Here is a 128,305-nt window from a genome sequence, read left to right on the forward strand (position 1 = left end):
ATTTTAGCGATCCTCCAGTGTAATGTAAAGTCAGCTGTTCTGATGATTTTGACCTTTGAAACGAGGTAGAAAAGTAATGGTGCGTGCTTGTCTGTACTTTTCTGAGGCTGTTATAAATTATATAGCTGAGACAAAATTAATCATACCACCCAGTAAGTTTACATGACATCAGAATGTATCTGCATCATCGTCACTGGTAATTGTTCTCAGTTTTTATGGATAGAGACAGTTCTAAAAGAACACATTTGACACTAGTCAAGCTCTTCCACAGCAGGATGTGTATTGTGTCTGCTCTGCAAGCCCCCAAACTACTATATTTTTCCATTCTTAGTCATAAGGATTGTTTGCTGTTTATATATTGTTGTCACTGTTTTGCATCATACCATAAAAATGATACATGTATGCTTACACTAGCACTTGCATCAAGACTTATTTGAAGGCGAGAATGGCCGAAAGCCAACCTACTGCAGTGTAGTCCAACACTGTGTTGGTTCATGTACATTTGGAGAAGATTTTCACCCACTGACCCAAGTGCAGCAAAACTGCATTCTAGTTTAATGTAACTGTGGCTCTGGCTGCTACATCAGCTGCCTGAATTTATCATTCCCGGACAACTGGGACCATGAAAAAAAAAAAAAAAAAAAAAAAAATGCATCGGCATAAAAAAGAGCCTTCATATTTGAAGTCATACCATGAAATCTTATAATTAAATGTCATCAAGTCCAGTCTGTCATCCTCTAAACTGGGCAGCAAGGACGCCATAGAGAGATGACAAAGATTACAGACAGCTGTAAATCTAAAAACAACAACAACAACAACAACTGAGTAAACAAGTGTGAAGATCACTTATCAAGTCAAGGAAGACAAAATGCTCACATTTCACCTCTTGATTGGCTCACACCACAACTGTTGGAGGTTTCGGATCTGAGCTGAGATGCTGAGCTGAGCTGAGATATTTTTATACAGATTCGTCAAAAGGCTGTTGTGACATCACATTTTTTAAAAGTATGATTTCATTGCATGAATAGGTATTATCATTAATATATTACTATAGCATGTTAAGTTTTCATCAGTTCCTTTAATGGGGCAGTAAATTTAAACTGCTTTGTGTTCAGTTATCCTTCAAGTTTTTAAATCAGTTTATTTAAAAAAAAAAAAAATGCTAAAACCGATCTCACTATTCTGACACAATTAGGAAATTATACAATTGATAATAATAATTACAAGATGAATTACCTTCTCTTACTTTTCCCTCACACAGGAACACAATGTATTTGTCTGAGGATGTGTTATCACAGTTTTCGAGGCAGATGGCATCGTCTTTAAATACCTTCCAATGCTAAATAAAACAACTTTAGGTTGGGGACAAGTGTGAATCCACCAGCAGCTTATATGTGGCTTGACAGGCTGTGGAAATACTCAAAGTATTGTAGCTAAGCTGGTTGGCTATTTAAAGCAACACTGTAGAACAGGACTATACCATCAAGGAGCAGCTGAGAGATATCAGCAGGCAGTCGGAGTCTTACTACTGCTGTGTTTGTAAATGAAACACATAATCCGATTGATGTAGAGCCTTCTCACAGTAATATAATTCATTTACACAGTGCCCTGTATATAAATTATCTGCATGATGTCTAAATATTCTTCTGTCTTTCTCTTGCTCTTTCTCATAGATTCCTCAGGTGAGCTATGCCTCCACAGCCCCGGAGCTGAGTGATAATACCCGCTATGACTTCTTCTCCCGGGTGGTGCCCCCAGACACCTACCAGGCCCAGGCCATGGTGGACATCGTTAAAGCCATGCGCTGGAACTATGTCTCCACTGTAGCTTCAGAGGGAAACTACGGAGAGAGCGGAGTTGAGGCTTTTATTCAGAAGTCTCGGGAGGACGGTGAGTCTCGAAGCCTTCCCATAAGCATGCCACGGTTTATTTAGGCTAATGCAAACTATCTGAATCTCATTTTATGAGCCACTGACCAGACGTACAAAAATCCACAACCAATATGAACACGAGTGCATTATAGTTTTCAGATGTAGCCATTCAACTCTATCTCTCAAATGTGTATTTATTAAAAAACATCCAATATGCAGCTTGATTATGTAAACACAGACAAAAGCCATTTTCAAAACTAGTTTTTAGAGATCCGGTGATTCCCTTCATTATGCTCAGTGTTGCGTTTCATTTGCCTCGAGAGTCTTTTTCTAAAAAAGCATCATGGGCTGTTTGCGACGAAAGGATCCCACACTGTACCACAAACCTTCAAACGGCTGAACAGCACTTGACTCTTTCTGCGACTATGCACATGTCATGAAGGAGCAGCTTCTGAATTGTTTAATCAGCTTGATGAATAAAGCAGGAACCCTCCTTGGAAACTAGCCAGTAGCTCTTTAGAGCTTTCTGTGCTGTATTAGTTGACACAGTGACCAGCATCTGCTCATTTGTTACTCAAGTGTGGAATTATAGTGCTGATATATTAGTGGCTCCCAAAGCAGCACTACAGGTTAATGGACATTCACACCACTGTAAGCCCTGAGTGTTGAAATGAATGAAAACCTGTGGTGAGTTTATTGGTACACTCACTATCTCATTTTAACTCATCTCCTGGTCTTGTGTCTGATGCTTGCCTTAGCACATTGCAGACTTTAGGTTCATCACAACTGGCTGCATATGCATATAATTATCACTTTTTGGTATGCATAATCAGAAATAAAATAATTCTCTGCTAAAGAAAGAACATCAAACCGTTGGTGGCGAATAGGGATTCTGTGTAATTTTCCCTGAAACTATAAGGTGAGATTGTTCCCTCTTTGTGCTGTGCCTATGGGATACAGAGCAAGCGAGAAATGATTAATTCTGCTTCTTTTTTCTTGTTGCTTAAGAGCCGTGGGCTATTCATCTCTGTCTTGCCAAGCTTAACCTGTCTTTGATTGATGTGTTGTTGGCAACTTAATCTCAAAATAAGTAGATACTGATTTGTATCACGAGGCAAATGAATAATGAAAATATTGGAACGTTAAGCAGGTTACCGCTGAATGAATGTTCAGCATTGATGAATTAATGACTGAATGGAACATGGAAATCCATTCAGTCGCACTGCATGTTTGAAATTACTTGTTTACTTCACCGTGTGCACAAATTACCGTATGTCCACATTTACACCAGTACGTGCTTATGAGTGAATGTATTTATTTGAGTGTGTGAGTGTGAGTGGGGTCGGTGGAGTAGTGTTTCCATCATCTCTAAAATGCCATGAAACTGAAAATACTGTATAAAATTGTGCAGAGCAAGATCTGTCACCCTGCTTTATAAGTGACAGTACAGCTTAGAGATGGAAATATTTACTCTAATTTCACTTTTTTTAAACATGCAAACTGCTCGGTTTGATTAGTGCGGAAATCTGCATTCTTTGCCTGAAATCTGAGTTTGCGCTAAGCTCTTCAGCCCTATCTCCGGGGAATACTTTCAGCTGCTACACAACTACAGGCAACTGAATTTGGGTTTCAAAGACCAAGAGAAAGACTTGCGAATGAGAGGCAGAAGAGCAAGCCTGGAGCAACGGAGGGGGTTGGTGTTGTGGCGTCGGGAGTGCAGCGAGCTCGGTGCAGAAAGCTGCCCGCACACGCTCAGTGTGACTCCTGACCCCTGCTGAAGCAGAATGTAATCACTACCGACATGTCCAGTGCTCTCTGTGCCACTGCGGCCCCCTTTTTCCTGCCAGCTCTAAGCTGCTGCCCATCATCAGTCATCCTGGAGAGACACCAGCAGCAGATTACTCCCACAGAAGCACCTAGGCCCTCCAGCCGAGCGGGGGGAACTGTCCATATGAGGGCAACTCCACACAGAACAATTTAGAGGGAACTTGGACTCGTAAATTACATGTGCAGAGATCTTGCGAAAGTGCATTCCAAATGAAGCCCTAATGAATTTAGAGGGAAGTCATTCCAAGGGCTGAAATTGGTTTAGCTTGAAAATCTGATCCTCACTGTTGCTGGAAGAAAATAAGAGGTTATACAGAAGTAGACTACTTTTGTCAGAGGTACAAGGGAATACCGTACACCAAATATCTTCACAAGTCTTAAACTCCCCTGCACAACTCATTAGCACAACCAGGACAGCACAATCTTCCACCGCTATACCTCTAGTTTATACTATGCAGGTGGCATGAGACAGAGAAACGGGTATGTGGGATAAAAGAGAGAATAACAAGTGCTTGGCAGCATATCTTCCTTCTATGTAGTATTGTAACATGGAATCTGAGTTTTGGATCTTCTTTACATCTGTTAAACAATTTTTACATTAAAATAGTGCTTTATGAATAGCAATACACGAAAAAACTGATCTATATCGCTTAAAAACAAAGCCCTCTCACTTTTAACATGCTCGCTTTATAAGTTATGTGACAAATTCTTAGAAATGCTCTGCAAGTTACACTAATTGGGAATAATTTTATTATTCTCCAATTAAGTGTGATTGTGTTTACCCGTTCTAAATTATTTAAATTAACTTATACTCATCATATGCACAAATTGCTGAAGAAAACAAAGGCGCTCATTAACATGACACAGCTACAGCTACGGCTTTGATTAAATAATAATAACAACAAGTCCAACAGCAATACTATTATTAGTAGAGGCAGTAGTAGGGCAATATTATATACATTCTCAAGGCAGAAAGACTGAATATAGGAGCAAAAGTACAATGAACGGAGACCATACATTTGGATTTGATGTGATGCAGTGCAAGGCATTATGATTAATACAAAAACACAATAAAATGCAATTCTTTCCCCCCACAAAATTTTATTCTAAAGTCACAAAAATTAAACTTGTTGTGATGTTTCAAAGCCATAGGGTTACCATGCACCATGCATGTTTCTCAGTGTCCAACACAGCTTGTTAGAGTCGTTAGGTCAACAATGTATTGCTATTTTTTAAAGATACAATAGGTGTGGATGAAGTGTATTCTCTAGTTTTGTTCACTGCTGTTTGTGGGTTAATAAAGACATATTTCATAATGGTAAACTGATTTTGGCCAAATGTGGAAATGATATGGCTTTAAGGCATGTTTGACTAAGGTGCTAGCTTGTGTATTTTTGTGAATTATGTGAGCACCATGCCTATCTGGTTTGAGAAAAAAAAATCACCAAGATGAAAGAGATGACCTTGGAAAGCAAACAAAAACAAGATACACTTCATTCACCTAACACCTGCCCCACCTCTCTGATGACATTTGGACTGGGTTTTTGAAAGCTGCAACAATACTGCATTTGTTCAGGAAACTCAGGACCAAATTTCTCCGACCATTTTTTTTTCTTTCTCATATTTCAAATTTGATTTAACCTGTGTGGCAGGACCTGTCAACCACACATGCAAAATCACTGGCTAGCGCCAAACACCAATCTCAAAGCAAAGGAAGCTCACTCTAAACTAATTTAAGATACCTAGGTGGTGCAGCTATTTAATACCTTGTTTCCTTGCTTAATTTTCTATACAGAGGCATATTGACTGACATGACCTATTCTCCATATGCTAAAACGTACGATTTGATTCCACCGTTCTTCTCTCCAATTCAGCCTCTGATTGACTGCACAAGAGAGCACAACAACCTAGCAGGCAGTCCTGTCTAAATCAAAGGCACAGGTATTTGGCTGCTAAATGGCTTCTGCTGCCGTCTGCTCACATAATAAAGCTGCCAGATCAGAACTGGCCAAACGTTCTGTCTCATTAACCAGCAAAAGGCCATACTGAGCTGCGCTGTTACCTTGCTAATGTCACATTGTTTTCGTTGTATTGTTACATCTAACATCAAGCTGATTGTAACAGATCTATAGGAGAAGAACGTTTACATTTTAAGTTCAGAGTGCACGGTCAGTACAAGAGACTGAGTGGGTTTAGTTAAAACACACTGAAATGGATTTTTGGTGAAACTAACACAGGCTTTATTGAGCAAAAGAACAAAATTAAAGCTGTACATCTTTTGCGCTCCAATACCCCCTTTTGTGCAAAAATCAGCTACATTATCAAATTTCTTGTAACCTTCAACATTATATTTAATGGCTCCATTTAAGTAATGGAACCAGTCATCTGTGTTAATTGAAGTCCCTTCTCTTTTGTTTACTTTGTGCACACAAGAGATGCCTTTTCACATTATTTTGGAGCATTCACATGGTGTGATTGCAGTCAGTTGAGGCTTCCTACACGTCTTTAGATTAGAGTTTTATCTGTTCTCAAGAAGCAAATTCATTTACACAATTAGTCAGACACAGATACACAAATACAAGATAATTATGACTTTAATACATTAAAAAATGATTTCTATGGTGACATTGGTAACAATTTACAATAAGAGTACAACAATTAACGTTAGTTAATGCTGTAATAAACATTAAGTAACAGGTAATAAACATTAAGTAACAGTTAACTAACCAATGTATCTAAGAATCATGTGCTAATGCTGTTCATGCTAAGGTATTAATTTATATTTTATTTAAGGGTTATTGTAGATATTATTAACATTAGTAAATGCTATAATCATCATTAACTAACAGTTAATTAACCATTACGGCATTAACTAATGTTAACTAACATTAATTGTTGTACTCTTATTGTAAAGTGTTTCCGTGACATATAACTATCCTTCTGAGATGCAAACTTCAGCCCACTGCAGCTGGTAATCCTGTGGTAAAGTTCAGTTTCAACCCTTCAGTCACACATTTCAGGGCGAATTTCATGTTCAGAAAGAGAATATTTTTAATTTTTAATTGTTTTGCATTGACTTCAGCATTGGCCAGCAGAATATCTGCACCTTTAGGCCACAGCTGAAGGCCAAAGATAAAACTTAGGGTGACAAAACAGAGGCAGAAAAACCCAAACATGTAGGTTCTGTAACCATTTAACACCCATCTATATCTGACTTGGCAAAAGAGGATAAAACAACACACATACATTACATAAGGCAGAGTGTGGATGCCATGAAGTTTTCAAAGGGGCCAGCAAGTGAATAAGGTTGACTTTGTTATGTTTTTTGGAGGTTTAGTGTGACTCAAGGTGTTATTGGCAAGAGAGTCTAATATAATTTGATGCTTGTTCACTGGCCTTTCAAGTGGAAACAGAGGTGAAATGGACACTCGGGAGCGAATTCACAAAAGGATTGCAAGGCTTTTGAGGATGCTAAACCTGTGCAAATAAGACAAAAAGATACCATGTAATTCACAAAGCACTGGCGAAATGCACCCATAACTGCACTCAGTGGCGGTTCGGCCCATGTTGCCGCCCTGGGCGAAATTGCTGCCTTGCGCAATCTACTTAGGGGCACACGAGAAAAAAAAATCGCCAGTTTTCTAGACTACCCGCAATATGCCGCGGCACCATCAGTCGGCATCACGCGAGCCGGCCGCGGCACCGGCCGGTACCGCGCCCACCCGGTCAGGTCTGCTGGATCTGACAGGTGAGCGGCCTGATGCCAGCTGGTGCCGCGGCCGGCTCGCGTGATGCCGCCTGATGGTGCCGCGGGGGCGGGGGGGTTGGAGTAGTAACATGAAAGGGTGCAAGCCAGTAATTTCGCCTAGGGCGGCAACATAGGCAGAACCACCAGTGGTCTTATATTCAGATGAATACGGTTATAGAAAACTGCTTTGCAGCGCTGATGATTTTTTTTTTTTTTTTTTTTTTTTTGCGCTCGTGCCGCCCCCCACGTGACATGAGAAAATGCCGCCCCGGGCGGCTGCCCGGTTCGCCCGTGCCTAAAACCGCTACTGACTGCACTGCCAAGCAAATAGCATCACAGTGCACCATTGCTAATAGCCACACACAGACTGAAATTATTAGCGTCTTCAGAGAGTTGGTGGTAATTGAAGTGCACTGTTAAGGCGGTCACACAGACTTTGCAGTGATCATGGCCGCAGTGATTGTAGCCAGGTGAAGGCATCGTCACGCCAGACATGCTAGAGAGGGGAAATTCCAAAGGAGTGTATAACTTTTTGATTTACCTGAGTCTGAAATTATTCACAGATACGGATTGCCAGATCAAACAATTCTAGTAAAACTCGATGACATCAAAGATGACATTGAACCTGCCCTCTGTGAGCTTGGTGCCAACAGCAAAATTTATACTTTGCCACAAGGATAACTGCAGTCAGAAAAAACTTTATGTGCAAGTTTGCACCGTAATATCATTAGCACAATATCTTTAGTGAATTAGACCTTGAGACGGGGAAAATAGCAGCCAGACATCCTTTATGTAATATCCAGCAGAACTTTTTTGACTCTCATACAGACATGAAAAAGTAGTTGATGAGAATATTTACCTTTACCTGTTATACAGACAAGGGTTGCATTCGTCATACTGATGAATGCAATTGATAAGGGCATTGCTATACCATAAATATTTCTATCTTTCTAAATATGTATTTTACAAATCGTAATTTGGAAATGACTCAAACTGTGTCTCCTGAATTGCTATGAATGCGGAGTTACACTGTAAAGCTGAGAATAACAGAATCTGACACACAGTGTGTTTAACATTGTCATTGTGATTGTCATTGTCAAGATGCTCAACCTCTCAAAATAAACCTGTTTTCTAACATTAATGCTGATCCTGGCTGGACAAGGTTTTCAAAAGTAAACACTGGAGTAAACATCGAGGAAAAGGTGGAGGGGATAAATACCGGCTATGTATTTACACCAGGCGCTGCAAGAATGAGGAGAATATCAGGATCATTAAAGATCCCAACCTCCCGGATAGCAGCCTTTGTTCCCTGCTGCGGTCGGGAAGAAGGGACCGGATACACCAGGCCAGCACTGAGAGACTCAGGAAGAGCTTCCTCCCTCAGGCCATTAGGATCCTAAATGAAGTCTCTGAGACCACCCCCTCCCTTCTAGTCATTCACATATATTTATTAATATCACTGATCCTATTCTACTTAAACTCTTCAAATGCATAAAATGAAGGAACTGGCAGGATTACATTTCACTGATTGAACCATACATGATTACATGTGACAAGTAAACTTGATTGATTGACTGATTGATCCTGATTGAGCGTCTGATGAAGTGTATTAGATGCTGACTGTACTGGCAGTAACATACAGAAGAATAATTCTCAACATGCTGTTGGACTCAATCTTCGCTTCATCTTTTCACACCCATCCATAGCGCAGCTCTCTGAAGCCTTTGGTAGGCTTGCATATTCTTGAATTTTACTGTTACAGCCCATTTAAAAAGCTGTCCCTCTGCTGTGACAAATAAGAGGATAATGCTGCTGTTATGCAAGCCCTTCAGTTTCACCATAAATAAGATTATATGATTTTCAAGTTAAACCATAATCTACTTAATCTTGACTGGATTTCCCTTTGAATGCTGTTGTACTTTATTGATGCCATGAAAACAACACTCCAGTTCATCCTGGAGAAGAAATCATTTTATTTTCAGTGAATAAAATATCATAACACCGCTGTAGGTGCTTGCCTTGCAGCAAGTATAGTGCGTTGTAGTTCACATATTCTCTGTTTTTAGTATGCTGCATTTGAGATGCGTAGTCTGCTAATCAAAGAGGAAAACATAGCTGTTGCTATGCATGTTTCCATGTTTAATTGTCTCTCCAGCCAAAGGCAACATCCTGATAAGCTGTTCGTTCCTTGGCTTTTTCTCACACAGAAAAGCTGTGAAAGTGTCAGAGGTGTGTTCTCAGTGATCTTGCCATCTTACTTATTGCTGCATGTTTGACTATTGGCTGCCCGCCACTGCACTCACAAACATCAGCTGACTTCTAACTTCTGCATAATATTGAGCACTTAATGTATTCCAGTCACAGGCGATCTCAGCCACAAAGTGAAAAAAAATGGGGTGTTTGCTAACTCATAATTATATTTGTTGGCAGGGAACAGAGCTTTTGGGTAGCTGACACGTCCTTAACCATGCACGCATTCGTACTGTTGCCTAAAAACACCAGTTGGCAGCAGCCACAATGGGCACCTACCCCTTTGATGTCATGGTGATTGTGATAATACACATTATACAACTAAAAAAAAAAAAAAAAAAGACATAAATAAATGAATAAAGATAAAATAAAAAAGACACTCTTTAAAAAGCATCAGTATTCCATTTCATTTGAAAACATCTTATATGTTATACACATTATCAAATATGATTCCCACTGTAAGAAAATGAGAATCCAAACAGGGAATTGGAGTAGCCGAGCCAAACCAGAATTTGGCACTACATGTTTTTTCTCCCAGACTCCAAGTTTTATCGTCAGAAGTAGAAAGCTCTTGCTTATTCACTGTTTTATCTTCTCTGGAAGAGGAAACAAGAGGAGCAGGTGGACCATTGTCCTCATATTGGAAACAACAAAAATCATGCCCATACCACTACAATATAAATGCAGCATAGGAGCTAGAGACTCACTCTGATTTTTTTTTCTCTACTGTTACAGTTGCTGTTTGTCAGAAAGGTGGGAGGATGACACACTGTTCAAATATATGAGTTCAGAATTAAATTTCTATTTCAAGTATAAGAGATGTTTTTTGCACCTTCATTTCCTCTTGCACACTCATGCACCATGAATGCTCTCTTATGCATCCTATTACTGCACATCTGAGAGGGTTAAGTGTGGAGTTACAGGGCCTTTTGGACGTGTGTGTGGTCACTCACATGGTTTCCCATTGTTCATTGTATAAGGCAATCAAACGTCCCTGATGAATAGAGGCTTGAGTCCAATTATGCAGTATGATCAAAAGGGGCAAGGAATACGACAGTTTTTCACTATGATGACTCGCTTTTTTTTGACCCCCGAAATACAAGGCTGTCCTTGATGCAGCAGTATGTGCTCCCTCGGCGGAGGAATTCCTTGATTTATTTATTCTGAAAATCAGAAAAGCTTCCCAGTTCTCTGGTGTCCTTATTAGAGACTGTTTGGTTCTCCATAGCAAAGGAGGCTGAGACTCTGAGGCATTTGATTCTCTTCGTGTGGAAAGAGGTATTTTTCCCCCACACTTTCATGGGTGAGCACTGAACATAGTTTTGCCTTATATAATCACTTTCAGTAGGTCTGACAGTGTTAATCGACCTTAAGGTCATAAAAAAAAAAAACGAATAAAATGTCTCTAAGCCAGTCTTTTGTTTTGTTATGTTATTGAATGTCATTATTTACGTATTTTGATTTTTTGTGAGCATTTTTTTCCTTAAGTATCTTTCCAATTATACCATCAAGGTTTAATGGAAAGGATAATTTCAACTTACAGTTTTTTTTTTTTGTTGTTTTTTTTTTGGGTCAGATGACAGTTGAAGGAGAGAATGAGACAGGGATAGCAGCCAGCAGCACAGGGATGACAGGGAGATTATGCAAATTGCAAATGTTAGCAATGAGGGCTCCGTACTGTACCCTTTGTCATGAGAGGAATGTCGAGAAGAACCATTAATCACTAAATGGCACCATGTATAAGAATTTTGCCTTTTTTTTTTTTTTTTACAATACATGGTAATTGTTTTACATGGACAACAAACAATACATTAATATTACAAATATTATTACAATATTGTAATGGTACAGACAGCGCCATTTGCATAATGATAATGGGATTTCCCATTCAAAACATTATTCTGATTAAAAACAAAACAAAACAAACAAACAAACAAAAAAAGACTGTAAAATATGTGATTCAGAGCTCATTTTTATTCTTGTAATCCTGGCATTGATCCATTGTAATTACATTTTATAGGTAGAATATGAGAAAGAAAGAAAGAAAGAAAGAAAGAAAGAAAGAGACAGTCACCGGGTGCCTCTCCCCTTGGCTCAAAATCTCCAACCTCGGAAATCCCTCTCAGGACCCTGACAGCTGCTCTTTCAAGCAGGCCTCAGTGAGCACTGATGATTGCTGTGCAGGGCTTCTGAGGGTTAAAGGAGACATTAGGTGAATTTACTCTGACAGTACATCCTCCTATATCCTTGGTATTTCCCCCGTTTTTCCCAGCACTGAGCACCCCCTTACATTATTCATGCTATAGCCATCCCACGGCACAAGTCTGCAGCCACAGCAGCAAGCATTCTGGGAAAAAAAAATTGCTCGTGTAAATGCATGAGAAGATCAAGGATATGGACAAATTTCGACAAAATCTGAATGTACATTTACATGAAAACATGTTTTTTATTTTTTTTATTCATGATATTTATTTATTTTACTGGTAGATATTGAATAACCAAATGAAACGTGATAATGTATGAAGTGAGATTGCACAGGTCGAAGCAAAACACGCCTAAGAACCTGTCATAACATTATTATTTTTTGATCAAGAACCTTTTTACTTTGAATATATTAAGATTGGACTCTCCAGAAATATGCTACACATATGAAAATAAGAAAGCTTTAATAAGACCTTTACAAATACGACAAAGACTGGGACTGTTATAGTTATTAGTTATAAGTGTTATACAATATATTGCCACTATATACTTGGTAAAATTGATTTAAAATAAATTATTGTTTCATGGCTTATTTACATCATTGGCTGTATCTATATGATTATGCTGTTTGATGTGCCCATCTAGCACTTCTTATTTTTCACTACTCATTACTTCATTTGATTAGCAGTTTGCAGCGTTTTGCAAATGGTTTCATGTCTTTAAACCTGTCAAATCCAGAGTACACTTGCGAGGTTTGCTTCATTTTACTTTCAACCACCTGGAACTTCAGTTTCAACACCAGTGGAGGGCTTTAGCTGCAGGTGTGCAGAGAGAACGACTGTCAAGCCTCAAGACTGTGCCACAGAACTTCTTTTCTCTTTTGCATAATGTGCTTTATCTCTATCATGTCACAGGAAACTGCCTACACTCCATGAAAGAGTGTCCCAACCTCACCTCTGAGAGCACTGAAATCAAAACTGGAGGCTGTGGTGGAGCTGGCTTGTATGGCGCCTTGGGTGAACAGTCTGGCCCGCTGCCCCCACTGTGTGTGGCTACCTAACCACCAACACGCCACACACACACACACACACACACACACACACAAATTAACATACAAACAAAAACAAAATTAAAAAAAATAAAAAAATAAAAATTGTTATTTTGCACAAACCAGGAATATATGCACCCCTATCTCAGCGACACTATATAGTCATGTTATTATGGATGATTTGTGATTGATTTTACTTCTTTACATCAAGTAAAATCAATCACACACACACACACACACACACACACACACACACACACACCTCTGACTTGCATTGGGGAGATCCGAGGTGATGTTAGGGTCAAATGTTTGTAAAAGTTTCAGAAAACCTATGAATACAAATAAAAAAAAATTTTTTAAAAAATCATTGAAAGTTTTTGTTTCAAAGTTTTCCCCTATTGCCAGGGTTCATTTTATATGTAAGCTTCTAGAAACTCTCCAGATTTAGTTGACAGCTGACATATTCATTTGCAGAAACATCTCTATCAAGTGTCGTCTCTCCCCATCGCCTTTTAAGTCATCCGAACACACTGCTGTGTCCCATAACACTGTGGTGGATTAAAATCCTCTGGGCTTTCTCACTGCAGAATTCAAAGGACGTCACACAGTCTGGAGAAAGCAAAACACTGTGACACATCTGTGGCATACTGTCTCGATAAAAGCTTTGATTACACAAAATATACAAAAGTCTCAGTGAGTCTGATTAAAGATAAAATGTAGACTTAATTGAGAAATAGCTCAACGATAGCAGATCACGCGTAATCATGAGGCTATGAGCAGCAGCCACATGTTTGTTATTATATGAGGCTCTTGCCCAAACTATTTTGACACTTAATGCACAACCAAATAAGCAAAGTCATATTTATATGGTAAGGCATCTAAGAAAAAACTGCTGACCATTCATACTGCTGCATTGTTTCTAGCAGTGCCCCATATTAACAATCCCAACAGGCCATTTTTCATATTCTAAGCAGTGATACAGAAACTTTCTCTCCAACTTGTGACTGACTAACTATGGAAAGTACTGAAGGCAACATATATCACCTGATAAACTCTTCTTCTGTCCACCTTCAAAGTAGACTGCGGCGCTGACGTTGATGCAGAACATACGGATAAACTCTTCAGCTTAGATTTAAAAACATTTTCCTCTCAAAGCTGAGCTTTGCGAGGTAGTCTCCATTGGTAAATATAAAGCCCCGTGGTTTCCAGGAGAGTCATTTCATCACAGTGAAGGAAAGCTTCTTTCAAAGCGCTAAGAGGCCCGTCTTTGATTTATAAATCATTCACCCTGAGTAAGAAAATGTCATTCAGTCATTTTGAAATCTAATTTAGAGTTGCCCCAGACCCTGTTGTCATGTACCTTTTATTTATTCAGGATCTTGAGGCTGAATAGACAGCAAAAGGGCCAGAGAAACCTCAATGGTTGACAATGACATGGAATTACTATTCTGTCCAGAAGAATATGAAATACAAGTGCCGAAATGTCTGTGACTTTCTTGTGCAGCCTCGGGTTGAACTGACCCATTTGCTCAAAAAAACCTTGCTGCTAACACACTTCAGAGCTTCAGAGCTGAGTTTGGGTTTAACTTATTTTATTTATTTTACTTATGTTACTTACCACTGAAAAATGCAGTTTTTACAGAATTCTCCAAATTTCGAACATATTTGACACCAAATCAAAGCAAGAATTTTTCTACGATGTCCTAACGTGGTATTCAGGAGGCATTTCTGACCGTGTTTATGAATTCTTGAGCAGTCAAAAATGATTAAATGTTTACACCAAATCTGTGTATCAAACCAAAACCTGACCAAAACACAGCTTTTATTACAGGTTTATGACTATAATAACTTGGCACATAGTGCTGAGCTGCATCTCAAATCAACTTGTAGGTTCCCAGCTTTCAGATGATGTTAACCACCTCTATGTGGCATGTAGTGTTGACCTTTTATCTGCCTCTGAAGATCCCCTGCACACCCCCAAAATGCATTCAAAGAGAATGGTAAGGGGTTAAGAAGGCCACTGCATGCTTACAGAGATTCAAGTCCAGGCTCTATAAAAACAGAGATTCAAGTCCAGGCTCTATAAAAACGGTGCACCAAACTGTAGGGACACTCTGGGAAGATTAATACTGTTTGTGTAAAATAGCATGTTCTGTCACATCTGCCCTCTTGCCTTCTAAGAGCCTCCAGTGCGCTACGGGGATAAAGGGGCCATTTCCCTCTGGGACTTAAGGCGTGCTGATATCAGGCCAGGGTTGCTGACGGATGTAATACCATGACTGGTTGCCATTTGGCTTAAGAAAATAGCCATGCCAACAAATACTTACTGTTGATCCATCAACTTTGAGGCCAAAGTACAGCAACAGTTCAACCCAGTTGTGTTCTCAAGCGCACTTTCACAGATTGTTAGCGTAGGAATCAATACTGTTACAAGCTCGACTGGATTAGTTTTGATTACAGAAACCTCTGATTACAGCCTTGCAGCTCATAATGATGTATAGCACAGTATAGCACGTCCTGTATTGCTGGCTTCTTTTTTTATGCTCATTTCACTGAAGACTGCTTTTCCATTCTTAAATCAATTGCCTCAGCTCTTAATACAAGGAATGCGTATGAATCTTGTGGTAAAATGTACATTTTAAATCAATGCTGACATTATATCAGAATAGTTTGTTGAGTAAAAATTCTAAAATGCATCTGTTTTGTTTTGTTTTTGTTTCCTTTTTCACCCCCGATTTGCTGATTCATCGCTGATCGAATGCATTGTTGATTCTTGGTGACATGTCCGATAAAAACAAGGGCTTAGCTGAGCTTTTAATCTTTCAAATCTTGCATTGCGCCCTCCCTTTTCTTTTTCTTTTTTTTTTTTAATATTTGCAAATTTTTTTCAACTTTGTTCAAGTCAGTGTTCTCAGTGTAAATGAAGAGGAGAGCGAAACACTCCACATACTCAGGAGTCGATCGTAGGAAAGTTTCAGCTGTTTCAGTCGAGTTCAGGAGCGTTCAGCCTGCGCTCTGCTCGAACGCCTCAGTCACATCACCACCAGACCGTTTTCACAGGAGATCATAAGGCGTACGCCAGTTTATTCAGAGAGCACATTCAAATACAACAAAACATTGCCCAAAGTGCTGCACAACATGAGACAAATAAAAACACTGGAACAAAATAAATCAACTTAAAAACAAATTAAGGCAATGAAATGAAGTTAACAAACAAATTAAGCCAAAAAATCACAGTGGGCCATTAGAGCAGATTAAGTCATCAATACAATGATCAAATTTGAATTGTTTATAAACCAGAAAGCCAGCAAGATGAAAATATGTTTTTAATTGAGGTGTTGCTACTAACATTAATTAATGTTTTGTTAAATTTACCAGAGTCTTTCCACTGAGACAGTACGCACCAGACCTTGGCTCTGTTAGAACTAAATGTGTTAAATGTGTGTTATTAGTAATACCTGTGTTTACCTTCCTGTTGATGTCAAAATGGCTGAAATGGTGAAAGAAAAAAAAAAAGATCCCATGATAGGGATGCACGATAATACTGGCATGGCATCAGTATCGGCCAATATCGGCTTTAGAAACGAAATATCAGTATCAGACTGAAATACAGATTTCTGCCGATATGTGACACAAGTCAAATCTGTGCTGGCTGTGGCTGTTGTCAGCATTTTCTCAGGCAGAGCATCATCCAAACCTGTTTCAGTCGGATGAATCTCACAGTTTTGTTTTGAAAGAAAATGCTACATAAAAATAAATACACCATGTTTTACATAACCTAAGTTGAAGTAGTTTTCTTATTTTGCCCAATGGAAAGTGTATATTTTGAAAACCATGGTATTTTATCTGTGCATCTGCCATTGGGCCTTCACAATAAGAGCTGGCATAATAATATGTTAATCCCACTGAAGGGGAGACTTGATGTTTGCTGCAGTTATGTGGGGAAGAACATACATGCATATATCGGTATCAGCATCAGCCAAAAGAGTTGAAAAATGTCAGTATATTGTATATCAGCAAAAAATCCAATATCATGCATTTCTGTCTCATGGTGATGCAGCGTTCTACCTGACGGGTGGAAATGGGAATAACAGAGAGGTAGATTTTATATGAAACTGAAATATCAACAGAATATAGCTGTTTCAACTGTTCTTATGAGTTATGCTTTTGAGTAATTGCAACATATGAGATAGTATTTGGAGCTCATGATCTAATCCGAGGGAGTTTGTGTGATTTTGGGAAACCAGCATGAGCGGCTGGTTAACACGCAGTCAGGTTAAGATGTAAGAAAGTTGATAGTATCTTATTATATGGCTTAGTTATGGATTAAGCCATGAGCCATGAGTGCAATGTACTGTTTTGCGTGTTTTATAATATGAAACTGAGACATACTTATTTTAGGGAAAGCAGACAGAAATTATGTGTCACAGTAATCATAATCTCCTTTTATCCCGTCTAATTCCACATATCACCATGCAGATATCTTTCTTACTAACATCAGAGCATCTCCCCATGAGTGCCTTGGACAGTCATTCTAAAAGGCTGCACAGCAAGCTGCAAAATTGCCTCCCATCATTTTGTTTCATCTTGTGCTCTTTTGATACCCAAATGGTCAGCAGCACCCATTTCTCCAACAACACACAGAGGAAGTGTACAGTTGGTTATCCAGCACACAACAGCCATAATAAACTTTATTGCTTCCTTTGAAAATTCTCTGCTCAAGCTACACAAACAATGAAGTGCAATGACATCAGTGATAATAAGGTTCAATAATAAAGTGGTTCGCAGTGTGGCAGCTAAAAACTTAAGAGTTCTGTCTATGATTTGCAGATCCAGCCGCCACCTGCAGGTCCCACAGGTAAACAGTGGAGTTGGATGGTGAATGTGCATCAAAGCAAAATTATGAATAATTGCAGGCAGATAGCAGTCTAAAAAGATTAAAAAGCACCATACAGAAGAATATTCTTTGCTAAATTAGCTATTTTTTTTCTCCCATATTCTATTCCTCCTCCTCATATCTGCATGGGTTCATGCAGATATGAGTTTGAGTTTTAATAAAAGGTGAGTTGCTAATGTGGGTTAAAACCTGTTCAGCACTGCCGGTTCCATCGCTGGCTTTGTTGCTGCTGCGTGGCCATGCTTTTGTTCAGAATCACATAACTTTATTTCAAACTCAAATATGTCCTGCTGCATTACAAGGAAACCTGTATAAAATGTACAAGACATGTAGCTATTTTCTATTTGGGGTAATGGAGCAGCCATAAAACAATGGCTTCTTGGGTTTGAATATTTCAAGCAGTGTAGGAGTGACGTAGCTTTGGTGCAACCGGCAGATTCAGAATATATATGTGCTATTGTTGCACAGTTTGGACACAAACAACACAAATGCAAACCCAGTGCAAACAGCTCTGTTAGTGCAGCCAATTTCATCGATTGCAAAGGAAGTGTTCTCTCAGTGGCTGATGGCTGTGGAAGAGCTCGGGTGTTACCAAGTAATTACAGCTGCCAAAGGTTCAGGATAGTGAGAACCCAGCAGTATAATTGACAGGAAACTATGCTACACTTTCTTGTAAAAAAAAAAAAAAAAAAGATAAGAAAGCAAATACAGTAGTATACATGTACTCATACAGTATTTCAATCAGCAATTTAAAAGGGCTCACTGATTCTAAAAAATACTGTAAGGAGACATAAAGGCTCAAAATGTTGTAGGTTCTTCAGATACAGCGCTTATGTCTGTTGCAGATGATTATTATAACCTATTTTTTTTTCTTTTATTTATATTTTTCTTTATTTCTCTTGCAGATGACCATGTAATTGACATTTTTATGTTTATTACATGAATATAAAGTAATGAAACAGACAGCTGCAATATTTACTGTATTTTATTGGCTGTTTCAAAGTATAGAAAAGCTCAAAATTAAATTATTATGTAATTCAAATAAACTGTAGTGCAGTATATAAAATATAGTTCAAATTATGATTAGGATCTGGCTGAAAGCAGTATTGTGTTGTTTACAAGTACAGTAATGTCAGTCACGCAGATACTAACCCAATTTGGCAGTGGTTTCTGGGGGAAAAAAAAAAAAAAAAAGTTTTAGCTTTGTTTTATTTATTTATTTATTTATTTATTTATTCATATATTTTCAATTAAGAAAAGACCCCAAATGAATGCTGTAAGCAGAGTACTTGTTTAATCAGATTATTATCAGATTACATTTGTCTGTTCAGAGACAGAAGGAGAGAGAAACAATAAAATTTGGGTTAAATTAGGGTTTATTTAATATAATTTTCTAATAGATTTACTGGTAATTGGCATACAGTATAAGCTGATCTGTTGCTGCAGGTTAACAGTAATTACAGAATATTGAAATTTACTACAAGAAGAGAAGAGTATGGTTTACCTGTGGTGAAATCATCTGCTTGTTAAAGTTTAATTTAGATGACGGTTGCACACACATTTGACTTAAATTCCTCAGATATCCCAACTAATAAATGAACTGAATGAATGAAAATATCCGGCAGTGCAAAACATACAGTATTAATGCTGCAAAGTTATTTGAAAAGACTCAAGTCTTTATTTGGAATGTGTGAACACTATAAATGTTGATTATAATTTTCTTCACCACACACCAGTCCACAGCAGATCTTGGACATATATATTTCTGAATTGTTTACAGAGCAAAGCAGGATGGAGAGCACAGCTGTTTGTGTGCGGCTCTGACAGGAGGCCCTGAGTTTCACTCCAGCCTCGCATGAAATCACTGCTCAGCCTCAAGAGAAATGATGCTGAACAGTGATCCCCAACGGTACACAATGGTGAACTCAGGGTTCAGACATCATTCAGCCCAGAGCTGTTCTCTGATATTAGCCTGCAGACTGAGTAAACTAAGCAAGTGTCTAGTCCCTGGCAGGTCATCCCGGGTCTGCAGAAAATGCATGCAGACACATTCATGTGTTTGAACTGCAGATAACACTGCACGCATACACAAGAGGAAGTCTTCTGTGATCAAATGAGCTTGATCACTGCTACGGGTTTGAAAAATGACACAGATGCTTGGCATAATAAAGATAAATTGCAGTGATTGTTGGGTGAAATTGAGGTCATCCATCTTGTGCGATCTAATAGTTGAGCCATTCATATGTTTCGAATTAAAAGATGATCTAACACCCAAAATCTAACACCAAATCTCAAAATAAGCACTTGGTATTTCTTTAAAGCGACGTGGTGCATTTTACTGTTGTTTCCCATGTGGGTCGGTTCCTGTCTTTAATTTCAAATGAGCCATTCTCACAATACTGCAGAAATGGATGAAATTTTGGTAGATTGGGACATCTTGACGCCTCAGCAGTCAATAATAATTGTAATGGGATATTATACTATAATTGATCCCTGGAGGAGAAATTAATTTTCTCTGACAGACACAGTCACACGCAGGGAGGTCAGAGCTCAGCTTCAGCTACAGAGACGTGTCCACGGGCCGGGGGGGCTGCTTGCTCAAACACGGGACTTGACCCTCTGAGCTGAGAGATAGTCCTCCTTATCGTACCTGTCCCTTATCTTGCAGCACTTCATTTGCAATCCCCCTCCATTTTTCTTGTTCTAAAAAAGAAAAACAACCACCAACACAAAACAATCTTTGAAAAAAAAAACATAGTGTACTCAGTAAAACACAGAACACACAGTGTGGTTCATCCAGGGTGCAACTTGCTAGTGGGGATGTTGGAGATTTCACCCCATTTCCGCTGTTGGTTTCCTTGCCCCTGATCAGTTCATTTACATAAATCATTTGGGGTACAGTTAAATAAATCACCCGGGATGCTTTTACCTCGTCATCTAGATCTACCCATATCACTTTAAGCAATATTGTTTGTCTCCCCGATGTGTTTTCATTAATATGATCTAATTTGACAGCATTTCCTCTTGTGTAATGTGAAGCGGTCTCCGCTGACGTGCTGCAACTGTGTACGGCTCAAACAGTTTCTAATTATTGCTTGATTGCACTTGTAGCCTAACAAATCATTTGCTGAAATAGAATTGCAGTGAAATCACGTTTTCATCTGTGTTCAGTCTGCAGTGAAGAAGATGGTTTTGAGGAGCCGTGTTCACTGTTAACTGTCGGTGTGTTTGGCTATCGTGATTGGACAAAGCCCGTGGCAATGGAAAATTACTGGCCATTAGTATAGCAAAGACAAAACAGGCTCACACAAGGTTTTAGCAGTTGATATTTTTGTCGCTGTTACTTTTGCTGAGATGCAAATTAGAGCTGTATGTGTAGGTATTTCCACTCAGGGCATCCCGATAAACATGCTATTTATACCCATAGCCTCACCGCAACACCCACCCAAGTTATCTTCTTTTTGTTTCCTCACATCTATTCACTGAGCACAAAGCTGTGTGGCAATCAGTCACAGTGCCGGGGCATATTCAGTGTTTATGGCAGTATTGTCTCTCCCATGGGTGTCAAATGAGAATGAGTATTAGTGTTCAGAGCTATTAGGAGAGGAGACACGAGGGCTGACAGTGGAAGACATGAGAGAGGAGGCTTGCAGTCTCTCCTGAGTGACATTTATTTTTAGAGGTGGTTGTTACACGTGTCTCTCATGTTAACAGTGGTAAATGGACAGCGGTGGACAAAGTACATAACCTCGTCACTTGAGTCAAACTGTCCAAACTCCTGGTAAAACATCAAATATTACTCCACTGCAAGTAAAAGTTGCTCAGTCAAATTATTACTTGAGTTGAAGTACTGGAGCAGTTGCTTTTATTTTAGCTTTAAAATACTGAAGTACTCAAATGTTAACTTTCTTTTTAATAAGACAAAAATTAATATATACATTTCTGTCAGGATTTGTCAATAAGTCAACATTTTCATTAGCTATCATTAGCTATATTAATGTGATGGCTGTAGATTCATGTTAGTAGGAGCTGGGTCCCAATAAGACAAGCGGGAGCCAATTGAAAAGTGAGGCAACAATTCCTTCGCTCTAATTCTAACGTTAAAAAAAATGACATCTCAGTCAGTGCATAAAACTTCAGACAGCTTCATTTAAAGTGTCTGGAATGAAACGAACATTTGCCTGCCTCAGAATACTTTCTCGGGTAAACACAGTAAACATTTGAAAAGATATGCATTATTTTTCATTTTCAGAATCTCAAACTTTGGCTTGACACATGGCCATAGGTGCTCTGATATGGAATCATGATTGTGTTCTATGTCCTGTCGCCAGTACCAACGCCTAACCTGGCGTGTTTTACTTTGAAAGCAAATGTCTCGCTTGACCTTGTTTCACAGAGCTGGGTGATGGATTTTAGATGTTTCATCAAACCCAGTTGAGAACAGGTACAGCAAGTGTTTTTTTTTTTTCTCTTTTGAGGAACACAATGTGTGGCCAATCACATTTTAGAAAAGAAAAAAAAAATCCAACAGGTGACATCAAAGTTATGCTTAAAACTATTGAGAAATGACAGCCTTAATTGAAATGTAGTGGAGTAAAAGCTATAAGTTAAAAAAAAAAAAAAAAAAAAAAAAACATACTGAAGTACAGATACTAAGTACATGAATAATGTACTTAAGCACAGTACTCAGGTAACTGTACTTTACCTGTTCACCACTGTACATGTGTGAGTGCGTGAAAACAATAGACTCCATATGAGGTTGTCAGGAGGTAGCTGCAGTATAAATGATATTTTACTTTGCCAAAAGATCAAACTCATCACTTCATGTTAAGTTGTATCAGTCGGGTGCATGCTATGCGCCAACAGATCTGCAGAAAATGCTGGTTTCCAAGTTTAATTACTCTTAATTTCCTAGATTTAATTTTACACTTTCCTGGGCCAAAGTAGAAATCATTCTGTTCAGAGTGGCTTTACACAAGCCACTGGTTATTTAATCAGCAGACATCATCATCAGGTAATTGGGATGTATAACCGTATAATTAATCAACAGATAATTTTGCATTTCTCTGGAGACACAAGCAATACAGTACACGTTTTTTTCTCCCCTATTTTTATCTCAGGGCTGCAAGACATTAGTCATTAATTGCTTTACAATCTGTCTTGCTCTCAATGTTCTTGTGTTTACAACATGACTTTGGGTGGGAGCTGGTGGTCTGAGGGAAATCTGATGAGTGCTGGATTGCAGAGGAAGAGTTCCTTTGAGCGCATCTCTGAAATGACACGCCGTCCTTCAGCAAAGCGCAATCTAGGAATGTGTTTTATTGAAAACGTGACTCTTGTAAAGAGATTCTTTTCACTATCTTTTCATAAATAAATGTTAAACATATAATGAGCACAAATTATAAATACGGCAGTTAAAAGGCACTTGAGGTTGTGAAAATGAAAATGTCATTTTAGATTGGTTGGCATAGTTGAAAAAGGATGTGTGAAAGTCCTTTCTGCAAGCAAACGTGTCCAAAGTCTAAAGGGAAATAACGTCATGTGTTTATGTTTGTGTTTGCACCTTGGTATGTGTGTATAGGGGTAGCAATAGTACAAAATTTCATTGACCCCTGTGTTTAGGCGTGTGTGTCAGGTGGGGGTCCTAGGACTAGCTACAGAGGCAACCCTTGAGCAAATTGGGATTCAGTGTTTTACTCAATGACGCTTTCATGGCTGCAAGAGTTTGAATCGAGATCCTCAGCTTGAAGGACCATTTTATCTTATACTTATGGATTTATGGATGGATGGACGGACGGACGGACAGACAGATGGATGGAATAGTATTGACAGTAAAATAAATTGGCTTGTCTACCCTACAGCTAACAGTGTTGCAGCAGCCCGGCCCGGTGGAAGGCCCTGTTCAGCAGGTTTTAACTCCCTGAGGCCGGGTTTTTATCCCCGAGTCCTCCTGCCGTTCTCTCCAGAGGTAAAGCAATGCCACTGCCGGCCGGTGATGTGAGAAGAGAGGAAAAAGGGAGGGGATGAGTGCCCAGCTTCCACATACCATATGTTGAGGGAACAGGGGACGGGAGCATCTCTGAGGCAGGGACATAGAATGCAATGATTGATAGAGTCTCTGAGAACAGAGGGCTGCTGCTACGTTACCTTATTTCCCATGTGCCTGGCTGGCAAGTGTAAGTATAATGATACAAAGCGGGAGACAGATAAATGTGCTTCTGCTCCAGTTTAGTCAAAGCCTAAGCAAGCAGGACATCCTAAATTATAGAAATCCATGATAAATAGGGCGAATCATGAGGTGCTTTAAAAGCAGGTTCACGTTGATAATCGTCCAGTAGAGCACCTTTGTTCATTTCTTACGGAAACATCAAGACTCCAATCTCAAAGTACTCAAATCTGTGTTAAGTGTGAGAAAACAAGATGTCGGGGAACGTTGCCTAATTTACACAAAGAAACAACTTTCCTCCAGTGGAGAAACCACCGATCCATCAGCTAACCAAGTCAATGTGTGGGCCACAACTACCGTGTCCTAGTTGTGACATGAATGACCAAGGGAAACCCACACACAGCTTATATGGAAAACAGCCCCAGTGGAACTGTGCGACCACAGATTCAAAGAACAAAGACAGCATCATTAAGTTGTACCGCAGACTGCACTGAAATCAGCGAGACAGTGCAGGCCAGTGACTGAAGCTCCTGTAAGCCTTAACCGGCAGTGACTTTTTGCACCCACAAGCAAAGCAGCCCGACATCAATGTTCCTTTAACGACATCCCCTTCTCTTTACTTGTATTTCCAGTTTCCCAACCTATTAGTATCTGAGCTGGGGCCAGGCTTTGTTTCATGGTGTGAGTCTGGCCGCCATGCATTGAACTAGAGGGTATTATTCCTGCATTGATTGCTCATTGGGCTGGCTTTGTACTGGGTCACGAAAGGGGAATTCATTAGCATGCACATACAATCTGTGGCATTTTGGCAGGGCGACAAAACAGTTCTCCAGAAATGTTGCGCTGGGAATTAGAAAGCCATGGCTTGTTGGTAAGCAGTGGACATTCCCTGCTGCTTTTAGACTTGTGTTCAATAGCAGAGAATCTCTTAGTGGGGGAGGACTCTGTTTATACCAATCTGTGGGGAACTGCATATTGTATTTGCCAGAGACTAACAAGCAAGATAAGAACTGAATGAATCAATTTCATTGGACAATAGGGTTAAGTAGTTTGTCAGTGATTGATTACATTCAAAACTGAATAATACATTTGACATTCTACTCTGCACGTCTTTTAATGACACAGAGCCACAATCAAAAGCATGTTTCCGTTAAAGAAACGTATTATAGTTTGTAAGCTGAATATAATTAAACAATATGTGCGATGACAAAAGTGAGTGACTCTGCACAAATGGCACCTGTTTTCAATTACAAAACAGATGTAACTCCCAAATGCTGCCGAATTCCTTCCCTCTCATTGGCAGGACCATAAACTGAATTAATAGGTCTCCGTGTCTCAAAGTTGCCCCTTGTGGCCCAGGAAAAGATTTTTTAATATCTTGCATCCCTCATACTGTGAAATATTGTACCTGCACACATTTAATCGTGCTTCCATCATAAAAAAAAAAAAAAAAAGTCCAAAAGATTGAGTGGACTGGGTTTTTAAGAAAAAAAAATCCTGACTTTGCCCTGCAGATATTCCTTGGTAACCCTAGAGTAGACTCAACATATTCTTTAAAATGCATTATTAATTTGCATGAGTTTGCCATTCTCTGGTAAAAATTCAGTCTAAACAACTTTAGCTATGACTTTTGTTCAAAGTTTTTTTTCAGATATAAAGGCAGTTATTTCTTAGATCCGTTTAATTTTTAAAACATTTGTCTTCTGTTTTCCATGCAGGAGGTCTGTGTATTTCGCAGTCGGTGAAAATACCACGTGAACCGAGGAGCGGAGAGTTTGACAAGATCATTCGCAGACTGAGTGAGAACCCCAACGCCCGAGTAGTCATTATCTTCGCCAACGAAGATGATATCAGGTGAGCGCAGTGCAATTCAAATTGTTCTGAAGTAATGTCACTGTTGCCTGCCTTGATTTAACCAAAACACTGTTTGATATTTGCTTTAAATTTCCACTAGCTGACATTTTCTGTTTTAAAATAGTAGAGAAAGCCGATGGTCATATGTGAGGATTTTGGCAAAGCTGCTAAGACGCTGCAGAACCATCAGCGTGTTACAGTGATTAATACTTTTTAGAACGACATTATCTTTAACTGCGGCCGCCTTTGCACCTGGCATTAAAATGCATTTCCTGTGTCCACATTGAAATTAGATTCTTTTTTTCCTTCCAAAATGCAGTTCGCCGCCCACCATCTCAATATTTATATCCTTTAAAGGTGGCAAGAAATCAGGAATTTGTGTTGGTATATAGACATTTTTTACGCCTCATAACAGGAAGAAGTCATTACAAGAATATCATATGCAATAGCTGACAGGAAGGCAGCATTATGCAACCGATGTCCTTATTAGTTTCATCAGACCAAGTTGACAGCGTACATCTAGTTTCTCTTGTTCCCCAGCCGTCAGGTTCCTGATGATAAATTTTCATACATTATTTTCAGTACATCTGGTTAGCTGTAAAGAACTAATCAACACTAAATCACAGAAGGCAGAAAACTGTTGCGCTGCTCTCTGTGGCCTGAAACTTATAACCACGTTATGCAATTCAAATGGCCAAACCACAATCAATCAATAATGTCCCAGCGGGTGTGTTGCATCAGCTATCACCTGCTTTGACACCACTGACTGAAATATGTCCAGAAATACAACCTGCTTTAAAGTTTCCACCCATATACAGCAGTGCATCCACAATTTTCTGCCCCATGTGATTTAACGCTACTAGTATTTATTAACTAAAATTAGCTAATTTATACCATGAATTAAACATGCAACCTTAACACAGCTTAGTTAGTGTGAAATACACATGAACAACTACATCAACTAATGTGATTATAATGAAAGCTGTGTTTATTAACATTAACTACGCATGAACAGTCACATTAACAAAGACGTGCTCGCATTAAACGCATAATCAGCAACATCCTTTATTAATGCAGTTGCACAAAACCGTAAATATTCATGAACTGTTCAGCTGCTACGGCACCCGCCCACGCTCCTTTTAAACTGTTGTGTAGATAACTTTGCAGAGTGGGCAAAATCATGTCTAAAATTTGAACTTGAACAGCTCAAACAGCACCCACCTGAGATTCAATACTTCACCCAAGTCACTCCCACCCTCACGCCTGGTTGGCTCTGACAACGATGCAATGGGAGAGCAGGAATTTGCAAGCCGGCTCTCTTTTCTCCCATTCTGTAGCTATGATAAGGTTAGTTATGGCTAGAGTTGGCTCGGTGAAGGGGAAGTGAGTACGCGCAGCAGCAGTGCACGGTGTGTGTGCACAAGACATGACTGAACAATTTGAATGCGGCCAAAGATCATAAACCCATTATAGGATGTGAGAGACCCACTTTACAACACAAACATTTTGATCAAAACTCGCTTTCCCATTTAATAAAAAAATAAATAATAACATAGTGCTTTATAGATCCTTGTTATGTAATGTGCCATTCTGCAAAGCGCTGAGCTCAGAGATCATTAATCTCAGACAAAGAAATAAATGAAACAAAGAAACTATAACCAGCACCTTCTCTGTTTTCACTCGTGGGAACACAAATATACCGATTAAATGCATTCTTTCTATATTTTTTAAACCCAATTAGTTTGCCAAACTACATGTAAAAAATATATTAATTAGCTGCACGCTGAATTAACACATACAATATTGCATTGGCTGCATAAAGGAATTATTTCCCAGCAACCAGTTAGTAGGCCAATATATTCCAGCTAAACAGGAAGTGGGAAGTGATTTGGGGCGGTCTCTTGATGATGACCAGAGCAGAAGTCCCAGTGCTCATTGACTTTAATCCAGCCCTGATAACGGGTAATAGTCTGGATATATAGTAATTACAGGAAGCCAGGGGGATTTCAGCTCTGCATGCCTGCTCTATCCTTGAACCCAGTCAATGTGAGTTGGCAGCGGCTTAATAAGAATCCCAAATTGTCAGCATAGAAACTTTAAGAGACCTGAGCTGTTCTCATGGAATCCCATAATAGGATAGTTAATAAAATAAATCTACTTTGCTTGTGGGTTATGAACAAAGGAAGGAAATGATGTTTGAAATGCAGGAGTCACTTCCATTTCGTTTGAGTTGACTCACAGTTTAGCCCGTGTCTGTTAATATGAACACTGACATACAGAAAACAAACTCATTTGGTGTAAGTTTTGTGAAGGACATTGCCGTCCATTAGGCTCAGGCAGGTAGTTCTGTGTGGAGGCGCTCATGCTGTGTCATCTTTAAACTTTAGGCAAACAAAACAGTCTTGTAAAACTTTGTGATATGAGCTTGAAGTCTAAAATCCAGATCTATACTGCAACAGTGTAATCTGGACACCTGCTCCTTAGGGCTCTAGGGTTAGGATTAGGATTCAGTTCAGGCAAATAACTAAAGGCACTAAAACAATTTGTTTCATGTTAAAATAAGGTTTGGCTTATTAAGAGGTTAGGGTTAAGGGTCTTAATGCACACTTACTGGTATGAATTTGGAACTGACCTCATGTTGTCAAAAGGTAAAAGTATGGCCATCTGCTCACAGCGACTAATACTGTCACCTCCTACTGCATTTTCTCAGTGTCAGCTACCGCCTGTTGATAGTGTTGTCTCCTTAGGAAACCGTGCTCATTTCACAAACTTTTGGGAGACTAGGATTGGGGAATGGTCATTATTAATCAAACATAAATCCTTGTGGACTTAGCAAAGTGACAAAGTTTGTTACATGACTCATCCACTGCTCACCCACTCACTCTTTTTTATTAAAAAAAAAGGAAAAAAAAAACAATCTTTTATGGCGTATGGTGTTATTAATTCACAAGGTCATGTTGTCCTCATTTATTTAATTAAAAGAACTGCACTCGTTTGAGAAGTTAACACAGCATGTGCTATCTGACTCTGTAGGAAGCTGATGTCTGCAGCACACTCTGGTGCTTAATACCAGGGCAGTAAGAGGGTCTGAGCGTGCCAGGAGGCTGTGTTGGTGTGTTCCAGCTTGCTAACAGTAATGTGCACAGGCTACATGAACAACAGAGCTTGGTGGCAGTTTACAACTCCTCATCTCTGTTGCTCCAAATTACTTCCATTAGCCTGCAAGCCTGGACAAACGTGGCAAGGGTGTCCTTTGGTGCAGAACTCAAGACTTGCACATCACAGACCTTTAAATCATGATATATGTGTGTAATATATCAGCAAATAAATGACACCGTTGACAACACTGCATTGCATAGTTCAATTATATAACATTCTCTCTCCCTGTCTCCTAGGCGGCTCCTTCAAGCAGCTAAGAAGGCCAACCAGACGGGACATTTCATCTGGGTTGGCTCAGACAGCTGGGGCTCAAAAATTGCCCCGATTCTGAACCAGGAGGAAATGGCAGAGGGTGCTGTCACCATCCTGCCCAAACGACAGTCCATTCGAGGTATTCCCATCATGACTAACTTCTGACCAAACGGCAACATTTTAAACATACTTACCAAATGTCTATACTTCATGTTTATGCTTGTACATGAAACATTTTTAAAGGGATAGTAAACCCAGTATGGAATGTGGATTTTCTTATTGAGTATAATTCTGAGTATTATCTCCATCGTCCACTGAGTGATGAGAGTTCCTAAAAGTCAGCAATTGTAATGAAATGGAGAATTAGTTGCTGCACCAGGGCTGTGCAGGCGTTCCCCTTGTAGGGCAACGATACTGTCTTGACCTTGGTAAAACCAATCAGCGGTGCAGCAAAGTTTGTTGGAGCTGAAGTAGACATGGATCTTACTGGCAACAATATGTTAGCAGCAGTTTTCACAGCTAACACTACTGGTAAAAATAATTCTCTGAGAAATGGAAGATTTACATAGAGGAAGAGCACAAAATTAATGTGCTGTGCTAATGAGCTGACAGTGCTGGTAGGTGCAGCTGAAGAGTCAATCAAATGGAGGCGGGAGGAATAAAAATGGAGCTCTGATTGGATAGCTCAGACTCTTACATGTGAAGCTTTTAATTCCCAGAAAAAGAAAAAAAAATCCCATCCCTCTGCATAAAAAGGACTCCAGATTCTTGCTTTTTCATTTTATTTTCTGCATCCAGTGATGAAAATCATTAACATTTCATTTAAATTTACATACTTTAGTTCATCATCGCTTCAATGGTTTTAGGATAAAGTCAGATCTTCATACATTTAACTCGTTACTGCTTGGTGTTATGCTTCCTTCCTGTTTGTTTCTATATTTTTGATGACTTTTACCTACATAAGAATGGTTAAGGTGTCCATTATTGTCCTGCACTTGTACAGACACTTTATTTTCAACTGTTCTGCCACCACTTTATACCCCACTCAGTGCCTCAGCGGCTCAAACAGCCACTGCGTTGACTGCTGAGGACAGCATGGTTATGTCATCAGTATTAGTTTGTCATCAGTATTGTCTGTGTCCCATGATCAGTGGCGGTTCTGCCCATGTTGCCGCCCTGGGCGAAATTACTGCCTCGCGCCCTTCTGTACTAGCGCGCGCGCGCGCACGGCTAGAACTTCCAAGCGATAACGGCCGCTACCGGTGCCCCTCTGGCGGCTACACGCGCCCCTCCCAGAGCAGGGGCGCCAACACCTGCACAAATACCTTTTTTGGAAAAATACTTTTTATATGGACAAAATCTTGTTTGCATAAAAAAAAAGCCAGTGGTCGGCATCAGGCGGGCCGGCCGCGGCACCGGCTTGATGCTTACAGGTGCCGCGCCCACCCGGTCAGGTCTGCCGGATCTGACAGGTGAGCAGCACACACAGACTGCCATCCTCTCATTATAAATCAACTTTTGTTCATACGCGGCTGCAGCAGCACAACGGACAATGACACAGACAACATGGTTGATTATTGACTGCGCAATGTGGCCATTCGCCAGTAATTGCGGCATCAGGCGAGCCTACCTACTGGTTTATATGCAAGCACAATACATGTGTAGACCCCAATATTAGACGAGGGCGTTTTTTCAGGGCATTTTCAATGGAAAAAATATTGTCTTATATTCAGATGAATACGGTAATAGAAAACTGCTTTGCAGCGAGGATGATTTTTTTTTTTTTTTTTTGCGCTCATGCCGCCCCCCACGTGACATGAAAATATGCCGCCCCGGGCGGCTGCCCGCTTCGCCCATGCCTAAAACCGCTACTGCCCATGATTTTGTGTTTGTGTTGTTTTTCTCTCCATTGTCATGTATTTCTTTTTCCTTGCTGCTGCTTGTGACATTTTAAATTTCCCCTTGGGGGTTAATAAAGTAATCTATCTATCTATCTATCTAGTTTGCATATTTTAATAGAGCGGAATTTCAAAATAATAATAATAATAATAATAATAATTTAAAAAAAACAACTAACACATTTCTATCTCAAATATAAGACATGCAGTACATAAGCTAATGATTTCAAGTGTATTTATGTTGGTCTAATTCAGTTTGACATTTCAATTAAAATGAAATTACATACATTGCACTTTTATGCATGCAGTCAACATGATTAATGGTGTTTTTGTGTTCATGTGCATGTCACAGCTACTAACAATGAACACATCCCCCTTCCTCCAAAACTGTGCAGCCTCTCATGTTGCACTTTTGCACTGTTTTTTTTTTTTTTATACAGTAAACTGTGGAAAATGTCAAAACAATCAAACATGCCAATACAAAATGTTTTTATTGATATGCCCACTCAGCCCAACTGCAGATGTCTGACTCTTCGGATCGATGCGACGTGAGATCATTTACAGCGATAGATATTTCAGGCCACCTAATACCCACTTCTGTGTGAGACATCTGCTGGGACGTTAACGGACAACAGTAACATTCAGTGATTTCTTTCAGGGTTCGATCGCTATTTCATCAGCCGAACACTGGAGAACAACAGAAGGAATATCTGGTTTGCAGAGTTCTGGGAGAACAACTTCCAGTGCAAGCTCAGCCGACATGCTCTGAAGAAAGGATCGGGCATCAAAAAATGCACAAGTGAGCACCCACTTAATAGCACTCAGTCTGTGTATTGATTGTGTACGCTGCAAATACCTCATATGTGTATCTGTGCTTGCAATGCATAGGTACGTTTGACCAGTAATTTATTTGTAGTTGAGTGAATAACAATTATTGTAAACGCGCTCTTGAATTTAGGCTAAATGTAATGGGTGGGAAGCTGTAATTTCATCAGAGTAATTTCATCATAGAGAAATAAAACGTCTCCATTAGTCGGTGCTGCCAAGTTCAGTTTGCAAGTGCTGCAGCCACAATCACAAAACTGTGCCATCACATAAGCTGAAAACAATCAATAGTAAATCCAATCTGCACATTAGAAACAAGCTTTCAGTTCATTAGAAGGCACTCTAACCCTGTCTCTCATTTCTCTGTGCAGCTAAGCACTGCGTTCACAGGAGCCCACTGTCACTGCTTGCTGATTTAAGTCTGGAGACCAGGGGCTCTAGTTTCCCGGCGCAGCGCGGGGTGGCGCAGTGAGGCGAACCCCGCGCAGAGCTAGTTTCGACCGGCGAAACGGCAGAGGCGGACAGTGTCCAAGTTTCGCAGGCGGAGGTTCGCCGAGATGGGAGTGGCGGCGCAGCGGGGGGAGGTGTCAACAGATTCAACTTGGCGCAGTGACAGTTTCGTGCCAAAAGGCTTCGCCGAGGTGCGCCAAAAGCTCGCAATCTGAAACCACGTCTACTTTCAGCGCAAGGCGGAGCGGAGCCGGCGCAGTGGAAGTTTGGCTGTCTGGCGCACATCACCAAAACCTCACAATCAGCACAAACGGTGCCAATCTCCTTTGATCTGACATCAGCTGTGACGGGACAGTTGATATGGAGATATATGTATGTGCTGATTGTGATCGCAGCATTGAATAGTGTTTTTTTCGGTATTTATTGCATCGTTCATGTGCCTGACATTCCGGAAGCCTGCCTGTGAGGTTTTGGTGACGTGTCCGCACAACTCGCCGGTCTCCGCTCCGCGCCTGTCTCCTGGGCTCCGCTCCGCCTGCGGCAGTAGACCTCCATGTCAGTTGTGTAAACTTTCATTACGCCTTCGCGCAGCGCATTTTAAAGGCGAGGACAGGGGCTCATTTGATTGGTTAAATGTGAATCGGCTGTGTCAAACCCACTCCACGCCTTCTCTCCTCCCTTGCGCCGGTAGGAGGGACGGCGGAGTACTTGCGCCACTGAGCATGGCGTGCCAAACTTGGAAAATCCGCCTGGCCACACCCAGTTGGCGAAGCGCATCTGCGCTACGCCCCCGCCTCGCCTGGTCTGCGAAACTAGAGCCCCAGATCTTAAAATGATCACCACTCGTGTTTGTCTTAATTTTAGTGACCGCTTTGGCGCTAAGCAGTCGTTACTTTGCTGTTTTGCAATCAATGTACAGTACACACATGGACTGACATTTTAATATAGACACATTTAGAGTAAACCACAGCAAAACCCATCAATCTATCTCTTTATTAGTTTTGAAACTTTTTTTTTTCATTTCTGCTTGTTTGCTTTCCTCTGAGCGATCAATATATTTCTTTTTCCTTGGATTTTTTTGTTTGTTTGTTTGTTTGTTTGTTTGTTTTGTTTTTGTTTTTGTTTTTGTTTTTTTGTTTTTTAATGTTTTTGTTGTTGGTTAACTTTGGCCATAGTGGATATACAGATACTTATGTGATTCCAGATATGTAAAGGAATTGATCCATCGCAGGGGATTTTTCCAGAACGATATTCATGAATAGATAACTAGAACATAAAATGTAAAAGCTTTTATAAAGTGGGTTGAATTACTGCTGTAAGGCACCAATCGGTGCTAGACGTTAGACAGATATATTTATATGCAAAGGCTGTGGAATATAACTTCAGTGCTTGGAATGACAAAGTGAACAATATCAATCAGGTAGGTCGATCATTTTATTGAACACATTATTGATGCTTTAAAATGAATCTTTCATCCTGAGTCACTGATTTGGAATTCACAAAACAATTCATTTGTGATACAAAAAAAAAAAAAAAAAAAGAGCATGGTACAGAAAAAAACAAAAAACAAAACAAAACAAAACAAAAACAAGAAAAAAACACATTTTTGGGCTTCAACAAGATTCAGGACACAACACATCTAAGATGCAGGCTTCAAAGCAGATGTCTGATCAGAATACTTGTCTTCAGATTTTGTTGAAAAATCCTCTGTTCTCTGCCTTTAGCTGAAGCTAATGCTCTGCCAAGCAGGCAGGCTCAAAAGGTACAGTAACAATGTGGTGGATTTTAGGACAATTGGGATAATGCTCAACCTCTCAACAATGTCAGAGAGGTTTTCTCCCGCAAGGTATGGAAAAGTTTCTCAGCACTGCCAGTGGGCAACAATCTCAAGTATTTTTCCCTTGGATCAGGTTATTTTGTCAAAACATTATGAAACTAACTGCAGAGACTGTAGTTACATAAAGTAATCCTGTGTAGTTTCATTATTTATAGACTTTGGTGTGTGTGTGTGTGTATGTGCGCGCGCGTGTGTGCGTGTGTGTGTGTGGATGGGGGGAGCCTGTGGTTTGCTGCAGCAGTTCACAAACGTTATCATCTACATCTTCCACTTACCTGTGTAATGATTTATTCATAAAAGTAACTTGGTCACTAACATTAAGCAGGGAAGCTGGTTAAAGCAGAAGCTTTTAAAACTAAAAGTGTGAGCTACCTAATTACTTTGGAGATAACTACAGTAGGGCTGTGAGTGTTCACATGTGTACACATTTACATGACAATCAAACACTAAACATAAGAAACAGGGATGCACCGATGCACTTTTTTCAGTTTGCTCTGATTCTGATACCTGGGCTTTGGGTGCGCACCTGTTTCGACTGTTATCACATCACTTAATGGACATTATCAATCAGAACAACTCCTCACTGCACCTTCTAGTGTATCACAAGGTAGCTAGCATCTATTCTTACTGTCAGACAGTGGTAACCACTCAAACGATACTTGGTTTCTAAAACTACACAAACTCTTAATGAAACACGTTTTTAATAAGAACATTAAAAAGCAGCATAAGTTGTTTTACTGTAAGTTTTACTTTCTGTAATGACAGGCTGTGTACACGCAGGACGTGTCAGATTTTCAACGGAATCTTTATTTATTTTTATTTTTTTCAAATAATTGTTTCCCAAGGTAAATATGAGCCAGATGTGTTTTAGTCCAAAGCAGTCTAGAAACTCTCAATATGTAAGTATGAATGTGAGTGTCTATCTGTGACTGGCCACCTGTCCAGGCTGTTTCCCTCCTTCCCCCTAACGCAGGGGGATTCAGGCTGTAAGGCAACACATGAGGTTAAAAAAAATTAATGAATGAAATTTGGAATGACCCTGAGACACATTATGAATTTTATCTGCTTACTGTACATCTTTAATACCTTAGCTTGGCATCCCTCTTTTCTGAATTGTTCTTTATTTTACCACCATGTTCTTGTCAGAGGACTCATTTGGAGGAAATAAGAAAAAACACGCATACCCTCAATCCATCCATAATTGATACATGTGCCGTCTCCAAGCCTACAGTTTCATTTCTCCAAGAGAGGAGGGAGACGTGAATGTAGAGATTTGATGGTGTGGAACGAGTTATCACCTTACATAGCGTATATGAAAAAAAAAAAAAAAATCGAACTGAACCCATGGTATAGAGTATTTCCCTTTTGCCATTGAGCTGTAGTGGTGGGTTGGTACAGTCATCACACTAAAATGTGAGCTTGTTTTAATTTTTACCAGGCCAGAGGTGGCTCAGAACAGGCCAGGACACGTGTAGAAGATGTGAGAACAGCAGAAAGTAAAGCTTGAATTTCACTTGACGATGGGCAACAAGATGACTGATGTGAATTTGATATCTTAATGTACCACAACCCAAATATACATCTGTAAACACGATCCTGGCATGTGCCTCAATTTCACAATTTAAGTACTTGACTAATGGCTTTACCCTTTTACATGACATGTTATTTTGCCATGGGGTGAGATACAGTATGGAGCAGTAACATATATCTGCAGTATATCAGTTTCTGTTTGTGTGTGCCTTGTGAAAAATTGCATTTCAAATTTAAAACTACACAGAAAAAATATTTAGACACTTTGTGGATAGGACAAAGGGTCTTTTATGCCAAGAACAATCTAATTATTTAAATAGCTAATTTATTGAGTAATTTGTGGCATGCTTATAAGCATGCTTATGATAAGCATCATTTTTCATGTAGGCATGTACCGTTATCCGTTTTTGTCAGACCGAGAACGAGTACTCATCTTTGGGTGCTTGCTGATACCAAGTGCCAATACAGGTACTTCAGCATTTACAATAACGACAAGGAGATGCTGTTTTTTTTTTTTTTTTTTTTTTTTCATGTAGGTGAACCAGTAAAATGGAACAATTTAAAATATGAGACAGGAAAAGTGCCTGTAAAACAGACAAAACATATGCTGACTGATGACTCTCTTAGGGATTGTTTTTTTTTTAAATCAATAACTCTGAACTCAAAACTCAATCCGGAAAGATCCGGATGAGGCAGACTTTAGGATAATCTTAAATGCCCGGACATGAAAAGGTTCTGTCACATTTTATTAGTTTGCGCACGTTGCACAGCTAACATGTTTTTCTTTTTCTCAGCAACCCGGCAACTTATCAGAAAATCAATTGCAACGCTGGAATCAGCATGCATTGTACAAGTTAGTGTTTGGTCACTCATTTGGTGGCATAATGTAATGATATTGATTGATATTGAGTATGAGTACATTAGTACAGTATCAACACCCCGATCGGCATCCCATTTTCATGTTAAAGGAGCAATAAGAGATTTTAGTTTCCTCTTGAGTTCCACCCATATGACTCTGTGTGCAACTGCGTAATAACAACAATAATAATGATAATAATAATAGTAACTTTATTTCTTTAGCACTTGGCCTAGCAGTGTTACAAAGTGCTGGGACTACTCTGTGGACTGTGGTCAATGCATTTTATAAGTGGATGAATGGATGTTTTAGATGCTCGTGTTGTAAATTTCATGATGGAAGAGATGCTGTCCTGCTGCCTCGGGCTCAGAGTTTATTTTGGTGACAAAGATCTACAAGCAGAACTCAACAGACTTCACGGTTAAGCCTCCTGGAAGTGTTGTGGCCCTGATTCAACAAATTATCTGTAATGGCAGATTCCCAAATGAAACACCCAAATGATGAGCTCTCGGCCTCACACGCCAAACGGGAGATGCACGGCTGAGTTTCTGTGGAAGAATTCACCCTCATTTAATGGCGAGGTCAAAGGTCACGGCATTGGGTGCCTGACCCACAGTTTGAAAACCACTGGTATAGCAGATCACTTCCTTGGTGCATAACTGAATGTCAAGTGTCATGATGAAGAAGTTATGAGACAGTAAATAAGAACAAAACAAATCAATTAAACTGAGGCTTAATTGTCATCTTGGCGGAGGGGAGAGACCCGACAGCGATCTACAACCTGTACTTCCAGAGAATATGTGCTCTAAAATGCTCTCTCTGTATGTTTTATCAGTTGTCATGGTGGCTGGTCTTGAGCTAAATTGCTGCTGCCCCTTTTCTTTCTTTGAGTAGCCCCAGGAGCGCTGTAAATTTTTTACAGGGAAGAGTTACAATCGTTCTGCTCAGAGTTCTTTGCAGCCGCTATCGCTATCTATCCCCATTGCTCTCGTTGTTTTTCTATGTCTCTACCTTTTTTTTTTTTTTTTTGCCTTTGTCGGATGGTCATCATTCAGCATAACATACGCTGTGTATGTTAAATCAAGTCAGCTTGCATTCGATTTCGAAAAGAACAGCCATTTGTGTGAGATTGTAAATTGGTTCTAATAGCCTATGGCAAGCCAAGTTTTTTTTAAAATTTTTTTATTATTATTTATTTTTTTAAATTTGTCTCATTACCTGCTCACATAGCAGGAAAGACTAGATTTCTCCCTTGGAAAAATCTGTGGATGATTTTTCTGCCCAGCCATGAGGTACTGGAAAATGGTGCTCTTAAAGTACTGATGTGATTATATTGGCATGCAGTTATACCATTTGTGGCACATCAAGGCTGTTAATAGCACAATACAAATCACCGGCCACAGGCTGATGTACCATAATAACAAGGCTGTAACTTCGTAAAGCCAGGTATTCAGGCATCACTGCTGAGACAATACAGCGCATACGAATTTGAGTGGATGGTAAACAACTTTTGAGTGCAGATGTATAATTCAGGTGCTCCTGCTGCTCTCTGGCCAGAGGTGCTTGTATCTGCTGACCCGGGGGCCAAGGTTTGCTTTGTACCTGCAGATTTACATTGTCACCGTCAGCCCACAGGGCACTTACCTGCTCGGTGTGGATATTCCCCAACGGCAGCAAAGCACAATCAATACTACTCACAACAGGTCATATACTGCTGACTATTTTCATTTCACCCCCCACACTGAAATAAATATCTACTCAAGTCAAGTATTTCTCTAACTGGCAAACGATAAATAGAGCAATATATAAAGTTGTTCATGCTTATTTCAAAAGGTTGGTGAATGGGAAAGTGCTAAAAATTCCCAGAATACTGTACCTAACTATAGGCTAGATAAAAGGTGGCTATATATAGGTTAAAGGTGCACTATGGAAAATTGCAGGGAGTCGACTGAAGTGAGGACCCTTTCAACTCAGCTGATAAAAAAAACAAGGAGTAAGCACAAGATTTGCTAGTCGAGTCCACAGGGTTCTCATCATCATCAAACTAAGTCATAGATTATGTGATTATTATACATACGTTGAGTTGAGTTTATGAGTGTGCACAGTGCACCTTTAACTCTCCAGTGGTGTGAATCTGAAACCTTTTCGCTTTGATGTTTTCAGACCATTTACTGTCTTAGTTATCCCCTGCTACGTATTAACAAAACTGTAAAATAGTATGATCTTGGCTTCCAGAGCAGAATGAACAGGAACTCCAGCAATTCCAGGTTATAGATACTAACTGAGCACAGTAGACTCATATACTTCAAAAAAAAAAAAAAATCAAGTTGACATTTACCATATCATTTGTTTAAATTTGAAGTCTTTGCAGTGTGGCATGCAGCAATATCATATTAAATTTTGATATCTGATCCTCTAGGAGCGTTTCCTGTACATCATGTTATCTCATGCTTCCCGTGAACTGAACCATAAAAAGTGATCTTGAGGAGCAGAATGAGCAAGAACAAGCTGATATAACCCTGATTGTGAACAGGAAGACAAACTGACAATAATAGAAAGACTTTGCATAATACCATTGCAGGCGATATTCTCTCGTATTCTCGCTGCATTGTCAGTAATAAGCAGGGCTGAAACATTTGAGATGAATGAACATTATATTCTGGGATCTCCAAATGTGCCCTTTTGAATATACTGTTGCAGGTGCAAATCCTACTCTCTGAAGAGATTATTCCAAGATTTTAATTTATCTCTTGTATTACATATATCACATTATCCACCTAAAACTGAGAGCAAATCCGTTACATTGAGCATTATTCCAGTTTCAGCAGAGAGAGATTCACTCTAAAAATATTGCATTCTGCTAAAAGCCACAGCGCTCCAGCCATTTCATGCAGAATTTCCTATAATTAAGGTGTCTTGTCTTACACTGGGCAAGAGGCCCAGCTGACAGCCTTTGCAGGTGCAGTGTTTGCTGCTGACGTCACTTCTCAGCACAAGGTAAGGCTCACAGATTGGGTGGGGAGTCAAGGAAAGTGGCTTGAGTCACTCAATTGCTCCGTATCCCTGTGGGCAGGAGTCATCAAGGCCAGCAGGAGACGGATTGGAGGACATGCCTGCATGCCTGCTTGATTGTCTGAAGTCTATTGCTCTCTGAAAACCAGTCAAGGCCACAACATGCGACTGAACAATGTTTGCCACATCTTTAATTCTCTTGAGATACAATCCAAACATGACAGTTCAAATTCTAGGGAGGACAACGACAAAGAGACATGTTTTCTTCGGCGCAGAAAAATTATGATTAAGCTGCAGCGGTGTGGAATAATTACGCTGTATTTTAGTCTTGGGCAAATCGAAATGAGATTTTCCATTTAAAAGTAATTTGTTATCCTTAATTTCTTACTCATAGATGTTTACTATAATTAATTCTGTTTAGGGAACAGTTAAAGCAGGAGAAGCCTATTTGCTATCCATAGCTTGCAGCTGTTTTCCAGCAACAATAGGTTCACTACAACTGACCGGCCATGTCTTGGCAAGCAGGGATGACAAGCACTGCCGCCTATTTTTGTCCCAGGGGAGATGATGCCCAGTCTTTGTAATTAGAACAGAAGATGGGAGTGGCCTGCATGGCTGTCATCTGAAGTGTGTCAAACCCATTACCATGGCCACACAAGCACACTGTTTCAACTTTTATATTAGAGACTTTGATTCCAAAAAAAAAGAGAGATGAAGCCGAGTATCTGCCTAATTATAATTCAGACCTTATCCAGATTTTGCCTCTAACTATTGAGGTAGACCAGGGAAAATTATACTTTAATTTATTGTATCCTTTGATAGATGAAAACTAGGTTTTAAAAAAAAGAAAGAAAATAGATATAATAATGGTAATAATAAACATAAAAACATAGCACAATATAATGGTGCAGAATGATTTGATGTACATGATGATGATGATGATGAAGTAAACCCTGACACCTTCATACAGGGCTCATAAAGGTCACAACAACACACATTTACAGAATTTGTCATGAGGTCAGATCCATAACAAGACAGAGCAAAATGTGATTTGCATCTCCTCTCAAGAATACTTATTGGGGTTTTCAGTAAGAAATATGAAATATGACAATAAAAAGTAGAGCATATATTGTGTGCCTAAAGCATTGGGGTTGTTACCAGAAAAAAAATGACATCTGACTCTATTCTTTTTTAAAAGGAATTCATTTCTTTACTTATTACTCCTCAAGAAAAGAATTTGTTACATTGCTTTTACATTGCACCCTGAAATGATACTGCTGGGCTCTCTTGCGGTTTTTAATAAAAAATCCTGCACATCATTAAATTCCAACCTTCTGAACTGTATTCACCACATTGATGGCTCTTTCATATGTGCTCAAAGTCCCAATTCCAATATTTATAACATGATTTGAGCATGGGATAAGACGAGATATTAGACAACAAGATAACTAGAGGCTAAAGAATGCAATGCAAGATCTGTTAGATGAGCAACTGTCATGCGATTACTGAAATTAGGACAATAATGACTTTAAAAAAATGATTTCAATAATGCATTATTTTGTAATGTATTACCCTCAAGGTTTCTACTTGTTGGATATTTTCATATCCTTTGTGGCAGCACAGAATCTTATACTAAACACAAACACAGTTCAGTGTTTGACCTATCGATACCAGTATGCCAGCCTACTCCTTGGCATACCCAAGAGACAACCAGGCAGCTCAGCAGCTCAGACCATGAGACTTCAGTCCACTTCTATCTAATGCTTTATATCCCTAAACATTTCAAGATAAGAACAAGAAAGATAGTGCAGCATGCACACATTGTAAAATAAACTATTTTTAACCTTCAAACTCAGAGTGGGGGAGTAACACAAAAGAAGCAACACGCCTCTATTCAAAAGAATGATGTGCACTGGCAGTGTTAAGTGCCAGCTGCTGTTTCGCTCTTTCAAAGTCTCAAGGCTTGTCGTGCTGAAACCCCTGGACCACTGATGAACAGATAGCAAGTTTTCATCTTCATTTGCAGTTTTGCTTGTTTTGCAGAAAAAAAAAGAAAAAAAAAAGTTTTCTCCAGCCGTCCTGCCAGCAAATCCACATTCTCACTCAGTCGCAGGGTCCAAAGTTAACACTCGCCAATCGCCAAATTGTGGGTAAATGTAGTCGCTGGCGAGTAAATTGTGGAGACTGCCCGCCACTCTGGCTAGAAGAAGTGAATTTCCTTCACGCTCTGGAGAAAGCCGCTGGTTTGCTGTCATTTCAGTCTGCTAGTTCTGCCGTGCTGTGTGTTGTGCGTAGTATGTTATGGCATCAGTCATCAAACCATGCCGTTTTTTGTCACAGTACATGAGGTTTATGGCAGGACTGGAGTCTCCAAGAAAGAAAAAGAGACTAGCTGAACTGCAGGGCAAAGAGACCGCTGCTGCCAGGGCCAGTCAAAGCACCGCCGCCTCGTCTGACACTGACTTCAAGGAAATTATGCTCTCGCTATATTGTTAATTCCTCTACAATATTCCCAGTCTCCTTAATGAACAATCTCTCTTGCACTTAAAAAAGAACCTGTTGAATTAATATTTCTGCATTCAGTTCGTGTTACTACTATTGTTAGTACACACTATTATAATCTTTTAATTGAAAGCAAGGTAGAAGTGACAGATACGCAGAAGCTACAACTACTATAGCATTAATTAAGGATCACATATTAGACTAAGATGATATGCTAAATAGTAATAATAGCAAATTGCAATTGTAAGGATGTATTATTTTTGGCTGATAAAAAAAAAAGTCAGCTAGTGAAATTCAGCCTGGTTCTAGGAGAATAGATTGTTTAAATGTATCCATCTGAACTGGAGTGTGTTGTGGCATGTCTTCAATCCCAGTAGGGGGATGGCTTCCTCTGAAATTACACATCAAAGAAGACATGTTATTAAATATTTATTAATCCAGGGAGGTTGTGAGATCAAAACTGTTAAAAAAAACAAAAAAAAAACAAAACAATCTTCGTCAGATGTTGTATACAAATCAAACAGAAACCCAGTAAAAGTATGTCATAGAAATTAAATTGTGAGATTACATTCCAAGAATATGTTGTATAGTGGTCAATGGGCAAAACGGTGTGTGTGTGCATGAGTGTGTGAGGGAGACAAAGAGAGAGCTGTGACAGCCACAAACAGACACTGATCCCTGCTTTCCTTCGGCTGTACTGCACATTTGCAGAAGCATAACTGATGATATTCAAGGCCCTTAAACATTCAAAGCCTTGTCAAGGATGGTAAACCGCCTCTTCCAAGCAGGCAAATACTGATGCAGGATACAGATAATGGCAGCAAGACAAACAAAACCCATTCATCTGTTTAGAGCCGGCATCTGTTAACATTAATTGTCTCTCGTTAAGATAAGAAACGGCTGCAATAGACGCCCACCGGGCCTGCAAACAAAACAGGTCTCTGCTTCATCTTTTTCTTCTTGTTTTTTCCTCTTATCATGACTTAGACTATGTAATTTTTGTAATATTTACATCAGGGGCACACGAGAATTATGAACATAAAAAACAATGTCCACAAGTTTGTTGAGTTAGATAGAGGTTAATGGTAATTGAAGGCAAAGAGGCAAAGAGCTTAGATAATATTCCCTTGATGACAATAAACACTTAATTTCAATGTATTATTATTACCAAAATGTCAGAGCAATTATTAAAAAAAAAACTGCACTAATTAGGAATAAGTCTGCAAAAGCACAATGGGGCCAATTTTCACGCGCACCAATTAGCACACTGAAATTTATTACGGCCACTTTCCCCACATGATGTGTTATTGACCTTATCTGTTTCATAACCGATGGCATCATTCTTGCATTTTCTGTCTTTCACAGATGGTTTGAATTGGTACAAATTATTCGGCGTGCTTCATTTCTGAACACGGTGTTCACTCTCAAACGGAGTGTAGAGCAGAGTTGCCTGGCAAAACCAAGAAACTGTCATTCTGTCTACATAGCAATTTCGCTTTTCTAACACAAGCATCAGCCTTCGAAAAACACAAGCAAGCAGCCTGACGAAATCCTTCCACTGGGTTGAGGCATATGAACTACTGTAACAGGATGTCAGTGTTGTTGGTTTGACTTTAATAAGCTCTTAAGAAATTGTCACACAGGATGAAAACACATCAAATGCTATCTGTGACTTCAAAGATCAGCTGTCTTCCCTGTCTCTCCGTACAAACTGTATCCCATTTCCTCGGAGGACTCTCTTTGCAATGCTCTGTCACCTGCTAATTTTATGGTGTGAACGTGCAACATTAAGTAAACTTAAGCAACTGCTTTTAAAAGGTTTGCGGTGGCAACTACAATATGCTTGTGACAAATCGTTGTACACTTTGCTGAGCTCCTGTCAACGAGCCTTTATGCCACATTCAGCACATTGAAAATGCCAGGTGACTTATTTCACTTTGTAAGAGTCAGATTACCTTTATAAGAGAGAATTAGCAGCTGCATCCTGCCTTTATTGAGCGTGATGAAACTGTGCTAGGAATTAAAAACAAGGGGGGGCGGCAGTGTTAAAGTGGTGTTCAAATCCGAGACGGTGAGAGCTGTGCACTTGTGCAGTGGATATGTTTACCCAGCTCCCTTTCATATCAGCCCTGCCAATGCTAAGATTAGTAAGAAAATGAAGTGTCAGATAGTGGTGCCTCCTCGTCCTGTTTGTGTCTAACCGATTCTGTCACCAGTTGTTGCCGTGGCCTTTAAGAATGAAGAAAGGCAACGAATACAAAACACAATCTCACTTGTTTATTGTGAGGATCCCCTTTAGTCGATGCACTGATGACCTGATGGCTAGTCTTCCTGGGGTCCAAGACAACATTACACAATACATGTGTACAGTCAAACTGGCAAAAATAGAAAAGAACCAAAAACAATAAACTAAAACAAAGATTTAACGATAACAATAAGCTGCCGCAGAGTCTCTTTGTAACAGTCAGCCATTAGGGACGTGCATGTATATCTATACTGGCGTGGGAGGAATAGACCCAAGTTTCTGGGGTCACTTTCAGAGGCATATGACCAAACCGTCGAGCAATAACCCAAGTGACGCATAACTAAAGACCTGCCTGCCTGACATAACAATAAAGGTAGAAGAAATGCCACATTTTCAAATAATGTCAATGGCTCTGCCTGTCTGAGAAACAATCTCGTCAGTGAGATCTGACCAAGACCGTGAACAGTCAAGCCGCAGGCCATGAAGCTTTACTGTCTTGGCTTGTTTCCAGAAGTGGAGGAAACTGATTACATTAACCTGTAGTGCTGCTGTAACCAAGTCGCTTTTTTATGTACTTGTACTTTTTTGAGTATTTTTTAAAGTCTTACTTCTAATTATTACTTCTAATTAAGTCCATTTTTGTGTGTGTGTTTCGAGTATTGTACTTGTAGTTGAGTCTACATGGTCCTCACTGCAACCATCCCTCTGCAGTTTTGCAAAATGAACCCTTAAAAAAATCTAGTTTGAGCCATGTACTTTTGTCCTTTTATTTCTGAAATGAAAAGATCAAACCAAACAAAGTAGCTCAGTAACTTTTACTTCAAGTACATTTAGTAGATTTTTACGGCAGTACTTCTACTTAAGTAAAATATCAGCAAAGTAAGAGTACTTCTACTTGGACAACAGTCTGTAGCACTCTTTCCACTACTGCCTGTTGTATAGGCACACCCACTAGCTGTAAGTCCAGCTTTGGGTCAATTAATAATTTATGCCTGGGCTTGAATACCATGCACATAGTCACTGTATTTACTTAAATAAGAAAGGGGGATTTGTCATCAATGTTTACTGCTGGTCGGTACGTAGCCAAAATGGGAGTCCAGCAATTATGAGCAGAATTAGCATAAGCACAAAGTTGACACAGCGAATATTAAGAACATTCATTTTTCATGGAGCAAAGTGACTTTAATCTCTTTATTTATTTGTGAAGTCCTTTTAGAGGTTGGAGATTCAGAGTTGGCGACGTATTGCTGGAGACGTGCCAATCTTTCAGTGCCCAGACTTTTATTCCTGTCGGTCTGGCTGTCCGGTTAGTTAAAGGCTAAAACAGTGTCCTGCTGTCACTCTCCCTGCTCCGGCTATCTGCCAGGGCATTGGCTAATAAAAGGATTAGGATGTTAATTGAAACCTTGCTTGGTGATTAACACATTTTCAAAGCATTAGAACAGCCCCAGCTATGATTAATATACACCTGTCATAACTAATTACGTTAATGCTGAAGAATGATTAGACCTGTCTCGTTCTGTCTTCCACTCCTCCTCCACCACTCTATCACGATCTCTGCTCTTGATTAATGGGGCTGAGACAGTATGAGGCTTTGTGGGGATAAACAAGAAGACATTACACAAACAAGAGCTGAAGGTGGTCCAAGAAAGTTCCCAAAGTAATCAAAATTCAATTTAATTGAGAAACCTTTGTATGGTTTCAAATTCTAAACCATATTATTTCTTCAAAAATCCTTGCACAATGGCAAACGGTAATACCAAGGTTGTTTGTTGCAGTGACACAGGAAAAAACTAGGATGTGTGATTACTGAAAGAGCCTTGTTGAAAAATCTGGAGTTGCTCTAATTCCTAATCAGTGATATGCAGACCAAAATGAAAAAGGCTGCATATTAGTCCATTTCAGATTCTGTGAAAATAGATTCTTTGATTAATGTCTAGAATAAATAGCATATAATTAGTTGTTAACATGCATGCCAGCCCTTAAATAAATTAAATATGGATGGATATGCAGTTTAGTAATCAAGGCTCTTGAAAGACTATTATTTGCTTGATTTTATACTTCTTGCGGTCATTGTTTTGCCCTTTCATTTGTGATCCCTTGTTGTATAAGTCCAGCTTTTTTGCCTTTACTATTCTCTTATTCACACTGAAGGCTCAGCCGTTCTTGATTTTCATTCTGCAAGACACAGTAAAATTTGGTCTGGGTTTAAACTTCAGTTTAAAATTAAAATAGCCATCACATCTCTGCTGGTATTCACAAACATTTATTGATTCTGTTGCACGCAGCGGGGGATAGTTCCATGTTGTGAATAGTAATACTTAATGTTTTCTTTCAGACCATGAGCGGATCGGGAAAGACTCATCCTATGAGCAGGAGGGGAAGGTCCAGTTTGTGATTGATGCAGTCTACGCCATGGCACATGCTCTACACAACATGCATAAAGACCTCTGTCCCGGCAAAGTCGGCCTCTGCTCCAAGATGGAAACCATCAACGGGACCCTGCTGCTCAAGTACATCCGCAATGTCAACTTCACAGGTGTGTGCTCTTACATCATATGTGCCACCAGAGACAGGAATACACATAAATGCATGCAAATGTACACACTTCACACTACAATCACCAACTATGATTGCTGGTTAATCTCTTAATGGCGCTGAACAACAGCAAATTCACAGTTATCTGCTGAAAGAAGCTTCCAAAGGTAATTACTGCAGTTCCAAAATAAATGTGGTGCAGGGTGCAAACAGCTTTCCCACCAACAGATCTAGATTTTTTTTTTTTTTTTAAATCCAAACTTTAAAAAAAAAAAAAAAAAAAAAAAACTAATTACAAAAGAGCACATGAAAGTGAAAAGGCATGAGTGCATGGAATACATTTACATTTTAATGTGGACTATGGATTTCCATTTGCTACACAGTACAACTGAGATTCAGATGTTTAAGCGTATGGAAATTCTCAGGTATCATAAGAAGGTTATTCGTACAAAAGCTATGAGATTGTGCTAACATTCACTGACAATCTCAATTTCTGATGCTTGTATCACAGGGATTGGTGCAGAGGTGTCTGAGGTGTTTGAATGTATTGCAACTTGCATGCCCTAGTTTTATATTCACACAACACACTCACGCGTAGTGTTTGCGAGTATGGCTTCCAATTATTAGTTGACTGGATGTAAATTGCACACTGCAGCGAGGTACACGTAGCAGAGATCCATAGGAGGGTTAATAATCAGCAGCAAGAACTGTCATTTTTTATCATAGCTGGTGATGCGCAGGAGCTGGGCTTTGCGAGACGTGCATTTCCCACCCTGTCTTGTCAGCGGCCAAACATGCGATCTCTTGTTTGAAGTAGACTGGCTGCTGCCTTTAAACTTTAAATACATGACATGAGAGAAGATACCAATCTGCACCAGCAAGACCAGCATGCTTTCTCCAGTCACAGAGAGTAGCTGCTCTAAACCTCAGCACATTACATTGCTGGCAGATATTTGCAAAACCCCTAGAGACAGAGGTGGGTGTAAGGTGAATATAACAACCAAATAAACAGGGCAGAGTGGCTCTGAGCCTTGCATTGCTTGTAATGCTGGTGATGCATGAATGCAAGCTTATTCTACTTTTAATGATGCAATGGTATTTCCACCATCAGATAAGTGCTATTCGGCTATGTTGTGCCAGTGCTAATAGAGTGAAATGATTATTATGGATAACCAGAGCAACAACATGTGCAAACAATAGCAAGTGAATAGATGAAGGCAGTGGAGATAATGATGTACTATATAGCCAAGCAACATTATCATTTATATATAAAAAAAATAATAATAATAATTTATGACCAGAAAATATGCAAGATGCTCCAAACACAGCTTTATAGCAAGATGCACACATTCTGAAATGAAGTATCATGAGTGTACATGATAAAATATATACATCTAAGTAGTGGGATATATACATAAGCCGGCCATGTAAGCAGCATTTGCTGAATTTACCATCAGCAGGATGAGGGCCATGTTGCGAATATTAATGTGCATGTAAAGTCATGATAAGAATGTAACCCCTCTCTCAGCAGAATGCGGTTATAATAACTTGAACTAATTACACATCAGATGAGCAGAGGGTCAGTATGACAGAGTGTTCATGCAATCAAGCAGATTGCAACATGAGCATATTGACACAGTCACAACACAGCTTCACCCTCTTGGGCAATTATACAGTAATGGTTACATTCATTTGGATGACGGTTGCAGAGGGGGATCCCTGCAAGTAGGGCAGCCGCAGAACTGCAGGAAACAGACAGGATTAATGTAAACGCTAATGTATCCTAAATGAAATGAGATTGAATTCACTTTTATGAGAGGTCTCTAGGTTTACAGATGTATATAAAAGAAACTTCCTTCAAACATAAACATTGGATTAGAATTGAATCATTATTTCCCAAATGGAGTTGGGGAGGCGACTGTGCAGCACTAAGCAATGCATTACTGTAGACCCCCATCTTCAAAGTCAAAATATTGTTTACCTGTTCTTGAGTGCGCTTATTACTATGTAATCAGGTCACTTCTCATTTGTGTAAAACCTCCTCCAGAGGAAAAAAAAAAAAAAAAAGAAATCCTGTTTGGAGGTGTATCCTGAAGTCACATTGGTTTAAAGTTTTACAAGATAGATTGATTCTCCAAGCACTGATGGCGCAAACACTTAATCTGAGGAGGGCTTATTAAAACTTATATACCTTATGCATTCCTTTATTCATAGTTATATTACTGGAAGGCTTCTCAGCACTGGAGCCATTGGGGTTACAACAAGGAGGGCTAGAAAATCAATGCTGCTAATACATTACTGGAACAGTGCATAGCTCTTTCAGAGTCTCTCAGCACAGTGAAATGGAGAATTTGAGAGAGAAAAAGGAAAAGGAAAACAACGGGATATGTCCACATTATCCCACAGAATTCTGGGAATACTGCAGGATCTATAGGCACTCATGCTGACTGGAGGAAAGAGGAAACCTGGCCACTACAGATAATGTTGATGACATTAGTACTTATTGATGCAGGGTACTTACATTGTAATCTCTAAAAGGAAAATGCCCCTTGCTATATTTAAGCCTAGCATGTATTCAGTGATACTTGATGCTATTTCAAAGAGGTTTTAATGCTTTTTCTTTTTTAAGTAACCATACAAACAGACACCTTTGAGTCACATAAGGACCTGACATTTATTTTAAGGTAATGAAAGTACATTCAGTTGCATCAAAAGGTTCAACAAAATATCGCTTATTCAACCCAACATAGAGCACAGCATCGCTGCTGCAAAATGGTCAGGCTTCTTCCATGTGCCATACCAACAGGAATTTAGCACAATGTGAAAAAGTTATTGTCGTAAATGTGTGGTTGTGTGAAAATAATGGGCACTTTCCTGCATATCAGAATGAAGTATTTCCCTCAGACAATGGCATTAAGACGGCTAACTGTTGTAACAGCTTGTAAAATTATCCTGAATTACCAGCTGAGAGGTATATGATCCAAATGCCTTTCTTCTGACCAAGAAACCAGGAAAGTTGAGCACCAGTGCAAACAGAGAATGGAAGATAAACTATAGCATGAAACACTAAACTGTTTCTGAGGTCAGTGTCACAAAAGGAAGAGTGGAAGCTGAAAAGATAATCAACCCCAGCACTGGCCCTTAACTGTGCTCAATTGGATGACTAATAACCATGCAAGCCTCCATTTAGAGCAGCCATAAATTACAGCCTCTGACAGCTGTGAATCTTGGTATTTCAAAGTTTGCATTTATGAGGGAATGGTGGCAGTGATCTATTTTTTTTTTTTTATTTATTTAACTTTTATTGTTAGGTTTATGGCAAATGCTTTCAGAGTTCACAGGGACCTTTCAAGTTTTGCAAAACGAACGCAGAAAACCAATCTCTACTTTTTTTGGCCACTTTTTATAAAATATTTCCAAACATAATAGATTTCCCATTGCTTTGACTAATAGCATGCATAGCAGTGGAGAGGCCAATCTTTCTTCAAATCGTTACAGTCCCAATCATGAGATCCTGAGACTGTGTTTGCATACATTTTCATTTCTTGGGAAAGACACTGTAGAGGCTGCCAGCATTACCTTCAATGAGACAGTGCATCTTAAAACTGAGAATAACACTGACAGGGTTGGAATTTTAATTCACCGAGCAGGCACTGGTGAGTAGATTTACGCTGAGTAATTTGAATTTAAGGACCACTAACAACAAAACTGAAATTCACAGCCATTACAGCACCTGTGATCAGTAATCCTAAATCACGTTTACATGCTCATTCTCTGCCTGACTTATTACATTATTAACAGGTAGAATTAAGAAAGTAGGCTAATTATAATCAATATACTATCTTCAGACTTCTGCACACATTTCTTCCCCTGCCTCCTCTTTAATTTCAGTGCAGTTGGCAGCTCTGTAGCTGATGGCAGTAGATGGGTTTTCCTAAACTGCATGGCTTTCAGTCTTTTTGTGTAGTGTTGCCAGGGTTGAAATGAAGGCCTACTCATTAAACAAAGCTGCTGGCTTATTATCTCTGGCTATGCATGGAAATAGCATCTTCTTGTGACTGAATGTGAAAGGTGACGTGCTCACCTCACCCATACACCCATGTTCTGTTTACAAAAACATCCACTCAAGGTATACAGTACAAATTAATGGAAACATACATCCTAGGTTGCCTCACTGCTTAAGTAAGCAGAAAATCCTTAATTAATGCACATGACATTTGTTTTGGACATGCCCTCTTGATAAATTCATTATTATTATCATGCTGCATTAACACTGACAAATTTCAGTGAAGGCCATGGTAAACACATACATTTGCAGAGCAGAGAAGAAGTAATACTCAGCACTGCTGTGACTCATAGGTTTCAGCAATTAATGCTAAGATCAATACTTTTATACATTTATGTTTTTTTTTTCTTTTTATTCCTGTGGTATGGGAAAGTTCAGATTCACAAGGCCTCTCCTCTCAAAGCAGGAACATGAGAAGTAAGACTCAAAGTTGATACCATCAAGTTGTCAGGTCTGGAGATTTTTTATACCCTTTATCTGCTCTGAAACAGAAAAAATGTGTTTTTGTCTCTGGAAATTTTTCCACAGCGCTATCACTGTCACCTTTACCATATTTCCTCATCCATTTTCTCTGAAGCACCTGTAAAATTTATTGCACGGTGCCTCCAGCTGTTTACTCTGCACAATTAAAAACATGTTTCCATCTGCAAATTAGACAAAAAAAAACCTTCCCTTTAAAAGCTTATGTCATTGCTGACGCTTTATTTACTGAAGATGCTTTTGCCCAGTATTTCTGCATGACTCAACAGTTTACATATACAGAAATAGTGAATATTAAGGGCAAGCATTGTGCAGATGAAGGGAAGGAGCACAGAAGCGGGGCGAGCAGACAGAGAGAGATGGGGATCCTATTAATGCTCCTTTCCTCAGAGATGCTTGTGAGCTCTGTTGTGGGCCCTCACCACTAAATCTGTGAGTTCTCATTTCCTCACACCCCAATTTACTAACAAGTTGAGAAGGGGAATTGGTGAGGGGTTTGTGGGTTCACTTAGGAACAGGCCGACACAAAGCAGAGGGGTGAGAGAGAGACCTCAAAGTGGTAATCAGCATGAGCGCTGTCATTCGTTAGCACTCTGAGAGGGGACCTTGAGGATAACAAGTGATGGGGCAATAGGCAGAATGAAGAGTGTGAAATGATATGGGAACATGAACAGACAGCAGCCCTGGCCCTCCTCAAAGGACCAGGACAACATGGCTGTCAGCATCCATTTTGCTCCCATCATTAACAGCATAACAGCGTTTGAAACCGCGGCTTGAAATCCCATCACAGCCTCTTTTAATTTTAGAGCATTATGAAAACAAAAGGCTTCGGATCATATTGTCCGATGCTGGATCTTAGCAGAAAGTGGAATTCTGCTCTTCAAAACAATACAAATCTGTTAAGAAGTGTGAGTTTCTGCCACATCAGCATTTCTGGGACTGTTATACAAAACTTTGTAATTTTTTTTTTTTTTTTTTCCTGCTCAGGAATTGCCGGCACTCCAGTGGTCTTCAACGTGAATGGAGACGCCCCCGGTCGCTACGAAATCTACCAATACCAGATCACAAACAACACCACGGAATACAAGATCATCGGCCACTGGACAGACCAGCTGCACTTGGATGTATGATTGTTGTCTTAAATTGCATACAAATGTGTCTTATATTGACTGTGTGCTTGAGCTTTATGGAATATATGAGTGACAGATGAATTTTTTTCTTTCTGCGTGATCAAGCTCAGTATCAACGCCAGCTTCAACAATTAGCCATAAGTGGCTGTTGATACATCCCATATTTGGCCGTTAAGCATTTAATTAATCGCTGAGCTCATTCTTGACAGGAATATAAAAAAAGGCGGATGGCAATAAATTTAAACAACTGCAGCTTCACCAGCGCTGAATAATGATGACCATGATTTCAGTGACTAATTGATTGGAATTACTCATAAAATAAAATCCTTAAGAAGTAATGGAACCCTTAATAGGATGAAGGCCACATGTGATTAATGAGAATAAAGTCTGTGTTTTTGTCTCATGAGTCTGAAGTTTAACGTTAATCTTAGAATTTTGATTTTATTCTCAGAATTCTGACTAATAGTGACTAATTCACTAGCATTAGTCATAAAAAAATCAACAAGAAGTGATAGAAAAAAAATTATGGAAAATTACAGCCACACACACACACACACACACACACACACACATACATAAAAATGAGTTCTCAGATTAAAGACTGTCAGAAGTCAGACTGATTTTTTCTCAGAATGCTGACTTTATTCTCAGAAGTCTGAATCCTGATTTTAATCTCACAATTCTGACTTTAATCCTGCAATTCTGACTTTATGTTCAGAATTTTGACTTTAATTTCGGAATTATGGCTATCTACAGAGGCTGACTCACTCACTGCTAACCAAATCTATCAATGGCTACAAATAAAGTAATCTTGACCTTGACCTTGACCAGAATTCTAACTTTTTTCTCACAATTGGTTATCATAGTTCAGAGCTGGTGAAGGTACAGTTGTTTAAATGTATTTTATTCCTATCAAGAATAAAGGATTCTGAGATTAATATCTGAATTCAGTTTTTTGTTTTGTTTTGTGCTGTTTTGTTTTGTTTTGTGGCCTTAATCTTCTTCCATACCTCAATATAACGTTATCAAAGGCAAGAAAATTGGCATGACGTGACCTCAAAATGTACTTTCTCATCTAGGTCTCTTGGTGTCTTTCAACAGTACTGTCTTGACATGCGAGCCCAGCCAACAATTACGGAAATTTCAGTATTGCCATCAATATTTGGCTTTGATTCAATGTGGATCTGCACCATGTTGCAAAAGCTACTGCCATTAAAAATGATCTTAAATGCATGCACGCAACTTAGAGTATGCATTGGGCCATAGCCAAGGGATATAATTCCCTTCGATCACTTCTTGGTTAACTTTCAAATTTATAAACATACTGATTAAAAGCAGCGTGGGTCAACCCATAGTAGGTTGTATTTCCACAAATTTACCCTTGCAATTATGCAAATAAGAGTTAATCTATGTGGGAAGAAAAACGAATGAAAAGACAAAAGCATCGTTTTGCATTAACCTATAATTTTGACATTCAGCTCTATATCATTCTTACATGTGAACATAGTGTATATTTACAAATGGTATAGGGCATGTGCAGATCAAACCCATTTTAGATGAATGACACACTTGTGGGACATTGTGTATGCATCCTTTTGGTGTGTATGCATTATTTATACATGAGATCCCCGGGGTTCTTGTCTTGTTGAAGTCCATAGGTAGGGTATGAAATTACGGTAGACATCAAGGTCCTGCTGTGAATTAACACTGCGCACAAATCTGCTTGCCAACAGCTTCCCCGAGCAGAGACCTCCAAGGAAAAGCAAGAATGGATACCATATGGAGATTTAATTTCCCAGAGACTAAAGCAATCATCCAAACCATCCAGATGTTGGAATGATTGAATCACCATATCTTACCCTATTTCAGTTGATAAAGCCTCTTAAGCAAACATCATGGTAATAAAAATAAATAATATCAAACATGGTGCTACATCACAGTATGCTGGAGTTGTAGCCCCACATAACCATATTTACTTTATTCCCTCAGTTAAGCGGAATATGCCTTCCAGGTAGAGCTAATTAAACAGCAATGCAGGTCCCTGATGAGTTATAATTCCACGCTTTAAGCCCAACACTTATACAATGATTTCTTGATTAAAAAATAAAAAAAAGGCTATGGTGATGGCGAGTGGTGACTACCCATATTTACTTTTTTTTTTTTTTCATGCTTCTATCCTTGTGCGTCTGTGTGTCTGAATGCTAATCTACCAAGAGTTAATTGAATTGTGTCCTCATGCATAATGCAGAGCGCTGTTGAATATCTGGCTGCAGAAACAATATGTTGCCTGTAAATTGCGTTAATGTTTAACTGTAGATTTACACTAATCTTATTGAAAAACTTCCATTTAATTAGGATTCTGAGCTTATCCAAATGAAATAATATGGGATGACCATACTGTGTGTTTTTTTTAAACTTGTTTGGGTTGCATGGAAGTTTTTATTGATGTAGTTTAACATGTACAGTTGTGGGTTTGGTAAAAGAGCAAGACAATGACTGTGTTTACATGGACTTGAGGATCCTTGTTGTAATCAGGTTTTTGAAGTATCCCGTTTTTGTGTTTGCACGTGTGAATATCATATCCCCATTTCAGAAAGCTGGATGAGCCCTTATCCTGGTTGTGAGAGCGTCTCACTTCTAGAGTGAAGAAGAAATGGAGTTTTGTCTTTCGGTGATGAAATAATTAAATATACTTCACATCAAAATGCTGAGCTGTAGTATACATGCCATAGGGCACTGGACATTTCCTAGCACGTACAGTGGAGCAAGTCAGGTCATGGCGGAAACTACTTCAGAGACATTACTATGTGGCCAAACATCAAAACAAAAGAAGTGGCTCTGATCCAGCAACTTTCAAATTTAATTTTTCAACTTTTCTCTCCACTTGGAATCACTGAAGTCCATCATGACAACCCTGTCCCACCAGTTACGGCTGCGTACCTTCATCACTGTGACAGCCTTACACCAGTCAAAGTGGAGGACGTGTTTAATATTTCCGGACGCTCTTTTCTCCCATTACTGGCAAAAGCGTGGATAAGCCAAATCCACAACACCATGTTGGAATTTAATAGTGATAAATCTGCAAAAGCCATAGTGGTCTCATTTTCAATAGCCACAGTCAAATTAATTTAAGGATAACAGTTACAGGGGAATATCAGATTAATGATTTCAACATTGCCAGTTTTTGCTGTAAACATCACAGGTGCCTGCACAAATAGCATCCACTAATCAGTAAACGAGACACTATTTACCATATATATGGGATATGAATAACTAGATTTCTGTGTTCCATGTAAACGCCATATCCTGATTATGTTCAAAACATGGTTAAGCCTCATGACCAGCATACTCCATGTAAACACAGCCAATATGAGTAATGCAGCATTAGTATACTGAATGTGCATATTCCTCTCCTCTCCCATACATTCTCCCCTCAGACCAACGAGATGCAGTGGCCCGGTGCAACGAACGAAGTCCCCTCTTCCATCTGCAGCCAGCCCTGCCGTCCAGGCCAGCGCAAGAAGACGGTGAAGGGGATTCCATGCTGCTGGCACTGTGAGAACTGCGATGGTTACCAGTACCAGGCAGACACTTACACCTGCAAGATGTGCCGATTTGATTTGAGGCCTAATGAGAACCACACTGGCTGCGTTCCAATCCCCATTGTGAAGCTGGAGTGGAGCTCCCCCTGGGCAGTCATCCCTGTCCTCATTGCTGTTCTGGGCATCATGGCTACCCTGTTTGTGGTCATCACCTTTATACGCTACAACGACACACCCATTGTCAAGGCATCCGGTCGAGAGCTCAGCTACGTCCTGCTGACAGGCATCTTTCTGTGCTATGCCACAACATTCCTCATGATCTCCACTCCTGACGTGGGCATTTGCTCTCTGCGGAGGATTTTCCTGGGCCTGGGCATGAGCATCAGCTATGCGGCACTGCTTACCAAGACGAATCGTATCTATCGAATCTTTGAGCAGGGTAAGATGTCAGTCAGTGCCCCACGGTTCATCTCCCCAGCCTCCCAGTTAGTCATCACATTCAGCCTGATATCGGTTCAGCTACTCGGGGTGTGCATCTGGTTTGGTGTGGACCCATCCCAAGCCATCATCGACTATGAGGACCAGCGTACAGCCAATCCCGAAATGGCCCGTGGCGTTCTGAAATGTGACATATCGGACCTGTCTCTAATCTGCCTGCTGGGATATAGCATGTTGCTCATGGTAACCTGCACAGTTTACGCCATCAAGACCAGAGGGGTGCCAGAGACATTCAATGAGGCCAAGCCCATCGGCTTCACCATGTATACGACCTGCATCGTATGGCTCGCCTTCATACCTATCTTCTTTGGAACATCACAGTCAGCAGAAAAGGTAAATAATCCATTTTAAATGCAGTGTAGGTAGAAAATGCCCAAGAAAGCTTTTGCCATTGTTAGCCAGACTCTCTTGTTTTGATGTTTGTGCATAGATGCCAGCACTGTCACTAAGATTTCTCATCTATAGCAAGTGCACAATGACAGTGAACCAATTAAATCCGCTTGTACATACAAATAATTGGCTGTCAGTTTTCCAGTTGGACGATCTGTATATTTCCTGTGCTGTGCATCGCACAGAAAATGGCCACTCAAATTGTGCTTGTTGTATAGCATCAGTCTCTTGTATTTGTGGATGCTGCCACTATTCATCATGAGATGATGGGCTTTGTGCTCCACTGTGGGGATTGCAGGGCTTTTAGAGCTGACTTGTGGGGATAATTCATTTCAGCTCAAGTTTGCTTGGATGTATTTTCTTTAATTGTGTTTCTCTGTGTGTGTTTGATTCAGCTTCAATGAGTGGGAATACCAAGTAGTCAATCATTGCACATTCATGCGCACAGAAATAGATAATGCTAGCTTGTGAAGAAGCATAACCCATTGAAAATTACTGTAGCTTTTGATGTTTCTTATCAGTTTGAAATGAATCACAGATTGCCTCTTACAAATGCCCTTGTAATGTTGCGGGTGCTCAACGCAGATGCACATTCCACAAAAAAAGTGCATCTCAGTGACTTAAATAATTCTTCAATTTGTTCCTGAATTCCTCTATACTGTTGATGCCATAAATAACCCTTTTAAGCACAGTATTGTCTGGCAGCTAACTTAAAGTGCATTTGTGCTATTGTATACATACTGTGTTGGAGGGGAAATTACTAGGAATTATTTCTAATCATCTTCTAAAAGTATGCTTTCCAAAGCTTCTTGTTCAGACACCAGACATCTATAAGTGCAAAGGATGCAGCATGAATGGGCTACAGGTATGGTCATCCAAAATGCTGTGCACAAGTCATGACTGCAGTGGACGCACTACTGCACAACAAGGAAAGCTAGGAAAGTACACAGTAACAACCTCAATGGCACCCTTTACATTTGCAACAACCAAAAAAAGAGGCCTCCTGAAAGGAGAGGCTGTGGGAAGTGGGCATAAATAGTGCGTACTGTCTCATGATGTAAAGGCAAAAGCTTTACTGCCTGGAAAAACAAATAATGCTTCCTCTTATGGTTTCTTCAAAAGTCCTGCTGATTCAACTAAGCAAACTGCAAGCATGTATTTACTCTTCATGTCTATTGTTTTTTGACAACATGCTCACTAATTTATTTTTCTAGACTTTGCAACCTGGGCTATTTGTTACTTCAAATATTATGGTTTCTCTACAATTCACAATATATTTCTGATAAAAGGCAGATGATATTAATGATAATGAGGAGAGGAGGGATGCAACACCACACTGCAGACTGTGGCACTGCCTTGATCAATACAATATTGAAAGGAAGTAGCACTCTCTAGAATCATGGCACCTTTGTGCATGGTCAATACTCATCATTACACATGGCACAAATACAAACACTGCACAGTCGGCCATTGCTGGGGGGGTTGGTGGGGGGGGGGGGGGGGGGGGGGGGGGGGGGTACGCATTTTAACAGCCCCATTAAATTGTACGGTATGACAAAAGCAACAACATAAACCATAATAACCAACCTCTGAAATGGCATGTGTGTCCCACAGCACCACAGACGCACACATGCAGGTAGAGGTGTAGGCTAATGCAAATTTAGGGGCTGACGCTGAGAACTCAACACTGCACTGAAAGACTGGGTGCTCCTCTGCTGCTCAATTTACACTTTGAACACTTCACACAAAGGAACTGGGACTGATGAAGTGGTATAGACAGTTACTTCAGTCTCATGTGAAGGATGTCTCACTTGCAGTCTACTCACAGCATTAACCTTCCAATTACAGAAGGATTCAATATTTTATGGGACAGGTGGCAACTCTAGCATTTGCATGATATAATTTTTTTGACAGTAATTATAGCATTTTTTTTATTACTCTGCACAAAATGTCCAGATTTAGTGGTGGGCAGCCCTGTGCTAATGTTGGGGGACCCACCACTGCCTATGGAAGGGCAAACAGTGACATAAAAGCCCTTTGATGTTAGTAAGTAGGTTCCATCAAATGATGCAGGAATACAGTAACAGTCAGTCTTAGTTAAAGCTAATCCAATTAATGTGCTCATATTTTTATGTTCTTATCTGTGCTGGTATATTCTTGCACGCGCAATAGTTCAGAGGCAGGATTTCATCATCAAAGGTACAAGGATCCAGGCTGAGCATTACAGAAAGTCAGAATTATCTTATCTCTACTTAGGACAGAACTTAGGACTTTTCTCACTACAAAGCAGAGTGTTCTCACTTAATTTGGGAATTTTCTAAAGTTCACTTAGGATCTGGATATTTCAAAAGTGACAAAGTTTTAAGTCCTAACTTAAGGTCATCATTGAAAGTGTCCTCAATTCAAATAAGCCTCCAAAAGTCAGTTGATCTTTAACTAACAAAAATGAACAAAACTTTTACAGAATGCAATGGCCTATGATTTTGGATTTGCCAAAATCAGATAAGACAACAACTGGAGAGACTGACCTACTTTGCCAGGGGTTTGTCTTTAATTTACTTGGTTAATTTTTGGAGAGTTTGCCAAGTGAAATGCTTCTGTACTGCTGCAACTATAATAGCCTACTTCTGTCTCATCTTGCTTATAACTGAGAGCCCTTCTCTTTTCCTGACATACCACCCATCAGTCCCATCACTCCTATTTATTTGGTTGCTTTCTCTACTCTACTCCATTCCTTTTGTGATTTCAGCTGCCACACACACACACAGTTCACCTAGCTTCAGACATGAAAAATAAGGTGGCAAAATGAAAAAGTTTGGACTTGTTTCTGTAATGGTAAATTGGGATTTTTTTCCAAACCGACTTACTTTCAAGATAAGATGGGATGGATAGGGAGCTCCTTCTTTTGTAATATAGCCTTTGATTGCTGTATCATACAGTATTGTGCTTGCTTGGATGAAGGCCTCTGGGGGAAAATGTCCTCTTATGGGGTGAAAAGGTTCTTGTTTGGTAATTAGCTGTATTTCCATGTTGCGATGTTGCAATAACACAAGTAGGAGGGCCAAGACATGATTTCATTTACAGTTTGACACCTTTATTGTTAGATCCACAACAGTTAGCTGCTATAATCACCCGTGCGTCATGGTGCTAAAACTGTTTATTGACTTTCAAATGCTTTGGCGTAAACTGTATTCAAGTGTCTTAGAAGTACAAACCTATTTGATCAAACCTTTCTCTAACATTTAAGCCTATTCAGAGTAGGGCTGGAAAATAAATTGATTAATTCTTATTTGTTTTAAATCAATGCAAAACCGGCTGAATTGCAAAAATGCAGATTTTGACTACATATGTTATAATGTTATAAGAGCCATTGAGCACTCTGTCAAACAAGCCCCAATTGTCTCATCTACACAGAACGTGCATGCTCATAAACACGTAAATGAATCACCAGTCACATGATTATACCTGCAAAAGGCTCCCATCAGGTTTGGCCACATTGCCCAGCTCTAATTGAGAGCCCTCTTTTTATGACAACCTGTATAAGTTATACATGCCTGCAATTGTTATTATCTGTTATGACTAAAATCTTTTTCAGTGTTACAGTTTGCTAAGTTAATAAGTAGTTATAGGTATACAGATAGTTTATGGGGAACTAAAATTCTTCTACTATGAGCTCAAGCTTTGTTTTAGCCAGCTAGTAATATGAAGGTGGTTAGCTCACTGCTAAGGCCACACTGCACTGTGTTTAGCAAGTGTGCCTGCATCACTGCAGGCCTCCTCAAATCCTCACTGTGTTCATATTTGTCTTTCCAAATCTCTTTCCTCCAATTCTCTGATTTCATTAAGGCAGCCCATTTGCGTCTTTTGAGAAATATAATCCACATTATGTTGTGTGGAAAATTGACTGCGAAAACTGTGGTTTGTTTGCCTTTTTCTTGGTGTTAATGTCAACCAGCCAAGTTACACAGGAGGAGAAATTCATCAAGCAGATCTGAAAGAGAAATGAGCCACAAACACTGCACCTTGAGTCATGTCGCCTTTGTTCTGTGTCTCTCATGTACATGTGTGTGTGTGTGTGTGTGTGTGTGTGTGTGTGTATTTATACAATAAATATATTTATACACACACAACACACAGTCATATATTAGGTGCACATATATTAGGTACATAGGCTCTCAAGTAAATTGATTTTGGGTCAACACATGCAAACTCCATTACAATAATTTGGTTAAGCTCAGAGTCTGATTTTGAGAGACCTGAGTGAATGCTTGGCTTGCTCCAACATTAAACTGAAACTACACTGTAGCATGGGAGCATCTTAGTCCTCTCACTGATGGCTTTCATTTTTTGAAACCTTTTGCCTTTGAAAGCTGAAGCTGAGACTGCCCCAGTATAGCAGATATGGTACACATTGATGCCATTTTGAAAAAAAAAAAAAAAAAAAAAAAAAAAAATGGCAAGAAATAGCACTTACTACTGCTATTACTACTGGGATCATAATTTCTCTCCTCTGTATAAGAAGTAACCCCCCTCAGTTCAGTGAAGGAAACTGATGGCCACATCCAGTGAAAATCTGCTAGGAGAATACCCCCTTCCTGATTCATGTAATCAGCCTGGCCAAAAAAAAAAAAAAAAAAAAAAAACTGTTAGATAAGCATGTACATTAATTTGTAAATAATGTGCGATGTGAAAGAAAAGTAATACAAATATGTTTCCCCTACAGCAAAGCTTATTTATATGTGAAAGATACATGACTTCACAAACAGGAAGCAGTCTGACATTGAAATGCCACATTTGAAAGTAAGGGTATGGAGGGCAGGTGCTGAATAGGTGTATTCATTAACCTTCAGCTCCAAAAGGATTTCTGCTGTGACTGAATTTGTAATTTAATTGAAAGCATTTCTTCTTTAACCAAAACCCCAAGGCCAAAATTGGATAAAAGTTAACCTTAATCGTAGGACAAAATCGTTTTGTGGCGGAGAACCATTATGCTCACATAATTAATGTAAAGTGAAACGTATATGACGTGGAATTTATGAGACTGTGGTGCATGTAAGCCCACATTCACATCACAACAGTCCTTTTCCACTTTCTCTGCTTAAAACAATTTGCTCCATCTGTTTTTCTGATTGAAAGTAAGAATATAGGAACATACTACATAACATCCATCCATCCATCCATTCATACACACTAATCATGATCACAAGGAGTGGGAACCTAGGGAAACACCCTGGACAGGTCATCAGTCCATCTGTGCATAGAATGTGATAATAAATTTATGATTACAAGTAAGATACATAAATAATAAATTATAAAAAAAAAAAAATGGAAAGAGATGTGTAAGCATCAACTGTATTTGATGCTTACACAGTTGTCATGCTCCTATTGAACATATTGAAATTGATATGCTGTATAAATTAAATCATAATTTGAATTTGTGAGGCACAATTTGAAACTGAACGCAAAACCTTGAAAGTTAATGGAATTTGGAAAGCTAGGGTTACATTTTCAGTTTTCTCAGTTAGGATTCAGCTTTCTGGGACACACCACTGGACACATCAGCATTGTGTTGTTTAAATGTTGTTTGGAATACAGTCGCCCCCTCCTCCAGGGCTACCAACACTGGGCTAACATTTAACTTAGCCAGCTGCAAGCCATGTGGCACGGTGGCTGGTTGCTGTCCCATGAGCCTTCAGTAGCATAAAGAGACGAAGCCACACTGGGGCGAAAGAAGGCTAGCCTGCCAGCAGCCGAACTGATCAGCAGATGCTCAGCAAATGTTACTCTTCATTTGTTGAAAATAAACACAGCCTGGACCCATGACCATTGTGGCAGGCCTAAGCAACTGACATTGTGTGCATATAGGAAGGAATGGCATTAGCAACATATTTGCTTTTTACATATTGACTACAAAAGAAGAGCTACAACAGCATAGAATGCTGTGTAGGCAACAAGGTCAAGCAGAAAAGCAAAGAGAAGGAGCTTTTTTAAAGATGACTCAGCTTCTCCAAGTGATGTCATGTGTTCACTGAAAAGCAAGGCAAGCGTGGTATTTTCATAATTCTTGTGAACAGCATCCCACCTTTGCAAACTCAGTGTTTAGTAACTTAGTATTTACCCTAAATATCAGGAACATAGAGCTTAATACATGAAAGTGTCACTCCTCAACAGCCCATGGAGACACTGTGGTGTCTTACACAGAGTGCTTGTGGGAATTAGCCCTGTTTGCAGGCAGACTATACCATAGTGTATGTCCACGTGATGCCACAGGTAGACAGGAATATTCTGTTTACTGGTTTATTCATGACAACAGGGGTACTCTAAGCACAGGTTATCAAAAGTGCATGTGAACAGTTTAACCCAGGTAAGACCTCGACCAAAATGTGGCCAACAGCCAGGTAACATGCATGTAAGTGTAGCCAAATGATAAAACAGGGAGACAATAAGAGTCACTGCTCCTCTGTTGCATCTGTGCCACCAAGGAGCAGGTGGACTAACCGAGAGGGGACCCAAGACTGTGCCAACAGTGTTTTAATCCAATCCAATTAACACTTCTAATAAAATTCAAAGACATGTCATCTTGTTATCACTGAAAATGTAGGTCATGTTAATTCATACCATGAAATGGAACTTCAGACAGATGACCTGGTTGTAAAATAAAAGTGGTATATACCATTCAGCACCACATCTTTGCGTATGGATACATTTTTATCTTATCAAATTACTTCACAGCATCACTTTACATTAGCATCAAAACCTATGGGTTATTAAAAAGATAGCAATGTTATAGTATGATAACTACTGACCTGTTAAATAAGGCCTTGTAATGCTCCACTTTTGAACAGGAAACTTACATGTATTTTCTTTGATCGATTTTACCCGGTTAATTGTTATTCATGTAATATTATCATATGAGCACTATTAAATATTCATATTTTCTTATGAAATAAGACCTTCCTTGTAGGAGCCATAAAACACACTTTACTGCAAAAAAGTCATCACTTAATAACCAGATTATTAATAATTGAAAGCATGGCATTTCATAGCCTCCAGTGAACCTGCCCTTTAAAGTTTGTTGTGCTACTCCAGCAAAATAGTTGCACATTCTCAACCTACAACATGCAGCAGCTTACCATTTGTAATCCCCAGAGGAATCAAACAATATGAGAGTTAATGGTGTTGCAGGGCAGTGCAGGCCATTGTATCCTTTGGAAAACATTGCAAGTAATTAGAAGTAATTTGGTCTACATTCTGATGACCCTAAGTCAAAACATTTCAGATAGAGAGGAAAGATTGAGTGGTGTCCCCATGCGCACTGTCTGCTTTGTTTATAGGTGGGGACAGCTCTGACAGTCGGCTCGACAGGGGATTTGATGCCTAATGACAAAAAAGAGCATTCCTGCTTCAAAAGAACTTCATAATGGTTCCGCCTGCTGAGGCTTCTGTCCCCAGCCCTCTTCTCCAGCTGCGCAGATGAAGCAGATTGGCAATCATATCGATGTGTCAGGGAAAATTTATGTCACCAGGGCCAATGGAAGTGGACAAAGGTCCTGGCTCCTCTCACAGAGTGACTTCACTCTGTACTCCAGAGGGGCAGCAATATTGTTCCGAACTCACCCCAGGCCATGTGTAATCTTCTCAGGAGATTACAACACTCCCCCTCCATCACCAAGGAATACTTGTGTGCTGCTTGCAGTGTGATAGAATACAATGCCCTATCACTCTCATTTTGCACAGACATCCTTTTTTTTTTCTTTCGCTCGCTGACGTGGCTCTAGGGCTTCATTTGTATCATTCTGTTTTATAGTTTCTTATTACTTAAAAATATATCACACAGAATGACAGGTCATTTTTTTCTTTCTTTTTTTTGCACGTTTTTGCATTCCTGTTGGAATCTGCAGAAGACTGAGAATCTGACAAATGAGTGTCCTATCTTTAGTAAATAGACAAAGACATTACCTATCTAGGTGGACTGATGCTTTACAGATGCCCTGATGAAAATTATATTGAAAAATCACTTGAGAACAGCACCATATAATATTATGTGCAGCTACTAGCCACGCTGCTGTAAAAAATTGTAAATGTCCGTCAGCATCGTGAAACGAGGAGATTAATGTTGCTCGAGCACACATACAAACAACATATGTCATAACCACATGATAAGAAACACATCATTTATAAGTGTTGACATGCTTGTGGTTTAGGGCCCTGTCGGCTATCCCACTGCCATGCAGCTCAGTCATTTGTGATGTCTGCAAATATAATGTCACTCTAAACCTCAGGCAAATCTGTTTGAAAGATGGCTGCCAGCTGTGTTTCCACTCTTTGCCTTGTGTTCATCAACTTTAGGGAAGCACAGCAGCTCTAATGCAAAAGAGACAACAGGATTTTGTTTTGTTTTTCTCCTAATTCACACTATTCACTCCAGACTACAGAGTGTTGTGATAAGATTATTTATTAAATGAAATACAAATCTTCAAATACAGAGTAGTTAACTGTCATTAACTTAAGTGGCGTGCAATTAAATTTGTTCACAGAATAACAATTGCAGTATGAATGGGTGATGTCAGAACTATTTTCTTTATTTATTTTGTCTTTGCTCATTCAATTTACATGTACAACATATTATTTTCATGCAACAACATCAAATATGGTATTCTTTAAAAAAAAAAAAAAAAATAGCCTCTGTTATAGCCCCCTACTCTGTGCTGACTCTGTGCATTCCCTGCATCAACAAATTAAAGATGGACCGTGTAGGAGGTCTGGATTCATTATCATTCACGAGAAATCACTTGCAGGCACTTTTAATATGCTGTAGGATGTTTCTCCAAGCTCCATATTTGTTGCCTGTGGCTGTGTATCTGCTCCACAGCTGTGAGTCACAGCTGTCATTGGCTTCACAGAGCACACAGTCCCCATGCTGCTGCCTCAAACCTCAGGGCTGAGACATCTGTATGTAGACACCCATCAGGAGGGTACTCCTACAGTATTACTTATATGGCATAAACAACCAAACACAACAATAAACCACAAGCAGAGTGAGCATGAAAATAAAAGAAAATGAACAATGACATGGATGGTATGCTGGATGTCATATCTTATGATGTGATACAAAGTTTATCATTTCTTCTACAAAACAAAATGTGATTTACATGAAACAGTCCCAGCATTATTAGTTGGACCCATTATTTTATTAGAATATTTGCTCTGAGAATACTGAGAATAATTTTAATTGACCTCAATGGGCTGAACCTTAATCTTGTAGATGTCAAAAAATCAGGTTATATTTGTAGATTTGAATAAAACAGCAAAGAAGTCAGACATAGAAAATATACAATACATGTGTTCATTGTAATACCCTTGATACATCAGAGAGGCCCCTCCTTTGTCTCTTCACATTTTTAAGAGTAACTACACCTCCGATCAAAAGATCTGTGAAGTCTGACCTTTAATGGTGAAAAGTAGGGTGGCTGGTCTGATGTCATCACCTGTTGTTCTGACAACATCAATAAAAATCAGGCATCCTATTTTTCACCGTTAGAGGTCAGGCTTCACAGAGGTATGGGTTGGCGATTTAGCTGCTATTTAACCTTTTGCACAGCAGGATATTTGTTTGGACATGAAGCCCGTGAAGGGGTTCCAATGCAAAGGAAGCGATATGGAGGACCAATAAAATGAGAACAGGAGAGGAAGAGCAGAAATTGAGATTTGGAGTTGGAAAACTCACCAGGGAATCAGACGCACACAGCGAATCAAGAGACACTGGAATAAAAGGTTTGAGTCAACAGAAGCAGGAGACAGCAGGCAGCAACAGACTGATGACAGAGACAGGAGGCATTTGAGACAAAGACAAGAAAGTGCTTTTCTACCATTCAATTCAATTCTATTCAGTTTTATTTGTATGGCGTCAGTCATAACAGAAGGTATCTCAAGGTGCTTTACAGAAACCCAGCAGATATTGGCCAATCCCGTGAAACCAAAATCTCCCCCAAGAGCAAGCACAGGGCAGCAGTGGCGAAGAAGAAACCCTTTCAACAGGGCCAAAAACCTCAAGCAAAACCTGGCTCTGGGTGGGCGGTCATCTGCCTCGACTAGTAGTGTCCACATAAGCCTAACAAATGTTTTGTTTTAATTTGTTTTGCTTTGTTGTTTTTTTCTCCCCCAACTTCAGATGTATATCCAGACCACAACCCTGACCATCTCTGTCAGCCTCAGCGCGTCCGTGTCTCTGGGAATGCTCTACATGCCCAAGGTCTACGTGGTTCTCTTCCATCCAGAGCAGAACGTACCCAAGCGCAAACGTAGCCTGAAGGCAGTGGTCACTGCAGCCACTATGTCCAACAAGTTCAACCCCAAAGGTGGACTGCGGCCCAATGGAGAAGCCAAGTCTGAACTGTGTGAAAGTCTGGAAACACAAGGTTGGTATCCCGACTCCTTGAGGTAGCAGTAAAAGAGAGGAGAAGGATTAAAAAAAAAAAAAAAAAAGGAGGGAATGTGTTCCACTGGACTTCAACCATGAGTTGCTTTTATGTTAATGCAATGAGCTGTTTCAGTGGAAAATTACAGCAGTTATGGAGTACACATGCCTACTTGAAACCGATGAACTCCTTCTAGGTACACATAATTGATGCCAGTGTTATTTTACACTTCACCAGTTTGGGAAATTAGCAAGTGTTATGAGAGCATACAGTACAGGAAATTGGGGGTAAGCTTAAGCTGGTGCCGGCTGAAGTGATATCACCACTATGACTTATTTTCGAACATGAGTCATTGCAGGCAGGACAAACAGAAACGTGCAAATAATTAGAATGGATCGATAGGACAGAATTCGAACCAGCCAGCGTAAAGTTGAGGTTATTAATTCCCCAGCCTCCAAGGATTTCATTGATCAGACGGTCAAACTCCTGAGAAACTCAGTGATGGCCTACATTACACAGCTACAGCACATTACTCTTCACAGATCAAGCCAGACCCAATTATTTTGATTATTTCAGTTATTTTTTTATGCTTCACACAGCTTGTTCACCATAGTATATGCTGGAAATAGTGATAATAATTCATACTTGATAAATGGAGGGAGTATCTGTTTTACTGTTCCTCCAGCATCTTCTGTATTAACATTTTGAATGCAAGGAACAACATAAAAAAAGAGAAAAAAAACACCCTCTGTAACTCCACACAGGATTTGTGAATCAGGAGGTGTGACAAGATTGCCCACATTTTACTGATTCTGAAAGGAAAGTAGGAGACGGGCAGTATAGTGCTGGAAAAGAGGATATTTCAATCACCATGGTGAAGTGTGTGAGTAGGCAGTCCTGGTGTGGGGGCAGGCTTAAATCCAATCAAGCGGTACCACATGTTCTGATTACTAAAAGTCCTGATTTTATACTTTGACGAGTTGAACAGTATAGAAATGATGAGACAGCCTGAGCCTACACTTGCATGTATGGCGTTTTTCTACCTCAGAGGATGCAAGAAAGGTAATGACATCTTGTTGGAGCCCGACCTGAACCTTTATGCTGACCCCTCTGGTTTGAACTGTGAAACTAACAAACTACTCTTTGTGCTTGTGTGTCAGACTTTGTTGAGGGAGGGGAGCCTTGTGAGGGACTTTAGACGCTAAGGTAACCCAGTAGACTGCGAGCTTGCCCTTTTATTATGTTTGACCACTTTTCTCTTGTTTCTGCTGATGTTCACTTCAAATCCTGTGCCTGCCTACACTATGCACCAAGCATCCTGGCTGCCCCTGGCTAGAATACAGCACCCTGAATAATAGAAGACAGCAATCACACCCTCGCAAATACACCCTTGACCAACAGACATTAACTTGGGTAGACAATATTGGTGTGTGGTGCTGTAAATGGCCAATCAGCATGGAAAAGCCTGCTAATGTGGGGAGATGACACCACTCTGCCTGAGTGCAGGAGACAAGTGATAGCCGCGTGTCCCCTGTAATTTGTTTCCCTGTTGACAAAAAGAAGGAATTTGTGGTAATGGGACATACAACAACAATAAGAGTGAACAGGAAAAGACAGATGGGTCTGCCAGCTCCAATTCTTTCTGGACCATCTATTCTTTATCTTGGCCTCGCAGCACATAAATATTCAAATAAGGTTCATTTATCAATGCTTCTCTAGGAAGAGATGCTTTGGATGAAATGGCAAGAATACCGCCCCCATTCACATCCCCAACCTGGCACTGACAAAAATACAGAAACACACATTTACCATTACACATCTCTCCTCTACAGCACTTTGGCCCCTACTCTGGCTTTCAGCTGTCTTCTGATTGGATTCATCCCCTCTGACTTACTCAATCAGCCAAGGCTGCTGTGGGCAGATTGGCAGATTGGTAGCGTGATTGCCACCACCAAGCATGCAAGCTGAGGAAAAGTTATTTAAAAATGATACACACGTACATATTTACACACAAACACACGTACATACAATTAGACGTGTGTGCACACAAGCATGACTGCACACGCACAAGTTTGACAAGCAGGGTAAGGTTGGACTTACTGTTGTGGTCACTGCCAGATCTGTGCTGCCCTCAGGCTACCTGCCTTATGTGTTTTGTTCACAGCTGATATAAAATTCCCAACATGAAACACGGTGAGAAGCATATTAAAGAATAATAAGCGCTATTATTAAAGATTAATGAACACTTATGGCACCAAGATGGATCACATAATGTCTGAAAAGCATTTTACATCTTCTAATAGGCAATCACAAATCCAAATGTTAACACACTGACTGCTGCATGCTTTGCTTGGTGCATACAGAGATGTAGGGTCTTTGCATGTGGTAAGGCTTTCGTCTCAATGATTACCTGTGCATTCTGTACAACTATTATGATCTTCTTGGTAGCCCTGTGCTGCATATTTAATGATAATATCAGCTGTGATGAAAACATTAGGATTAAGTCCTGACTTATGTCTGGTGCTATAATTGCTGGTACACACACAGATATGACCATTGCCATTGCCTATGATGTTATGATGCTTATGATGCTTACAATCTCAATTTTGCAAATCCTCTCATGTATTGATTTTATATGATGTTCATAAAATCCTTTTGTGCACGGCACCAACATAGCAATCAAGGAATCAAATGCAACAGTTAGAGTTTCATGTATGCTGCAAAAATTTCCATCTTTGCAAGTAACTTAATGTCATATTCAGTGTGAAAGTCTTTACTCTACTTGTTTACACTGCTAATCAACTTGTTTCCACACTTTTCTTTAATCAAGTGTAATTTCTGTGATTGTAGTGGGCGCCTGGTTTCAGCATATTTATACGCAGAAAAAACTCCTGACACAAGTGAAACTGCATTGAAAACAAGTGGGATTATCTCATCCTACAAGTGGATTTTTTCACTTGTTTGAGATGGACATTTTTGCAGTGTAATTTCTTTTCTTGCTATTGTGGCTGGTTCCACCTGCACTCCCTGGTTACACAAGTTTGATAAAGTCATGCATAAACAGAAACTGACCCATCAATCTGGACTCAAATATACGCACTGAGAGGTAATTAATCTACTCCTTTATGAATCTCACCCATCCCTTTTCTTTTTTTTCTCCTACACTTCCACCTCCAGTGTTGGCCTCCAAGCAGACATACATAAGCTACAGTAACCATGCCATCTAGGACGAACCATGGAAGCTGAGCCAGGGCCTGTCATTGGAGCGAGCACCTGATTCTGGAGAGTACTGGGAACACTGGAGGACTTCCAAGCTGTAACAGCAGAGGGGACTGGGGTGGAAAGATGGGAATTGTCACTCCATACATAGAAAGGATGTCATATTTTTCTTTTTCTAGAGGATCAGGTAAAGGCTTGAATGCCAAACAAAACAAAACAAAACAAAACAAAAAAAAAGAAAAAAAATGTGGATTGCAACAGGGGGATGGGAGACATCAGGAAGATTGGATAGTTAATTTTCCTCTTCCCACCCTTTCTGTGACATGACAGAGGTGTTGAGCCGCCACATTCCCAGATGCAGGCTGAGTAAAACACCTAGAGCCTACAGTATGTTTTCCTTCTGAAGTGTATAGCACACATTTTCAGCACTCGTTGAGGCTGAATCATTTGTCTCATTTCAACATATGGTATACAGGAAAAAAAAAAAAAAAAAAAAAAAAAAAAAACAGTGTTCTGTTCTTGCTCCAGTCAAACAGAGCTGACAACTTGAAACACTATAAGACGATAGTCATTATTTTGGGTTATTACTGGAGTTTAACGCTCCAGTAAAGCTGTACATGCCTTACTACTGTATGTTCAGTATTGCTAAATGGACTAACCATATCTGAAACACCTCAAACAAAAGCAGTGGGTCATCCCAGCTCTTTATTAATGTTTCATAGTCATGATGATGATGATGCCATGTGACATCATCCTGGCCAACCTAGTGTACAGTCCCAGAGCATGCTTGTGGGAGCATCACGTGTACTGTGCTGTGTTGTCAACGTCTATGGAATGCAACATTTGTCATGGTTGTCATTCACAGTGGAGATGTCATTTTGGACCATTACCCACTGGGTTACCCTCTGCTGACTAAAGAATAATCTCAAACACTAAAAGGATCCAAAGTTAAACCAATTGCCATGGAATACCTTGATATTATGCACCCCACAGCACAATTAACAATAAATGTCAGCCAGGACATGGAGACTTGACCATGCATATTTTTAGACATCCCAGATTTATTGGCCCTCATTTATCATGCGCTTGTTAAAGCCACCGCATTTCAAAGCGTTCTGATGATTGTAGGAAACTCTCCGACCGAGCGATGTAAGCTCAAAATCCAACATTAAACAAATAATTCTTCATGCCATGATGGCGTACTCGAATTTGGGATTCCACCAAACGGAATACATGCAAAACAAACACATGGAATCACACAGGCTTATTTGCACACGTTTCGAGATACACTGCCTGATATTTCTCCGTTTTCACAGCAGTGCAACTAGAAAAAATACTTCAGTAAACTCAACGAGTAAGGTTACTGAAAGGTTTGGTTTTTGACAGAATAAAACATCAGCTTATTATGAAACTAAATTTTATTTGTTAGCCTTTGGAATTCTGTAAAGGTAATGTTTGAGGATACATGCTGTACTTGATATTTGAAAATCAAATACATAGAGACTAGAGTTATTTTGTTATCTTAAATTTCTATGAAGATGAAACGACTTTGAGTGAAATATAACCTGTACCTGAAGGTTATCTCTGTGCAAGTAGGTAAAATTTATACATGTAGCTTGATTTTTACAATAACGATGGCACCCTCTCATTTTAAGATCGGATGGGTTGTATGGTTGCTTGATAAATAAGGGCCAGTGCCTTCATTCTGTGCCTCTTCCACTTCATGATCTTACTCCTGCCATTCTGTCCATGGATCCCACATTGTGTTGTGTTGGCTTTGCATCTACAATAGCTTTAATAAGTACTCTGTTCAAGCACAAGGAAGGAAGGACTCGTACAATCTCTTAAGAAGGTACGTAAACTCCATTTCTGTCTCCAGTCTCTAAAGTGATCGTCAAAAAACTGTAACTCCCAAAATTTGTTTAATCGAATCATCTTTGTTATCCTCCGAAATGCAGAATCTGTATGTTGCATGTCAAAGATTCATAACAAGTCATGTGAAGAATCTGAGAGACAGATGTAATGACCAGAAGGAAAACTACTGCAGAGGAGGATTATAAATACCTGACTAACCTTTTGGTTTAATTAATGATTCTCTCAGCTCTCAGCTTCAACAAAAGTCCGAGGTGTTGCCGCAAATGTTGTTTTTCCTCATCATTTGATAAAGTATTTTGTGGGATTGTTTGTGTTTGTGAATATGATGATTTACCGCTTTTTCTTTTTTCTTTTTTTTTGCCACAACTCCCCCCCCCCCTCCCTTTTTTTTTTTTTTTATTTTCCCCAACACTTTGTCTGTGTTGCAAAATATAGTATGTAAGTGCTGACTGAAATTACATGGCAAGTTAATGTGTGTTATTAAAAATGGATTGATCATGTCTGCTTTATGTACCGACCTATTTTAAAAAAGAAAGATAAAAAAAGAGAATTACAGTGCCTGGATATTTATGAATTATCTATAGAAGACATAAAAATGTGTAGAGCATGTTCATTTTTATACAAGATATTTCTAATAAAAGATTGTTTTGCTAATAAAGTCTTGCCACCTCTTATTGTGGAGCATATATGTTTCATCCCACCACTGTTATACAGTAACAAAATATATATTTTATTTTCAAGGGCAACACACAAACACTTTTTCAAACCACAAACAAATGTCACGCATACAAGACAGAAATAATGCTCTTGGGGAGAGCATTTATTCAAGACGTCAACACACAAGAAAAATAATATTCAGATTTTTGTCATAATACATATGCATACCATATGACTGTGTTGTAAAAGCTGAACGGATTTTTTTTTTTTTTTTTTTTTTGAGTGTTGATACATCAAGATGTCAAGAAACTTATAACACCCTTTTACATTTCAGCACGGGTTGGTTCAAATGTAAGCCAAAAGTAATCCTTGTCCTTGTTGCCGCTGTGGCTCTGAAGGGAAAAGCCAAATTCGGCTTCTGTTATGTGAGCCCACCTAGAGATAAACTCCTTGGTGGTGGAAACGATTTCATCAATCAACATGATTTAGAGAGATTGGAAAGCCGCATTCAGATCACGCACAGCGTCTCACACAGGGGTGTCCTGGAGCTAAGACTTGTACTTTTACATCGCAGGAACGGATCGGGATATTCCATCTCGCCAGTTTCACTGCTGAATCATAAAAGTCATGTGATTTTGCCAGAGGAGATGCTGTCAGGCGGCTTGGCGAGATGAATGGATCTTTGAATCTGCCAGAGGTACAAAAATGAAAAAGCAACATGGTGACGGTCTCGAGGCCAAACTTGGGCCATGGCGTTATGCAGGTCAATGTGCGCCTGTATTATTGTTTTGCCGACTGTCTGGTGCCTGTGATGAAACATGAACACAAGTCAAACTGTGCTCCACTGGTAATGAGGGGAGACACAACCTTAAACATGGTGGATCAATACAGTCGGCCAAACAACGCCTGTAAGCCTTGCACAAATTGAGGAGATATCATTCCATCTATAAAAGCTGACAGACTTATGAGATACTCCAAATGAAAAGTGGAGCTAGTGAAACTATCTCTCTGTAGAGGATTTATCGCAGGATTCAGACAGTCAGCCACCCCACTGATCAATGGCCGTGCGGTGTCTTTCAGCTTGTGATGTAAGTGCTTTTGTCTCTGGCGCTGAAAATAAAATTATAAACAGCGGGGAAATTATCAACCACATGACATCCCTGCCCCTAACAATTAGGAAAACAGTGGCAGCTGTGTAGTCTCTGTTTCTTTCTGACATCTGGAAGTGCACATTTCTCAAGCCCTGCATAAAAAAAGCCTCCCTCCCCTGCCCTGCCGCTTTTGGTTGCATAACGTCTCATTCCACCGGAAAAAACCTTCCGACTTTTCCCCATAAACTGAGTCTCTCAGTTAACGATGAAAGCTGAAGATCATAATCATTAAAAGCTGTTGTCACATTGATTTATTATTGAAGATTCCAGCTGTAAATGAGACTGAGCCTTGTGATTCAGATTTGTTACAGCCTTTTCATACTGTACACTAACAAACTATTTCCTGTCTTGCATTTGCCCTGTGTCCGGCGCAGTTTAATTTGATTTACATGTAAAAATAAATACATAGTAATGATATTGGAAGCCACTGCAGGAGGACAGATACATCATTTAAAGTTAGCCATCTCATTCCAGCTAGGGCAGAAGCATTCTTTTCTAAATCTAATGGTTGCATTGCTTCATCGTATGCTGCTTCCATTGAACTAGGTTTAAAAAAAAAAAAAGAAAGAATTGCAATTATGAAGCAAAATGTCCTCTGCCGGCTATTAGCGTGGGGCTAAAATGGTAATAGTATGATGACAAATAAAGTCTTCCTAGTGGTAAGACAGACAATAGAGTGAAAAACCAGGCTGGCTACACTTAAACTGAAATGGCAGTCACACAGAATGCTTATGCTAAAGCACTCAGCTAAGAGGTGTTTCAGTCACTTAACATTATTTCTCATTTTGGCCTGAAAGGTGCCCTATCATCATGATGCATTTTTTATTTAGGAAATAGCATTTAATATAATCCCTGGCCTTTCTCTTCAAATTTCATCAGAGGTATTTCATGCTTTAAATTTTCACTTTAAGACTATATCATCCTCCCCCTATTGGTGACCGCAGCTATACCTACAGTAAGGCAAGAGAAACTACTAACTGGTGGTTTACTGAGAAAAAAACAGAGACAAAAGGTTAGAGGTCATTCGATGGTACACAAAAGAAACAGTCTTGTTGTAAATGGTTTTATTATCTGATCATTAGGTTTCACTACAAGCCACCAGTGGATTGTCTCTGACCCTCTGACCCGCCCAGCTAATATCCGTCTTACCGTTTGAACAGTAAAGTTTGAGTTTCTGAATTGGGATTTCTTGTTCATTTTTTTTTCACAGATGGTTAGCCCATCATGCACTGTTCTTCCTATAATTTCCTGCAAATTACCATGAGAACACCTTCACATCTCCTGAATGTGTCAACGTTAACCGTAATATTACCACGTCTACATTCCCGTTGTGCAAATTAATAAATACTGTTTATGAGATCATTTTGAGGAATATGTGCTGAGAATAATAAGGCTCCCTTTGTGTGAAATATCACTTTAATATTTCCTCTCTGGTGCGCCAACCGGTGAGACAGAGTTTTGAATTTGTTCCCTGGAGGAAAGCAGCAAGCATAGTGGAGGTGTTTGTTTCTATCAGACCACAGCGGAAGACACTTCCTAGATATTGGGGCTGTGTTGAGTATAGACTGAATTTACCCTGGCTGGACTGAGATGCATCATAAAAGACAGTGTGCTGAATGAAAGTGGTCAAACACTCTTTTGGTTGTCCCCACAGCTGTGGAGCCAATGTTCATTTAATCCTTATCTCTGGGCACGCGTGTCTCCCTCTGTGTGACTGATGTTGTTTCTGCCATAAAACAACTAGCTCTGCTTACTGATAGGGGTTCAATGTGAGTGATGGAGCTCCAATGGGACTGGACGCAACCTCCAGTGATACAGAGTGAACAAAACTAGGCCTAAACTACCTTTTTTATGTAGAAAGTCCAAGAGCACACAAAAGATGAACAACATATGTATCCCCCATTGTAACAATAAGGGATTCATTCTCTCTCCTTAGATATAGCATGCAGCTATTCTCAGATAGTCTTTAGTATGGACAGATTTGGCTCCTAATATAAGTTATTGCTGTTTTATAATTGTAATCAGTTTTATGTGGTAATTAGACAGCCAAGGCATTATTATTTCTTGTTTAAAATATTCGGAATACCATTGTCACATTGCGTATAGTCCAGTGTAACCCATTTACAAACTTCTTACAGAAGTAGAAATAGAGAATAGAGAACAGACTGAAAGTGGAAAAAAAAAATGTCTAACGCAATAGATCATAATGAAACCCTACAGGCTGTTTTGCGGCCCATTACTGCAAGCCTCTAGGAGGAATTTCATTTGTACTGCCTCCTTCACTACTCACAAAAAAAAAAAAAAAAAAATGCAGCCATTATCAAATAATCTTACTCTAGTTTCCTCTCAAGGAATGATTTGCTGTCTCTTTCTTCAGTCAGAATTACAAGCTGCTGATGGAAAAGTGGTGATGCACTGAAAGAAAGTGCAACAAAATCTCAAAAGTTTTAGGCCGAATATATTAAGTGTAGAGTAAGAGTAAAGGAAATACCACTATAAGGCCGCCATAGTGAAGAACTGTGGTGGCTCAGGATTGTGGTGCATTCCTTGGCACAAAATCAATCCTGTCATTCCTAAATGCAGCAGCAAACCATAAGCAACAGTTTTCAAAGTTTTCCAATGGCCCCACTTGCACTCAAAGTGTCATACTATCCCAAACATGGTCATATTTTGGAGGATCAACACGGATGTTTTTTCAATGTGTCACTAAAGAAAATCTGAAATATTTAGGTTTTCTATTGTAGTGGTGAAATTAAGGCATCCATGCTGCTCCTATTTCACATCTCATATGTGCAGTGAACCACAGAAATGTCAAACAAGTAAACATGTCTCCTTTACAAATCACGCAGGCACCCCTCAGGCCAGTCAGTTAAAGCATATATCATCTGTCCAAGTTTCAGCAGAATCAGACTGGTGGTCTGCGAGTTATGGCCTTTCAAAAAATTTAAATTTTGACCTTTAATTACAACGTCACCATGAGACCAGTTTGTGTATATTTTTGCCTGGACCGCATAACAGTGGGGCCAGCCCGACAAACACGAATGTCCCTAGGTCACCGACTGAGTGATGAAGTTCCACCATTGGTCAGCCGAGTGTTGAAATTTCTCCACTGGCCGTTGCTCTTCCAGAATGAATGAGCGCGAACAGTTTTCTATTATGTCCTCAGGGGTGTTTACAGTGCTTCTACTCATCGACTGCAGCTCATTCCAAATTTAACACACACTAAGAATGCATGAAGAATATTTTGCTGGACTTGGATTCTACTGAAGATTAAAGACTTCTGAATTCATTGACCGGGCCATTTTGTCTGTCTCTCCAAGGTAAGTGAAATACTTTATTAGTATGTTCCACATTTACCAGAAATGTAATGTGAAGTTAATGTTACACAGCTGTGCTTGGAAATGTCAGTGATTAACTACCCTTAAGTTCAAGGCCTTATTGAAACGGGGTTACGGGGAATATAAATTCATGGCTGTAGTTATGATTTCACTGAGTTCCAGACCTTGGTAATTATTTTATATAAAAATAAAGCAGCCCTATTACCTGTATAGCTAATTGGGGTTTGAAACCTGTTGTTCATTACAGCCGCTGTTCACAGAACCGAGGTAGGTGCACCACTACTGCAGTAATTACGGTAGCCTACACGAATCATAGATTTGTACGATAATCAGTTCCTCATGGTTTTCAGTTCCTGGTTTTCAGTTCAATTCAGCTCAATCAAAAGGACTTTATTGGTATTGGAGCATTTACATTGCCAAGTGTGCAATTAAAACATACATACACGGTCCAGCCATATACTGGGTTTTGACCTAGTCTTGTTTTAAGAAACAGCACAGGCAGCACAGAAAAAGGCTGTAAATATGGTTTCATGCTGATTGGCTTCAACAGATCTACCTGAACAGGGCATGCATGAAGGTGTATAGGCCTTAATTGGGTCATGTGTGCAAGAGTAGAGCTGAAACAAAAATCTGCAGGACAGGGGGATCTTGAGGACTGGGTTGAGGACCACTGGGCTACACCATGTAAACACAATGAAATTCACCATGCACATTAAAGTACCTGCAGTTTTTGTGGCTTAAAAACACAACCACAGTCTTCAGTCAGTGTTGTGCCACCACTGGATTTCATCAGCTCAGCTCCTGCAAATGCAACCTACTATCTGCAGAGATAAAGCTTTTATTGACAGAGTTTTGTTTATTTATTCCTGTCTCCAGACTTAATGACTGGTATTTGCCTACATTATGCAAGTTAATTAACAGATTTTGTTTTTAAATGTACTTTAATGAGCATAAAATATCTTCAAATTCAAATGTAGTTTTGTTGCTTTTAGGGCCTTTTTTTAACCAGCTCCTTACAAGAATGAGTCAAAGTGACAAGTATATTCAGTATTTGTTAATATTTTGGAATAAAAATTATTTGTTTTCTCCACAGAATGAGAAGACACCTAGTCAGTTACATTCTCCGGCATGGAGATTTCCTCAGATTTACGGGCAATATGACCGTCAACATAACATATCCACATATGTTTAATTGCTGTCACATAATTGGTCTGTTATTTTGGACATGTACTTTTAGCCCAGGTATGGCCTTTAGAAAACAGAGGTTGGTTTCAGTGGACAGGAATATTTTGAAGCAACAGCACCCATGCCTCTCTTCAACACATGCCTCAAAAGCACAGCCCTAATTAAATTGGTGATGTTGTGTACATGCATGCTCTTTCCAGTAAAATGGAGATGCTGTAAAATGGTGCACCATGGTGCTGTAAGGTTTATTGCAGGTGCCAGGTGACTCACTCATGATTGAACTTTATGATAAGGTGCAGCGGACCTAGGAGACTGGGATACTAGAACATGTTTGTACATATACAGTATATTTTGGTGAAATGCAGTTCATGGGCTGCTTCCATCATAAACTATGTGTGCCATGACATCCTCAATCTTAAAATAAAACTGAATTCAGACAACATGTCTCTTATCATGCGCCTTCCCTATAGAGTGAACTCTGAGACAAGAGCAGACGATGTCCCTCCATGGGTTTACAGATTTGATCTCTACCAGGTTCACTTGTTTTTAATAATGCAATGTCTTGTTTGTGTCCTGACTTGGAACAATTGTTTACCTTGGGATGATGTGCGGCTGAAAATAATGTTCCAAGGGCTTGTCTTTTCAGACACCATCATTTCACCCTGTGCTTTCAGATGGATCCTTGGGTCCAGGGAGTTCGTTACAGCGCCTTCATTGCCATGGTCACCTACCACTTCAATATCCTTCCAGCACAGCGCCCACAATTTTGCCCATTTTACATCATATTTGCAAATCAGCAAAGGCATGAGCAAGAATTTGACTGGTGTCAAGAGATCGCGCATTAATTCCATATGAACATCTTGGAGAAATGCGATGTTTTATTTAACATAAATGAATACATAAACAGTTCAGCCATCTGCTATTTTTATTTGGCCAGTTGGACAGCATACAATTAAGTTACTTAGTGTATCTGAACTCTTTCCCAGCTCTAGTGATAGAATGATTACAGATGATGAATATCAGGATACAAGAAAGCTCACATCAAGTTGTGTCCCCTATCTAGTAGATGCAGTTACACAATACTGTGGAACATGGCGTTAAAATGCATAAACCTTCAGATCTGGTCAGATATGTGGTACCTGATACAGTATCACATTTTGGGGAAAAAAAATGAATCTGAATCTGTATATTTTTTTATACATTAGAACATGGAGCAAACATGCATCATCTGTCCATGTGTCTTCAAAATCAAAGCAGGGATGTCTGAAATACCATTTTTGTGTTAATTATCTCGCCAGTGTGTTAGAGACTTACGAGTTTGACAATACTATGTTCCCTCCCACAGCTAGCTACTGTAAATAAGCAAAAAAGATTTAGTTTTAAAACACAGGTAACCTCTACCTCAGTGAGGCATCAGCACATAGCCTGGTGCTAATCTAATCCCAAAATGGACTAAGGGCTAGACTGAGAGTTGTCTTTATTGACTAACAGCAGCAGTAGAAGGAAACACAAACCATTAAAAGTCTGATAACTGAAGTCGGATGGTAGCTGACAGACTACAAAGTAGGAGCCTCAAACAGCTAGTTTTTTAATGCATGTTCCAAGTGCCCTCACCACCCACCAAGCAGCACTTGCTCATTTTGTGTGTTTTTTAAAATGTTTGTGTATACTTGTGTATAGTCAAGATGACATGCAGTATTTCAGCAATACACACTATATTATGCATTCATTATGCAGGTGTAAGAGCTTTCCACTGTCATGATTAGTCCTGGCATGTGGAAGAGTTTATGGGCAAGCTCCATCTAACAATTAGACGAAAAAAAAAGAAAAAAAAAAAAATTTGCATGCATTCACACACAGAACCTTCACTTGACCTCCATGGCAAATTTCGGGGGGGAGGGTTACTTGGTGGGGGCCGTTTGTTTGAGTCTGTTTTTTAAGCCAATTTAGTCCTACATCCCAATGCACATTTTCACAATTCTATCAAGACACTTGCTTGTATCGATATCAGCTGAAGATTTTTGTCCCCCATGCTTTTCCCTGCTGAAGACAAGCCTTTTTTCTGAATCACTCCAAGCTTTTCACTGTTTTCCACGGAGCGATGTGCAATGTTCTTGTAACATGAGCGAAAACTATCCTTTGCACGGGGTGCCTCGGAAAACCAAAACACTCCCACCCTCACCCTCACCCTCTCTCTCTCCCTCACTATCAAGAAGCACCAAGCGCAGGGCTCACACTGGTTTTAAAAGCAATTTAACTTGTTTACAACAGTTACAGGTCTGCAATACTAGATAGCCTACACATCTTTCTTTCTTTTTTCTTACCCAGTCTAGCCACAGATTTTTTTTTTTTTTCCTCGGCTGTTCTTGTTTTCCTCTGAAAAATTAAGATGAATATATTGTTTGGTATTGGCGCCTTCTGATTGGTTGTTCCTCCAGGGAAAACTAATGATAATGAATGATAATGATAATCCACCTGACCTGTTACATCAATTCTGCTATTTGGCGTTCAGTGACATGCTTTTTAATGATATATCACAGACTAATAATCAACATTCATATTCAAGGAAGAGAATCAGCCTACAGCATTTTAATTGATGGGAAGTGGTAAGGGACCTGGTTAGTCCATAGGGGGGTGCTGGCCCAGAAAAGGTTGAAAACCACTGGTATAGGTTAATCTTCCCCAATGAGAAAGGAATTCATAAATTCTTGAATTATGAAAGGGGGACATGGCAAAATTGGCCATGTGAATCTGTTTAGGAGTTATGTGAACCAACTGACTAACCAACCACCCAGCAGAGCAAGCTATAGAGCTGCTGGTAAAAACAGGTAAAAAGAAAAAAAAAAAAAAAAAAAAAAAAAAAAAAAGGTAACACTAAACTGGACTGATTATTGAAATTCAAATGGGTACATCTCTACTACAAGTAATTCAAATCCCCCAGGCAGAAATCCATTATGGATAACAGCAGCCTTTTCCTGGACCTCAAATAAACTTAACAAACTACAAGGCAGCATAATGGAACCTTATAGAGGAAAGATGAGTGTTCCATCAGCAAGACTCCTTAAAAAAAAAAAAAAAGCAGAGAAGCACACACCCAACAAGTCTGAACAACCAGGAATCAAAAGCCTGTCTTCCAAGGTTGAAATTACATCAATAATAGAATTGTGATAACGCAATCTGCGATCTTAAAGTAATAAAATCGGCCTTTACTATGCACATGTTTTCAAGATGAATGTGGCTGCAATATATGTGCTGTAATTTCCACTGCTGTGGTTTTGTGGTTCACTTTCAACATTGCCATTGGAAAAGAGTGATGTAACTGGTAATAACATCAAAATGCAGGCAGACTGTTGAGGAGAGGTTTGAATTTTGTTTACCACACAGGGATTGCTGTTGGCGCGAGCAAAAGCGATACGGCACCATCTTTATACAATGTAAAATAGCTGTTGTCATTCATAATTATTCATAAAGGGTACACGTGTACTCTGTAACAAATCACACACTGTCCCAAATCACATTCCGGCACAGTATGTAATGTCATGTTACAGGACGAGGCACAGAATAATGTGTGCATTACAATCACTCCTTACACAATAATGGTAGCATACCAGCACTGACAGGATGAGTTAATGCAGCCGCAACAGGGAGGGATTCCTCATTCATCTCCAGATATGTTTACGCGCTTGCGCTTATGTCTGTGTGTGGGTGAAGGTATATATATATGTGTATGAAAGATGTTTGTACGTGCACACAAACACACACAAGAAACCCAGTTTTGAACCACCCTGTGGAGTTTTCATTTGCAGATTTGTAGTAGTCCGTCGTCTATGGGGAGATGTCAATCAGATGTGTACATGCCCTGCCAGGAATTCAGCAAATTTCTAGTAGCTATTTTTATCCATCTTCACAGCTGTTTGTGCTGCCTTTTTGCTGCTGTCCGTCCTGCCTCACTGACTTGCACATCATTTGGTACCTGAATCATTCACTACACACTAAGAATATGATGCGACCATGAGTGGGTTTGTCATCAGTTCATTGCCAAGCTTTTTTCAAACCCACAGAACTTTATTTTATCTTTTGATGGAGATCCCACACTTTCCAAAGATACCAAAGATGCCCTGCTGAATTACAGGGTAATGTGTTCAAAATGATGCACAAGACATCTAGAGATTATTGATCATTAATATTGCTGTAATGGTGCAGCCATCAGCATCTTGGGTTTGAACATTTCATGCAAGTGGAATGTAGCTTAAATGAGGCATGGCAACCACCAGATACAGAATATATGAAAATGACAACTCAAAAAACTTTTTTTTCTTTTCATTTCACTCACCAGCTAAATATAGATGTGTTTTAATCTGTTTGGTAAATTTATCCAAACATTGATTGAAAAATTTTCTCTGGGTCCTATTATTATTATTATTATTATTATTATTATTATTATTATTCCTCACTTAGTTTTAAAAAGTGTGCATTCATATATTAATTTCAGTGAGACAGGCATTGAGTATGCAGTCCAACAGAGATGTGCAATTGTGTATCATCAGCATAAAAATGACAAATTGATAGTTAATGATGGTTAAGTTTCTCCCTTGAGGAACATCATAGTCCATACCATGGGTCTCTGACACATAAGCACTGAGGCTGACAAAAACTGTTTATCAGTTAAGTAAGCATGAAACCAAGGTAAAACACAGCCAAAGACACCTATCCATTTCTCAAGTCTGTCAATTAAAATTTTGTGGTTGATCATTTCAAATGTCACACTGAAGTCTAAGAGAAGGACAGCCACATTGTTTGCATCACAATTATTCTCAGGTCATTTACAACTTTCAGTAGGGCTGTCTCAGTGCTGTGGTTTGTTCGGTAAGCAGGGTGGAGCTTTTCTAAAATTCAGTTTCTGGTTAAATGAGCATGCAAATAATTCAAAACTATTTTCTCTTAAAGTTTACCAAGGAAACATAGATTAGAAATGAGTCTGGAATTATTTATCTCTAGTGGATTAAGGTAGATTAACTATCTTAATCCACTCGATACACTTCATGCACACACCATTTTTAATTTATGCCATTTAGGATTGTAAATTTTTTTCTACACATGAAACTCAAACTTTGTTTATTTAATAATTGATTAATGGCTGTCATTTTTAAGAATGAAGTCCACATCAACAGCAGGAGACTAACAGTAAGCATTTGAAGCATTCAGCCAATCCCCAGCACTAAGCAGAGCACCATGTCCTACATTACATCTAGGGGGTAACTGAAATAATAAACAAAATAGGTGAACTACCCCTTTAAGGGAAAATCAGAGTTTACGGGGTTAAATCTGACCAGCCACTATGCATTTAAGACTCATCTGTGGATGCATATACAGATGTACGTGGACACACATGTTGCCTGTCTTTGTGAAATTATGCATGCGTGTGTATGCTCCCACTTTGGTGATGCTGTTACAGCTCATGATTTAGGACTGTCAAGACCCCATGCCATTGCTCTTCTCATACACCAGATTCCCTGCTCATTGCTCCGCTCCAGCTGCCCCACACTAGGTATTTACGTGTTCAGTTAGCTGTGCTGCTGAAGGGGCTGGCCCATATGTCTCTCTGAACCCTCTGAATAATTTAGCCCAACAGCCATTCCTATAAAAACCCCATCTATATTAATGAGCAGCCTCCAAGCGTTTGGATCACTGCATAGAGGTTCTGGTCTCTCCATCATGGTTGAGGTGTCAAAGAAGGCACACCCTCAGCCAGACAATTTCAAGCAGTAGATACAGTGTGAAAAACGGGTCTGTTCAAATCTCAAATCAGACCTTTTCTCATTCATCAGCAAGGCACTTTGCTTTCATTTGATGTCGCTCCCCAGCCCAGCCCAGCCATTGTGTGGCAGCCATTTTGTATCCTTCAATGAAAGCATTTGGTTTGATTCAGATGCTGAATGGTGCAAGTGAGAGCAACCCATGTGGAAATGAGGTTTATTGCCAACTCTGAAAAAAAAAAAAAAAAAAAAAAAAAAACTTTGAATAGCAATCTGTGCAGTGACACACAAGCAATTTAACAATGCTTTACCTGAAACGACTGATTTTCAAAAATTTGCATATAAAGTCACCATTACATACAGTATTTTTTTTTTTTTTTTTTCAAAGCATTTCACATATAGTAGCTGGATGCCTCAAGTGGTTCAAGAATTAGCACAGAAACTGTTGGGTTCTACAATATCGTGCTCTTGAGGGTGCTGATTGTCATTCAAAATAGATAACAAAGGTGGCTATAATGCTTTCCTCCGGAGCCGTAGAATAACTCAAATACTCCTAATGTGTTCATTTCCAATGCAATGATAGATTTAAAGTTACCCAACTTAAAATGCAAATATTTGACTCAATAATTAATAATTAAAACAAAATAATATATTTACTCCAAATATTGACAAATATGTTCCACACCCACATTTTTTTTAATTACATGGCAGTTCCTGAGGTCTGGAACTGCTCTCATTCCAGGGGTAGACCGGTCGACAGGTTCTCGATGCCTTCACTTCAGAGAAGTAAACCAACACGGCATCGGCTGTGAAGACTTGTGATGTTACTGACAGCAAGCTAAATTTGAAGATTTCTTATTTTCTCCAGAAATGTTACAGCATCAATAAAATTGAAAAAATGAACAATTAGCCAGTCTAAAAGCTGCAGTTGTTGGAGCGGTGCCTGATTATTCAGTTAACATATTATGATCGGTTTAATGCCAACCAGTGGTCTTGGCCTATAGGTAGGACAAGCACTGACTGTGGTAAATCATCCCTGATAGAGACATGGCCAGGTCCCATTGAATTACAGCGTGATTCATGGGGTCTGGAAGCTGAGGTAACAGCCTGATAGAATTACAATCTGAGAGTAACTGAGTTACTGGAAAAGTGACTGTAATGGAAATATTCATTTCTGGGGTACTATGTTGAGTAATTTTCATAAGTCATAACACAAATTGGGCAATGACACACAGTAAATATATCATCTCTGGCCTCCTTTGATATTTTGATTATGAATCTCATATTACCTCAGATTACAGCATCTCTGTCATGTATTCTTAAGTTAAATTATAATTTATAATCATCACAAAATGTCACACAACCTCAAGCTGTTATCAAGGTATCTGTCACCATGATGAAAGTTAAAGGTTTGTGATGAAACATAATGACTTAAAAGAACAAATGCTGTTTTTTTCTTTTTTCTTTTTTTTCCCAGGATGCCATCGTTACGGTTCAACAGCTGTCAAGAAGGGAACTCCGTCAGTCAGCTGGCTGTCAAACGCTTCATTCTACACCTGTCCACTGTCAAAATCCAATACAGTTTACAACACCTGAGAAAATCATTTTCTACAAATGCCGCCCGATTACAGAGCAGTATCTACTCACCAAAGGTAATTATAGTAATTATGAGCCCCTTAGCTGCACATTTTCAAACAACTCCCACCATCCTCTTGTTTACCTGCCTCTGACTACTTGCAGGGTTCCTACACACTTTTACAGACAGTGTAGGTATCCTGTGCTTATGTCAGCACTAAAGGGTTTAAAGGTAAAAATACATATTAGACCGGATATTTTGATTCCATTTTGTAACGCTTTCAGACATTGAATATTATTGATATTTGTAATTTTAATATGTTTTACTAGCTGTAGCATGCAAAACAACATCCTATGGGACTGCACAAAATCTGTATGTGTTCATCACATGTTGCTGAATTTGTTTATTTGTTGAACTGACTATATAAGGTCCATGGCGAACACGGGATGACCAACTGTGCTTGCACATCCAACAAGTGTTTCCGTGACTGTTTTTTCTGATATCAGAGACATGGCTGCTGCCATCTATTACTGGACTTGGCTATTCAACTAGCAGAATGCACGATGCTTTCTATTCTCCCCTGCACCGAAAGGACTGAGCCCTAATTTCGTTGCATTATTATACGTATATGATTGTGCAATGACAATAAAAAATCTATCTATCTATCTATCTATCTATCTATCTATCTATCTATAACCTTAGTAGAACTGCCAGGTTGTGGTAGACTTTGGGCTGCTCACAAAAATGATGATAACATAAGAATCAATACTGGACAGCCAAGTGAGCCTGCAGTGCTGCCAGTAGCATCTGTGACTTGTAAGCTTGACATCTTGAGGCAAAGAAGTCCTTTCGGTGTGCTTGCCTCTGTTTGGTCATGGTCCAGTGACACAGAGTCAGCTGTATGCAGCTCTAAAATGTACTTACACGGCCTTTTTGTTCAATGTTCAGTTTGGATGGTTTCTGAGAGCTGATATTCAGATTCAGATTCTTTTTTTTTTACTGCCTCTGTAGAGGAAATTTGCTCTCACAGTGCTTACACAAGAATGAAGGAAGTTATGTGCTCATGATTAACAATCATGTACCTGCTTATATTTATAACTGCTTTTATTTCATATACATGCGTATTCGATTTGCACATTTTTCTGTAAGAGCTTCTGCCAGTGATGATCTCACTGTATCTGACACAAAGGCCTCGTTTTGTGGTCCGCAACAGTCCACCATTCAGAATTTAACTAATCCAAATGATATGAGATGATATGTATCCAGCTGGTGTAAAAAAAGGGGATTTTCCCCACATTCATTGAATTAGCCTACACTAGCGACTTTGACATTGTTGATGCATTGCTTGTTCCATATTGCAGTATTGATGTGCAAAGAAAGACTATTTCAACTCTACTTTATGAAAGTAACACTCAAAACAAGGTATAAACAAACAAGAACATCACAGCAACACAAGTCTGTTATAGTGTGCCCAGGCTATTTAAGGCAGTGGCAGCTGAGGGCACAAAATACAGATAACCACTAAAGTGGTTATCTGTATCTGCGGCCAGAGGGGAGGAGGGTGAAGCATGGGTTGAGGGGTGGTGGGGGTCGTGTGCTACGGTCGGTGCTCTGCGAGTGCTGGCAGTGTCAATGAGGGCTGGAGGTCTGGGATTGAGGAGACCAGTTATTTTAGAAAATATATTAGTGATTTTCAGAGGCTTGTTTTAGGTGGCACAGCACAGGAGGATGGGTTCGAGACCACTTTCACACAGAAGGGACAGGAGGTGAGGTTTGAAGGAGAGAGCCATAGGTTTGCGGATGGCAGAGAGCCTTTGTTGGCAGCATTTGTGTGATGTGGTGATTAAAGCTCAGTTAGTTGTCCATGATGATGCCAAGGCACTTAAAGCTCTCCATCATTTCCACTGGCCGGCTTTTGATGGAAGTGGGGTAATGAGCGGTGGTGAGTTTATTGCGGGTGTCTAAGATGAGCTCCTTCATCTTGGTGACGCTGAGGAGGAGGTGACGTGCACCACTGGGTGAGGTGGGCAACGGGGTGTTGGAAGGCTGTGACTGAGACCCTGTTTGTGAGGAGGGCGAGTACGGCTGAGACATCAGAATATTTGAAGCATTTTGTAATGGAGGAGAGGCTAAGACAGTCATTGGTGTAGAGTGTGTAGTGGTGTAGAGTATGTAATGGTACCCACCTGACTGCCTGGGGTCTGTCACAGAGGAAACTGTTGATCCAATGGATGAGTTTGGCGAGTTTGCTGATCATCAGATGCAACTGAATGGTAGTACAGGTGGAGCTAAAATCTATAAAGAGGGTCCTGGCATGGTGGCCAAGGGAGTCCAGGTGTTGGCGGAGTGTGTGAAGGAGGCATGCTGCAGCATGCTCTGTCCCACTTTTGGCCTTGTAAGCGAAGTGAAAGGGAACCAGCTGTGCACTAACAGCTGGGAGGATGGCATTCAGTACCTGTTTCTCAAAGCATTTAGCAATGATGGAGGTGAGCACTACTGCTCTGTAGTGATTCAGTTCAGACAGGTGGAGTTTCTTGGGGACAGGAATGATGGTAGATATTTTCCAGAGGGTGACGACAGTTGTAGCCTCGGGTGACTCACTAAAGATGGAATGGAGAACAGGGTCGAGCTCCTAGGCACAGCTCTTGAGCAGCTTTCCTGTGACCCCATCTGGGCCGGGGGCCTTGCCATGAGCTGCTGGTAGACGTCCTCCTCTGTGAAAGGGACAGTGTGACTGCTCAGGTAGCCTCCCAAGCAATCTCTCACACTCAGTGTAGCAGCTGAAAGTGTCAAACTTGATATAGAATTTTTTCAGGACTCCAGGGAACGAGGTAGAGTTGGTGGGTATAGGACAGCTGTTTTTTTGTTTGTTTGTTTGTTTGTATGTTTGTTTGTTTTTTTTTAAGGGGAACCCCGTGAATGTTCTCACTAGGGATGTACCCGAACCCGAATACAATATTCGTAAGTACACAAATAATGCTTTGATCCCGAATAGTTTTTCTGTCCGAAGTTTCTCCTCATTATTCGGGAGATTTTTTCTAAAAAAAAAAAAAAAAAAAAAAAACATTTGGATGCGTGTTTTGAGCATGATTTTGAGCCAATTACAAGAGATTAAAACAAAACATAACAAAAAAAGCATTTTTTTTTTGCGTGTTTGGAGCCAATTACATCCATCTGAGACACTGCCACAGTTTGGTTTTGGTGAGAGCCCTCAGGCTCAGTCCCTTACGTCATCATAGAGGAGCAACAGCACATAACACGAGCAAGCAGCACTGCAGCAACACAAAAAGCATTTTTGCTCATAGACAATAATGGGAAAAGAAGCTGCTATAAAACAGTGGGCACATTTTTTGAGTGTCACAACCCCCGCGAAACGACTCGTTTCACTAGCAGAATTTGATCCATTGAGTCCGATATCGTTTGGAAAGTCTAGAAGAGCCACACGATTAAATTATTTTATTCCCCCTAGTTAGCCGAGAGCTAAACCAGAAGTTAGCCGGCTAGCTCGGCGGAAGTCTCTAGTGCGCCCACTTCCGGTTTCTTCCCGAATCCGAATAACGAATCCAAAGTTTTTTTAAAAAGCCCGAATCTGAACCTGAATACAAATAGTGCAATGGCTGTACACTCCTAGTTCTCACCTTCTGCCTGGTATTCATGCAGCTACAGTGCTGTTCTAATTTGACCTTAAATGCGAGTTTTCATTTTTTCACTGAGCAGTTAATGACTCTGACGGAAAGCCAGTCCTTGCAATGGAATACTTGCTATTTTTCCTTAAGCCTTTAAGTTTAACTTGAGGAGTCATCCATGGTCTGGAGTTGGGGGATTTTTTTTTTTTTTTTTTTACAGAGTGGCTGGGATGGTCAACATGCAAAACATGATGTGTAATCTGTGATTATCCCAACTCTCGCATTCAGATTGCCATCAAAAATACTCAGTTGGTGTATGCAAGGGGCCCCTGTGGCTGTGCAGTTGCATCCTCCGACCACTGGTTGATGCTGTGCGTAAGTGCTTTATGGCATTTCAATGCTTGTGTGTATTGTGGAAGTAGGAAGACAATGTTAAGGTCTGCAGAGACCAGCGGTGGCTGCACATGAGCCGAGTAAGTGTTTTGTCTGTTCCCATAAGGCGACTCCAAAACATTTTCTTTCCTTGTCAGGATATTGACATACTGTTTAAATGATGGGAGAACACTGCTGCCTGCAGCTGTTAAAATCCCCTATAATATTTCCTCTAGTTTGCCTATCAGAGCTTGATTTAATTTGTGCACCTAATATGCATGTCCAGCCCCATCTATCCCGTGACAGCAGAGGAGTAATAGACTGCTAAAATGCTGAAATCTACAACTGCAAGGGCTGTTTTGTTCAAGTTGATTCAGATACAGGTAATTACTTCAGGAAAGTGGGTTATTTATTTTTTCTATGAACTGAGACACTGGTGCAGAATTAACTTCTCCCCTCATCTGTCTGTTGGAATAACCCTGCTGCTTCAATTTGTCATTGTTATTGCTTCTGTTGTTTCATCACGAACAAAAAATACATGTGGCCTTAGTGCAAATCTTGTAACAGAAGCAGATCAGAGCATTTCTGCGTGTTTTTAATTTCTAATCATTAGCCATTTGCCCTAATAACTCCGTTTGCACATTTACTCCTTACTTTTGTTTATATATATTTGAGAGCAATATTGAATACCTTTTTATGCCAAAATAATAATGATGATGGTAAGTACTTCGTTCACATTTCCTCTATGTTCTCTATATTTTTCTCCCTCTGGGCTTGACAGTCATGATATCCTCTTCCTGGGTTATTGGTCATATGTCTAAAGAGTGTTATCAAATTTATTATCGGTTGTGAAGTGCCGCTTGAGGATCAATAGTTTCCTCTAATGATACCTTTATGATGTGTCAGTCTCAAACAATGGTTTGGTATGAAGCCATTGTGGGGGGAAATCAGCTATTGATCACCACCAGTTGGTGAATTGCCTTCAAATGAAGATTAAAGAGCAGTCCTGTGTTGGACTACTCCAAACTGCTCTACCCTTTCAATCTCTCAGCTTTCTGTCTCTTGTTCCAATAAACATCCAATAAAACTATGCCATTCCTCAGCCGAGCATCTGCTGCCACGGCTGGCCATTTGTCTTTATGGTTAGTAATTCACTTACCAAAGAGAGCAATATACAGTCCAAAATTTCATCAGTAGAAGTGTGGTTTTTCATTTGGAAGTAAATGAAATGAACGTAGGAAAAAAATATACGCACAGAAAAAAAGACTGAGCAAAAAGAAAAATGACTAACTCCTGGTGGCCAACTGCAAAAATTTCTTCCTGGAGTGCTGTTGTATTCTACAATAATGGTTCTGTGTATGGAGCAGTTACTCACTGTCATCATGCAACAGCTTGCATGTAAGTTGAGTGGCCGCCATCCAGTGAAACAGTCTGCATCCCTGTCTACCACCTGTCCTGTCTGTGCCTCACTGACATATCTGTTAGAAGAATATGTGCTCACCCAAGAGATTATTCCTCAATGCATTTTGGCATCTGCAGTCACAATGAAACCATTGCAATCAGCAGTCCCTGTCAACACAGAGGACACAGACCCTGGCCTTTCTTTGGCTGACAAAAACTACCATGACAACAATCTCGTCTGCATGGATGGCTCTTACCTATTTCGCATTTTGTCAAAATGTCATCGAGCTATGTTACTAATAGCTGATCTTGCTGTGGCTTGACAACTATCACATTTTAGCTGGAAAGAGCTTGTGCAGTGAAGCAGATGCAGGGGTAATGAGAGGTGCATCAGGTCTTTGGAGCGATTACAGCAGAGGAACAAAATGCCTCCTGTGAGCATTGCCATTATTGACCTTGCTCTTGCAAAGGTTGCTCTCTCATACCCTGTATAAACCATGATCCCCTGTATTAAATGTTTAGGTAGGAGAACTAGGAATGCAAAATGAGTGAGGAGGACATTTTTCAACTTATTATACAGGCTTTGGGGAGAGAAATGAGTCTAACATGTCAGTATGCACATAATTTGGTGGTGGTGAAATTCTGCTACACTGTGAGGGCGGCTATTTTCTCTTGAGAAAATATTTTCTGTTTTTCTTTAATAGGTTTTGATATCGCCCATGCATACATTCTATCATGACCTCTTTTTTATATGGTAATATGATGCTTCATTATGTGAGGATTTATATCTCTAAAAAGGAAGCCAACGGAAGGCAATTTCCATTTGCAATAAATGAGAATCATCTCTGCACACTGTGGACTACGTGTAGCAACAGGAACGATTGTGCACTGCCCCGGATGAAATGCTAGACACAATTTTAAAAGCAAAAAGACCAAAAAAAAAAAGTCCAGCTAACAAGACAGATGTTGTTGGGCCACTGTGGGCAGCAACTTGGCTTAAACATGAAGCAACAGAGGGTTAAGTACCTAAGCTCAAGCAATTTTAGAGGAAAAAATATTTGGTGCTACAGTGCATTCGAATAACTCTGATATATTAAACCATACAACTCACCAGTGCAAGTTTATATTTGCTTGAAGCTTCATCATTGTGCCATTTAACTTGTTTTGGTTTGTTGGGCTTGAGAATTATCAAAGAGCCAGTGGAGGATGATAGCAGGAGTCCATTATCCCCAGTACACAGTCCCAGAAATCACCATGTGGAACCAGTATGCTCTATTTTGGACCAACGCTAAACCACTAACAATCACTTGGTTCAAATCGGTAATGCTTCCTCACCTGACAGCTTCATCTTCAAATTCATGTTCTATAAGGTGCTGTTTTGCGGACAAAAAGCCGTAGTAAAAAGCAATCTATTTTTAGTGGATTTTTTTAAGAGGCACTCGAAAATAGTAACCCTATCCGTAGGCAAGGCTTTACCAGCAGGAGGGAGGAAGTGATAGTTTTCTGATGCTTCTCAAACAGCATCACACAAACTGCCAGTGAGGAATACATGGCAACTCAGGATATTCAAATTACACACAGTGGCAACAGCAAATATTGGGAAACAGATCAGATTTTATCTTCTTATTTCATGCTGATAAGCTGCAACATAATCCATTTTAAGAGTTATCAGAATCAAAAGAATTTAATGTTTGTATAGCAAAACAAACATGTACATATACAGTAAATGTTAAAATACATTTCAAAAGCTATCAGGCAGAGGGTAGCGTGGGACTATCTTGGACAGGGCAGCCAAATAATTTTGCCCTTCTTAAAGACATGCAGTTTTACATTTTGTTGCTTAACTAAACTTATGTCATTTCAGCAATTATATATTTGATGCAAGATAGCTGCAATAAATATAAGAAATTGCCTATTTGTTACTTCCAGCTACATCCTGGCCAAATTAAATGACATTGCTAGAATATATGGTGCCTAATCACTTTCACTTTCTAAAAATAAATGAGTTGGACCATTTTTGCCCGGTTCTACCTGTTTGTCTGTCAGCAAAATATCTCACAAAGTTTTAAATGGATTTGCATGAACCTCTGTGGAAAGGTTTGTGAAGGGGCAATGAAGAATGGATTAATTTTCCCACCAATTAGCCAAAGGGGGCATGGCAGCAGTTACATGTAATTTCCAAATGGATTCACATAACTCCTTCAAACTTTGCACGCCTATCAGCAGACATAAGAAAAGGCAAATCCTCCATAACTTGCCACATCAAACAACATGGGGCCACTGCTGGAGACCTCATTTCTGATTGAGACATAACGGCCCTGACAATTTTTCCAAAACTTGGTACAGTGGTGGAGGGGCACCCTTGAACAAATATACTGTAGTGCTGATTGGCCACATGGTGTTATGATAAAGTGTCTAGAATTTGAAGAGACATATCTCATGGCCCATTTCAGGTGCACTCATGGAAATGTGTGCATCTCCTGATGTGAAACAGGCTGGCAAAGAATATATAAAGAATATATAAAACTTTTAGTGAAAATCAAACATGTGATATTGGCACATATTGACTTGCACAGCATCTTTCACACACCCCAGTCGCTCTCTGCGGTCAGCTGACCTGGGGCTCCTGGTAGTGCCCCGCACCAAATTAAAAACTAAAGGTGATCGGGCCTTTGCAGCAGTGGCACCACGCCTCTGGAACTCGCTTCCTCAGGCTCTGAGAGCTGCCCAGACGGTGGATAGCTTTAGAAAGCAGCTTAAAACACATATTTTCCGGCTAGCCTTCTTAACATAGGCCTGAGGTTACGCTTTCCCTGGGTTCTTTTATTTTCATTTGTACAGTGTATGGTCTGCTTCGTTCTTGCTGGTGAGATAATGCACTTGCACTTTATGTTGCACTGCCTCTTATGCATAGCTATGGCATTATTGTTGATGATGTTTTTGTTGTTGGTGATGTCTATGTTAATAATGATGTGACGGTCACCTGACTGTTTTTGTTTTATCTGTTTTTACTGTAAAGCACTCTGTGTATTCGTACTGCAAAGGGTGCTATATAAATAAAATTTTACTTACTTACTTACTATCTTTTCAGCAATGTTTTTGGCAGCTAACAACACTGTCAGTTATCATGCTTGAGTATGATATCATAAACAAAAAAATTTACTGTATGAGATGCACTGATTCCATTTTTTCTTGGCATGCATTCTGTCTTAAAGACTCAGGGAAAATTATATCCCATTTACATGTTTGTTAAATATTTAGAATGGGATTATGATGTGTGGTCTAATGTCCAAAGGCAATGTTATTATTATTATTAGTCATATTATGATTATTATTTTGTGAAAACCACAGCTGGGAAACAGGGAATGGGTTGCTGATAACTGTATACAGTAGGCTACCTCTGAGTTTATTCACCTGTGCAAGATGAGTCAGAAGCTGTGTTGAATTGATTGGACATGGCATGGTGAGATACATTTTCTTTTTTTTTCTTTTTTTTTTTTTTAGAAAGGCTTTTACTCTTTTCTAATGCCTGTTATTTAACACCACCAATGGCTTTTCAAGGCAGAGTGCTGCTATTCTCTGGCAATCAAATCTAATGTGTAAGTCTTCAATACTTCTGAAACACCTTACACCTACAACAGAGGTGATGCAAAAAATGAAGCATATGTCATTGTCAAGAACAGGAAGAATTCAGTAGAAGCTACATATAATGGAATGCAGTGTAAGAAAAGTCTCAACATGTCAGTGTTTGAGAAGCAAACAAATGAGGGGAATCTAAGACAGTCTCTGGAACAAAGACACAGGAAATAGAAAGTCAGAGTCCTTCAAAAAGACAAATGCTCCAGTGGAGTGGTACAAAATGAAATAGAAAAGAGCTGTGGTGATTAAATCATAACAATGTGATTAGGAATACGTTAGTCTTTAACTCTGCGCTTATTTGATTATCTCTCTTGATTAGCATGCTTGAATTTGAAGTGTATTGACGGTTCATCTTGGAGTCCAAATGTCCTAGTGGCAGTTTTGCAGAGGTTCTGTGTACAGTAGTTCAATAGGGCATTGTACCAACACTGGCAGGTTTATGGGTTTAATTCCCACAATAAACTGAATTTTTGTACTAGCGGTCTCCTCCAGGGGCCTATGATTCGTTGGACAAAATAAATTAGCATTTTTAACAACATGTAAATCCAACTGTCATTTGATTATTGTTACCTGTACTTACAAAACTGCAAGTTATTACCCGCAGGTAAGTAATACCTGGTAAAGCAATCTTGTATGGTCTAAAAACATGATGTGGGTTTCGTTGGGCTTGTCTTGTCTGACAGGTCTGGGCTGGCCTCAGAGGGAAATTCATTTCCACTGTTGTTAAAAACAGGATATTTCAGGGATCAGGACGCTGTGGATTCTATTGTGTAACCAGTGGTGGATTAGAGTATGTTTGCCGAGCCTGTCTTGGCCTGGAACTCCAGGCAAGATTACAAGATGAAAAGTCTCACCATGTGCAGCAAAATCAACACGGCCCACAATGGCACACAAGAGGACTGCCGCCAGAGGCTAAAGACAACGCAGCAAGATACAGGCAATACGCACAACCCAGGGCTGAGCAAAGAAACCTAAAATCTGCAGAAAAGACACCCTTGCTATATGTAGTTAATTTGGCTGATCATAATTTTGTATAAAGCAGTCTAATATAATAACCTGAAATCTAGATTCTTCATCATCATCATCATCTGTGGATTTTCTCCTGTATTCTTGATTCATATCAACAAACTAAGGCTAAACTAAACTTAAGCTAAACTTCACACCCATAGTCTGTTTCCTGTGCTTTGAATCAATGGAACAGTTAATACTTTGTTGTATTGTTCATTTGGCTCTGTTTGGTTTTGCAGGGGAAAAAAATTCAAACAAACCAAAACATATCAACAAAAGCCATGTGGGAGCTGTCAGCCTGCTCATTAGTCAGGGTCAGACATCGCAGGGTTGAAAGGCGGAGAAAGGAAATGTTTACTTCAGGGAAGTGTCTTTTCCTTTCCTACTTGATTGTACAGATCTGGTCAATACAATATCCAACACAGGCGTGGAGCACCATCAGCAGCTTAGACACGTCTTCATTATTGCAGTGCACATTTGGGCCATATACCAATATATTTCCTTGCTGCTCCATGTCAACCCTTGTTTCATTTTGTTCCTGTGTTGCTACCTGATAGCTGCTAACGCTACCAAGTTGCTTCTTTTTGTTATTAATTATGAGTCCATAACGCACACCTGAGGCTTCCTGTAGTTGGGTCAATCTAGGTCGGTTCAAGTTCACAGCACAAATGAAGCGCTCCACAGTTCATTTGTAAGCATGCAGAGACACTCCCCTCAGCAGGGTCTCAGTCCAGTGGTTGTGATCTGCACCCCAGTGTGACTGCTGGTTTCACACCGGCTCAAACAAACCACAGCAACGGGTTAAACGCTTTGCCTTCTTTACTTTGATTCAATTAATGCAGAGTTTTCACAGATATTCCAATTGCAATATGATTCATGATGTCAGTAGAAATGATCATTTTTTCCATTACAATTCTGATTTTCACTGAAAAACATATTAAAATGACAATGGCGTGATTTTTGCTGTACCAAACAAACATGTTTCCTTATATTAGGAAAATACAATTTGTATGCCGGGGCATTTCTGTAGCACTTTAATATTTTATATACAACATTCTGTCACACATTTTACCTCTGGCAAAAAACTGCAGCTGATGTGATATGGATATTGCACCAGGCCATATTGCAGTTTCAAATAGTTTGGTTAAATGTTCAGCCTGACTACTACTCAACTACCAACGCTGCTGGGTCTAAAGGCTCCCAACATCAATCACCCATCAGCAGTTTTGCATATATATTTTCAAATATTACATAACTTATTGAACTATAGTGGTAGTATCTAAACAATATAAAAATACAGTAACCCCCATCACTTCCAAATTGACATTATCCTACTACTACTACTATGAGATCTCTCTATTTTGTATGATAAAGCAATGGACATGGCGTTATTCTCAACTAAGCAAGCCACTCAACTTGTCTGTACCATCATTTTGTCTTTGTCTGTCTGATAGTAGTCATACACTCTTTTGTCATTATACAGTGCTGTACACAGGGGAGAACAGAGTGCATTTAATTTCTGTTTATATTTTTGTCACATAAGTTCCCTCCTACCCACAGATGCAGCACACTGGCTTATGTTTAGAGCCAGAGCTTCTTTTATAGTGAAAAATGGTTGTCTACACAGGGAAAGAATCCAAGTCCTGCCAATAAACTGGTGGAGGTATATCATAGCCCTCATTAAGCAGAGCTATTATGACCCCGCTGGTGCACAGTGCCATTAGACAGGATGAGAAACTGCCCCCCTGGACTTCTATTCCTCTGGCCCAAGTGGACAATGCAGCCGTCCTGCCCTCCTCCCTTGATATCATTTCAGCTGCACCAACAAAAATGGTTGTATATTCAAAGTGTGACATTTTTTAAAGCTATAAAACAACTGCTCCTGGCCCCGGCAGATTTACCTACACATGGGAGAGCGTTTTGCAATGAAGGAAGGATTTGACTTTGAATATCATGTTTCAATAAAAGTACTTTATTCTGCAAACTAATACAAGCAGCATTTTACACGGTGTTTGTCATGTCATGTTATACTGGGGTGTTATGTAGCCTATCCTTTGCCTGAGTTTGTGAATGCCAAATATCATTTGATTTAATTTTGCCAGGCTGACATTTTTGCAGTAGATTGCACATTCTGCCAACTCCCCGCGTATTTTGTGCATTAGATATCTGAGAGTTTGTCAAGACTGAGCGTCTGGTGTTCCCATACCGCTGAGTGGAATGCATTAGCTGTAGGGTAACAGACACATAAAAAGTGAGAGCCAAAGGTAAATTCTCCTTCAAGCTTAGCATACATGTGAATACATTCAGAACTATTGCACATCCATTTTGAGAAAGCTTTGCTGAAATACATTGGTCGATATTTAAATATTATGCAACCTAATCTATGCATCCTCAAAAACAAGAACTACTCAAGGAAAGCTCTAAACAATTCTGCATTGCTGTTATACACTATATTACCAAAAGTATTCGCTCACCCATTCAAATGATCAGAATCAGGTGTCCTAATCACTTGGCCTGGCCACAGGTGTATAAAATCAAGCACTCAGGCATACAGACTGTGAAACAAGACATTTGTGAAAGAATGGGCCGCTCTCAGGAGCTCAGTGAATTCCAGCGTGGAACTGTCATAGGATGCCACCTGTGCAACAAATCCAGTTGTGAAATTTCCTCGCTCCTAAATATTCCACAGTCAACTGTCAGCTCTATTATAACAAAATGGAAGCGTTTGGGAACAACAGCAACTCAGCCACGAAGTGGTAGGCCACGTAAAGTGACGGAGAGGGGTCAGCGGATGCTGAAGCGAATAGTGCAAAGAGGTCGCCGACTTTCTGCACAGTCAATTGCTACAGAGCTACAAACTTCATGTGACCTTCAGATTAGCCCAAGTACAGTACGCAGAGAGCTTCATGGAATGGGTTTCCATGGCCGAGCAGCTGCAGCCAAGCCACACATCACCAAGTGCAATGCAAAGCGTCGGATGCAATGGTGTAAAGCACGCCGCCACTGGCCTCTAGAGCAGTGGAGACGCGTTCTCTGGAGTGATGAATCACGCTTTTCCATCTGGCAATCTGATGGACGAGTCTGGGTTTGGAGGTTGCCAGGAGAACGGTACATTTCAGACTGCATTGTGCCAACTGTGAAATTTGGTGGAGGAGGAATTATGGTGTGGGGTTGTTTTTCAGGAGCTGGGCTTGGCCCCTTAGTTCCAGTGAAAGGAACTTTGAATGCTTCAGGATACCAAAACATTTTGGACAATTCCATGCTCCCAGCCTTGTGGGAACAGTTTGGAGCGGGCCCCTTCCTCTTCCAACATGACTGTGCACCAGTGCACAAAGCAAGGTCCATAAAGACATGGATGACAGAGTCTGGTGTGGATGAACTTGACTGGCCTGCACAGAGTCCTGACCTGAACCCGATAGAACACCTTTGGGATGAATTAGAGCGGAGACTGAGAGCCAGGCCTTCTCGACCAACATCAGTGTGTGACCTCACCAATGCGCTTTAGGAAGAATGGTCAAAAATTCCTATAAACACTCTCCTCAACCTTGTGGACAGTCTTCCCAGAAGAGTTGAAGCTGTAATAGCTGCAAAAGGTGGACCGACATCATATTGAACTCTATGGGTTAGGAATGGGATGGCACTTCAGTTCATAGTATGAGTAAAGGCAGGTGAGCGAATACTTTTGGTAATATAGTGTATATCTTTGATGATGATGATCTCATTTTTGAACAGGTTTTATCCACGTTTGTGGGACTTAATGTTTGACAATAAATGATCAATGTTAATGGATCACACAGACATACATTAACTAGTGTAAGATTAACAATAGTGTGCCAGGGAGGCCAAAATGAAAGGGAAAAATGAGTTGGTGAGAGAGCAAATAATTATTAGTCACCCAGAGATTACATTTGATTCACAGCTTATAATGTGCCTTCCTGAATTTATCTGTAAGATAATATTGCCATATTCCAGTCTCTCCTTACACTGACAGAGATGGTGCATCAAGGTCTGGACTGAATGTCACTGCCTCATGTCCTACATTATTAACCAAAAAAGGGATTTTGATTTGAGGTTTCACAAGGTTTCATTACAAGAGTTCATTGCACAAGCCTACTTTTGGTTAGGGCCTTTGTGATTCCATTTTACTTTTCGTGTGGAAAGCAATAGAGAACATATACAGTTCTTCCCAAAGAGTCTTTGTGGTTAGTTTTAACATGATCTGTAATCGTCCAAAATGAGGCATCAGTGAGGACTGACACAGATTGCAGATCTGTCTCGTGTTATTCCATAATGCCGCCTGGGGTTTTACCATTTATGTTTTGATGAAAGGGGGGAAATTGAACTACAAACGCATTATAGGATTTTTTGCATTTAAGTAAAACATGTATTTGTTAGTTGCCGGGGTGCATCTGTGTTAGAAAACCACTGAACTCCCACCATCCTCATCTACTATCATAGATCTGCTGAGGGATGACCTGCAGCATTCAGTAAGATTATTATGCAGGCTTACGTGATGCCGCATTAACGGTAAGCTTAGTTAATATAATTTTTGTCTGCATATTTTCTCACAGGCTGAATGTCTAGCTCCTGTGACACAAAGTCTGTCCAACGGGCTTAGATATGCTTCACTTATACTGGTAATCATTAGCATACTTCTACATGTCTACTGTACCATGTAGACGCAAACATTAAGAAAGCAACGTCACACAAGTGCATCATTTTGCCTTAGCCTATCTGAATATTTAAAGCTCAGCATTCACAGCTTAAGTTAGCAAAAATAAATTATATGCTGCCATCTAAACAATGAAGCAAGTGAATATAATTATAACAATAATAATTATAATGGTGATAAAAAGATATAAAAGTAATTATATGTTTTTTATGAAATGGTCAAGGCAAAATAATAATTACCATATTAATATATTTACTATATTATGATAAGAATAAATATTTCAGCAAATCTACCATGCTTTCTCAAGGTGTCATTTATATATGTCATTTATAAGTGACACTGTTGCATAATGCGGGTTTCACTGTGACAAAGTAGAGGAAAACACACACACGAAAACAATCTTTGCACCCATGGCACTGTCACTTCCACTTGCTCTGAGTTTAGAAATCCATTGCCCTGAAATGCGCTGAGTTGCTGTCAGGTGAATTTAGTACCATTGAAAAGAGTTGTTGCTACTTGCATTTGCATCTCTAGGTTCCTGCTGACGCGAGCTTCTATGGGGCTTTCCTTCCTTTTGGGCTTGATACTCTGATCAGGTTAGAAAGTGCTCCTTGCATACACAGATTGTGGCTTTTCAGCAAAGCGCCTCTAAAGTCGGTCCGCCTCGTAGGGCCCTCCAAGGTTCCACAGTCCAGTGGCAGTTAATCATAAAATGCATGACTGAGTGGGAAACTCTCTGCGCTCCTCCGTGTTTAATCTTTACTGTACGATGCTTTGACAAGCAGCGCTCGCATCCACTCCTCACGACGTGTCACAAAACGAAGGAGGAAAATATCTTCTTTTGCAGCACTTTTTCCCCACAACAGCAAAAATTATCATTAACTTTGCCTATTACAGTTACATCACATTTTCTAACTATTTTCCCAGGTATTTACATCGGAAGAATAATAACAGATGTAATAAATAAATATTTGCATCATCTTAATTTGTCGCAGCTTAATTACTTAAAATCACCTCTGGACTTACTCCTCGGTTGCAGTAACTATTGTAGTTATCACAGGGTTACAATGGTGAACGAATTAACATAGTCTTTCTCAAAAAGTCCTCTATAAACCTTTTTCCTAGCAGCCATTTTGACACAAAATAGCAGAGTAAACAGAGGTGTTACTGATGGCATTAATTAAGGCTCCATTCCATTTAAGAGCCTTTCCAATGAAGCAGAATGAACAATAACAGGACCCTGGCTCTGTTAGACCTAAATGGAACAGAACCACCATTAATGCCATAAATGTGTTTACCCTACTTTTTCATGTCAAAATGGCTGCTGGGAAAGCAGTCCCTATCCATTCAGGAAGGGATCATGTAGGTAGTGAGGATTTATAGTGAGAATAGTCCAGCTTCCCTATAAACCAGCTTTTCTTACACAGTAATTGATCATGAAAACTATTGTTGTAGTTCTTTTTGTGTAGTTCTTGGAAGTTTTATAACCTCACTGAATCTCAGACAATCCCCGTCATCTCTCTGGGTAGATTCTTACAGGGACACATAGCATTGAAACAGACATAATTCATAATTGATTATCTCCTTCTCATTTCAAGTCCAATACTGTATATACCACGTATTTTCTGCAGAATCCTAACTGTTTGCATTCAACATCTTCATTCATTTCTGGAATACATTCAGCAAAGATTATCAAAGAAATGTAATGGTCTTGCCTTGGGTTTATAATAGTGCTTTATTCAACTCATCTCTAACAAATAGTGATATTATACAGGAAAATGTCTCAGGCAGCCAGTTTGTTGTACAAATACTCCCTGGTTTCCATCTCCATATTATCAGTGTAATAATCATAGAGGCCAGCTACCAATAGCATTGCTTCAACCTTGAGGTTGCACTACGATCTCAGAAAAATGACCTGTTGATTTTTTTTCATCGTGTCTACTCATGCCAGCATATCTCATTAGAATGGATAAGCACTCAGTTGCAACAGCAAAATTCCTAAATGCTGCATGTTACAGCTATTAAATTTGGTAAACAGGTTCATCTGCGTGGTGAAGGGTGAACACATTTTGTGCATGCCAAATACTGGTAGTCCTTCCAGCGCAACTGAGGATGGTAAAACTCTCTGCGTTCAGTGTTTCTTAAGTTAGGGCAGAGATATCGGCCCTGTTAATACTGCCCGGTATTTAGTGAAACCTTAGTATAAACCCAGCAGAACATCTAATAAAATATTATGATATGCAAGCGGTGGACAGTACACTGGCATAAGTAGCCCACGCAATGCAGGAGTTTTATGTAAATTAAGGGAAACTAGCCATGAAATTACATGTAAGCTGTATGCTAAACATTAAATCTCAACAATGTTGGCCCCCGTATGGCAGTGACCTTTGGACTACTTTTTTTTTTTTTTTTTTTTTTGGTTAATTTAAGGATGCATTGACAGTGAAGATGCCTGTGAGATACAGGAGTTCGCCTGCAAGTCACATTTCTAACACCCTCAGTACTCCCACAGAAGTGAACAAAAGCCAAAACCTCCACAGGTGCATCATGTTTATGCTTGCTGTCAGTTCAGATGCTTGAAGAGACTGGCACAGGTTACCATGATTTGTCATCTGCAACCGGCAAGGGGTTTACAGGAAGTGACAGGAAGCTACATATTTGTTAATTAACACACAAGTTTCACTTAAGTACACACAGGCCTTGTTCAGACTGCTGGCCCAAATTTTTTGGCATAGCCTATCCAGATTGTATCCAGATGGATTTTTGAAACTTCAAATTTTGTAAATCAGACCCAAACTGCATTTGGAGGACGTTTGAAATGCGATTCCAATCAGATTTCTACTGCTGCGTCTCCGACCGGACAATCTGGCCACTAAAATCAGACTTCAAACTGTCACAGTGATGATGTCAAATCCAGAGTGATGGAAATGCATCAGAGCGGCTGAGCAGAATCCATGCTGTTTCTAGCAGAATGCCATGGAGGAAAACACAGACAGCAACAGACACTGAAATAAACTGTCTGCTGACACTTTTGGGGGGAGGCTTCTGTAGGCTTCCGCTGTGGAAAAATGCATCATCAGTGTACATAGTTACTGACGCCTACATCTTTTCCACAGCAATCCAAGCAGATAGGTTGGCGATGTGTGGACACAAACCCAATCTGATCACTTGCAAATATCAGTTTGCACAGTCTGTCTGAAAGATCCAATTCCCCAACACTTTGAACAAGACCATAGAGTATACAGTCAATTTCGGAAGCAGAGCCCGTTTTGCCCTACTGTGTTTCCTCCTGAACACCATTAGTCCTGTGACTTCCTCCCGCTTTCACCTGCCTCCCATCAGCCTATTAGCTTCCTGTCTCCCTCTAGCCCAACCAGCTGCTCCTTGTTAACTTGTTAGTCTGTTCAATGTATAAACCTTTCCTTCTTCAGTCAGTCTCTGCTAGTGTCCTGGCTCATCTGGGGCTTTTCTTTAGCAAGATTGTCTATAGCACTGTGCAAAGGGTTTTACATGTTCAACCTATGAAAAATGCGTCAAATGTCCCTGTACAAAGGACATAAAGATTACATGTGCATTGGTGTGTGCATGCATGCGCATACGTATGTGTGCACAGGTGTGAGAGCAAATTAGAGATGAAGATAGTGTGACAATATTTACCAGGATCTGTCTGTTTTCCTCTACAGTTTCCACTCTTTGTATCTCTCACTCTCTCAGGTCAAACTGTCTTGAACATGGGATCAAGGGCATAAAAGTGGTGGGGGTGTGTACCATGTATACTCAATAAAAATGTACTTTTACATTTTCTTCACAAAAGAAACCGAGGTCATTGAGTGTCACATTGAAAAAAATAAGCCATTGTATCGTTTGTCTTTTAGTAAAAAATTAAAGCAGGCCTTTTTGACCTGAGCACAAACAAGGGTTAATTGTGTCTGACACAGTGCTCTATGTGTCTCTGTAGTCAAGCAGCAGTCAAACTGATGGATCTGTGCTCAGCAATTTTCCCAGATTCTTCTTTCTTCAAAGTAAGCCCCTTAAAAATTGATAATGAAAAGTTCATTAAATCACATAAAATTAATTGACATTTAAAGTGTCTGACTTGGAATTAACATTTTATATGAATTGGAGACAAAAACTACATGCTGGGCTCTTTCATCGTGCACTTACTCGGTGACATCTCTTTGCCACTTCTGGATTACATAGAATGACACTTGCTTACAATACTGATGGCCTCAAAGCCATTATTTCAACTGTTATTTCAACTCAAATCAAATTCTACAAGCTGCTGACTCCCTATTAATGTCATGTCAAGGAAACCATGCATGAAACGTGACTGAAATGTGTAGTAAGTGCTTATCCTTGGATATTGAATATCTGGATCACATAATTTCTCCGCATCAATTCATTGTATTTGCTGCTGACAGCAAGCAGTTCTTACAAGTAATGGTAGAATGGAAGGAGTTTGCTATCCTCCGTGGTCTATCTTTGAGGGATTAAATAAATACCCCAAAAATTAAAAATCAAAGTTTAGACACTGAGCTTATCCAAGGTGCCCTAAATACAAGCTATTTACAATTTAATGAGAATTAGTGCTCGATCACTAGCAAATAAACTGCAATATATACTTTCATTAACTGAATTTAAACTGATTTTACCTCTTTTGCTCTCCCAGCTACTCCCCTCCTTGTTGTTGCACATAGCAAGCCCTTCTCCCACTGTTTTTACAGTGGCTACATGTTGCAGCCATCTTGTTCCCTTAAACTCACTCAAGCTATTCACCAACTCTTAATTTGACTGCAAGTTTACTCTCTTGACTTAGAGAGTACTTAAAATCCATTCTATATACATGGAATCAACTCTGGCTGTAACCTTACATTCAAAAGAGTCACACAGAATACATTGTTTTCCACCACAAGGAGCCAGAATTGACGCTAAAAAATATGGGATCACGATTTTCTAGCTCTGCCATTTGTGATAACGGGGAATCAAACTTATTATTTGAGCTGCAGGCAAGTAATCTTCTGTTGCAGCATTTGCCAGTGGCATGAATGTTCACTTGTGTGTTTACAAAAACTCTGTATTTTCTATGCAAAAGTGACAGAGGTGGAAGCCAGTCACTTCAGTAAGATGTCCTTGGTGAAGTCTTGCTAATAATTCTTTGTGTGTGGAGGGAGAAAAAGGGAGAATCTGCAAATACAATTTGACAAGTTGAGCCAGACAACAGCGCACACCAGTGTTTTATGATCATCCAGTCACTGTCCTGGCTTAATGGGGAATTCATAGCAACATAGGTGAGAGGATATTGTTTTTCTTTGCGGTGTCCTGGTTCATATATATTCATATGGCACACCATGTTGAATGCACTGTCCAACAACAATCCTGAGTAATACCTGGCTAGAAAATGATCATAGATCTCTTTTGCCTTTTGCCGTGTTGATATGAATATTTATTAATCCCAGGAATTGTGTGCAGCATAGGCCCTTCTTTAGAGAGGTAGGATGGGCATTAGATGCTTGGAGCAGACTATCATGGTTGGTAGACTTAGTGTAAAGAGGGGTAGATATGTGCCCTGCATTAATACATAATCCTAGTATACTAAAAGGGGACATGTGTTGTGCTCAGGTCTGCATTGAACTTAATAGAAGGTACCATGGCACTGAGATATAAAAGGAAATTGTGCCAAATGTGCTTATGTTCTAAGAAACCCATGACCAGATTTGCATAATCAGGAGAGAATATATAGCCCATAGCTGCCCCGTGTTTCTGAAGATAGAATTCCATTTCAAATAAGAAATAATTCTTTCTCAAGAGTAGAGACAGTGCATCCAAAAATGATGCACAAGGAAGTTCTTCAGTGAGAGGTGCAGTGCTTCAAACCCACCTTATAAGGCGTGCTTGCGCATAGGAAAGTGATGTAAAACAGGATGACATGTATGACCAGCTTTGTCAGAACAGTCTTCATCTGTGACAGTTTTGTTGTTGTTGTTGTTGTTGTTGTTTATTTTAGAAAATCACTGGCATCTCTCAGATTAGAGGGAATTTGGACCATGAGAAGTCCTAAAATGTGGCTCACATAATGTGACATGGGCTCTATTGTTCCTACAGGTCAGAAAGGAGGAAGGTCAAGAATGGTGGAGTTCTCATTTTGTAAGAAGCTTAAAATCTGCTTGACGATGTGACTGTCATCCAAGATATTATATTAGAAAATGGTCATTGCTTTTTTAGAATTGTTCTGACTGAGGATGGCCATCCCTTTGTCAATGTCTTGAGACAATTGTTTGTAATAATTGTAATAATTGTATTGTATTCCAGATGAAAAAAAAAGATCCATATAGATTCATTGCTAATCTCTGGGCAAAACATATATTTAACTCTTAAAGAGGTTTTTCTGATATGTTCAGCATAAGGATTGAAGACTTTGACATTGTCCTTTTTGGAGAAACTTTTCAGTTAGACAGACCTATAGGACATATAGAGGTGTAAAGGGACTGCTGAGCGCAGTGGGAGCACAGGGCAAACCTTTCTTTGATCAGTCATGCTTCAGGTGAGGAAAGGACCCAACTGGACAAGTTGAAAATCAGCTTCTCTGTGTCCTGCTCTGTTGTCTTCATGGCTGTTGCCCTGGCCCCTGTGGGTGCACTCTGTCTACCCCGGTGCATCCTCTTTCTCTGCAGTTTTGCAGAGAAAGTGTCTGCAGTTCTACGGTCTGGAAGTAGGGTAGGGTGAGGCCCTGTCTTTAGCTCCTGAAAAAAAATCACTGTGTGAGTCAGAGGGCTCAAAGCTGGAACTTGAAGTCAAGGATTATCCCTGTCGGAAGCAGACTTATTTCCTGGGTTTCCTCTAGCTAGAGGGATGCGGTCTCCATGGATATAAAGTGCCTTGTCATCTTGAGAATCCAAGAGGTCTATTCTCAGTTCTCACATCTTCATTTTCTGCAAAGTTCCTTGAAATGAAGTTATACTTGTCTTTAGGTTGACATGGTGGAGACAACAGCAATGTGGTTACTGGAACTGCTGTCGAGTGTGTTGGAATATCATAGATAACAGACTGGACTATCTTGTCTCAACTTATGAAATAAGTGTTTTTGTTGCTATGATTTATTTACTGTGACAGTGGGAAATGGCAGTGAACTGGCTAAGATCTGGGATTTTCTCATGTTGTAAAGAATCCATGGCTCACGTTTAAGAGTCTGATGCTCAGAACAGAGGACAGAAACATAAAAAAGCCTGGACATCAACTCGGGTGTTCAAAATGAAATAAATAAATAAATACATACATACATAATAAATGCATGAGAAACAAACTGAGAAAATATAGAAAACACATTACAAATCAGGAAGGTTTAACTAATCTCTCTTGGCACTGACTCTCCTCTCAGAGGTTTATAGGTTTATCTTATGACAAGCTCTAGTAGCCTTTTCTTGGCCCAGTCGCTGATGTCTTATAAGCATGTGAGCCAAATTTGATGGGCTTTATGTGGCTAATGAACAATGATAGAATTTGTTTTTTGAGGATTTTCTCCAACAGAATGACAAATCCCTGAAATTTAAAAAAAAAAATGTATTAGGATTAGAGAATCCCAAAGCTCCAAACTTAATTTCATGTTGTTGTTGTTGTTTATATTGTATTGTCCAGAAAGCCATGAATATGTTTTGAAGATGCCAGAGTGAAAATTATTTCAGGGTGTGTAGTTGTAGACCTGACCACAGTCTGATACAGGACAGCAGATCAATAAGGCTGAACACATCCTAACAAGTTTCTGACTAGCTTTTAACATACATTACATAATTCACTGTGAGCAGACAAAATGTTAGCGTATGTAATTCATGTTATTTGCCGTTATTATCTTTAATAAAAATGTTCTTAGTTGCCGAAGCCCTTTTATACATGAGCAGACGACACTTGAACACCCATTCCAAAGAAAAGGCCGCTTTCACTTATACTGTTATTTTTTGGCTCATTTTACCACATTGAAAAGGCTTTTTTCCACTTTTCTATCAGTTTAATCAGACCTGTTCAAGACTTCACGGGCTGAAACTATCAAACACAAGTTTGAAATGGATTTTGAACCCCTGATTGTTTTGTTCATGCTTGTATTATAAATACCAATGCACACTGAAGCTGTGATCTGAGTTCTGATTAGATCTGAAAGTTGAAAAAAAAAAAAAAAAACCTAAACAGTCTCTATTTTCTATTAATTTGTAACTTCTCAGCATTCAGCCATGTGCCACCAGTGCCACCATGAACAATGTGGCATGCAAAATGTAACAGATATATGGGATTGTATGCTAACTTATGAAAATAATGACTTACTTATGACAGGTCGCGTAGAGGACCTGCATCTCACTTTGAATTATTTGGTAAATTGTAAGGTAAATTCCCACAGCACTCCATTTGTATGCTGCTACGATGGAATACTTGTTTTTCAGAGAGATAAATGTTTTATACCCTACAAGGGAAAACATCACTATTTTTTGTGGTTTTCAGTGTCAGTGTAATTTCTGTGTTATATGAGAAAAGAAAGTAACTAAATTTAAAATGTATATAAATACAAATAAGTGGGAACTATACAAACTGCAACTGCAACCTATATTAATGAATGCATTTTCAGGTATTTGTTCTGTATGTCTGTATAGTAAGTATGTCTATGTACAGAGATCAGTACAATGGTAATTTCTGTATTTCACTCAGCAGCTATGGAGTTTTTTGCTGTTTGCCATGTTTTTAGAGTCTTTTTGGGTGGCTGTAATCTGTGGGCAGTATATGTCTGTGATGTCTTGGTAATGCTGGCAGGTGGTTAAAAAGTGCAGCTGGGTTTCCCCTTCCTGCTGGGTGCAGCAGGCCTGCCTGTAGCGGCCTCTCTCCACGGCAACACTGCTCTCACTCTGTTCGTGGTCCAGCATTTCTTTTGGGTCGGTCACACTGGTCAGGTAATCTGCCACAGAGTATTTTCTGTTTAGGGCCAAACAGCATCCCAGTCTGGGAATTTCCCAGTTTGGGATCAATAAGGTAAATCTATCTACCTATCTATATATCTCTGGTTTTTGACTGATTCTTTGCAATGTGTCAAATAGTTTTCTTTTTGTTTTCTTATAATTTGGGTTCGTCTAATAGGGTTTCTGTGTGGGGCTCTACTTGAGTCCCAGAACCAGCTTGTATGTGCCATGCATAATGTTTGACAATGTTTAAAGCTATCATATTTCTAGACAGGCCTATTTCCTTTAAATATTGCATTAGTGGCAGTGTTATGTTTTCTTCCACTCCGTACCCAGAACTGACCAGATCAGTACCACAGTGAGTTCTGTGACGTTGCACCTCCTCCCTCCTCATCTCTACTCTCCTCATTATCATCACATTTTACTCAAAGTGGCAGAAATCCTATCCGCACACATATAGCAGATTGTGGTAAACCCATGAAGTTTGAAAAAATAAATAGCCTATAGCCTGCAAAATGCAGAGAAATACATGAATCAGTGTCTTTTTATTGGGTATCAACCTTGCCTTTAAGCATGTATTGTCAAAAAAATAAATAGTCGCCCCCACCCCCCACCTGTCAACAATACTTTACCACCCACCCAAAAGAAATTTTAGGGGAAACGCTGATATGGCAGTAAAAGCTGGCACTTTTTCAAGAACCTTCTATTAATCTCACTCACAAGGAGAAAGCAAAGAACAAAAAACAAGAAAATTAAAGTTGTAGCCTGTTGTTCCCTGTCAGTTGAATAGTGCGCACACGCATACACACGCACACACACACACACTCCCATGGACACACACACAGTGTTCTTCCATATGACCCTTACAAAAATACTGCAGGGTTTGGACAAAATTGCAAACTCTCGCAATTATTGCGGGGATTGCCTGAATTTGCATTGGGGCTTAACAACATCATGAAATCCCAACTGTAATTTGGCATGTGTCCTTTCCAGTGCAGTGCAGTGTCAAGGGAAATTTGGATCAAAGATATGAACCTGGCGGTTTGAAAGCAAACTGAGAGCTTATTTGAGTGTTCCCATCTGGATGATTTGCACAAGAGCAAGGAATTGTTTCAGCTCCAGGATTTTCTGTGTTTTTGCACATATATGTGCAGAGACAGCCTCTCACTGTCTCACTGTCACCTGATGTGATGAAAAGTGTTGATGACACTCAGTTTGAGGTTTCTAGGGAATGTTTGCTGCACACCTGCAGCAGGTCTAAGCATTTCTATGGAGTATTTAGATCACCTTTGCCCTGGCACATAGCAACCCACTCATTTTAGCATCTTTCAATGTATGAAATTGGAAATGTGTGAAAGTGACCTCCTTCAGCCTCATATTCAGATAGTCTGAGCATTTCAGTGTACAGCACCATTTTGTGTTCCTCAGTCTCTAATGTTTGTTTGCTGTTGTTATTGTGGTTGATGAAACACTCATTTCCATTTCTGGTCATCCTGCAGTGTAGAGGGGAAATACTTGCAAAAACAGAAAATGCTGGTAGCAGATGTGTTTCTTATTTAGTCATGAGCAGAGCGTCTCTCAAACCTTAACCAAATTACTGAAGGCACCTAAACTTGTTAGCTAACCATTTTGCATGACAAACAGGTGAAAATAGCATGTCCAGCTTGTCACTTGGTGAAGGAACATAATATGTAAATAATTCATCATCACTACACATAATCTGCATTTCAAAGTTTGTGCTCATGTCACAATTAAAAAAAAAAAAAAAAAAAAAAAGCTTAATGGTAATTGTTATTTCCCTTAGCAATGCAGCTGTATTAAAGACATAAAGTGTGAAAAATCAAAGTGATCGTGATCAGTTGTTACAGTTAATTACAAGTGACAGAAAAGCACTTTGTGGGAGAGGCTGGTGTTTGTAAAGGTACAGCATCAAATTCTCACAGTTTGCTGTGGAAACTGACTTTTGTAGAGGAAATCTGAGGGACCATGTATAATCACAAACCATCATCATTATTGATCTTCCGCTCAGTATTCGTCAACAGTGGTTTATTGGATGATAACCTGAGGGGTTCCACTAATTGTTGAGGAAACCACAGGGGACACATCAGGAAGTAAATTAGGGCCACCCTGGAAACAATAGCTACAACAGCAAAACCAACAACATTTCAATGACAGATGCCAACATTAGTCATCTGAGCAGATAATTACGGATGCCTCTTTAATCAATTTAATCTCATCATGTTTTTTGAGGCATTTTAGTCTTACTATACTTGCAAGACAATGCAAGACATTTTTTGTTGCTTATTTAATGACCACATAATATACAACCTGCAACAAAAGCCATCACTTCAAGATCATTCCTTACCAAATACTCTTACACAGGTTTTGTTTTGGTAATGCTTTATATCCCAAGATTATACACAAATATTCACACATTGCAAACAAGACTTAGACTGATATTTGTGCACAAATATGAGTCAGCAGCAGGCGTTGATCCAAGTTCAGAGGCTGACTTTGCTCAAAACGCATGTGCATTCAAATCCACCATACTTGTAGAAGAAGAAGAAGAAGGTAATTGGCTGTGGAAGAGGTGTCCACTCTAAGTGACAGGGAGGCCAGAAGGTACATTCCCCTCATGCCTCTGAAGTGCACTCACTGACTGGCGGTAGCCTATCATTTCTGTCGATTTATTCTGAAGAACGCACTTACCTGACCCAGAGACTGGGCAGCCGAGTGGAATCAGAATTCATTTAACCTCCACTCCAAAGATCCAAAGCAGGCGTGAGAAAATGCAATCCACTAAGTGTGCCGAGAACGTGGTATACCTTTGACCATGCTATGAACCACAGTCACTTTGTAACAGGCAACTGCCATACAAATACCAGCTCATTCACTTGAGTTTTTCAACACAGTAAACTACAGCAGCGCCACATTATCTCCAGTTCATCAGGCGGCTCATCAAGAAGACTGGCAAGCATTAGGGCACTAACTTTCCCAGCTGAGAGCAAGACGCACTTCACTTCTCTTCGTTTTGCTGCACAACGTAAAAAGTTGCACAGTGAAGCTACAGTAAGTGCAGGCCTACAGAAAGCTACAGTAAATACATTTATTCTGATGCCAAGCTAAATGGCACGTGGGTGACAGTTTTTAACGTTGTTGATGACTTCTGATCATCACACCCACCAGATATTATTCCTTCCTCTGTTGCAGTAAAAAAACAAGGTCACTGAAATAGCTTGCAAAAATGTAGTGCAGAAAATGAAGCATGATAAAGCCAGGGCACTGGAAGGAGGACTTAGTATGGCTACATACTTTATGTATGCTGAAAATACAGAATATGTATAAATATGTGCAGGGATGCATGTTATTTTTTCCCAGAGCACAAGATGATGTGTTCATCACAAGCCGAATTCAGGTCAGTCAGCTCATCAGTCAATCAAACGATGCTGTCTCACCTCCAGCTGAGTGCCCCTCGCTCACCCAGTCTTACCATCTGACTAAGTTTTGAAACTGCAGTGGGTAATATTTCCATGACAAAAAAATGTATGTATATCTAATATAACTCAGAATTAGACAGCAAAGAAGTTTGCAAACAGGTGTGAACTTCATAACAATTCCCCACTGCTAAGAAAATAACACTCTCACCTTGTACTGAGTGATGCTTGCTCTCCTGGTGTTTTGCAACATCTGTTTGTAACTGCAGTGGCTAATCTCTGCATGGTATTTTTTTTTTTTTTTTTTTTTTGACAGTGAATATAGTTACAACTATATTGTGCTGGCAAAGCAGTTTTGTGCTAAAGATATCAAACAGTCTTTTGAAAGTGACTGAACACTACCATACCCCAGAGTCTGTGGTACTGTTGTAGAAGGCCTGCAAGAAATCAGTCTTGATCACATTTTGTGTCTTTGTCCTGTCTCAAAATTGCCAGCAATTTTACTTGGTCTTGGTCTCGGACAATGCATACTCATGATTTTATTTTCCAGCCAGATGGGTACACAATGTGGAAACTTTATAATACATAGTCTTCATCCACACACACGTCTGAAGGGCCATTACATACTTGCACGGAGCAAATTGATGTGTGTTGGCTGGTGCCAACCCACACTGCCTGAGTGGGACAAATAAAAACCAAGATGCTGTCCAGGAGAACCATTTATTCCTTTCCACTGCACATATTGTTACTGGCTGGCTTTGGAGTCAGAGTCTGCCCTTTGACAGACGTACAGAAGTTTGCTTACACCTGTCGCCTGACCTGTCCAGTCCTAATTGGACTGGACAGGTCAGGCGACAGTGTTTATATAACCTGCCTGGATAGGGTATAATGTGTGAGAATGTCGGAGACTGAGAATCAATTGCCAGTGAAATAGAATATTTTATGATTAAATACATTTTTTGATTGTTGCACTGACGAATTTACTTCATTATGCATGGCTAATAGCACTAATAGCAGGCCATTAGTCTCTGCATCTGTTTAAGACAGCTCTTGGATATGAAGCATATATTTACCTGTTTGCAGAGTTAAAACCAGTGATTCATCATGCCATCCCCGCATACTTTATGTGGGATGACTAATGCAGCTACAGCTCAGTAGTCAATACAATTCTCATCTGTGATTTCGCCACACAAAAGTTAAGACTGGGCAAACTTCCTGAAAACCAATTAGCAGGCATTGTATGACATATCCTCTGAGATTAATGGCTGTATATGGAGCCACAGTTAATCCCAAATTGCCTTATTTATAATGTGTAATGCCTGGCATTCACATAAACTGTGAATCAACATGTCCTTGCCTGAACACACTGGCAACATTCAAGCCAAAATACAACTTTTGGGCTAAGAACAATTTATAAAGCACTTGCTGAACTAAATAAGTCCATAGATCAAGCTCAAATTGCCCACCTACAATGTGAAGTCAAGTGAATCATGAAGTCAGTTTGTGAATTATATCTTTCATACAACTTTACTTCTTATTCAGCAGATGATGGAGGTGTGACATTGGACACGAATAGCATAGCATTCACCTGGCTGCATCTCAAACCTTGAAACCAGAGGAGAAGCTCTCACGAAGTTTGCCCAGAAAATGGGTGACATTTAAATACAGTTACGTCTTCTTGCCTGGCTCGCTGAAAATTCCCTACAGCCTGGCACCGCAAAATAAATTCTCTGATACTAATGGACGTTCTGTTGCTTATTGAAATGAAAGCTTAAAAAGGTATTTTCTCGAGGGGGTTTCATCGTTACTGAGGCGCAAAGGCCCATTATTATCACAGGATTATTTGCTGCCGTCATTCCCTAGCATTTCCTACTTAAGGCAGGAGCTGTAAAGAAGAGCTATGGTCTCTAAACGGGAAGATATACAGCAACCAGGGTCTCACATGACAAATGAGGAGCTCGGCCCACGCTTATTTATGGCTACTTAAAGCTGTCAGTTGGAGATGATAAAGGGTGACCGCTTGATTAGAAAGTGTTAGATCGGTCCGGTCCTCACAACCCACCATATAAAAGGAACAGATGAACAGGGCAAAGGTGGTGATAGCGCAGGTGAAATTGTCTGCTTTTAGCTTGACATGTTAATTGGTTGGAGATTCTAGCCGAACAGAACAGATGTGTGAGGAGAATATGGATGCCAGCTTGTTGTGAAAGCTGTGACCGTCTGAGCTTTCTTTAAGCACTCCTTTTTGTCTTCTTCTTTTTCTTCAATTTAACCTACATTTGCCCATTCAGCGCATGACATCAATAGGAGAACTGAACAGGCTGTGGTATTTCTAAAGTCATTACAAAGTTAAATGATTTCTGTGGTGAAAACAGATAATGGAAGATGAGAGAGAAAATAGCAGAATATAGTGGGAGGATGGTTGTTGCTCTCCTGGGTGATAGGTGAAGGCATTGATTGGAAAAATCAATTTGCAATCACCTTCATTACTATATTATGACCTTTAGTAGGACGTCTCAGATGTGCTCTCTAAATCATGTGGTTGCTGCAGGATGTAGAGCATGACTCTCTCTGTTCATGTGGATTCAAAACACCTTAAAATCAAATTTATACCAGCTGCACTGAAAAATGTACTCTCTCCAAATGTATGCAAATATCATTTATTACAGCAAGGTTTCGGTCCAAGATCTTCTTCAGGCACTAGCTGCATTAAAAAAGAATAGTTTAGCATTGATTCAAAAGAGCAAAATGTGCAGCTGATGACTTCATATGCAATAGCTGTGCTATATCCTATTACGTATTTAATGAAGATTATATTTGAAGGCCAGTAATTTTTTTTCCTTGTCAATAATTTTGTTGAGGAAATTATTTCTGTGGCCAGAGCTGCCACTGCAAGTTCTGCGAGTGCAGCTTCTCTAATGGCAGAGCTTTTGAGATGTTCAACTCCTGCCTCAGAATTTCACTGTCTTATCTGCCATCTTCTGGATTAAGTATGTCTTCTGCTGCAATGCAGTTAAGCTGTAGTTCAAAGACTGATAGGCACTTCCCACCCTTTTTTTTTCTAAATTGCTGCTGCCAGGCCATCTTGTTAAGAGGATGGTTAAGTGTCATGGTCTCACTGAGGCTTGTTCTTTGGCTGATGAACCAGGACTGCGAGATGGGGAGCCACAGACACCACATCGCACCAGGAGCAATCACAACCCAAAATGCCACACAGGTTTTTACTTACAGACATTAAAAAAACATTAAGTCCTGCCGTTGCCTCTCATTCCTCTTGCGGAGAAACCATCCCAGTGCTTGAACCAAAAAGAGAGACTCATGAGACACTATGTTTTGCCTTTGCTTTGTAAATAAATAGACGTGAACCCTTGCAAAGGTAAAGAATCAGCTGCATGGGATTATCACTGGAGGCATGTGGCTCATTATTCAGTTACCAGTGTGTTTCTTCCAATTAATCTGCTATTCAAGTGGTTTCATTTAGCCACCATTTCAAGTTCATAGCCTCTATCCTCGATGAGTTTGTGATGAATAAATAATGACTTAATAGTCTTCATTAGACGAAGAACACCCTCTAGAGTAAAGAACTGACCTCCCAGCTAAAGAAGCGAGAAAGAACGGCCCATTGTATTTGTCTTCTTCATTTAACGCTTAGGCAGCTCCTTTTTTCACTTATCTGACTGCCTTCCCAGAAGAATGACAAGACATACATGCAGGCTGCCCTTGAACAACCCGGATAGCTCTGACAGTGTTCCTCTGAGTGGATTACCAGTAATAAACTGCTCCTCTGGCTAGTATCAGCCGGATCACACTCATGTGTACACTGCTCTTGCCAGTGGAACCAGCACACTTGTCAGTCACCTTCATAACACCGTTCAAATATGACTGACATCATGGAGTTAGAAAAAAAAAGTTTCCTAAAGCATTTCTTAAATAGCTTTATACAGTGTATAATTTATTGTTACATATAATTTCTTCTCAGTCTGCATTTATCTATTATATTTACCATTGTATAACAAAAAATAAGCAAATTCTATTGTGGCTGTATTGTGTTAAAAATATGTATTTTTAAGTTGGTTTATTTTATTTATTTATTTTTTTATTTTATTGTATTACCTCACTCTGGGTACAGTATTTTATTTCTCTTCTATTTTATTACTCCAGATTTAGTTAACACAGTCATGGTTTTCCTTGCAACTGGCCCTTGTAGACAGATTGCATCTTACTAACCATATGATATGACTGTCACGGCTGTTTTTGAAAAGTTTCAGCTCAGTGTTATCTACTGTATAATCCTGCAATACCAGTCAACCTCTGACATCATGTGGGGTTACAGGTTTACACTATGTGGCTTCAAAATGAAAAGGTGACAGTAAAAAGCATTGTTCTTTGTCAGATCTCATATTGCACGAGCTGCTTACATAGGAAAGAAAATCAACATCAGTTTGGATTTGCGTTAATTCGCTTGATTGCTGGAGATCAATGTTCGAGGTCATAAATGCAGTGCAGATGTCCTTGACAACACCAGCAACAGAAGGCAGACTCAGTGAGCTTTCACGAAAAGGGAATCCCCACGGTTTTGCTCATGGACGGCTGGGGGCAAGGGGTTACTTTGATCTTGATTTAAGATGCGAAGGTTTCTTTCAGAGAGACGCTAAGGATCACAGAATGATGCATGTTGTGTCTTGTTCTGTATTTCAGGCATTTTAATTGCAGCCTCACTGTCCTCTAAAAACAGTTTCACGTGCCATATTGAGACAGGAGGGGAAATGTTTAGGGGAAAAGAAAATGGAAATGATCTGTCAGTGTTTGTATTTCCAAGTGATCCTGACAAATAACAAAGTAGAAAAGTGGCCCCACTGCAACACAAGGCTGCAATATTTTGTGAGAGTAGACTCGCTTTCAAGTGTAGCTGTGCAATATGCTCCCAATGTAGCATCTGTTGTCTCTTGTGATTATTTGATTAGCTCTTCACTCCATTGGCTTACTGTTGGGATAAAACAAACCAATGACAAGGGGTTCAGACAACATAAACCTAAAACGCAAAGGTGTATACAAAAAAAAAATAATAATAAAAAATAAAAAAAAAGCAAAATAAAGCATACACAGCAGGAAAATGCTAAAGGTGCCTCTGACACTTGGTCAGTAACAGCTCAAAGCCTACACTGATGGCAGTTTTGTTGTTTGTTACATTAAAAGCATGACTATTGTGCTTGTAAGTGTATGTCAATCTTTACTGGAGCTGCACATTAGGTGTCAAAAAGCTAATTTAATATGTAACAGCAGGAGGCTTGGGAGAAGAGGGCTTCAGAGGAATTGCACAAAATTGGCAGATGACCTGATAGGACACAACTTGAATATATTCTGTACTTTAATCTAAAAAAGAAATTTGAAAGAGATTCCAGAATGCAAATTTTGAGTTTAATTGCATGGCTCTAATTCTGTTTATTTCCCCCATTGCTATCATGTCTCTTAAATGTATTTTCATGTTTTAATCTCTCGACGCCATGAGGGTTCATCTCTTACAGTTCTTCCGAAGTGAAATAACGGGTTGATGATGATTTGAGAAATGTGCTCTTATCATATTTGAGTTGATTTTCCAAACTTTTTCTAAATCAAAAACAAGTCTCTTTTGATCCAGGCAGTTGCGCACTTTCTTGTAAGTTATATCAAAATCTATATCTGGTGGCTGCGTGAAAAGGAGCACAAGTGAAAGAAGAAAGAAGAAAAAAGAAGACGAAAAAAGAAAAAAGAGGCACTGGCTGATATGGAATGGTTAAGAAACACGGGGGTAATATGTCAGAGGTCGCTTTAAGCTTTTGGTCCTGCAGCAGTTGCTTGGTGACAATCAAAGAATGACAGGCTCACATTTCTCCAAAGAGGCTTTTTCATTTATTTCACTGAGATTACCTTGCCGTATCATTGTATACCGCCGTTCTCATATCCAGCGAAATGAAAGAGCCACTCAATAGATGGAAAATAGCCTGAAATTCAATGAAGGAAGTCTATACAGTAATAAGTCTTCTTTCGCTTTACAACCTTACAGATTGTGATCTTTTTTTCTTTTTCTTTTTTTTTTCTTTTTTTTAATGGTCCGGTTCAATTTATTTCCAGTTTCAACTGGTGAATTAAAATGTATTGAAGATAGGCTTTACCACCACACATACTGTAGATTACAAAACATTATGCCACAATAACAGTATGATAAAGTATTTCTGCTAACATTGATGGGAGCGGTCCGGATGTTATGTTTACTCCAAATTCAAATGATATGCAGCATGCCATATATTGCTTGATGACTGCACCATAAAGGCGCTTAGAGAAAGGAGGGTTCTTTGGAATTCAACATGCCGCCAAAAGGAATAGAGGGCTGATTTACAGAGGCTACATCCTTCAGAGGAAATTGGTTTAAATTTGGAATTTCACTCCTCCTTCAAAGGTGTTGGCAGATCAAGGAAATCTACTGCCATCTTGTGGAGATAACAGGCTGAGGGGCGTCTTACCAGAGGGCTGGCAATAAAGATCGACCTTTTTTTTTTTTTTTTTTTTTTTTTTTTTTTTACAATAGCAGAGGAGTCCAATCATCAATGAGTTGAATGATCCATATATACTGTATTTGGATGATCCAAAAATAAACTGTTAAAAGATTATTTTAGCAGGGGGGCTCTGGCATATGACAGCATCTGAGGTTATATTTGAACTACAACCCCTAAATTTTGTCTAACTTTGATAGAAGAAAAAAAAACTTCTTTTGAATAATAAAAGCAGTTACTACTGAATTTCAAATATGTTATATAATCCCTTTGTTAAATTTGGTCTCAATAAATATACAATCCTCTCTCTACCATTCTGAGGAGAGCTTGCTGACATCAACATGCTGCTCAAGGTTCATCACATTTACAGGTTTCACTGCACATGTCCTGAAACCAGCTGGACACAATATTTCATGTTTATCTATAGCAGCTGCAAGTTCTACTTGTACAAATGTCATTGGGTAGAAGAAGCCACAGGCTCAGGTCCTTTGCTGCATGTCATCCCCTCTCTCTCCCCTGCCTTTCCTGTCTATCTCCACTGTGAATGTCAAATAAAACAGAAATGCCACAAAAATAATTGATTGACTCTGATGAAGAGTCAAGCAAGCTCTTAAAGACACAACTTTTAAAATCTTTCAATGCACAAACTTTGCCTGGCACCAGACCCTGAGTGGGTCCCACCAGTCTTGCCCCCTTAGGATCCATCTGAATAGTGAAGTTTAAAACAAAATGGCCAGCACCACCTGCCTTTCAGTGGCAATGCTGCCAGAGTTTAAATTGAAGGTTACAGGTATGTACAGCCAACAGGCATAAGCTTCACTGTTGTTGATCAGCTCTTCTGTACATAATTCAAAGGTTGCTCTCCAGGGGAGCACACAGGCAACAATCAGAGCTCCTGGGTCTGAGCACTTAAAGTTCACAGATTATGTGTCAGAGGGGAGAGTTAATCAAGCCCGAGGCCTTTGGAAATGTGAGTAATGAGGATGAGGCCATCAGGAAGGTGTGATGAAGATTTAGAATGCAATTCACCACAGTGAATAAAGTCCCCTCTTTCAAAGAGAGCAGGATCATTTTTGTGCCAACAGATGGAGAGTTTTTAGTCGGACCTCTTTCCCATGTTCTCATTTATTTAGTGCAGAAGATCCTGCAAGGTAGGAAAAAAAGCCACAACTATCTCTCCAAATGTGTTGAATTTAAATTGAAGGGGGAATCCAGAATCCCACGGAAAGAGGCAATAAATTCTGATTTGCATTTACAGTGCTGTTTTATTTTGCTGCACGGTCCGTACTACTGAGCAATTTTAATTGTTATTCAGTCAGCCATATCCCTTCAGCAGACACCTGAACCTATAGAAAGCATGTGGAGTGTAATGTATTGTAACCACCTATGTAAAGTGATCTGATAATGTGTAGTAATTGATAAATAGTAGTAGCAGATGAGCCATTTAAGCAGCATTACAAATGGTGATTATAAAGTCTAGTTGATGGGTGGCGAAGAGTGATTGATCACCATGATTTCATTCAGATGATGATGAAATGATGGAATGAAAGTATTTATTCTGGCTCAGTAGTGAAGGAAACATATCTCAACATGACAAAGCACATCAAATCATCTACTTCACCAGAGAGAATTCAACTGCGGTACAACCACTGGAATACAAAATCTCTAACAAACAAGGTAGGCCTACACTCTGCATGTCTGAATATATGGAGTGTCACCGAGATCTTCATAAATTACAAGCTTAGAGGCTGTATGAGGTAAACATTTTAGCCCGGTGTCTGACTCAAATGGAAGCAGCACATGATGTTGATTGCTAATTCCCATTCATCATGCTCATCGCACCTTCTTGCCAAGCTTCGCCATCCATGTTTGTGATATACCGGGTGCCATCCTGCCTGTCAGCCTTGATGTAATTGTGTTCACATTCCATGAGCAGCTCTGTGGTCCTAACCACTTGGCAGTACACCTTGCACTATTATGATTAAGCAGAGTCAGTTGTTCCAGTCATAAGTGCTGGGCAAGTTTATGAGCTGCATGCCCAGGCTGTGACTCTCCCAGATCTACTGACATGTTCATAAATGCAAGATGATGACAATCAATAAAAAAACAAGAAATCCATAAATAGCCATCGGTGACACATAGAGAGAACATTCTATATGAGGATGTTTGAACCACCGACGGGGCTAAAAATAGTCCTGAGTCTCATAACTGACTATCAGTGTGATATGTTTTTCCTATATAGACGAATTTATTACAGCTCCAAGCCTCTTCATAAGGTACCCTTTCCTCCTTATATATCCTTGGAATGCTTTGCTTAATCACACAAACATATGCCACTGTGTCCTGTGGAACTGAGAAAGAAATTAAAACCAAAGCTGCATTTGTTTGTCTTTTCTTGTCACTGTGGGCTGTTAGTAATGCCTTCAAAAATAGATTTTCATTATTAAAAATAGATATCTGAACCGAAGCCCAATTATCTGTGTTCAATATACAGTGTTTTCAGTGAAACGCAACATCTACATGGTAATTTGTATCTCGGGGAGATGGAAGTGGCAATACAATAAATGTGAGTGTCACAATCACAGCACCCTCACTGCTTTCTTCGGCACAGTCTGCCGTGAGTTTGCTGTGATTTATAGGCATCTGTGGTCCATCAGCATTGCAGCAGCCGTGTGAAAGGCGCCTGATATCTCAAAGCAATCATGGCTCTTTCAGGCATGCTCTGTATAGCAATGATGAACAGGTGATACTGCACTATACAAGCATAAAACATGATGAAGTGTCAGGCAGCTGGGCTGAGGTCTGACTACAAACCAGTGATCAAGCCACCCAGTTTCAGAGCCCCAGAGAGTGCTGTACACATCGAAAAGCAAGTCATATCCCAGAGACTTGACTTCTTCCAAAATTGCACGTTCTGAAATGCATTTGCTAATATCTAGTTTCTAATATAATTGTAAAATCCCACAGTATTGGACCTTTCTTGCCAATTTTCCTTTCAGTTAGATTCCGCTATACTTTATTTTGAATGCTACGGCGCATGCTACTATTATTGTCCAAGAACAAATTGGGGTTTTAGTTGTAGTTATTCATTGAGATTTTGTGACTTTATCTGAATTTGTCAGACACTGGTATTTATTATCTACATTAACAGTATGAGACTTTTTTTTTCAACTTCAGTTTCATTCATCTTCTATTCCTCAAGCTGTTGTATTGTATGCAACCTGATTCACTGTCAGTAAACAAGTTAAAATGCAATTGATTGATATTTACTGTACAAAATAGACTAAAAGTCCACAGTTCCAAGCTTGATTTGGTGATCTTTTTTTTTTTTTTTTTTTTGGAAAACTAACTACCAACAAAAATTTTTTGTTCGGCTGGTTGCCCTTGTGAAGACAAGAATGACACACTTCAGAAGTGGCCTTAATGTTTTCACTACATAAGGGAAGAACCAGCACTGTGAAGAGTTCTTTTTATGAAGTGTCTGGGTCAGCTGTGGGTGCAGTTTGGTAGATAACCTTGGTTAAAGAAAAAAAAAAAAAATTAACGACACAGTCAAATGTTGGGTGTACTAGAGCAACGTGAAGGAATAAATCATCAATGCTCGTCCCTATTTGAATATCAGTGAGCACAAAATCCCAACTATAAATGTTAGTAAGCACACGGAAGGGAATGAAAGTAAACACAGGGAAGGAATACATCAGAGCATTCGAGTGTCACTGTGGGAAAAAAAATGCTGCAAATATTACTTTGATAGATTTAAGAGCAAGCACAGAACATAAATGTGAACTAAACTAACAGAACTACATAAAAAAACATGACACAATGGACAGAGTTATCTCACGGCAGCAGAGCAGAGCAGATGTCCAAGTTATCTTTAGCATACGGCTCTTCTTTAAATGATGAAACTGCTGCTAATTTTGCTGTTTGAAAAGATTCAGCACAGTGAGGCAAAGCGTCCCTCTGTCCAGTCATTTGAGGTTTAAAGAAAGCGCCGAGAGCCAATGATTTATTCTTTTGGCCTTTATTTAATCTCTCAGCATGATCATTCTCAGTGTCCCAGCAATGTTGAGTGTTATATCAGGTCCCTAGTATAAACAACCGTGTCAGCCTGCATGCCAGGGACCAAGGAACGAGGCCACTTGTGCAGCCGGCTTCTCAATATATCACCTCTGGTATGTCTGTTGAGCATATACTACTCTCTGTAGACTGATTCCAAATTTTACAACATTTTCTGCTTTGGACGGCAGTTGTACACTTTGTTCTTGCACTGCGTTATCACACATTTGTATGTAGATTATGTATCAGCGACAGATTTGTTACAAAGTAGCTACAACTGTGGACAGTGTTTTTTTTTTTTGTTTTTTTGTTTTTTTTTTCCCCATTGGTTATTACATAGGAATAAGGCAACTGCAAATTAACCTGCTGCCAAAAAATGCTGCACACAAACTGTTAAAAGCCTGCTTGTATTACTGTTGGCTTCTCTGGGTAAATTTCCCATTTAGAACTTGAGATTTACTGCAAATGTGCATAATGAAGCTTGAACTCAGAATGAAGACAGGCAAAAAGAACTGATGGCTGTTTCTTTAAAAAAAAAATGCGCTGTGCAAAACTGGCCAGGGTTGATTCAAGTGTGAATCCTTTAGATTGAAGTGCCAAAAAAAAAAAAAAAAACATGGAATAAGCTTGTAATGTGCTGGTTGAGTTAGTAGCCGCACACTTGTTCAGATTCCATCATGTAATCAACATTTTGACCAAGAGCTCTTTTTTCAGAATTCGACCTCCTGATTGAAACGTTGATTAAATGACAGAAACTGAACAAGTGCAGGAATGTTTTATTCTTTTTGCTTGAGGACACTGTCATTGCCAACACCCACATTTATTGGTGTGTGTTCATCTCTGCATTAAATTGAGTCTTCAGCCCTCAGCAGTTTCACATAATACACCTTTAAAACTGTCTACCAGCGATCAACTTTTTTTTTTTTTCTGGCACTGATGTATGCCACCTGTAGTGAGTGCATATAGAAAAAAAATGTTTATAGTGATGTGATGCATAACAATGTAGATGTATTTTTGATGTGTATATGTGTGAGGTATTTCAAAGGCCACCTCCAGCGCAATCTCTAATTTCAAAGGCATCGTCGCATCTAAAAAATAGTGCAATGTCAGAATGACCACATAATATATTTATCCTCCCTCCTTGTTGAAGAGTGAGTGACAAGGCCTCAACTGGAATACTGTTGAGGTTTCCCTGAGACGAGCGATGTACTCAGCTGAGAGGCCGGCTAGGCTGTCTAGTTAGCACCTCAGCGGCTGCTCTCAGTGGTTCCCCATGACTGGAATGATAGCTATGCAGCATGACATTTCATCAATATAAGGAGGATAGGCTGAGGGGGTTTAATTCCTAATCCAATGGGTTTATGTGGGCTCAGGCCCACTCAAGAGCCTATTCAGATGCATTAGAGGTACTGCACGTGGAAGGACAACCATGACAGGAGACTGGCACCACTTAGACCTTGTCCCGCTAGAGGCAATAGCTGTCCTACGGAGACCGACACATCCGGCATGTCGGAAGCTGTTGTTTCCACTCATTATTTGCCACATGACCAGTTTCTCTGGTATCTGGTGTCATTTTTTTTTTTTTCAACTGAGCATACTTTTGGTAGGGACATAATGTAATCATTATTTGTTTGTTCGTTCCCCCCTCCGCCCTGATAACAACATTGTGTTAATTTCCATCTTTCAGATAGAGGCTGGGAAATCTGAATTTTCAATTAGACTTAATTTGGAAGGATTAATATTCTAATAGATCTAAAAAAAACAAACAGGTTTCCATGGAGTGAGCACAACATGAATTAAATATAGTTCCCCTCCAGTAAAGGAAAACAGATCAGCAACTGCAAAAACAAACTGTGAGACTCCGCTGTTGCTGTTGATCACATGCAATGGGAAAGTTCACTTCTTCTATTTGTTGGTATTTTCTCATGGTTGTGTTGTACTGTAAGTACTGCCACAGAGAATGTACACATTATTTGCACTGTTCATCCTACTGTGAAGACAAAAAATGAGGAGATTTTTGAGACGCCTGACCTTGAGACATAAATGCCTTGTTCTTCATTTGATCCGGCCATTCTCAAGCCACAACTGCCATACAGCAATGACAAGAGGAGATTACACCATATGCCATACCCTTGATTATGTAATACACTGAAACATAAGAAGCACACTGCTGTCAAAGGGGTAAGTGGCTTGTTCACAACTTCTGATCCTCACTACTGTCCAGGCAAAGGTGGTAGGTCAAATTGTAAATTTGTCTGAATATGATACCCACTTTATTCACTATATTTAGATATTTGAATATCAATTAAATTAAAGTTCACAATCATGACCACACATTATAGTAAAACATTTATATTGTTTTCTTTGTTTTGTTTTGTTTTGTTTTTCATTTTTATTTTTGTAGAGGAGTTCACGTAGAAGGCATTCATTTTCTTCTGATAATCAACTGCATTTTAGACTTAAAATCCAGTGGCCTCTTTGACTTCCACTCCTTTTCTTTACTCATTTCTCACTCCAAATTGATGCCAGTGTTTGCCTGAGCAGAGGTACTAGAGAGCTGTCACACAAGGTCAGCATCAAATTATCAGAATTGGTTCTTGCAGATGCGAGGCATCAGTTATTGCTGCAGTACTGACACCATGCAACCACAACTCACTCTAATCTGAGAGATACATTGTATAATGAACATAATTTGTAATCTGAATAATTAACTTAAAAAAAAAACAAAAAAAAAAACACCTTATAGTTCAAGATAAGCCATTTGTTAGTACAACTGTCGCAGCTCTTAAGTAAAATTGAAGGACCTACTTTATTAATTGTTTCATGATTGTCTGCTTCTGACACTTAAATGTGTAAGGGGCTCAGATGCCACGCAAACAAAATGGACCCACCAATCATTTTCTTGTCAGCAATGATTCTGTGAGAGATGACTACACTGTCATCAGTAATTACTGCAGTGAGAGATGAACTTCACCGCTAACCTGTCACTGCGACCCCATCCCTCTCCCTCAGGCAAGTCATCAACCCTTAGCCCCCCCCCCCCCCTCCTCCTCCCCCTCATCTCCTCCCATATAATAACCCAGTCCCTCCAAGCATCCATCTGCCTAAACACAAGAAGCCTCTCCTTGACAGTCACCGAGTCTGGGCACAACTTTGTAGGCAGCAAAAATCAAACCCGTTTCCTCACAGGATTTAATATCCAGTAAAACCAAAGGGGGTCGCGAGCTCGTACCTCATCTATAAACCAGTCTCAGTGGGACCGAGAGCAGAATTGGAGACAGGTAAACTACTCTTCCTGTCTGTTTGTGTCTGAGACCAAGGGTACACCCTTGCTAACAGTCAGCCCTCACCTCTGTGTGCTATCTAGGTGGATCACGACTCAAAATATTATAGAAGTAGAAAAACTGGAGGATTCACAGCATCTTCTAGTCTTTCATTAAACGCTCAGACTATGATGAAACTGAATATAGTTTACATAAAAAGCAACAAAAGAGCAATCCTGTTTAAAAAAAAAATGATGTTGTGTTTTGATCTTCTGGCTGAACATTGCATGTAAAAATTATGCTAACTTCAGATAACCAGCCAGATTAAATGTACACTTTATCTCTGCTGTCTCATGTTTTTCACATTCTTGTTTTCTTCGTATTTGATGTGCATGTACCATCGAGAGCACTTGATTTCTCCTTGTGGATTTCAGAGAATGGAGCCGACAGAGCTGGAACAGCGTGTAGTCAGGCTCTGTGTAATCTGTATGAAGTCATTGTAGGGTCACAGCTAACTATAGCCTGAGAGGTGTGCATCGTCAGGGTTTGTCATGTGCCGACCATGCCTTGTAATGTAGGACATCAGCACAACTGTGACATCAAGGGCATGTTTGGCCGTTCAGATGTTCCTCTTTTTTCTCACAACCCTCTTGACTTTCATTAAAACCATGTTTGCACTATTGTCCTTTTAGCAAATCATCGGATAACAATGTTCTGTCGACGTGATGCTTGAACTTCAGAGGACGTACTAAACGAAGCATATTGCACTTTTGTACCCAGCTGACTTCGCTCAGTTTGATTACCACCAGCTGTTGGGTCGATTTATAACATACTGTAAACCGCACTGCAGTGGCTGGTCGACTTCACTGCTGACTTCTTTTTATCCTGCTAGCACATACAATGTAAAGCCCACATGAGCTGGCACACCTCTAAGCAAACAACTGTAACACAGAGATTTGGTTATCTATTCATTAAAAAATCAATTAAGCAAATCAGTGACCTTGTTACCAACATCAAGAACCAAATTCAACTCTGCTGTCGGTCTGACAATGCCCAAGATAGAAGTCTTGGCAGTTTTATGAGTTATGCAACCTATGACACAAGCGCACAGAGTTAGATCTGA

At 39.7% G+C, this 128,305-nt stretch overlaps 1 protein-coding gene across 1 annotated transcript; it reads left to right on the top strand.

Annotated features, from left to right (window-relative positions):
- The first annotated feature begins 1,740 nt into the window (after positions 1–1,740).
- On the top strand, positions 1,741–70,721 carry LOC115361882 (metabotropic glutamate receptor 4-like). Its single transcript, XM_030055576.1, has 10 exons — positions 1,741–1,890; positions 25,728–25,863; positions 29,259–29,413; positions 31,831–31,971; positions 46,768–46,968; positions 52,501–52,637; positions 56,081–57,016; positions 67,245–67,491; positions 68,652–68,697; positions 70,669–70,721. Exons 1-9 carry the CDS (start codon positions 1,779–1,781, stop codon positions 68,687–68,689), a joined length of 2,103 nt encoding a protein of 700 aa, XP_029911436.1. The 5' UTR covers positions 1,741–1,778; the 3' UTR covers positions 68,690–68,697; positions 70,669–70,721.
- The last annotated feature ends 57,584 nt before the right edge of the window (positions 70,722–128,305 follow it).

The sequence above is a fragment of the Myripristis murdjan genome, chromosome 7 (genome assembly GCF_902150065.1).
Source record: "Myripristis murdjan chromosome 7, fMyrMur1.1, whole genome shotgun sequence".
Lineage (NCBI taxonomy): Eukaryota > Metazoa > Chordata > Actinopteri > Holocentriformes > Holocentridae > Myripristis > Myripristis murdjan.

Bases quoted from the DNA above. Each gene is read 5' to 3' on its own strand.
- LOC115361882 (XM_030055576.1), top strand. From the start codon at position 1,779: ATGGTGGACATCGTTAAAGCCATGCGCTGGAACTATGTCTCCACTGTA. The intron at 25,864-29,258 runs GTGAGCGCAGTG...CCTGTCTCCTAG, and splicing joins GCCAACGAAGATGATATCAG to GCGGCTCCTTCAAGCAGCTA. The intron at 67,492-68,651 runs GTTGGTATCCCG...CTTGTGTGTCAG, and splicing joins TGAAAGTCTGGAAACACAAG to ACTTTGTTGAGGGAGGGGAG.